The sequence below is a fragment of the Ursus arctos genome, unplaced genomic scaffold (genome assembly GCF_023065955.2).
Source record: "Ursus arctos isolate Adak ecotype North America unplaced genomic scaffold, UrsArc2.0 scaffold_7, whole genome shotgun sequence".
Classification (NCBI taxonomy): Eukaryota; Metazoa; Chordata; class Mammalia; order Carnivora; family Ursidae; genus Ursus; species Ursus arctos.
The window spans coordinates 34,637,522-34,759,417 of record NW_026623089.1 but is presented as its reverse complement, the minus strand read 5'-3'; the positions used below and the strand labels follow the sequence as shown (position 1 = coordinate 34,759,417).

At 43.5% G+C, this 121,896-nt stretch overlaps 2 long non-coding RNA genes across 7 annotated transcripts; one reads left to right on the top strand and one right to left on the bottom strand.

Moving 5' to 3' along the window:
* The first annotated feature begins 23,985 nt into the window (after nt 1–23,985).
* LOC113243070 (uncharacterized) lies at nt 23,986–86,542 on the top strand. Of its 6 annotated transcripts, none has more exons than XR_006408029.3 (6): nt 23,986–24,376; nt 27,063–27,136; nt 27,570–27,689; nt 34,655–34,701; nt 83,867–83,968; nt 85,909–86,542. It is a non-coding gene; the product is annotated as an uncharacterized LOC113243070 (long non-coding RNA). The 6 variants fall into 6 exon arrangements; XR_003312069.4 differs by having other exon boundaries at nt 85,906–86,542; XR_006408026.3 differs by lacking the exons at nt 83,867–83,968; nt 85,909–86,542 and adding an exon at nt 46,207–46,294 and having other exon boundaries at nt 23,992–24,376.
* Nucleotides 45,511–91,437, bottom strand: LOC123000600 (uncharacterized). Its single transcript, XR_007190031.2, has 6 exons — nt 91,240–91,437; nt 62,371–62,533; nt 56,915–57,622; nt 56,557–56,607; nt 55,734–55,876; nt 45,511–48,552 (listed from the first exon to the last, which is right to left on the bottom strand). It is a non-coding gene; the product is annotated as an uncharacterized LOC123000600 (long non-coding RNA).
* Between the last annotated feature and the right edge of the window lie 30,459 nt (nt 91,438–121,896).

Genomic DNA, 121,896 nt, shown 5'->3' with positions numbered 1-121,896 from the left:
TAAAGCAAAGGAGCAAGAAAAAGGCCTCCATCGATTCTTCACAACATCCCATTCCATACAGGATGAGTTGTTGCAATAGACAGTCCACGGTCTGTCTGGAGGACTTGCATCACAGATGAGGGCACTGCCCGAGGCAACTAGGGAGATTCCTACCAACAGAAGAGATGTGGAAATATCTGTTTCCCATTCACGTTAAGGCCAGGGATGGAAATTCCAGCCTAAAACAACCTTTTCTGGGCCAACCATCTTAATGGGACATTAAATTTCTCTAAGACTCAGTTTCCTGACCTGTAAAATTAGAGTTGAACTAGGCTGCATGGTTTTCCTAGCTCGGATTTCTAAGAGTTAAGATGATGGAATGTGCTGGTGTTGTATAAATAAAAGAGGCAAGTTTTGTTTTGTTTTGTTTTTAGCTATTTGGAAATCCCCTGTGCAATTTGTGACTAGAGATAGAATTCAGATTTATAACCTAAGATAATCTTTTCCTATCTCAAATATCCCCAATTTACTCTCTGGCTTACTGTTATATTCCATTGTGAGTTAAGCCACATATATTTTGTCCTGATTAAATAAAAGCAAAATCAAGTAACTACTTCAAGCCAGTGAGTAAACTCATAAAATTAGAAAGGCATGGCAAAGATGTCAACTAGCATTCACAGCATGTGTTAAAGCCGTCTGGTGACAAATGGGTAAGGAACAAGTGAGGGTGTGTTTGTCCAGGACAATTACAATGATCTGAAGATTAGGAGGTGGGTTTGTTGGAAGGACACGTGCGGTCTTCTGGGATCCACAGGCGGGCGGGGCAGCAGGCTCCACAGGGACGGGCCCCTTCTCACCAGCTCTCCAGGCACAGGGTCTGGTCTCTTGGCTTCTCTCTGCATATCTACGTCCCCCTTACTGAGGAGGAGGTAAGGGCAGGGTTGACAAATGGATGAAAAAGCCTGTTTCGAAGTGCAAATATCTCAGTGAGACATTTTTCTAATAAAACTGAGTCTTCAGTTTTAGTTACTTGTGCACTTAGTTTTAATGGTCTTTGTTGCCGGGGTGCCCCAGGAGCTTAGAGTTGGGGTGCTTTAGGATCTCTAGTAGGGGAAAAAAAGCAATAAAGCACTGGATAACAAAAGAGGGAGAGTTGATTGAAAACTGTCAACTCCCTGAAAGATCTAAACAAGGCATGAAGACTTCCATGTCCCTAGTTCATGATTCTGGAGACAGTTGACCTGTTGACTTAGAGATATCATTAAAAAGCATCGGCTAGAAATAGTGACAGTGTCAGAAGCTGTTCTCCACGTTAAGATCTGACAAAGAGTTACTTTCAATAAGAAAAAGTGAACCTTTGCTTATTACTCAGACATCAGACATCTTTGGTCTTTTTTTTTTTTTTTTTTTTTGGAAATAATTTCCAGACCTCACAATAATTTGAGCCAAAAGTTAGAGTCCCAGATCCTAATCCAGGCTTTGACACTAATTTTTCAGAAACTGTTTTCCTGGAGCCTGGAGTTTGATGAATGGCACTGAATTCCTTCCCTGCTTCTTTCAGTGGCTAAACACTTTGACATCTTAGAAAGGGCTAGAATGCTGGTTCCATCACTTATCAGCTATGTGTCCTTGGGAATGCACTTACCCTCTCTAAGTTTTGCTCATAAAGAATTGAGTTGTTAGCTTTCTTGTGATTTGTCATGTCGTTCTATTTTTCTCTCTTCCAAGGCAGTGTCTCTCCTCTATAACACTTTGTGCTATCCCCTGTGCCCCTGCTGGCAGGGTGCTGAGCTGAGCACCCATGCTCATCACCCATGCTTGATGGACAGCCCTTTTTGGTGGCCACAGAGACAGACAGAGAGCTGCTGCTCAGTAGGTGCCCCTCTTTCCTAAAACAAATACATAGCAGACATCGGAGAAGCAATACAATTCTTTTCTAGAAGTTTCCATCAATTGCCTCAGGGAAGGTTTAGTTAACTGAGGCCAGGACTTCTTCTGTGGATTCCCCCTCCTCCTCAGCTGTTTCTCCTCTGCCAGTTCTCTCTGATCTTCCTTGGATGGGAGGTGGAGGTTGGAGGAGCATGAGTTTTGTTCCCATGGCTGAAGAGGGGGACGCAGCAGAACAGGACCAGGTGGAAGTGGAGAAAAGGAAAGGTGGGCTTTTTCAAGTTGCCATTAATTTCCTCCTTAATAATCTAAAATCTAAAACCACTCACTATTTGCAGCCAAAGGACGAACTTTCTTCTGATGATAGCCAGCTTCATGCAGCCTGTGTGAGGAGTTCCTATTTCTCCTCTGAGCAGAACTTTGGTCCCGTTTCTGGCGAAATAACAATTCTGGCCTTACCAAGCTGAGGGAGCGCTTGTCCCCTCCATATTCTGGGTAACTGAGAAGTTCCGGGCATTTATTGGCAACGATGAATGCCTGCTATCCCTGATTTTCCCCCTTCCTGGGTAGGAGAATAAGAGGTTCAGCCAACCTCACAAAAATGAAATACGAGCACCAATGTCAATTCAAGCAGAACCTTCTGAAGGAGTCCAAGGTAGTGTTGGTCCCCTGAAAAACGGCACTGCCTGCTCCATGATTTCTAGAGAAACTGCTGGAGGTACGCTTTCCTATGTACTAGAGTACTGTACACAACTCAGTGTAATATTTTTTATTCATTTCTACCACTCTCCACAGTAGGCTATGAGCCATTTGACAGCAGTCTGCCTGCACCCCACCAACAACCAAGGGCATGCCACCTGCCTCCTCCTCCACCACCCCTTGCACACAGCGTTTTGTGCAAAGGAAAGAGGGAATCTTTTGCCGCCCATGTAAATATCTAGTCGAGTCAGCATCCCCCCAAGTTCTGAGAGTTATGCTACAAAGTCCACTCATAATTCATAGAAATAGACAGACAGAAGGCAGATGGGTTCCATGCCTAAACCGGGAAGGCCAGGAATTCTGGATCCATTGACTTGTCTAAAGCTGCATGGAGGGCATGGCATTACCATAACCAAGAAGGTTCAGGATGGTTGGACAACGGTAGCTCTAGAAAAGGAGACAAGGAAGAAAGCACCTGTAATGTGTCTCCAGACAGTGACCTGTCTGTTTCTGGTTGTGCAGACAGATGATTCAGCTTTCAGAGGCTAGAGCCATAAAATATTTGTATCATACATGTGATTCCGCTTATTCTGATTTCATGCTCACTAAGCAACTGACAAATTACAATTTGATCGTCCATGTATTTATTAATACCCCACTTTGTTCTAAAAAGGACATAAGGGGTCTTACAAAGATGCACATGCTTTGATTTAAAAGATAAAATTCGGTATAAATGCATATAGTGGGTTTTTGGTTTGGGCCTGTTTCATATCCATTTTACCTGTCTTAGTTCCCATTTTCTTTGGGGGAACGAGCTGCCTCTTGGGGACAACTGGCACCATCTCATCACAGGTTTGAGATGGTGTGTGGCCCACCCTTAGCCAATCTGAGAATTCCAGCCACCTGGTCTCAGGGGCTTGGTCAAGTCGTCCATGGAAATCCAATCCTGGGAACTTCGGTGGAACTATGCGGAATGAGCGGCTCTTCTTCCACTGGTACTGCTCTCTGTAGGATGCCCTAAGCCTCGTGCTACCATGAGCTGCCAGGTGGGGAGGCAGGAACCTGAGAATGGAGGCCACAGACAAGAGCGCAAAAGCTGAGGGATGGAGGGATACTGAGCATGGATGGGGCATTTTGAGTTCCTAGACACAGCTGTGGCTGAAGCTAGACCTATGGACTGTGTTTCAATAGTCATAATATATTCTTTCTTTCTCAATTGAGTTTCTGGCCAGTCTCAACAGAGGGTCCTAATTAAAATTCAGCATATAAGAAAAGTGGAGAGAGAGAAAAAGTAAGCATAGAGAAGGAAAAAATGAGACTAGTAGTAAGGTGAGCACCACCACTGCCCCCCCCCCCGCCCCCCGCCAAATGCTTGCAATGAATTCAGTGCACTTGCTATCACTGGGCCACAAACTCAACTCAAACCTCACAGCAGTCAACTCAGGGTGAAACCTGCTCAGTTACTTAATTAGAGGACCCAGAAGATTCGAACTAAGCAAGACGCTCAGGAGAAATATTGCTATTCCTGATTTTTAAAATCGAAAGGGATTTCTACCTTGAGCTCCTTATAAAAAAAGCTGCATAGAACAGTGACTCACACCCTCAATAATATCCTTACAAGAAGTACGATAACGAATTAATGAATTTCATAGGACTGTTTCTTATAACATCCTGCAAAGTGGTCTCTGACCTAATACCAAAGCACAATCCCATGAGAGCAGCTTTAAAGTGGGGGAAATGGTGCGAGTCCCCCATGCAGCTCTCCACTGGAATGCCTTAGTCACGACCCCACCAGAATGAACAAGCTACAAACTGTACCCCTAAGTGAATGGCTTGGGGCTATAAACCAGTTAAAAATCCTTTGTTTTGGGAAGCTAATCTAAGCCTTTTATTCTATGCTCACAAGACAGACGAATCATTGTCCATTAAAGTTATTTTTACTGGTTCCATGAAACCATGTCATATGCAAAGAAGAGAACGTTTATCTTTCTCCTCTTTATGAGGAGGTGAGCGTGTGAGTGGAGATTCCAACCTGGTTTTCCTAGAAGGATTCCCTTTCTGCATTAAAGGAGCCTTCCTGCCCGCGATCTGACAAAGACATGAGGTTGGGATTTTTTGGTTTGTTTTTTAATCTAATGAATTTCAGCTCTGAGGGAGGCACGGTGGAGTTATATGGCATTCAGACAGTCCCCACGTGCTCACAGAAGGTGGTTCTAAACACATGCGAGTTGAATGTGGGATAATTGCACACTGGAAGCATGTCTGGTAAAGGTTTTCTGTTCCGATCAAGATGGAGAAGTCTATAAATTCCTTAATAACACTCTCTCTCTGGATGTAATCTGGGAAGCTAGGTTTCTAGCATTCTGTATGTAGAACCAATTCGTTTTATTCATATGGCCATTATCCATTTTAAAAATGATGAACAAGTTCATCTCTAAAAGTCACAAATTTTCATATACTCCTTCCGTCCGTCGACTACCATTTCTATTCCATTTCTTCCATAGAATTTCATTCTAATATAACATGTTTTTATATTTGAAAGTCCTTTATGGATATTTACCTTGAGCAAATATACTTTTGTAAATTGAAATTAACTCTTTTTATTCTTGTGACTATAACGTTCTTATTGTTAAAAATTTCATCTGGATTCAGAAGTTGCCTCTCTGCTGATATCCTGCCCATAGTATTATTGGAAATCAGTTAGCCTAGAAAGTGGCATTGTTAGACTATTGTATCATGAAGCTGTTGCCAGGTAGTACCCACTGTCAATCACACTGGGAAGAAGTAGATCCTAGGACAGGAAAGAAGGATTGAGAAGGTAGACCTCAGACTAGAGAGGAGGAGAAACTCCTTTCTTTCTTTCTGTGGGCCGCAGGTGATGAGACTGGCTATGCTTTGAGCACCTCTAGGGGTGAGCATGAGTGACTCCTTTGTGGGCAGGTCAATATTCAAGCAACTGTAAGACAGTCTACTAGCCTGTAGATTCAGAGAAACCGTATCTCGTATGAGCTCTAAGTTCTCTGTCTGTGCTTCCCTGAGCCTTGAGTCAAGTTCAACCTGGGCAAGGCTGTGTGGGAGAGAATGCTCCTGGGACAGATTTGGGTCCTGGCGAGGAAGGGCAGAGCAGAGCCTCTTCCTGAGGCCAGAGTGGTGAAAGCATCACACAAACTGCCAGTGCGCCCAGTGTAGCAATCCGTCCAGACCATGGGCAGTAGTGACAGATGCATGATGGCTTTACCAGGAAATACTGTTATGAGACACAAGACATTAGTTATCCTCATAGGGGGTTCTCTGAAGCAACTGGAAGAAATTCTCTAAGAGCCGAGGCGGGGGGGTTGGCCAAAGTCATAGTTTGGCAATTTAATGAGAAATTTGGGGGTTTAAGCAGGTTATGGTAAATCAATCCCTATCTCCCCTCTGAATTTGGAACTGATAGAGATTTAGACACTGGAGTCTAAAGATGAAAACATCAGTTTCATTGCCAGTAGCACTGGCTTGGACGTGGTCATCAGATACAGCAAATGACCAGACGGCAGACACGCTGGCTCTGTTGGGCAAAGACTGGAGCAGTAGCAGGTGTGTGGGCCCCACTCCCCACCTGTCTGGGGCAGAACAAAGTGATCAGTGGGGCCAGACATCAGATTCTAGGAAATGGACCCTGACCTTTGGGCTGGGAAGTTTTAAAGCTACATTGTTAAAGAATCACCCAGCCTTCCATGTAGTAATTACCGTCAGAGCACAGTACAAATTGTGGCATGGCAGAACCTTGGCTCCAGCCCTGTCCCACCTGCTCTTGGTTTGTGGCTGCTGGGGGTCGGGTGGGGTGGAGGCTGGGGGGGAGGGATCGCTGTCCCCTCCCCCCTGCCTATGCAGGAGGTAGGTCCAAGCCTAGCCTTTGCAGCTGCATACACAGCACCATCCCCCACCCCTCATCCCCATTCATAATTGGGGAACCACTGCCTTTCTCCTGGCCTGTTTCAGGGGCTGGGTCAAGCCTAGAGATTAACCTGGATTGGCTGCCTTCAACCCTGAGCTGTAATTCACTTCCTTAGAGCTTTGCAGCCAATGTCTTTTCTAGCAGGCTGATGATAAGAGTCAGTCTTGGACAAATGAAGGCCTACCTCTCTGAGCCTCACCCAAACGAGCTTCCTACTCCTTCTTTCCAAGATGACCTCACTCTCCTAGAGCTATAGACCTTCCCATGCGGGGGCAGGGTCTGCTCGAGTTTATCAGTTGGAGGAGCAGAAAATGTGTGTGTCCTGAGGCAGGATGCTACAAAAGAGAAAACCCAGAAAAACCCAACTTCAGACCTCCTCCCCAATCACCAGTCAGCTTGGTTATTCACCTACACTTGGGGAGGAGGAGTGAAGGGTTGAGGAGCTTCAGAAAAACCCTCCACTGATGTTTTTCCCTCCTCAGGAGGGAAACACAAGTTTCTTGTCCTTTATGGAAGTGCGTGGCAGGTCTGGAGCATGAATGAACTGCACCTACCTTCCTGGCAAGTGATGGCGGTAGTTCCTGAACCGTGTGAATGTACTTGATGCGACTTAAAAATGGTTAAAATGATACATTTTCTGTTGGACATGTGTTTGTGTTTACTACAACTAGAAACAAACTGAATCTAATCTTGTTTTGGGTTTTACTTTCCTCGGTTTTGAAGAACTAATATATGCACGTGGTTTTAAATTTTTCAAACACAACGACCTCCCCCCCAGTCTATCCCCAAGTCAATCTACATTCTTTTCTAAAGGCAAACAATAACACCAATGTTTTGGTAGATATTTCATGCACACACAAGCAAATACATTTAAAAAAATTTTTGACACAAACAGGACCAAATTTTACACGCTTTTCTGCAATTTGCTTTTTTAGCTTAATGAAATTTCTTGGGGGAATGTTCCATATCAGTATGTCAGAGTTCTAGCATTCCTATCTACCTATTCTGTTAGTCCATGGGTGGTCCACAGTTGACTTAACCAGTCCCCCTTGTGGTGCAAATCTAGATGTTTCCAATCTTTGCTCCTCCAAACGGTGAATAGCTTTGAGTATGTGTCACTTCTCATATCTACCTACTCATAGGATAAATTCCCAAATGCGAAATTCTCTAACCATCTTTCCAATAGTTTTCAACACAGCCCTCATTAGCCCTAATACTGTTGCGTAGACATTGGAAATGAGCAAGGTCTCTAATCTGACAAGCTAGCCAGAAAAGTGATAATGTATCCCACTCATAAACCATCGTGTCACACTTTGGTATGTGTACTAAAGGAGAAAAACCATTGAATGAACCCCAAGAAAATAACGTCCATTTTCAAAGAGTGACCCTTTCTGGCGGAGGTCTGGTCAGTCCATAATGCATAACTCCCTGGCTATAAGTGAATTTTCTTTACATAATTCCTTACATTTTCCCCAATGTAATTTTCCCATGTTTCTACATATAATATCTTTTTTTAAATATATATAATGGAACAACTGAAGAACTCCAGCAGGTTAGCCAGAGAAAGTGATATTACCTGCATATGACAGAAGAAATGGGAACCAAGGCCATGAGAAGTTGCAGCTTGTTTGACCAGCAAGTTAGTAGAAGAGTCTGGAATAAGATCCAGATCAATAACCTAATCTTGTGCTTTTCCCACTGATCTAAATGGTCCTTTCTCTCCAGTTCTCAAAAATACATGAACTATTCCTAAATCTGCCGGGTCCAGGAGAGGCCGCAGTTTGTGGAGAGCCAATGACTGCCTCACTACTCGGAGTTTGCCCTGATGCTCCACAGATGTCGAAGATAAACAGAGGGGGTTTCTCAGGCGTTAAAAATACCTTCAAACAAGGGAGATCCCGGAAGGCTGACGACTCCCAGGCTTGCCTACAGCCTCATGTGGCTCACATGTCGAGATGGGAAGAGGTAAGTCTGAGCTTTAAGACTGATACTGCTCCCCAGGGAGAACCAGGGGGGAATGGATTTTGTACAATGGGGAACACTTTTTCATATTGTGGGCACCAAACTGCTATGAACTCTTTAAAATCCCCTCCCATGAAATGCCACTTAGGGAGGCATAGAACAGGACGGAGCACTCGAGCATTGCACATGGAAGCCACTCTGGGAAGAGCAGGCAACAGCCATGCTGCTGATGAGCGCGACCTGGTTATATGCACAGTCAACAAGACATTTACTCAAAGCCTGGACTGGGAGCCATAGTAGACAAAGAAACCAAGAATCCTTGGAAGCTAGTCACTTCCAACCTTGATCAATGGGAGAGTCAGTCCTGAGTGCTGTAACAAACTCCCCCCAAATATCACTGGCGGAACGCAATGAACGTCTGTTTCTTACCTGTGTCACGATCAGGAGGTGGGGGTATGGGGAAGGGGCAAGGGGTGCTGTGTTCCATGTAGTCACAGACATGGCATCTGTCACCGCTGCCCAAAGTGCGCAGGCCGGGACTCAGAGGATTCCTACTGCTTGGGAGGTTGGGAAGTGAGTCTGCCTCCAGGCTCAGGAGAGAAAGAAGGGTCTGTGTGAACATACGGGAGTCTCTCTGCTCCATCAACATAAACAGGCTCAGAACCTGAATGGTAAGGGACACAGAAGAGAGCGGCAAATATATGATAACCAGGACAGTGAAAGGAGAAACGATTTGAACAGGACCAGATAGAGACATTTGCATCTAGACAAGTCTTCGGTACAAAAGGATGTGGACACAGATTCTAGAACTATGCTGTCTATTACTTACGGCTTGTGGGGCATAGAAATATGTTACGGTTAACTGTGTAACAAACTGTACATAATTCTCATTTCATAGCTAGAATCAATCATTCCCACTTGGCCTTTTTTTGCTGTCTTTATAAAGCCATGGGTTAAAGAACCTTACGGGGTATTTCTAACATGAGATGTCTGGGCGGGGAGAGTCTTATCGACAGTTGAGGTCAAGATTCTTGGTGTAGGGGCACAGGGCACGAAGGGGTTCACCTTAAGAATGGCCACCCTGGACCAGCTTGTTCCTGACTGCTGTGGTACACATTTCTCGTACAGCCTGGAAAAACGAGCGAAGGAGCCAGTGTCGACATCAGGGTCCCTGGCAGGGCTTTTTTGAAACCACACACCATGACAAATCTCAAGGAAGTTAAAAAAACAAAACAATCATAACCAAGGCAGCCTAGCTATTTTTAAAAGAGCTAGGGCTTCATTACTTCAAACCCAAATTCCTGTGAGCTTGGCAACCACCTTACTCTAAAACGAACATCCCTTCGCCAGCCATAATGTTTAAAAACATAGCTAAACTCTCTTAGCTGAAGGCTAAGCCTTTTCAACCTCAGAAATGTGAGTATCTACTCCGGAGGGCCCATGAGGGCGGGTTCAGAGGATGTGTCTGTGTTAGAGCGTGTCTAGGTTATTGTAGGTATCTGTGTTACCCTGTGTGAGTCCATGTGCACATGTGTGTGAAATTCAGAGCAAGACAGAGGAAGGCCACTCGAGTAAATCCATGTTTTACCTTCCAGGGTGCGAAACTGCAGTGCTTTGGCTGAGGAGAAACGGGAACCCACAGGTAACTGACATTAGGACTGTTGAGAAGCTCCCAGAAGACCTAACTCTCACTGGCTGTGTAATCACAAGCACCTGCAAAGCTCTCGCTGCTGAGGAGCGAGCGAGGTGCACCTGCCAGCCAACATCTGCCTGGAGGAAGGAAAGACAGGGCTTCCACCCTGCACGGAAGAGCGCCGGCCCCTCTTCTCTGCTCAGCTGTCACGCTCAGTTGCACTGTGCGCGGGTCTGCCTGTCAGCCTGCGCTGAATCCGACGGCACTGTTCCAGGTCTTACTATCTGCACTGTGTTCCGAATGACTTGTTGCCCCTACCTGTGTGCACCCAGGAAGGCTCCGGTTTCTATAACAACAGACCCCATCCCTCTGGAGTCTCCTTGCTGCGTGCGGAGGCCGCGTGCTGACTTAGCCCAGCCGTCCGCCTGGCCCCTCTAGACCCGCCGTGCCGGTTCCCACCCAGCCACCAACACTGAGCGTCAGTAGCTGCCAAAAGTGCACAGAGGAAATGGAGATTCGGTAAAGAAATAAATAAAAGCAGAGCTTTTGTCAGCCATTCTGATCTGGACACGCTGAATTCTCCTTCCCTGTGCTTCACCTAGGTTCTTTTAAGCCTGTAGCCAGAATAGGAAATCAGCTCTCAATGGGCTGACTAGGATGTTTTCTCAAAAATCTTTTGGAAGAGCAGTGGAATTCAAGATTGTTTTAAATCTGGAAGCAGAAGCATGCTGCATTTATGGCCATGATATCTCTGGGCGGGGAGGTTGGTCTTTCATTTGTAGAGGTTTTTTTCTAGACACCAAATGAGGGGAGAGGATAGGTGAGATGCCGCTCTGTGGGCCTTCTGCAATCTGGAAAGAATAAGGTTTGCACAGTAGAAACGCAAGAGTCATAAGGATTGTGATTTTGTGTTGTGACTGGATTCACATTTGCAGTCGTCCTTGTAACCAGAAGGATCACGTGACTCGTGTGTGCTCTGAAGGCGCTAACAGAACTGTCTATTCTAATGCAGAAACAGGGCTCAGCGCTCTGCAGGCTGCAGGAGCAATTGCCCCTCGCCTGTTGCAGGGCCCCGCGTGAGCATCAATCTCTAGTGGACTCTAAGCTAGTTCCTTCTCCACCAATCGTGGTTGCTATGAGCAGGTGACCTCACAAACTGTTATAGCAACTTTTACTGCTGCGAATCATTCTCTTGGGAGCCTCAGAAGCTGGCAAAATAAATCTTTGTATTCACTCTGTTTATATTCTGACAGCACGAAAAACCTCTGCTTTGAAAAGGGAAGCTTTCCCAAGCAAATGCAACTGAGGGGATAGATGCCCCCTGCGTGGCTTTGAAGGTGCTAACGTAATAATAATAATTGCTTTCATTTTGATAAGCTGTACAGATTCCAGAGTTCTCTCAAGAGTTCCATTTCATTTGATATTTGCAGTTACCACATGAAGTAGGCAGGGCTGACCTTGACCGGCGTCCCTATCAGATGCACAGTGGCATTAAATGGCTTGCCAATGTCACAAGGTGAGTAGTTGGCACAAATTGCAATGCAGACGTTCTGACAAGTCAGTAGGCTTTCTATTCTACCATTCCACTAAACTTCTAAAATAATCCTATGGATTTAAAAAATATATAATCGCCACTCATATGCCAGCCCCAGAAAATTCCCAGGCTGATGAAAGGGGTCTATTTTGGTGATGCAAGTGAATATTGAGCTGCTGATTTTGAGCAAAAGCAGCCAATGCAAATAAGCATGATATATTCATATATTCATCCATTTGAAAGAAATCTGATGGCAAGAATTTGCTCCAACAAAGCAGATTCCAGAATGTGCCAGCATCTGTACAAATGCGTGTCATTCTCCGCAACCTCCATGCACAGAGGAGGACCACAGATTCCTTGAGCAGGAAGACCGCACGGAGCCTCAGAGGTAATTTTATCAACCCCATTTTCCAGGGGAGGAAAGCAGGTTCAGAGAGCAGTGCCCTGCCCAACATCACACTATTAAAGGTGTCAGACCCCAGACCTTCAGACACCACAGTCAGTTCAGAGAGACGCTTCTGAGCCTCTGGACGGTTCCAAGTCATGAAAGCACCGCTAAATTATGCTCCGTGCAGGATTTAAGCAGATGAGCGCAGTAAGGCCTCTTAGGATTTAGAGCAACACCAGGCTGGAATCAAAGGCTTGCGGCTTGTTTAAGGCTGTTCTTCTGACAGTGGGTCTCTCCAGAGTGCGGACTCCCTTCAACTCTGCTTCGCCCTTGAGCCTCAGCCTTGGAGCGTGAAGCCAGGATTGCCGGCTGCCTGGTGTGGTGTGATGGCGGGGACAAGGGTTTGGCTCTGGGCTCCCCTGTGCTTTCCACATGGCTTCAGTTATCAGCCAGGGCACGATGTGAGGCCCAGAAAACCACGCCAAAACAGTCCTGACCAATGGTGCAAAGGGCTATGGTATTTATTCAGGGGCTTTCTCAGAAGGCTTTCCAAATATTCCATCGGGAGGTTTATTTTCAAACCTCGGTCCAAGACCAAACCACTTAGAGTTATGTCAGCCTCTTCGCCCAAGGTGTCCCTGAGCTGCTTTCAGCAGGCTTCTAAAAGAATCCCGGAGACTCGGTGCTTGGACTGTGCCTCTGAAGGAAGAGCCTGACACCGGGGTCAATCAGAAACTTTCCCTCAGGTCTCTGTGCAAGGGACTTAATCAGACAAAATTCTGGGAGGGGCTCCGCCCTGGTGGGGCAGAGGTTGCATGCGCTGCTCCAACCCCTCGGGCCCAAAGCCCACTGCCTCTGGCGCCTGCGGTGCTGCTGTCTCCTCACCCCTCGCTGCGTCCCTCCTCTGGGATTGCCTTTGGATACAGGTTGTGGCCTCCCTTGAGATTAGAACTCCTTCCCCAGAAAAACCCTGCATCTGATGACGGGTCCATGTGGGGTTGCCAAGGATTGACCCCTTGCTTCCCTCAAGACATCTTTGCAGGGACCACCCCAGCTCCACAGCTCTCGGTGCAATGAGCTGTGGCCTCTGTGCTGTCCCATCAAAGTGCAGCTTCGTCCTCTGCCCAGGCCCGCGGCCTGTGCCCCGGTGTGATGGTGCTCCCCGGGGCCTCCCCACCAGGGCGCTACATTTGTTCCCAGGGATGAACCTGCACCGACCCGCTGTCATCCAAATTCCACAGTTGTCCGCAGGGCTCGGGCTTGGCGTTGTGCGCGCTGTGGGTTTGGACCAACGTACAATGACACGTGTCCATCCATCAGCACAGTTTCATACGGGGTAGTTTCACTGCCCTAAAATCCTCTGCTTTGCCTCTGTGTGCTACCTCCCCCCTGCTCGCTGGCCACCACTGATCTTTCCATTGTCTCCACAGTCGGCTCCTTTCTCATCTTTTTATCCCAATAAACCAACTACCCAAGGTCATCCTGGGAGAACGCGGCCGACGCAGAAGGACCCTGCTACCTGCAGTCTGTGAAGTGGCCTAGAGTTCTGGCAGCCCTGCCTTATGCCACAGGCACAAAGACAGGCGCCACCATCCGATGACATTCTGGCAGTCAAAGGGAACTTGTGACTGCCATCGGTAGGCATGACAGCCAAGCATGTGGTCCCCGGGGATAGCCCTTCACATGGGTCTTTCCTTGCTGCATTTATATTTAGCTCAAGTGCAAAACTGCAGTTGTTTTCCTCAGTGACAGGCACCAACCAATAACCAAAACGAATGAGGAATAATTGTGACCTTTCTTCCCTGTGGGACACGTGGTCAGTGCTCAAATTTGGGACCACATCCCCGACAACCAGCTTTCCCATGCCTGGTCCATGAGATGTACACCCATGTTTATGGTATCAAAGGACATTCAGAAGGAAAAGACTGGAATTCTGGTTCTATAGCTTTTAAACAATGTTTCTATGTTTTCATTTTTTTTAATTAAGAAATACCTCAAGGGGCGCCTGGGTGGCTCAGTCGGTTAAGCATCTGCCTTTGGCTCGGGTTGCGATGCCAGGGTTCTGGGATTGAGCCCCACATTGGGCTCTCTGCTCAGTGGGGAACCAGTGTTCTCCCTCTCCCTCTGCCCCCAGCTCGTGCTCTCACTCTCTCTCTATGTGTATATACATATATATATATATGTATTATATTTATTTATATATATGTATATATATTTTATATATTTTTATATATATACATATATATTTTATTATTTGAGATATACATATATCTCAAATAAATAAATAAAATCTTTAAAAAAAAGAAATAAAAAAATATTTCAAACCTGTGGAAGGGAGCAGAAAGTAAAATACACAACCAATCTGCCTTCCATCCACATTAAATAGCTGTTAACATTTTCTCATTTTTACTTGCGGTCCCTCGTAACAAAAGAAAAGAAAACTATAGCTAGCCCCCACCCCTACTCTTACTCCCTCTTCTTTCCCCTGCAGGGGCATCTCTGCCTGAAGTTGCGCTGTGTGATTCCCATGCATGCTTCTGTACTCTCCCTAAACATTTGTGTGTCCAAAACATTTACTAGCATTTGATGTGCCTTCAGAATTGACTGAAATGGCATCATATTGTATATATGATTTTGAGATTGGCTGATCGTCCCATACAGCCTATTTTAGGAACTCATTTATGTTGTTTGAACACAATATAGGCCTCGTGCATGTATTTAACTGCAGCCCAGTACACCACGGTTTCTTCGTTTCCCTATAGAAGGACAATTAATGGTTTGCTTTGGTTGTTGCTGCCCGTGTCTTTGGGTACGTGTATGTAGTTCGTTTAGCATAGGCAGCTGGAAGCAGAAGTGCTAAGTGGCAGGGAATGGACTCCTTCACACTCCCCAGTATTGACAGATTGCTCTCCCAAGTGGTTGTACCAGTTCACATTCCTCCCAGGTCAGAAATTCCTGTTTTCCTGCATCCTCACCGTCACCTGTGATACTTCCAAAATTTTCCAACATGATAGGTACGAAAGGCATTTTGTTGACTTAATTTACGTTTCCTTGATTACTCATAATCTTAAGCCTTTCTATATGTTTACAGGCCAGTTTTGTTTATGTGTCTGTGTGGACGTGTGTGAGAGAGGGGGAAGGGAGGAAAAGAGAAGGAGAGGGAGAGAGAGGGAAAGGGGGGGAGAGCCCCATGGGAAAGAGGGAAGGAGGAAGGTAAGGGGGAAAGGAGGGAGACCAGTTCAAATCCTTTGCTCCTTTCAAAAAACTGGTTTACCCTTCGCTTATACATTTGTAACTATTCTGCATTTGTTCTGAAGTGTTTAAATTGCAAATATCTTCTGCTAAACTGCATTAAGCTTTTAAAATTTTGTTTATGTTACCCTCTGTTATGAATCACTTCATAAATTTAACATAGTCAAATTCATAAATCTTCTTTAGATTTGGGGGTATTTGTTTTCTAAAAATTCTAAATTTCTGCTCTTCACATTTAAATTTTTGTCCATCTGGAATTTACTTTTGCTTATGTGGTGAAGTAGAAATCTAATTTTGTCTTTTCCAAATAGAAAGCTAAATGTTTCAGCACCTCATAAGGATAGTCCGGCTTTTCCCGGTATTTGAAATGCCATTTCTGGTAAATACAAATTTCTGTGTACAAGTGGATCACTCCTCTGAGTCTCCAAACCATTCTGCTGGCCCGTGTCTGTCCCTGTACCATACTGTAAATTGAACATTTTATAGCTGATGGCGATATTTAGCGGTTGGTGCAGTGGGTCACCTCATTCTTTGTTCTCACGTTTGTTCATTTGTTTTCCAGTATTGATGAGATATAATTGACAACAGCTCTAAGTTTAAAGTGTACAATGTGATGATTTGATATATGCATATACTGTGAACGATTACCTCAATAATGTTAACACATCGGTCACCTCAACAGTTACCGGGTGTGTGTGTGTTGAAGATATTTAAGATTTCCTCTTAGCAAGTTCCAAGTATGCAATAAAGTATTGTTATCTATAGATTCAAATTTATTCTGATGTTCTTTGTTCTTACCCTTCCAATATTTTAGGCTTAGCTAATTGATTTCCTGCAAAAAACGCTACCAGATTGATAAAGGAAATGTGTCTAATGGAATAATTTGGTAACTTTTTGCCATTTGTAAAATATTGAATCTTCCTGACAAGAAATGTGATACATCTTTTTACCTAGGCCTTCTTGCTAAATTATACACTTCTATTATTTAATATAGATTTATACTTTTCCCTGTGAAGATTTTACACGTTTTCATTAGCTATCTTAGGAAGTTTTAGAACGCTTGCTACAACTGTAAACAGTGTCTTTTTAAAAAATTATATTTTCTAATAATTTGTTGCAGGTGTTCAGGAACCATTTTTAAAAATCAGTTTTAAATGAGGCAACTTGTGTATTTCCTTATTTCTTCTAATAGTTGCTGATTACTTCTCTTCTCTTGGATTTTTAAAAATAGATAATCATAGCATCCATAAATAATGATACTTTTATTCTTTAATTTTGAATATTCATTTTATTTCATTTTCTTGTCATTACTTCATTTGCTAAGACTTACAGAGCAGTGTTGAATAAGGGCTTTTGATAGTAGCCATCCTTGCCTTGTTCCTGAACTTCAGTGAAATTATTTTAGAGAAGTGAAAGCATGACTTTCACTGTAGACTGATAATAGACAAATTTTATTGGGTTGTTCTTCTTACTTCTGGTATGCTAAGTGATTCTGGTTATGAATGGGGATCAAATTTTATGAGATGCATTTTCTGCGTCTTCTGAGGTGATCACATGTTTTTTCTTCTTTACCGTGTATGTGGCAAATTACATTAATATTGTTTTCTATTGTTAAGCTCTGGTTTCTTTAGTGACCCAACTTGGTTAAAATGTATTATTTGCAACACTACTAGATTCAGTTTGCCAATGTTTATTTCAGAATTTTATGTATTTCTTCATAAGTGAAATTCATCCATAATTTCCTTCTTTGTAATGTCCTTTCCAGTTTTTGTTGTCAAGGTTATATTAATATCATATAATGAGTTGGAAAGCATTCTCCCTTTTTCTTGCTTCTAGAACAGATTGCATAAGATAGGAATTGAATTTCCCTTGAAAGTTGAGAAAAACCTACCTGTAAGTCTCTCTGAGGTCTGCACTCTTTCTGTGGATAGATTTTAAGTTACTGATTAAATATTTTATTTTTTTATTTTTTAAAAGGTTTTTATTTTTATTTATTTATTTGACACAGAGAGAGAGGGAGAGAGCAGAAGCAGGGGGAATGGCTGGCAGAAGGAAGGGAGAAGCAGGCTTCCCCGCTGAGCAAGGAGCCCCATGAGAGGCTTGATCCCAGGACTCCGGGATCATGACCCAAGCAGAAGGCACTTAACCAACTGGGCCACCCAGGTGTCCCTGATTAAATATTTTAACGGCCATAAGTCTATTCAGCTTTTCTATTTCTTTTGAGCTATAGTTTCTTGGAATGTTTCCATTTTATCTAAAATTTCAATGTTACTGCAACAAAGTCATACATAGTCATCATCTCATGACTTTGTGAATTTATACTGTATCTATAATTACATCTTCTCTTTCTTTCCCAGTGCAGTTCATTTGTACCATCTTTTTTTTTCTCCTGCTCTTTTGCCTTTGTCTTTTTTTTTTTTTAAGATTTATTTATTTATTCGAGAGTGAGAGAGAGAGCAAACAGAGGGAGGAGCAGAGGGGGAGGGAGAGAATCCTCACGCAGACTCCTTGTTGAGCACGGAGCCCCTCGAGGGGCTCAATCCCAGGACCCTGAGATCATGACCTGAGCTGAAATCAGGAGTCAACAGCTTAACTGAGCCACCCAGGTGCCCCTCTTTTGCCGTTGTTAATCACTTCAGTTGTTTGTCTTCTATTTAATTCATTTTGCTGTTGTCTGTATCTTTTTTTTCCTTTGTCTTTTCTTGAGTTCACACTGGTATTTTTCTTCTAGCTTTTTAATTAGACGTGTTCATTCATCCTCAAAATGTCTTCTTTTTGACTGTATGCGTATGTGTGTATGCCTACCTGTAATCTCCTCTCCGAGACACTGCGTTAGCTGCGTCTCACAATTGTGATACGCACTTTTTCCCTCATCATTCAGCTCTAGATATTTTTAAATTTCCATTATGATTTCTATTTGGACTCATTAATAATTCAGAAATGTTTTTATATTTCCAAACATATGGTTCCTTTTCTGTAGTTACATTTTGTAATTTGCTTCCAATTTAATGGCCTTTCGGAAGGGGCTGTGGTCTGTATGATATTGATTCATTTGTTACTTTTAGATTCTTGCTTTATTGCCAAGTATGTGGTCATTCAAAAATAAGCGCAGTGTGTATTTGCTAATTGTTAGATACAGGAAATACTATATTCAAGTTATTAAATGTGTTGCTTCAATCATTTATATGTTTACTAGTTATTTTGGTGGCTTAACCTACTTAATATCAAGCATTGTATTAAACTAGCTCTCTATGATTGGGAATTTCTTGATTATTTTGTGATTCTGGTCATTTTCTTTCATATATCTTAAGACTACATTCATAAAAGTTGACAATTTCAGAATTTTTAAGTCTTTTTGATGAATAGTTTCTGGCCTATCTATATGATAATTCCTCCTTTGCTCCATTTCTTCCTCTTAGAACTAAAACAGAGACAGGGCATTGTGCCATCATTGCCCATACCACATCCCCACTGCTCTTGCATTAAGATTTATACCCTCCCTTTGAGACTCAGATTTTCCTAACTTTTTCTGAGATTTGCAGCCCTCACAAGATCTTCTCTAAGCTTCCACCCCTCCACCTCCTTTCCTGATGTCAACTGCTTTGGGGGAGCATTTCCCCTTATTTTATGATTCAACTTTTAGCTGTCTCCTCGTGTTGCTAAAATTGAAGATTGAATTTTATTTTCCATTCCTCTTGTTGCTTTTGGATGCTTTCCAGGCAATCCCAATTTTTACTGCCATCTTCACGCTGGAATTTTTACATAATGAAACCTAAGGTTAACCAACGTCTTTACTTGTCTCCTGAACATGACCTTATCCATATCCATTTTGATCACTTTTTCTTTTACCACGTGCTCTCCTTGCCTAGTATTTTAATTACGCCTTGGCTTCTAACCCCAAACAAATCATCATTATATGGTTTTGTGATCAATGCTCATTTAGATTTGCCCGTGTCTTTTTTTGTCTGTCTCTCCACTCACCTTTGCTTCTTGCTTCCCATGGCCTCTCCCAGAGAGGTAGAGCTTCTGGAATCCTTTCAGTGGGGGGCTGTGAATAGTAGATTATCCAAATCTTTGCTTGTCTATTGATGTCTTTAGCTTGCTTTCACTTTTGAATGTTACTTTAGCTGTGAATAGAATTCTAAAGTGTCCATTATTTTTTCTGAAGTTTTTGTTCCATTACCAGTGTCTATTATTGTTCCATTACCCGTGTCTAAGAAATTAGCTAGCAGTTTAAGTAATAATAGCAAGAACAAAAATTTTGGATACTTCACAAAGACACAAGGATATAAATGAGAACAACTGGAGGAACACTAAGTGATGATACTCATTTTCAACCTCACTTTTCAATTACACACGTTTTGTTTAAATTCAACTATTGTATTTTTATTTCCCCTGATGTCAATCAATTATTCTTACAAACTGTTTGGAATCTGTTGCATTTTTACATGTTTAACGCATATGTTCATCCTGCTAAAATTCATCATTTGGAAGAGCTGTAAACAGGTCTGAAATTTCTGTTTCCAAATTTTGTTTTTGTTCTTTTTTTGTAAATGTGCAGCTATGAGATGTTTTTCTCTTCAGAGGTGACACTCTTGCGTTGTTTTGGTGACAAAAAAATCACCTAATTATAGGAAATGTCTTGACATCCCGAACGGCTGGAACCACTTTTGCTAGCTTTCTGTGTCATTTCAGGCAAAACACTTCCATTCTCTGCGCCCCCCCTCTTGCCCTCCCAGCCCCTGAGGGGCTCTGACACATTCCTAATCCACCCTTGACGTGGCCAGCAGAAAATCCAGGCCTTTCAGTGATGCGGTTCCATGAGTCAAAGTGCTAATCTTCGTGGATTTCCAACATACCATTTAAAAAAACAACAAGGGGAAGAAGCATGTGTAAAATGTGATTCCTTTTGTATAAATTTTTTTAAGAAGATAGATAGTTGGTAGTATAATATGAACAATTCTGAGGCGAGGAGAATCAGTGGTTAACTGTTCATGGTGGTAAATAGTTACGGAAAGAGAAACTAGGTAGTGGAAGACCTCTCTTTCTTTCTTTTGTACTTTCTTGAAGTATTTAAATCATGTAACTCAGCAGATATTGTATCATACACATATGTGTATGTTGTATATTTATGATTATATGTGTATGTTTGAGTATATATACATGATACATACACTGTATATACTATATTGAGATTATATATATTGAGATCATATATGTAATATATATTATGCATTACATATTATATATAACAGAAAATTATATATTATATGATAATATATATTACATACAATAGGAGTTCAGAAAACTGCTGTTACATATATAATATATAATTATATGTATAAAATATATAATCAAGATACATATATTTGTGTGTGTGTGTCTGCGTGTGTACATACATATATACACATAAACAGCAGCAATTTTCTGAGCAGGAAGACCATATACTACCATTCTTTCTGGCTTATTTTCTTCTTTATACTTTTCTGCTGACAAAACTTAAAGGAAAAAAAAATGTAGAGAACAAAAGGCCTCATATTATACCTGTACCAACTTGCTACGGCTGCCCTCACAAAGTGCCACAAATTGGATGGCTCAAATGACAGAAATTGAATGTCGTACACTTCTAGAGGCTGGAAGTGTGCTACCAAGGTTTGCTCGGCAGGAAGGGTCTGCTCCAGGCCCCTCTCCTTGGCCTGTGGATGGCTGTCTTCATCTCGTGCCTCTTCACATCATCTTCTTCTATGTGTGTCTCTGTACCCAAATTTCCCCTTTTAATAAGTTCATTAGTCACATTGCATTAGGGCCCACCTTGAAATACCTCAATTAACTTGATTATCTCTGCAGAGACTCTATCTCCAAATGAGGTCATGTTCTGAGAGGTACTAGAGGTTAGGACTCCAACACATCTTTTTTTGGGTGGGGGGACATAACTGAACCCATAATAGTACTTAATATGATAGGAATTCACAGAAGTGGAGAAAATAAAGTAAATGGAGACACTTTCTGCAGGAGGTGACATTGGACCTCATTCTTGAGGGATAAATCATCCTCCATCCTTTGATAGGGAGAAAGAGTGGATTTCACACTCTCCTACCCTCTTTCGCTGGAACAAGATGGGAAAATGAATGTTGGGAATGAGGATGACAAATGAGCAGGATATTCATTAGGTCCATATGCCTAGAAATAAATGTTTCATTCCACACAGTGAACGTAAACTGGGATTGAACTGATGAGGCCACAGTAAGGAAGTAGAGCTAAGTGGAGCACAAGGAAGAACTTGGAAGTAGCCAGAGTTGTCCTGTAATGGAAATGGGCCACTCCACAGGTGAGGGCATGCCTGGGGGAAATTGAGGCAGAAGCCACAGAAGGGCTCTTACTGGGTAGGCAGCTGGATTAAACCAACTCTAGTCTTCCTTTGAAGTCCAGCCCAGCATAGGTGTGCAGGGAGAAACCTGTGAGTGGGGTGGGAAGGGGCAGGAGTTACAAATGATAACACTCCTACTGGGGGAGAAATGAGACCCCAGACACAAAAAGCTCCTTTCTAAAACCTGAACCAGAGACAGTGGGGGGACAGTGGGAGCTGGGGGAGAAGACACTTACTCCAGTGGGGAAGGTCGGACTCGCCAGAGTAGCACTTTGCAGCCATATTTTCTCAGAGCCACAAAGTCCAGGCCCAAAACATGGGGTCAAGGGTATGAGAATTTTGGCCCAAGATGAATAAACCTGGCCTCAGCAGCTGCCACCACTCTGGAAATTTGTATGTTGAAAGAATGTGAGCACTTGAGACTATTTCTAGTTCCAGCTGCTCCGCGGTATTAATAAAGGTCTAATTGCTAAAACCATGTGCAGTGGACATGGTGTTCATTTTCCTGACACATGGAAAATGTGGTTTGGAGGCCGAGCTGTCAGACCCAAATCACCTCCAGACCGTGCCTATTGAAAGCACATTTCATCACTGGGCGGGACTTGGGAAGCTTGGTTGATGGCCGAGTTATAGCTATTTGTATCCAAACAGGGGAGCCAACATGACAGGTTAGAGTTCCTGTCAAAGGAGCGTGGCACCAAGTTCCTTCCAGCCCCATTTCCCAGGTAACGGGGTGCGGAGAAAGACCATCCCATTATCATGCCTGCAGATGAAGGGGCCATTTGCCCAGCATTCGGATCAGGTTTATGAGGTATCCCCAGCTCCCACCAGGTAGTGTGATAAGGAAGACACCACCTCGTAACTCAGAGATGAGGTGGGTGAGGGCAGGAGGGGCTGCAGCCCTGTCTCTGCCTCTCTGTGGGGAGAGACACGAGGAGGCTCCGTGCGGGAAGGGGGCAGCCCCACTCTCCCCTACCGCACCCACAAATACTGGTTGCTGTCTCTCCTCCTAATCTAAACGTAGTTGACTCACTTTTTGCTTCATGGTACCACAATCTATATTCACAAAAACTACTCATAAGTTGTCCCATACATCAAAGATCAAAGTCCACGCATTTATACTTTAATACTGGTTCCAATTTTTTTAAGGGAATACCCCTCCCTAAGTTCACTCACTTTTAATTCACCTTTCTGGATTGTGACAAGAGTTCCCAGCTCAGTCTTCATTCCTTAGTGGGCTTTTCATGCACAATATTGGAGTACATTAAATGACCCTCGTGAGAAGTTCCAGGAAAATGTGCTTTGCTGATTTATGGGCCTGCCTCCCGGAAACCTGGGTTTTAAGAAACCCTGGACATTGACAAGCAGTCTGACATAGTGACTAAGAGCCTGAACTCCACAGTCAGACTCCCTGGGCTTCAACGCTGGTCCCACCATTTATTCTTCAGGTGACCTTGGGAAAGTGAACTTGGTTTTCTTATATGTAAATTAGGAAAAGTGATAGTACTTCTGCAAAGGATAATTGTGACAAGTAAGTAAGCTATCATGTGTAAAGTGTTTTACAATAAATGCCGGCCATTATTACTGCCTCCACAGACAGAATGTTATTAGATCAAGTAAGAGTGGGGTCCCAGGAGACCCAACGAACAAATGCAAGATTTGCACAGATGCGCCTCACAGGGTCACACTGTGTGCCGTGTAACCAGTGTACAGTGGGCATGATACGTTCCGCAGGAAAACCAAGTACGCCTTGCGCTATTGGAGGAGTGGATATTTGCTAATGCTGAACAGCAAGTGCAGCCTGAAAGAGGCGATTTACCTTGGAAGGGTCCTGGCACACTTAGCCAGAGGCAGTTCGAGGAGACACAGTGAGCCCAGCAAAGACCCAGTCCCTTGGTGAAGTGGACAGCAGGAATTTTGCAGAATGTTTTTTGGGCGTTCGGCAGGGCTCAAATCTGTGCAGTAGCCAGCAGGGACAGCTAGAGCAGGTGGGGACGAGGAATGTGCTTTATGAGCGAGCTTAGTGGAAGGGCTGGCAGCCAAGTGGTGTGGTTCCCAGGTCAAGCCGGTGGTTGGTTTAGAGCCAGGATGATGACGGAGGATTCGAACATGGTCAGTGCAGAGACATCTGCTTGGAAGAGGCTCCCGTGCTCACCACAGGGGCGCGGCGCGAAGCTCCCCAGCCCCCCGGCAGGGGTGTGAGCAGGACTTACTCCCCAGCTGCCGGCACACAGCGCTCAGAGGTCGGTTCTCTGAATCACCTCGGCTGAGCTGAGTCGCTCAGGGTCACACCCCTTCCCAGGACAGCCTGATCTGGGGACCAGCCCCGCAGAGGTACAAAGGTCCAGCCCCTTTGCCCCAGCTCCGGACAGCCCTGACGTTATCCGTCTTCGGAACCGCACCCCCCACCCCGCAAAGGCAGCTAAGGCTCCTGAGGAGACTGCGCTGAGGCTTAACCGGTCACCCCGTCCAATCCCGCTCTCCGCCGCGGAGGGGGACCCCAAGGAGACCCCAAGAGCCCTCCCCCAGACGTGCCCCCCACGGTAACCGCCGCCTCAGAGTCTCCTTCCTGCGCGGCCCTGATCCTCGCCTCGGGAGCCACGCGCTGCCCCGCCGCCTAGCCTGTCGGCGTCACGTGACGGCTCGGCCGGAGGGGAAGTGCCAGGGGCCGCCGGGGCCCTCAGAGGCCGTGCGCGTGAGGTGGCACCCGCGCTACGCGGAGGAGACTTGCCGGTGTGGTAAATAAGCCTTGGTGGCGTTAAAGCTCTGACATTTGGGATTGGTTTTTGTGGAAGTATTTGCTTTCTTAACAAAGCCTGTCTTACCCTGGCTTGGCTAACGTATCAGCCATTCTTTAGAACTGTTCTAATTCCAGAGGGAGAAGGAACCACAAGTTAATATCTGAACAGACTATGAAATATTTGTTGCTTGTCTTATGTCTGCTTAAGTTAACTGTTAGAGAAGCATAATATAATTGGTCCCACGTTGTAGATTTAGCTATTCTCAATAATAATATCGCTAATGAATGCTTTCGTTATGTTTATGAATTTTGGTTATTCTCAGTGGCAATATTTCCGGTGAATCCTTTTGTGTGTGTGTATTTACAAGGTCCTAAGCTAAATAAGCTATTTAGGCATTTTGACAAATAAATTTGACCAGAGTGTCTCCAACTGAGAATTAGTCAATATTCTGATGCCCTAAATAGAAAAATCAAGCAAATGTAAATGTAAATAAATATATGCACACACACACGGATGGATTCCCTTAACCAGCATTAACTAAGCACCTAGTAGGTGTCTCATGGGCTTGGAGGTTTGCCACAGGGCAAGGGCTTCCTCGTCTCAAGGAGCTTATTGGTCAGTGGGAGAGGCAGACTTGTGCTCAGCGGCCTTTGGGATTCAGCGCAGTAAGGACGAGTCAGGGTGCACTGGTGGCCAGAGGGAGGGCGGGGGTACTCAGCTCTGCCTGTGGAGGGCCAGGGAAGGCAGCAAACGCACGGCTGACTCTTAAGCTACAACTTGATTGAAGAATTGGGGTTCACCAGGCACATGAAGTGAGGCAGGGGAAGGAATTCCAGGCAGAGACAATAGAAACAGTGAGATGCATCTGGGACTCAACTGAGCTAGAGAGTTGACTTGGTGGGTGCAACAGGGCCATAGCAGGCAGGAGACGAGATCGGAGAGAAAGCACAGGCCAGGTTCTGGGAGGTGGAAATGTGATGCTGTGGGATTTGGACTTTTCCATTTATTCTTTCATTTATTGCCAAGTTTGTTTGACCTGCTTAACCGTTGTTCTTCTGGGCTCTAATGCAGACACAATTTTATTCTGAGGGGTAGAGTTTGTGGAATCATAATCTTCAGGCATCATTAAAACTGACTTCCCATGGTTCATACCAGTAAAAACAAGATCCCAGTGGTACATCCAGACAGTGGAATATTATTCAGTGCTAAAAAGAAATGAGCTATCAAACCAGGAAAAGACATGGAGGAAACTTAAATGCATATTACTAAGTGAAAGAAACCAGTCTGAAAAGACTACATACCATATGATTCTGACTACATGACATTCTGGAAAAGGCAGAACTATGGAGACAGCAAAAATATCAGTGGTTGCCAGGGGCTGGAGGGGGGAGGGATGACTAGGATTTTAGGGCAGTGAAACTACTCCATATGATACTATAATGGTGGATACATTGGTCCAAACCCACAGAATGTACACCGCCCAAAGTGATCCCTAATGTAAACTGTGGACTTTGGCTGATTATGACGTGTCAATGTAGATTCATCAATAGTAATGAATGTTCTATCTGGTTAGGAGGGTTAATAATGGGGAGGCTATGCATGTGTGGCATTAGGAGGTATATGGGCAATCTCTGTATCTTCCTCTCAATTTTGCTGTGTACCTAAAACTGCTCCAAGAAATAAACTATATTAATAAAAGAAATGACCCCAGTGACTTGGAGCCTTCCAGCTGCCACAATGCAGGCACTCAGCCCTGGGCTCCAGGTATTCCCAGGCAAATTCTAAGGTTCCAGACAAGATGCTTTCTTACCGGTATTCTTAGATGATTAGCTCATCCCAGTTTCCCCAGAACTTTCTTGGTTTTAGCACCGAAGGTCCTACAGCCCAGGAAGACCTCAGTCCAGGTCAAAGCAGGCTGGCAGTCCTAAAGAGCGTTTAGGAATGTGTCTGACCTACTCATGTTTGTCTGCTCGGGTCCCTCCTCAGGCTGCCAAGCCATAAGCTAGAATCTAGCCAGACACCTCGGGATACTCTGATGGCCTGTGGCAGCTCTGGGCAGCCAACCTTTTTTTGCCAGATACCACCTTTCCAGCTTTGGGAAAGAGGAAATAGCCCTCCTCCTACTGGTCAGTTCCAGGCATAAATACCTCCCCACCCCACACCTGAATTTCTCACGACCCAACAGAGGAGTGACAAAACTTCACAGAAGGTGTAGGGATAATAGAAGTCAAGTTCAGCTCCAAGAGTAATCTCAACTGTTGGCAGAGGCAGCTCCCTAAAGCACACCTCACAGAGCTATTCTCACCTGGTACCTGACCTTGGCTCCATGAGGCAGAGTCCAGCTCACACCTGCCACTAGAAGGTTCAGGCCCAGCTGCCAAGTGGCTTTGAGTGGGAAAGCACTTCTCCGCCCCTCCCGCTTCAGGCCTGCTTCCCAGACAAGGGGACACTCCTGCGACCCCCAATAGCCACTCTCCTGCCTCTGTAGTATAGCACCCCCATTCATATAGGGTGGCAAAGTTCCCAGGCAAGAGATTTTCTCAGCCCTTCAGCCAGATTTGGAACTGCTTGGGGCACTTCAGGAAGACTATTTAAAAGAGAGTCGGCTGGGGAGGTCTTTCCTTAAAACACGTACACTGACACACACACTTTTTTCTTCCTTTTCCATTTTTCTTCTTTCTAGGCTTTGATGTGAATATGATGGCCGGAGCCCCGGCAGCCATCCTGTAACCCCAAGAACAGAAGCTGTTCATTAAGGTAAATTAAGCAGAAAAATAGAAGGAAGCCTGAGTCCGTGGGGACCGAGGAACTACCCTAACAGCTCTGACTGCCAACTTCAAGACTTTGTTTCAGAAAGAGAAAAAACTACTTATGTGTTTAACCCACCCTTATTTGGGGTTTAACCTAATCTTGATATAATAGGTTTTTCTTGGGATGATTGCATGGGAATTTCTCCTTCCTTAAGGAGCAATCCCAACCCCTACCACTAGGGGGTGGCCTTGCCCTATATGCCTCAACCTAACAATTACGGATAAAAGAGTCCAAAATCAGTTCCATTCTGTATAATTCCGTCTTAACAGTGTGCATGTGACAGCTATGGCCCAGTCTGGGCTGAGCTGTGCCGAACTCTGTCCAATTCCTCTAACATGAGATTTGGATCTCATGTTTTTCCTCTGTTTTCCCTGCCCAGATCCTCAGCTTCTATAAGCAAGCCCTAGAATCAAAACAGAGAAGCAGGTCGGACTCAGGCAAACCTAACAATTTCTACTTCCAAGCGGAACAAGGAACTTCTAGTCTAAACACCGTTCAGGTTAGTGATAACTTTACACTTTTCAACAAGAAGCAATGGGTAGACACTTGCTTTACATTTGTGTAAATAAAGGTGATTTATTAACCAGCAGCTGGCAGTTCTAATAAAGGAAGATTCTAGCCTAAAGGATTATTCAATCTCTACTTCCTAGGAGGTGGAAAATTGCCTGCAGCACTTAAGTGACTTTTTTTTTTTTTTCCAGTTTACACTCATGGAAGTTTCAAAAATCTCCAGGCAGAGCATTTTAGTCATTAATAATCTGATGGGAGGAGAGTCATTTATCTAATTCTCACTCTGGCTAAGGGCAAGTTGCTTTCTCAAAATGAAAGTACAGTCCTAGTGCTATAAAAAACCCGCTCACAACTAACCAACAAAGGACTCTGTGGTGTGAGGGGTGGTTGCGAAACAAACCTCTTCCGACGGTTTCAGATCACATCACCTTGCTATCTCTGCACTGTCCTAGTCTACCTCCAGCTTACACCCCATTACTGTAGGGTGAAGATGTGGGGGAGTTTCACTGGAGAACTATTAACACTGCATTTCTCTTCTCAGTTTCCTTACTGGGCTGCGGTGTTCAGTACGAACAAACAAAAAATGTGTCTATAGCGTTGAGAAATATTCACTTTGTTCTCCCCCATCTCCTAGACCATGTAGAAAGTCTTCATATGTAATAAAATCAGAGATCGTTGAGCAATCTCAAAGTAGGAAAAAGGACTGAAACCCCCAGCTCGCTCTCAGGCACAGAATCGGGTATCTGCTCCCTTAGGGAGTCCCCCAGGGGTTGGCTTGTGCAAATAAACATACAGCATGCCCTGTTAAATTAGAATTCTTGGTGCAATCTTTGGGACACACTCATACTAAAATGTTATTCAGTGTTTATCTGAAATTCAAAGTTAATTGAGTGTTCTGGATTTTATCTGGCAATCCTACTTGGGGGCAAAGAATCTGTTCCTGGTGGGAGGCCAGGGGAGAGCAGTAAAAAATGAGCAGATTCTAGAATCTATCAAGGGGACTGCCCCAGGGAATGTCACTGATTAAAAACAAAACAGCTGCAAACCACTGGGCCTGTGGGCAGGTTTCCCAGAGCAGCTCCTCATGCCCCTTGTGATGTACCTTTACAAAGTCTTGGATGCTCTGCTGCTCTGGGTGTATTGAGAGCTGAGTTAGGGACACTGAACAACTGGCTAGCTAGTGACCACTGAGAAGGCGGCACATGGTACCTACTCAAGCTCCGGGTCTCCGAGACTGTGTGTTGTGCACTTTCAGGCGTGGGTCTGTGTTGGTCCGAGATACCGTGAGTTCTTTTCTTAGAGACAAGGCAGTTGGTTTTTACCAGAATGTCCAGCTCCCCTACTGTCTCAGGAGGCAGAGTGTCCAGACCGTGAGATAAGGAAAAACTTGGCATCCTTTCCTTGAGTTTGCCCACTCGGCAGTGCTCCTTTCACCAGCTCTGTCTGGCATCTATTGTCCCAACATCTGGCTTACTCAGAATCCACCTGACAAAGAAACGTAAAGATATGCACCTTTTCCTCAGGGCCCATGAGGATGTAGGTGGGCAGTGCTCCATTTTCTGCCTTTTTGGTCTCCACACCACACTTTGCAGACATAAACAAATGAATGCACTGAACAGTGAGTCAATCTCAGAAGGGAATTACAGGTAAGGATCCTCTCCTTCATTCTAATTCCCTTCTGGCATTGAGCCCTGCACCCAGTAAGGTCAAAGGTCTCACCAGCTGTAAGTTTCCTCAGTTTCACGAGGAGGTACCTGAATACTTAGGCCTCTCTCTAGGAGGAGGTCCTCTGCCCGCTTCTCTCCCGCTGCTGCCTTAGCTCACCCTCGGGGTTTAGGCCCTCCCAAGTACTTTCTTCCTTAGCTCTTGTCTGAATCTTTACCCATCTCCCTTACAAAAACCCCACCCAAATCTACAGAAAGAGGCCTCCCTCCCTAGGTTCTTCTTTCCTTCCCATGCAAGATTCCAAGTCCCTTTTTCAGTCTAAAGTAGCAGTGCTGAATGTTCAGAGATGTCTGTGGCCATCCAAATCTGGAAGGAAGGAAGGAAGGAAGGAAGGAAGGAAGGAAGGAAGGAAGGAAGGAAGGAAGGAAGGAAGGAAGGGAGAGAGGGAGGGAAGGGAGGAAAAGAAAAAAAAATCCCATCATCATCCTGGGGAGATATGGATCCCTCTGGTCACAATTCCATTTCATTTCCCAGTATGAGCTACAGGCATACCAGGCCTTTTAATCATGGCCATGTTAAATTGGGCGCATACGCTATCTCAGGGATAATGTGATCTGAATCCTCATTGAGAGAGACCTGTTTTCTCACTGGCAAGACAAGGGAGCCCCATTATTGTGCAGAACAGACTTCCCACCAGGAGCCAAACAGCATGGAGAAAGGAACAAGGCCGCTCATTAACAGATGCCCCTTGAAAGGCCAGGAAGAACTCCAGACTACTGGATTAAATTACTTAGGTTCAACCTGTCTCCTTTAGGGGAAAGGGAATGGAGTGAGTTTGGTTGGCAGTTTTTCCCATTGCACAGACAACAAATGTTCACCAGGACTTAACTTGGGTCCTCATTTTCTTTAGAGGAGCTTCACTGGTTTCAGTCTGCTTTAAATGATGCAGTTGCTCCTCCAGCTGGGTCACTGTAAGATCAGTGTGAGATTAGTCACTCACAGTTAATCTTATTATTTCTACTTTACTTCATTTTTTTTCAGAGTTCACAGGGTCCGGTTTTCCCACCTTCTGATTTGTCTTTGTTCCTCCTACGATTCTTCATCTCTAACCACTCGGTTTCCCTTATCTACTGGTTCTTGTCATAGATCTGGCATTCTTGGACTTCCAGATCTTGACACATACTGTCCTTTTGGCCCGGAATAATCTTTTCCCACCCCTCCTGCTTCTGACTTACTCCTGCTCACCCTTCCCATCTCAGTGTAAATATTTCCTTACCGAGGTCATGCAGCCCCCTCTGGCAGGGCTTCTCAGACTTTGGTCTGCCTGGAGAGCTTTTTAAAAAGACTCCTTCTCCTGTTCTCTGCCCCTTCCACCAAATTCTTCCTCCGTAGGTCTGGGATGGGGGTGATTTAAACAAGTCCCCAGGTGATTCTGATTCTGTAGACCACACTTTGGGAACCACTAGCCCCAGGCTAAATTGAATCCCCCAGCTTTGTGGTTCTTGAGCTTTCTCTATACAGTTTATCAAAAGGCATTATCGTTAATACCCCCTTAATGTCTCTCCTCCCGGATAGGCTGAAAACACAAGGAGGCAGATTGTGTCCCTATTGTTTGCTGCTGCCTCCTCAACCATCAGCACCTGTGTCCTGAGGGTGGCGGCTCATTCACCTCTGCTTTGGGGTCAGCAGCTTCTTCCCACAATCATTAATAACTAGGTTGTCTCCACTTCCCTCCCATTTTGCTCTTCCAGACTTGCTTCCCACGTCTGTGACACAATTCCCTGTATTAAATCTCCTCTGGTTGCAACACCTAGCATGGTGTCTATCTTCCTGATTATGCTGACTGTTAAAATATTTGTTTAAAAACCATCTCTTCAAATACAAATGAGAGTTAAGCATTCGTATAGTCGCGTGAGTTCTCTCCATCACATTATTTTCCCTTTCTCATTAATTTTTCTGTTCATCAGACACTGATTGAGCATCTAGTTTGTACCAGAGCCTATGCTTCCACCATTGGTAAAAAGAGGAAAGAGCCAGTTCTTGTTCTAGAGGGGCTGAGCATGGGGGTGGGGCCGGGACAGTTGAAGTGACTGAGATGGCAGAATAAGTACTGTGGGAACCCCAGGGCCAGGGAGGGGGTGCTAACCTCATCCAAGGCTGGGGAGACGGAGGAAGCCTTCCCCAGGCTGTCCTGCATGCACAGTATTGTAGAAATATGGAAGAGGTAGAGACCAAGTAGGAGAAAATGGAGGGCCTCACAGAAGAAGTGGCGTTGCCTTGGATCTTGAAGGATGAATAGGAACATGTGATGTAAAAGATCAGAATCCAGTGTTTCGATGAAAGGGAGTGCCATGTGCCTCAGCATGGGGACACAGCGTTCCTGGTGTGTGCTCAGGGATGAGGCCAGGAGCCGACACCCCTAGGGTACCAGGGAAACGGATGGGTTGGAAATGAGGTCCTTCAGGCCAATTATAAAGGACCTCGGGAGCCTTGCTGACAAGAACACATTTAGGCAACAGGGACTGACTGAAGGCTTTGAAGATGGGTAGGGGTTGATAAAATAGATTCATAATTTAGAAAATTGTTTCTGGAGAACAGGATTGAAGAGTAGAGACCGGCAGCAGCAGGAAGAACAGTGACAAAGCTGAGGCAGAGGATCAGGGGAAAGCTGACGAAAATGTGACCCACGAGAAGCAGGTAGGGGTGGAGAGGGGCAAACCAGTCCTAGGTCACTGTGCTCCACCCTCAAAAACATTTTCCTGTGAAAGCCTCCGTTCATTCCCAAAGGAAGCCTCAGAAATCTGCTTTTATTCATCTTTCTCAAAACTTTGCTAACGTCTGTTTAACGGTGTTTTAAAATTCATGCCCTAGCAGAGCAGTTTTTTTATCTTTCCAAATTCTTTTGGAAGGCATCCTGGGGAGTAGGGAAAGGCTGCAAGGGGAAACGTGAGGATCCAGGCAAAGTACAAGTAAACACTCCTTGGATGTAGGGAAACCACATTCCAAAGAAGGAAAGGGAGGAAGGCTGGGTGGAGAAGAGGAACAGACCTGAGTCTGAGACAAGACACCTGGGAGACTTTTTTCTTCTTCTTCGGACTGACGAGGGAGAGAGAGGAAACCCTGGGAACAAATGGTCAGGTGTTACAAAGGCAAACACCTCTAGGAACTTGGCAGGTGATGTAAATGAGGCAGGCTTGGGCGAAGAACATAGAGGCACATGGTCCATGCAAAGGGCAGATACCCACAGGCTCCAGCCAATTGTTGTCATGTGGAAATGCAGTGTTGCCAGATCTTGTGATTTGTCAGCAGAAGCCAGAAGTCTAGATATTCCTGTAAAATTACCCACTGTCTTTAATGTGGGCAACTAATTCACATTTTTTTCTAAACACCATGCTGGCCAAGTAAAACACATCATGACTGCATTTGGCCCTTGGGTGGCCAATTTGTAACCTCTGATCTAGAGGGAATGGCAGGGTTGTTCTTTGAATAAATCCCACCAGCCACGGCAGATACACAGCCTACTTTTGCTAGAACATAAACAAGTCATGAGCCTACAGCGTTTCCAAAAAAAAAAAAATCTATTAAATCTACTGGCTAATTTTGGAAAGCTGATACAGAATGTGCTGATATGTAACTGCGGTCTTGTTTGGGTAGGAATTTTATGACGCTAAGGTAGAAGGAAGGACATCCTAATCTATAAAGCAGTCTCTCCACACCTTTTAAAAAATCAGAATTAAAGAGAATGACACTTTGGAAGAGATCATGGTCTAACATCTCTCTCGGGAGTTTAATAGTGACAATTAAAGTCAGTTATTTCAATGTATATCACAGACAGTATATAAAGAGTTCCCATGAATCAATAATAAGACAATACCGCAACAGAACATGGATAAAGAATATGCACAATTCACAGAAAAGGAGGAATTGTAGGTTTTTCACCTGGAAAATACTTTGCTTTACTTAATTTATCATGTAAGAAATCCAAATTACGACAATGTTTTTGACCTATAATATTGGAAAAGTTAAAAGGAAAGTTGGATAACAGGTTGTATAGATAAGGGTGTTGGGAAATGACACTACAGTACATTGGTGGTGGAATTGTAGATTCCGCAGTAGCTGCTAAGGAGAGCAAATTAGTGGGATCCATTAAAATATGTAAACCTTTGACCCCCAAATTTCTAAATATAAGAATTAACTAATTACATGGTTTTATTCACAAATTTGTGAAAAGATATATATATATATGAATATTCATTATAGCATCATTTATAATAGCAAAAAGTAAAAAATAAACAAAATGTCCATCAATATGGAAATAATGGACCATGAATGGGACACTGAAGCCCTTCATGTACTGAAATGGACACATCTCCTGCATATTAAGGGAAAGAAGCAACGTTAAGTAGTGTAAATTGTATAATAACATTTGGCATTGTGTAACTATGAACTTATATACGCACAGAATGTCCTTGGAAGGTTCAAAAAGTATCTTTTAAAAAGGGTTGCCTTCAGGGACAGCAGGTTGAGCAGGAAGCAGAGATGGAGAGATGGGAGAGAATTAGCTTTTTGCTATATATTCTTTTGTATATGTTGAATTTTTGTTTTATATATACATATACATAAATCTATATTTAATGTATTATATTTTGAATAATGTAATAATATGAATACTATAATGTATAAGATATATTATCTATTAAAAGCAATTTTTTTAAAAAGTCCTACTAACTAAAAAAAAAAAAAATCACTAACACTGTCAATCCTCTCAAAGATTTCCTCATGCTTTAGAATCCCAAGATCAAACTTTGGCTTCAAAGTGCTAGCAAACCTACCACAACTTTGGCTATTGAAATAATTGTAGTTATTTTTCTTTTGCTATCTCAGATTCACATCCAAATCATTAGCTTTTCTATCCAGCATGCTGGCGAAAGTACATCCAAACCCACAAATGTGAAAAAATGAGACGTGGAAGTGACTGTTCTGTGTTGAAGTTCTGTGTAGTTCCTTCGTGGGAGTCCACAGGGCTCCCAAGCTTTTCTCTGCACCATTTCTCTGAGGGAAATGAAATGATAAGGCAGCCATTTAAATGACAGGCTGAGCCTGGGTTTGGTATACTAGAAGTAGAAAATTCACTGAACTCTTTATGTTCCCACGGTGTAGGAGCACAGCCTGTCTTTCTCAGGTAGACATGGAAGTGTATAGAAGACTCAGAAATCCCATTAAGTTTCAGAGTCTACTGCCAATAAATTTAATAAGAAATGGAAGCAAGGTTATTTATTTGTTTTACAGCATTCTCAAGACTGCACAGAAGGAAACTCTTAGAAGAATTCAGATCGGTGAGTAAAACATGAATGAGTCTTCACCAAATCCCCCAGTATATCCTAAGCACCTACTAAGTGCTACATCAGTAGGCTAGGCACCATGGTAGGGTTACAATGATGGGGAAGGCGTTCATAATCTAATTCGGTACTTCTCAAAGTCTCCTCTGAGAGGAATTCTAGGGAATATTAATATTGTTTCAAGACAAGAAAGATTTTCTCAACAGTTAAACATCAGGAAATAAGCAAAGAAATGAATCAAAGATATAATCCAAGTTTCAGCAGTACAGGACTTTTTAGATCTTTTAATATGTTGATATGCAATGTGAATCTTTAAGAGAGGGGCACAGTATGCAGCTTTTCCCCAAAATTATTTGAATACAATGAGCTTTTTGGTTTGAGCAGCTGGAGGAACTAATGTTTTTGCAACATATGTAGGAAAGCAATAGCCCAAATGGAGAGAGAAACATAAATACATATGTGGAAAGTTAAACAGCAAAATAAAACTTTCATAACACAAGCTGGGATTAACTGCCCAAATGCTTGGCATGAAGGCAACAAAGAGCCTGCGATCCAAAAAGGAAAAGGTAATGGTGACTCAGAGTCAGAAAGACTGCGGGGAACAAAAGGGCAGGGGCTAAGCCTCTAAGAAGGGAGGTATCAGTCAAGAAGGAGAAACAACTGGAAGGGATAGAGCTGTTTGGAGGGGGAAGGAGACCCGCTTGGCTGGAGCAGAGGGTTCATTAGAGAGGAGGAGAAAGAGAGAAGTCCAGGTAGGACTGGACTGGAAAAGGCCTTGACTGCCTGGTGAAGTCTGTACCTTGTCTTAACAATAGGGAGCCTGGAAAAGCCTCTAAACAGGACACTGGAATGTTCCAGGTGATCTTCTGAGAAAATCACCCCAGTGGTCATTTGCAGAGAGAACTGGGGGTGGGGAAAATGGCACGGGAAAGGAAGGAAATGGGGGCCAGAAGCTGACTGTAAAATAAAGATGTGTGCAGGACTAAGTGCACAGACTACAAAAGGCATTTTTAACGAAGTGACAGAACATAAAAATTATATGCAAAGGTGCATGAGCAATGTGGGGCTTGGAGTCTGGATGGTAAGGAGAATGGTACTGTTCACGTGGGTAGGATCATTTAGGGGATATCAATTTGCATTGTGCTGAGGTTTTCCTAACCCACTTCCAACCCCCAGTAATTGCACAGAAGTAAGTAGGCTTTTCATACTTCTTTGCCTGAAAGATGATTGCCTGAAATGCTGTTACCCTTCCTTTTCTTTTATAAAGCCAAACCTCACAAAAGTTTGGCTATACTAGAATGATGGGCAATATAGACAAAGGAATTCCTTCAAGGTCCGGGAGAGAGAGGGCAGCAGAGGTGGACCTTAAGAGATAATGTTCTGACAAATGTATACAACCTTGAAGCCACAACTATAATAAAGAGACTGAACGTATCTCATCCCCCAAACTGTCCTTGTGCTCCTTTACAATCCTTTTTTACCCCCTCCCTCCTCTGTCCCCATTCTAGGCAACTAACTGATCTGCTTTCAGTCCCTGCTAATTCATTTCCACTTTGTTAGCAGTGTATGTACATAAATAGAAGCATACACTAAAAATTCTTTTTCACTGGCTCTTTTCATTCAGCATAATTGTATTGATATCCATCTATGTACTTATATCCATAATTCATCCTTTTTTATGGCTGAGTAGTGTTTCATGAATGGATATACCACCATTTGTTTATGCATTTACACATCAGTGAACTTCTGGATTGAGACCTGAAAATTCTTTATAAATTCTGGACAGAAGTCATTTGTCATATTTGTGATTTGTAAATGTTTTCTCCCAGTCCGTGCCTTTTTTCATTTGCCTTAATAACGTCGTTCAAAGAGCAGTTCTACATTTTGATAAAGTCCAATTTATCAATATATTCTTTGGTGGATCGTGCTTTTGGTATTGTAACTAAGAAATCTCAACCTAAACTGAGGTCATGGACATTTTATCCTATGTTTTTTCCTAAAATTTCTACAGTTTTAGGTTTTATATTTAGGTCTACAATGCATTTTATTAAAAGACTTCATTTATTATTACAGAGAGAGAGGAGAGCAGGGGGAGAGGGACAAGCAGGCTCCTCGCTGAGCGTGGAAGCCTGACGAAGGGGGGTGCTCAATCCCCAGACCCCGAGATCATGACCTGAGCCAAAGTCAGATGCTTAACCAACTGAGCCATCCAGGTGCCCCTAATCCATTTTTTTAAAATTAATTTTATATGGTAGAAGCCATAGACTAAAGAGGTTTTTTTTGGCTTTTTGGTCTTAGAGTTTTTTTAATTTTAGTTTTCTGTATACGAATATCCAACTGTTCTAGCACCATGTGTTGCATCTTTGTCAGACTTCAATTACTACATTACACGCAGGTCTAGTTTTGGATTTTCTATTCTGTTTATTATTTGTCTATCTTTATGCTGTTACGACATATCTTGATTCCTGTAACATTAAAATAAGCTTTGAGGTCAGGTGGTGTAAATTCTCCAACTTAATTTTTTTTAAGCTGGTTTGGAAATTCTAAGTTTTTGGCATTCCCTATTGAATTTTAGAGTCAGCTTGTCAATTTCTACAAAAATAAAAGCCAACTGTAATATCAATTGGACTGCCTTGAATCTATAGGTAAATCTGGGGAGAATTGACAACAAGATTGATTCTTTGCTCCACTCCAGGATCCTATTATTTAGGCCCTCTCTAGTTATTTTCAGCAATGTTTTGTAGTTTTCAGTGTACATACTCTGAACATCTTTGGTCAGATCTATCATTAAGTATACCATTTTTTGCTGCTATTGTAAATGGTTTTGTTTTGGAATTTCATTGTGTAATTGTTCATGTAACCTTGTTAAACTCATTTATTAATTCCAGTAGCCTTTTTTATAGAAATTTCTACATAATCACATCATCTAAGAATATTTCTTTCTTCCTTTCTTTACCTAGATGCTGTGTATTTCTTTTTCTTGCTTTATGGCTCTGTCTAGAGCTGCCAGTAACAATGTGTTCTGGTTCTTTTATGTGATAGATACAACCACAAGAGAAAACATGGGAGAGGCTCAGAAAAACAAAAGTTTATTATACTCCCAAGTCCTAGTAACAGGAGGCATGGCACGCCATGCAGGGCCACCTGGGAAGCCCCAGGAGACAGAAAAGCAGGAGCAAGGAGAAAGCTGAGGCGAGAGTCTTTATGAGGGTTTCTGGGGGAAAAGACAAGGCAGAGGAAGGTGAACAGTTTAGGACTGGCTAGTCTGAACAATTTCAGTAGGTTCTGTGCTATAGGGATGGGCTCTGATTGCCTGGCACCTGGCCCTGGGATGATTAAGGCAGAGGAAGAGTGCCTTCAGGGGAACTTGGGCCAGAGAGAGGAGGTTTGGCTCTTGATTGGCTAGTTTGCATACAGAGGCATGCCTTCAGCTGAGCGCCTTATTATCGCTAAGAATTGGCTGGTTCCAGAAGGGGCAGTCTCTCCCCAGCCAAAATCATTTCTCTTTTCTCTCTCTCTTTTTAAAAGATATTAAAACATTATAATGTCCAGCAATACATATTATATATATTACATTTATGTGTTACATGTTATGTGTAATTATGTATATTTGTATTATATACATTGTATATGTTTGCATTATATACAAATTATATACATATAATACAAAGGTTGGACAGACATGGTGAAGTAGACATCCTTGCTTTGTTCCTAGTCTTATGAGTTGACAGCATCACGTGCTCAGACAGGGAGAGCAAACAAACTGAGGAGCCAGTAGACCCAGTGACTGAGAGATGGCTGATGTCCTTGTAGTGCAAATTCAGTAGAATGATGAAAACAGAAGCCCACTTCAGATGCTTCCTGACAAAGTAGGGATGAAGATGTCTCTGAATAGATATAGATCATTCTAAGTGCTCCACTGTGAAAAGTAAAGAAATCCAGGCAGTGGTTTGAGGGGGAAAACCTGAGGAATAGGTAGGTTTTACTGACAGGAGAGACCTAAGGTGTATGTTTAATAATAACCATTTCTCCATCCTCAGATATTACTATTGTGAAACACTTGTCACAATTCCAAAACTTTATTTTTAGAGAGATGATTCACTCAATTCACTTGCCTAGTGCAAAAATAAAGAAATCCTTATTTAAAATGTAAATGTTAAAAGTAATAAATGTTTTCAGATCCCAAATACAAGTAGAAAAATTATGATTTTTTTTTCTAAAATTAGGAGTTCTAGCAATTGGCTCCTTTTTACTTAACAACTGCTAATGCAAAGGAGGAAGGGAACTAGGGCGTTGGGTGTGAAAGTCATGGAGACAGAAGTGCGTGAGATCAACTTGGCAAATGGCTCAGGGCATGGGGAACTAGGCCCCTCTGAGCCCAACCTTTGGGAACTTCCACTGCCATGTTACCTGGTGGTTGGAGGAAGCCTGCCGGCTAGCCACTTTCTACAACTCACTGTCCTTCTACCTCTCTAATATGCCTTGTGTACAAGACATTTGCAGTAGGGCCCAGAGAAAATAATGCAAAGGAAATGGTAGAAATTTGTGTGGGGATGCCAATTTGAAGTTGGTTTGGAGAGATCAATTTGACTAGAAGCAAGAAAATTAAATCCAAATTAACTGCAGATAGATTCTTTTCCTATTCCTGTGTTTAAAGTAGAATGATGAGATAATTAAAAAAAAAAAAACTGGAGCAGGTAGAGGGGGACAGAGAATTATGAGCTACTGGTTTATAAAACCTGCCTCTCGGGATACGGTCCATGGGCCAGCAGCATCAGCACCCCCAGGGAACCAGAAGCAGAATCTCCGGTCCCACCCCAGACCCTCTAAATGAGAACGTGCATTCCCAGGTGACCTGTCTGCATACTTAAGTTTGAGAAAGACTGCTTTCAAAAACATACAGGAACTGTGGGATGGTCGGTACCTTGAGATGTTCTTAGGGGATCAGACAGCTGAGAGGCAAACCAGTCTGCCTGGAAGGAATCATCAGTAGTTTAGTGAGACATCAGTCAGGGATTAATCAATACAGATTTGCAAAGGATTCTTAGAAGAGGAAGCCGGAGGTTAGGGAAACAGAGTAAGAGGCTGAATGTGAGAACCACGCATAAATCCTGCCAGCTTTTTCACGTTGGCAGAATCAGTGGCGTAAAGAGATCAAATATATCTAGGGCTGAAAGGCTGAACCCAGAATAAGGAATCTGGCCTAAGCCAAGACCTGGAAGTTTTCTGGATATTTAAGCAAGCAGAGTTTGAACAGGCGTAAGGCTGGAGAAGAAAGAGGTGAGCAGTGAGTAGTGCTGGGCTTGAGGGTGGAGCCAAGTGCTGGGCAAGCTCCGTACACCCAGCTCATGGGGTCTTCTCTTTTATACTAAGAACCCCCCTCATATGGCTGGTGTTATTGGGACCCTCCTTAGACGGACTACCTCCAAACAAAAACTAGACCAAAGTACAATTTTCAGGAACATAGTCTTCACTAGAAATTCTTAATCTTCCCTGGGGATTGCAGGAGACAGTTACGTGAACTTGGCTGGCAGGAGGCTCTTTGGGGCCTGGTGGTGGGAAGCTATTGGGAGGCACCTCCCTTTGTGACAGATGTGCCTGGCAATCGCTCAGGTCATTGTCCATAGGCTCCCTTCCTGACTCAGCCCCCGCACAGTCCCATCTCCAGAGTTGGCCCTAGCTCCCCCTCCGCCCCAACCCATCTGGATTCTCTATCACCTGGGAACTTCAGTACAAAACACTAACTCCTGTCCTCCCTTGTCCAGGGCCCTGAGGGATTCTGATAGCAGAGGTCCAGGGTAGGATCCAGAAAATGCATTAGCAACAAATACAGAAAGGGGTTCGGCTGCAGATGTTCGCAGACCATATTTTCAGAAGCATTGCTTAACCCCTTCCTGCTGCTGCGCTCCATCCTGCTCGGGAGCTTGCCAATCAAGGGGGGTGGGGGTGGCGGCAAGGGTTCGGGGACTGGGGTATGTGCTGGATCCATGGCCATGCCTCTTCTCCGCTCCCCTTTGACAGCGTCCAGGCCAAGCTCTCCGTCCCTCTGCCCTCCCCACCTTCACAGTGATCTGCAGACAGGTGTAGGCCCCCCTTCCGCACCTCTTCAGCCCTACCAGCCCTCGTCTCTCAATTCTCCCAAACAAGTTCTCTTTTTTGTGGTCTCCAATTCCACTTTTGGGGATTCTCCTCTCAATTCCAGCCAGCTTTTACCCCTCTCTTCTACGGCTTCTCTAGGTCTCCAATTACCTCTTCAAGGGTTTATTCAACGGCCTCTTTCTACTCCCCCCTCCTTGATCTCACAGCTTCATCTGCCACTGCCAATCATCCTCTTCTCTGAACTTCCTAGCTCTGCTGGGCCGGCCATTTCAAGGCTATGCCACACTTCTCCTTTCCACTGAATCAATGGGCCCCCCTGCTCCTCTGTGTGAACAGATCTCAGGATTTCTCAGGCATTCATACTTGTCACTGCCTCATATGCTTCCTTTAATCTCCTGAGAGTTGGAATACCACTGGGGAACCTAAAAAAGGAACTTTCTCCACAGTTGGTTGCCTTACTCGGGAATGCTCAGAGATCCCACCTTTTAGTTGAGACCCGCTGCTTAATTTGCAGCAGCCAGTACCGCATGAAAATGGAGGTCCCCTTATTTTAAGAGCTTTAAGATACACTTACATATATTAAATGCATACATAAGACATGGAGGGCCCTTCACAGCCCAGAGCGCTGTGAAAGTGCCTAGGCCGTGGTCTCAGAGCTCGGGAAGCCTGCCCGGCTTACAGGTGCCCCGGGCTGTTAGCCCCTGACTGTCCAGACCAGATGAGTGGGTGAGAACATGGTAATCATCCAGATAACGTCGGGGTGCACATTCCCAAGTCACCAGCTAGTTTTCCCAGGGAAACACCCGCCACGTTCACAGCCTGTGGGCTGCAGGTCTTGTCATCGGGTGCGGGGAGGGGAGCGTGTGACTCTCACAGCAGTGTTCAGCCGCAAGGGGAAGAAACAGCTCAACAGTGTAGATCAGAAGCCTCCTCCTTAGGGCGCCTGGGTGGCACAGCGGTTAAGCGTCTGCCTTCGGCCCAGGGCGTGATCCCGGCGTTGTGGGATCGAGCCCCACATCAGGCTTCTCCGCTATGAGCCTGTTTCTTCCTCTCCCACTCCCACTGCTTGTGTTCCCTCTCTCGCTGGCTGTCTCTATCTCTGTCAAATAAATAAATAAAATCTTAAAAAAAAAAAAAGCCTCCTCCTTGTCACCAGTGCTGTTGCTCTGCATTGGACTATGGCATACAGGAAATTCTGTCCGAAACGCTGTGCTCTAGCTTTTCCCCATTTGAGCCCCTAAACCCTAGGCGACCAGCCTGAAGATAGAAACTGGAATCCCAGAGGCTGCAAGTCTCCCTGCTTTCTTTGGGGCAGCGCCAGAAAGAGATAAAGAAAGTGTTGTATTAGGCAGCAGTAAACAGGCAAGGGACAAGCAGGCCTTTAATAAAACAGACCTTTATTGGGGCTAAAATGGCCCCGGGCTGACCCCACCCTAAATCCTGGCAGTGTCCAACGACAGGAATTCAGAGGAACAAAAACGCTGGCATTGCTGGCTGCGTCCCGTGCATACAGAACAGAAACTATTGCAGAAACCCGCAAGCAAGGAATACAGCCACACTATTCTCCAGCATTGCAGCCAAAACTTAGTTTTCAGCCCAGACTACTCTGCTATTCTGCTTCTCTGCCTCAAATTTCTGTCCTGTGACTCACAGGGAAGGCCTTGGGGACAATGAAATATCCCAGAGACCTAAAATAGGCCTTTCTCCTTCCCTCCAGCATCAGGATGAATTTCCTACAGCATTTGTTTTTTTCCTTTATTAACCAGGCATGAATGATAATATGGCCCGGGCTTCAGCACTCCTCTCTGTCAGTGGTAAATATGAATAATGAGGCACATTCATAGAAATGCATGCCAGAATTTCATTGATTAACATCCTGTGCCACAGCCTCTCTTTGGAATTAAAAACACTTTCAATGACATGGCACAGAAAAGGCATTGCACGAAAAATATTTCGAAGAGCATGTTGTCATTAAAGCATGCCCAAAATAGAACTGTTTTTATTTAACCATTCTCACTCCTCTCCCCTGCCCCCCACCCTCACAGGCTGGGAGGCTGCACGCAGTTAAATCACAAGCATCACACAAAGTAATTTCGTCCATTTGAATTTTAGAGGCTTCAAAAGCAGACCTATGGGTAATGCTTCGTCCATGTGTCTCTTTCCCCCACTGCAAGTGATAATTAAGGAAGTGATAGGGCCAGATGTAAAATCCAGCTGTTTAGTCATCGATAGGAGGATTTTTAAATGTCTTAATGATGCGTCAGATTCTGCCCCACTGCCAATGTCTTTATTCTGTCGTGCCCCCGCCCCCCCACCCATCCTCCACACACAGCCTCTTAATTGGTCTCCTTGACTCCGGCTTTGCGCCCCTTTTGCAACTGCAAACCAGTCATTGGAAGGCCAGGCTCACTGCAGGCTTGTTTGGCTTTGCAAGTACAGTGGGTCATTTTGTTTGGTTTGGAGTTTTCAGTTTTGAATGCCTTTAAATGGAGCCTGTGTGCTTGCTGCCTCGCACCTCAGCGCCCCCTCTTAACTCTCGCTGGCCCTCGGGGGCCCATCCCCCACGGGCACTCCTTCCTCTCCCCTGAGGCCCTGTAGTAGCTGCTCCAGGGAATGCCAGCCAAGCTCCTCAGTCTCCGACTCGGGGTCCTCTGCCGTGTCACGACTGTCAAGCTCCCCATGTTCGTGTCTCCCAATTCTCGGACCTCTACCAGCCGATCTCCTCTCCCGCCTGCCTGGCCGGCCGCTGCAGGGGCCCGGGCGCTCTTCAGCTAACGCAGCCTTCCCTCCGCCTCTGACTCCATACTGCACCTGAAAACCTGACTGTTCCCTCAAGGCCCAGTTGAAAGGTCGCCTTGTCTGTGTAGGCTTTGCTCTTCTTCGCTGTCTCATGTGATAGAAAAGCAAGGACTGTGGCGTCAGCCCAACCTGAATTCGAATCCTGCTCTTTGACTTCCCAGGTATGAGAACTTAGTAGTTTTCTGGTGTTTGGAGCTCCGCCCACCAATTTGTAAAATGAGAATTGTTTCTACCGCCATCGCGGGCTTGTTTTGCATATCCAAAGGCATAATATATGTCAAAGGTGCATAGGTAGTTCCTGGCACAGGAACCTATTATTACAATGTGCTTTTCTACTTTCACAGAACGTATTACAGCATTTTCAACATTTAAGGAAGATATTTGTGCCAATGTGTTTCTCCTGCTGAGTCATAGAGCAGGAAACTCCTCTGTTATGTCACTGCATTTCCCACAGTGCCCAGCACAGACTTCCTACCTTGATGTTAAGTAGACATGCGCTAAATGTGTGCTTGCTAGAATGATCCGTTCTGTTTTCATGAAACTGACAATCATTCGTTTAGCTGATACCCCATGGGAGAAACAGGGCTGAAATACTCTATGTCAACTCATACAATGTTCAGACTTCTTTCCTCATTTTTAGATTTTTAGATTTAGATTTTAATCCCCCAAATTATAATGGCAATTACTTATGACTTTTGCAAATGTATTTCTTTTTAAATTTTTTACTATTTTTTAGCACTTCCTATAGACCAGGAACAAGTCCAAGTGTTTCACATTTATTCCTTATGTAATCCTTGCAACAAATCTGGGAAGTAGATACAATTTTAATCCCCATTTTGCAGATGAGGAAACCAAGGCTTGTTGAAGTTAAGGTTAAGTAACTTGACTAAAGTCATGCAGCTAGCGTGTGGTCAGCCTGGATCCAAACCCAGTAAGCCTGGCTCCAGAAAACAAAATCTTTACCACTGCCTAGCACAGCCTCTGACATACTACCACCAGATCAACTGTAAAACAGGAAGCAAGTGAAATTAATCCAATTGATTTCTGTTTCACAAATAATATAACTTAATTCAGCTGAAGTCTTGATTGACTAGACTAGGTGCCCCTGTGTGAGCTTGCGTGTGATTGAAAAGGAATGACAGATGCTTTGCCCCCTGGCCCTGGCTGTGAGTGTAGGCCCTGGCAGGTAGCACTGGGTCTGCTGGAAATCCTTTCTGACTCTCATGTAGATCCAAGTATAACGTGAAGAAAAGCACTAGTTGATCAAAGAGGGGTGGAACAGTAGGGGGCCGCTCTGGCAGGAGACCAGCTCCAGCCCAGCAGCCCTTACAGAAGCAGAGGTGGCCGGGAGCAGAGGAAGAAGATGTTTGCCACTCCTGGCTCAATTAGTGTCAGTCAAAAAAGGCGTGGCCTTGAAAATGACTCAAAGCTTGGAGCTGAAATTGTCCCAAGGATTCATGGGGTTGAGAGTAGCAGCCTCAAACCTGCAGAGCTCAGGGCCAATTTGAGGCTGGGAGAATCACCCATGCCTGCTCATTTGCTCCTGGGGCTCCAAACATGTGGCTACTTTTGTGCCAGAATCTAGGATCACAGGACACCATTTTCCAAACTGTGATCAGTAGCAATGCTTTTCAACCTTTAATATGCAGACAGATCACCTGGGATCTTGTTAAAAATGAAGATTCTAACACAGTGGGTCCAAGGTTCCCTGCGATTCTGCATTCGTAACAAACTCCTGGGTGATGCTGATTTTGCTGGTCCACAGACCACGCTTGGAGTTGCAAGGCTCTATAGATCGCTAGCCTCATGGGAGAAATTCATAAGAGATGACAATTCTTTATAGAGGACCTCTTACAGCCTGTAATGTGCGGAATACATTGCAAGTCTTTAGAAAGGATCTGTAATATACAGAATTTCCAAACTTTATTTGCCCAAAGAAACTTTTTTGGTAGAACATCTATTAACATCTCTGTTAATTAAGATTAGGTTCAATTTCTATTAACAGAAAATCCGAAGTAACAGTGACTTTTTCTCTTCTACACAAAAGAAATCTAGATAGTCTGGGGTTGGCATGGCTTCTGGCAATGTCAGAGACCCCGTTTCCTTCTGTCATGCTGTTCCACTCTGCGCAGCATGTGGCTTTCATATCAAAGTCTGTGATGGCTGCTCCAGTTTCAGCCACCACAAACACAGAGACACCACCAGGAGGAAGGAAGGGCAAGAGAGGGACACATACACTCTTCTTTCCAATGACACTTCCAAGAAGTTGCACATACTGTCTACTCTTTCATCTCATTGGCCAGAACTTCCTCGCAGGCAAAAATGCAAGGAAGGCTGGAAAGTGTGTTCTCTATATTCTGAGCAGCCGTATTCACAGCTAAAAATCAAGGGTAGTGTTACCAACAAGGGAACCGTGGGTATTGAGGAAAAACAAGCTATTTCTATCACAGTGTCTTAAAGAACTAGTAAAAATAGTTTGGGAAATGATACTCTGGTCTGAGCCCATCATTTTCCACATCTGGTTGGTGGTGAGCCAGGACAGGCGTCTCTATCTCTTGACTCCCATTCCAGGTCATACTCAATTACTTTATGGTTCATCTTCAGATGGGATCCTTCCTGTCCCTCATGACAAAGAGGACACCCCAGGGAGTCCCTGTCTTGGCTGCTGAAAGCTACAGCCCTGTTAGGAGCACCCGACTGATTGGAATGACATGCCCAGCTCCCCCCGGGGCTCAGAGAATGCATTAATGTCACAGAAGAGAGGCAAGGACACTGGAGAATGAAACTGTGGGTTGTTATTTTGCCATTGGACAGATTTGCACCAACAGGCAGAAGACAGCATCAAAAGTTGTATTATTCATGCAATTTTACAGTCAACCCATTCTTTGTGAATGCTTTTCTGTGAAGTTCTCAATGCTTTAACCTTCCAGCCTTGCCTTACTTTCTTTCAATGTTGATCTGCTATGGGAGGTGGTGAGGCTCACTCTCTAACACTGAATTGTTGAGCAAAATCGGTTCTGTCTCAGTGCTGTGATTCCTGTACTAAATGAAAAAGGAATAGAATGGGGGCTGGGGAAAGGGAGATTTCACATTTATTGCCTGCCTACTGTGTGCCAGATGCTAACCTAGGTGTTTATATATTTATCTTATTTAATTAACACTCTGCAACTTATGACACTGAGTGGCAATGACCAAGCTGGGGGTTGAACCATGTATCTATGCCTCAAAAATCCTTCTCTTTTTACCAGGACAGAAAATAGGAGCCTTCTACTTGTGCCATTCACTTTGTTTGTCTCTCGTGCTCCACCCTCACCCCCCCCCCACCACATTCTTTCACACATTGACTTTGTGTTCATCTTTTCCCAGTAATTAGTAAATTACAACCCCTGCATCTCAAATTCTTGACATTCATTTGCTGTTTCCCAGTAATTCATTCCATTTGGTATTTGCTTTGAAAACGACACAGAAGTGCTCGCTAATGCGGCACGCACTCCCTTGCCTGGATGAGGCTCTTCACCTCATTTATCACGTTGCGTTGCTGGTCCTGAAGGCTGACAGGCAATTCAGGCTTTCTGAATGCAATTCAGGCATTGATGTTAATCTATAAAGCTTTGGCGTCTGGGTCCTGGCTACCATGGAAATGAAATAGCTTCTTGGATACTTTTCTACATGCTGCTGCTACTGTTCTGAAATGCGCGGCTTGGAGAGACATTTGTGTGCTGCTTCTGATGTGAAAATGTCCAAGGTGAATAGCTTCTGAACTTTAACCATTGTTGTTGGCACGGAAGAGGAAGCCCGAACAAGGACACACGTGTGGAATGCGCTTGCATTCATGGACCTACACACTGAATTTATTGATAGTATTGGGTGAAAAATCCATTTAAAAATACAGACGAAGAGGTGACCAACACATCTGGTTTCCAAACAGGAAATCCCTCAGCCTGGACAGGACAGTGGGTGCCAGGAAGCCCATGAGGAAGCATGGTGTTTAGTCTCTCGGGTGTGACCTGATGTTCTCTCAGTTGGGGAAGTTGGTGGCAGGAAAATGATTCCGAGGCACATGCTTTGTCAAGGCGGGACAGGAAGAGTGGAAGTTTGGTGCTTACACTAAAAGTGTGCCCGCAGGCAGCGACCCCCCCCATACAAACACTCCCAGGGGAATATGACATCGCCTTTGTTCCAGTTGGCCACAGAGGCTGGGAAAGGCTGAGAAAGATCGCAACCGTAAGGAATTTAAATGCCCTCCACCGGAGTTCTACTTTCAATCTCTTCACTCGAAGTTTCTGGCTCTCTGCTTGACTGTTTACGTGGCCTTCATTTTAAAACACAATTCCTTGCTTCAGCTTTTTAAATTCGGATGGCATTGGCATTAGCAAAGAAAGTGACAAAGTCATTGACATGTTGACATCTATCCCTAAAGGGACAGAACTTTGATATTTTTTTAAAAAATAAGAATGTGTCCAACAGTCAGACACTTGAGTGAAAGTAGAAATGAGAAAGGATGAACCTGAGGTGCTTTTGAGTAACAAATGACAGCTGAATCCACTGTGGGGCTTTGGGTTTCCACAGAAGATGGCTGCTGGACCATGACTCCGTATGGAGAGTTGGCTGGAGCATGGATGTAATTGGGTCCCTAAAACTTCACTCCATACCTAATGTTTGCTAGCACATGGAACTTGGCTTGTAGATGCCAGTCTCAGCAGCCACGAGCCATTAAGGATAAGCTCAGCCACAGTGTCTCAGGATCACCGATACTTCTGCAATTATCCAGTTCAGAAAGTCATCATGAAAATCCTACCAGCGCTAAGAACTACAAGTATAACATCAGAAATGTTATCTGTAGGGTTTAGCTTCAGCAAAGCCAGGTCAGGCTGGGAGACGGAGCTGACATCAGATGGCATCAGTCTGGAAAATGCACACTGACTTTCTTCCAGACTACAAACGATGGCTCTGTTTGTAAAACATCAAAACAACTGTGTGATTAAGTCAGTTCGGTCAAGAATCTCTCAGGGCAGTTCCTTAGAACATCAAGACAGACTGGCTAGTCACTGCTTTTTTACTTTCCAAATGGGAACTGTGTGGCCTTAGGCACATGGGGAGTAAGCGGAAGGTAGGAGCCATAAACTCACTTTATATTTACCAAAGCCAAGCCAGCCCTTGTAAGACTGACCAGACAGAGACAAGGCCTGGGAGGGCTCATGCACATCCCCAGATACACCAGACACCAGCTGGAGCTTGCGATGATTCTCCCTTCTCTGAGAACAGCCCTGACCCACGGGGATGGGGCCACAGCTGTCATGTCTGTGTCCCATGCCCAGTGGCTTGCGTAGTTGTCAGATCCAGGGGAAAACCAGCCCAAGATGGATGGATCAGGGCCCCACTTTCATAGCCATGATCCACTGCCCGCAGGGGTAGGTAAAAATGTTAGCAGTTTGCTCACAACTAGTAATTGTCCTTTAAAATCATCAGGAATATCAACTGGCCTACCTGCCATGGGTGAGCCAGGCTCATTGGAGTATTTCTACAGAATTGGAACTAAAAAGGGGGTCATCTCTCTTCTGGAAGTAGAAGCCACGGGGCAGGACCTTATCCCTGTGAGCAATCCTATTCTCCACCAAGCCAAAGATGCTGGTCTACAATTCAAGGCAGTGATGAGAGACAGAATCTTGGGTCCAACTGCTCCCTCTCCTTTGTGTTGGCAGTTACATGAGGCACCCCCTTATCCTTTCAATAAATTATCTTCTGCCTGAGCTAGTGGTAGGTTTCTTTTTTTTATTTTAATGTTTTTTTATTATATTATGTTAGTCACGTACAGTACATCCTGGTTTCTGATGTAAAGTTTGATGATTCATTAGTTGCGTATAACACCCAGTGCACCATGCAATACGTGCCCTCTTACTACCCATCACCAGTCTATCCCATTCCCCCACCCCCTCCCCTCTGAAGCCCTCAGTTTGTTTCTCAGAGTCCATAGTCTCTCATGCTTCATTGCCCCTTCTGATTACCCCCCTTTCTTTATCCCTTTCTTCCCTTACTGATCGATCTTCCTAGTTCTTATGTTCCATAGATGAGAGAAACCATATAATTGTCTTTGTCTGCTTGACTTATTTCACTTAGCATTATCTCCTCCAGTGCCGTCCATGTTGCAGCAAATGTTGAGAAATCGTTCTTTTTGATAGCTGAGTAATATTCCATTGTATATATGGACCACAACTTTTTTGTTTTTAAAGATTTTATTTATTTATTTGACAGAGCTAGAGACAGCCAGCGAGAGTGGGAACACAAGCAGGGGGAGTGGGAGAGGAAGAAGCAGGCTCCTAGCGGAGGAGCCTGATGTGGGGCTCAATCCCACAATGCCGGGATCACGCCCTGAGCCGAAGGCAGACGCTCAACCGCTGTGCCACCCAGGCGCCCCTGGACCACAACTTCTTAATCCAGTCATCTGTTGAAGGGCATCTCGGCTCCTTCCACGATTTAGCTATTGTGGACAATGCTGCTATGAACATTGGGGTGCATATGGCCCTTCTCTTCACTACGTCTGTATCTTTGGGGTAAATACCCAGTAGTGCAATGACTGGGTCATAGGGTAGCTCAATTTTTAACCTTTTAAGGGACTTCCACACTGTTTTCCAGAGTGGCTGTACCAACTTGCATTCCCACCAACAATGTAGGAGGGATCCCCTTTCTCCACATCCTCTCCAGCAATTGTTGTTTCTTGCCTTGTCAATTTTTGCCATTCTAACTGGCGTAAGGTGGTATCTTAGTGTGGTTTTGATTTGAATTTCCCTTATGGTTAATGATTATGAACACTTTTTCATGTGTCTGTTAGCCATTTGTATGTTGTCATTGAAAAAGTGTCTGTTCATGTCTTCTGCCCATTTTATGATTTGTGTATTTGTTTCTCGCGAATTGAGTTTGAGAAGTTCTTTGTAGATCTTGGATACCAGTCTTTTATCTGTAGCATCATTTGCAAATATATTCTCCCATTCCGTGGGCTGCTCTTAGTTTTTTTGACTGTTTCCTTGGCTGTGCAGAAGCTTTTTATCTTGAAGAAGTCCCACAAGTTCATTTTATCTTTTGTTTCTCTTGCCTTTGGAGATGTGTCATGAAAAAGATTGCTTTGGCGATGTCGTAGAGGTTGTTGCCTATGTTGTCCTCCAGGATTTTGATGGATTCCTGTCTCACATCGAGGTCTTTCATCCATTTGGAGTTTATATTTGTGTATGGTGTGAGAGAGTGGTCAAGTTTTATTCTTTTGCATGTAGCTGTCCAATTTTCCCAGCACCATTTATTGAAGAGACTGTCTTTTTTCCACTGGATGTTTATTCCTGCTTTATCAAAGATTAGTTGTCCAAAGAGCCGAGGGTCCATTTCTGGGTTTTCTATTCTGTTCCATTGGTCTATGTGTCTGTTTTTGTGCCAGTACCATGCTGTCTTTGTGATCACAGCTTTGTGGTACAGCTCAAAATCTGGCATTGTGATGCCCCCAGCTTTGTTTTTCCTTTTCAACAGTTCCTTGGCGATTCGGGGCCTTTTCTGGTTCCATACAAATTTAAGGACTATTTGTTCCAGTTCTTTGGAAAATGTCCTCGGTATTTTGATCGGGATAGCATTGAAAGTGTATGGGGTGCCTGGGTGGCACAGCGGTTAAGTGTCTGCCTTCGGCTCAGGGCGTGATCCTGGTGTAATGGGATCGAGCCCCACATCAGGCTCCTCCGCTATGAGCCTGCTTCTTCCCCTCCCACTCCCCCTGCTTGTGTTGCCTCTCTCTCTGGCTGTCTCTATCTCTGTCAAATAAATAAATAAAATCTTTAAAAAAAAGAAAGAAAGTATAGATTGTTCTGCGTAGCGTGGACATTTTAACTATGTTAATTCTTCCGATCCATGAGCATGGAATATTTTTCCATCTTTTTGTGTCTTCCTCAATGTCTTTCAAGAGTGATTTATAGTTTCTAGATCCTTTACGTCTCTGGTTAAGTTAATTCCAAGGTAACGTATGGTTTTTGGTTCTATTGTAAGTGGGATGGATTCCCTAATTTCTCTTTCTTCAGTCTCATTATTCATGTATAGAAATGCAACTGATTTCTGAGCATTGATTTTGTATCCCGCCACATTACTGAATTGCTCTATAACTTCTAATAGTATCACCTCAAGAAGCTGGAATAGCAACAGAGGGACAGGCCTAATCCATGCACGAGGAAGCAGTTGACCAAGATTAGAGCAGAAATCAATGAATTAGAAACCAGGAGTACAGTAGAGCAGATCAACAGAACTAGAAGCTGGTTCTTTGAGAGCATCAATAAAATTGACAGACCACTGGCAAGTCTTATCCAAAAGAATAGAGAAAGGACCCAAATTAATAAAATTATGAATGAAAAAGGAGAGGTCACAACCAACACCAATGAAATTGGAAGGGTTATTAGAAACTTTTATCAAGAGCTATATGCCAATAAATTAAGCAATCTGGAAGAGATGGAGGCCTTCCTGGAAACCTATAAACTACCAAGACTGAAACAGGAAGAAATTGATTTTTTAAACAGGCCAATTAATTATGAAGAGATTGAGTCAGTGATAAACAACCTTCCAAAAAACAAAACTCCAGGCGCGGATGGTTTTCCTGGGGAATTCTACCAAACATTCAAAGAAGAAATAATACCTATTCTCCTAAAGCTATTTCAAAAAATAGAAACAGAAGGAAAGCTACCAAACTCATTCTATGAGGCCAATATTACCTTGATCCCCAAACCAGGCAAAGACCCCATCAAAAAGGAGAATTACAGACCGATTTCCCTAATGAATATGGATGCCAAAATCCTCAACAAGATCCTGGCTAATAGAATCCAACAGTACATTAAAAGGATTATCCATCATGACCAAGTGGGATTCATCCCTGGGATGCAAGGGTGGTTCAACATTCACAAATCGATCAGCGTGGTACATCATTTCAAGAAAAGACTCAGGAACCATATGATCCTCTCAATTGATGCAGAAAAAGCATTTTACAAAATACAGCATCCTTTCCTGATTAAAACCCTTCAGAGTGTAGGGATAGAGGGTACATTCCTCAATCTCATAAAAACCATCTATGAAAAACCTACAGCAAATATCATTCTCAATGGGGAAAAGCTGGAAGCCTTTCCCTTAAGATCAGGAACACGACAAGGATGCCCACTCTTGCCACCATTATTCAACATAGTACTAGAAATCCTTGCAACAGCAATCAGACAACAAAAAGGGATAAAAGGTATCCAAATCGGCAAAGAAGAATTCAGACTGTCTCTCTTCGCAGATGACATGATACTCTATATGGAAAACCCAAAAGAATCCATGCCCAAACTATTAGTGGTAGGTTTCTATCACTTGCAGTCAACGTGACACATTGGCGAATTTTCTCATCCTGACCGCTGACCTGTCCCACAGTTAGATGGCTCTTTGTGTGTGTCTTGGGGGAGGGGGTATGTGTGTATGTATTTGCCTCCAATCACCCATTCATCCCCTCTTTCCTCAAGGATGTCTCTGAGTCACAGCCTGTTGTATGTGACACTCAGGTGTTCAAGATTTCTTCAGGACACCACTCCCTGTGACCCAAAGTTCACCTTGGCATTCCTGTCCCCTGCTGCAAGCTATATCCTCTCCTCTCTATGCGTGGAATTCTGTGCCTCCTGGTTCAATACCTTCCCGTCCTTTTATTACATTCCCCTGCCTCTGTTGTTGCTTGGGATTTCTGGCAGATAAATTGGCAACTCTGCCCCCTCCTCCATCCAGGACTGTGAACTTTCTCTGTCCCCAAGAACTTTAATAAGCACCCTTTTGTTCCTCCTTTCCCTCTCTGTTAGCATTACAGCCAAACCCTCGGACAATGGAAAATTATCTCCTCTTTTTAAAACCCAAGGAAGCTGGCTTTAAGGCTTCACTTTGGAACATTTGACCTTGATTTCAATAGACTTTTAGGATCTTATTTCTGAAGATTATATACAGAGGCCCTTCACGTTCTCAGATTTAATACCATCTCTCCATATGGCAGACTTTTTTTTTTTTTTTTTTTTGTCTATAGAACATCTCAATTTCCTTCCTATGTTTGGGACATTAGTGGGAGACAGAAAGCTCCTTCTATGGAGCTGCAAAGATTGATACTCACTCTTCTAGTTAGAGCCCCAGCACCCAACCTAGGCATGGCCCATCTGATGCATGCATCAGGGACAGAAAATCAGAAGCTAATTAGTCCAAGAAGGGATCATGGATTATCCATTCTGGTGGTGGCAGCAAAGACAACAACATCCAGTCTGTAGGGGCAACCATGGCCTTGGTGCCTCAAGTGGGGTCCAGTGCCCAATAGCAGGGCAGCAGTGTTCATGTCGGACAACTTCTGTGGCAATGATCTTGGCCAAGGATGGGCTGCCCAGCTCCACTTCAGCTTGTTCATTTTCTCCACATGGTTCTCCAGCCTTCCACAAGGATTCTGCAATGTCCCCAGTGCCCTTTTGTATTTAAGTTTCTCACAGCTAGAAACTATTAATGATGCACCTTCAAAGTGTTCATGATAGGCAGAAATTTATTTTTTTTCTTGCAGCATATATATGAAATATGTAGTCTGGAAGGCTACCACATATAAGATCTAGTTGATTCACTTATGAGTGAGCCTAGCTGACTTCCAGTATCCACAACTCAATTCAGCTTTATTCTCTCTTGTGAAATGGTAGCAAACAGCTTGTTTCTCTTGGGGGTGGGGGAAGGAGGGCGAAGGGGAGACAGAACTGATGAATGGAAGCTGTGGTAGAAGTGATGTAAATGCAAAGAAAGAAAGAGATGGTTGCTACCCAGAAAGTAATTTTATTCATGACTTAAGTCCTGTGCATAAAATATAATCATAGTTCTGATGCTTCTCCTATTGTATGGGGGAAATAATATTCTTAGAATTCTTATTCTTATATTTGGTTTATTGACTAAACAAGGACGATATTGACAGTGAAAAGAGATGCTGTTAATGGAAATGTTGAGACAACAGGCATAATGGTCAACCTAAGTAGTAGAGACCTGGATATTCTAAAAGATCTTGGGGTCTGCCAGGGGCTGAGTTATCTGTGGTGGTGCCTTCCCTACAGCACTCCTTCCTTCTTCCTCAACCAGATTCTAGTTCTTTTTCCTTGGGTTCAAAGCTGGAGATGGACAAGTGTCAGCATGCCTGCTACTCGCTTGCACCCCCATATTTATGCATCTGGCAACACATTCTACATTTCCACACATTCTTACAGGGGTGATTTCCATAGCAACGGTAGGAATATAAAAAAGGCACCTGACTAATGCTTTAAAGATAAATCACCCTCTTTAAGAAGCCTTCCCTCTGGGGAGCTACAGGCTATAGCCTCTAAGAGTTTCTTAGCTCCCTGCCACATATGTCCATTTCCAACCCCAGCTCACTGTCTTCCGGCTTAATTAATTACCAACATGTTAGCCTCCTTTTTAGGCCAGGAGATAAAGAGAGATCCTGGCTGGACAGCTGTGGTTTACAGGTGTTTTATGAACCAAGAAGGAAAAAACTTGCATGTTTGGAGTGCCTACCAGACACCCAGCACGTTTACCTATTTTGTCTCATTTTCATAGTAACTCAAGCAGAACAAGGATACTTCTGCAGTGCAGGCCGAGCCTGTGCAAACATGGCAAATTTTACATCCAGCATCTCACTCCTGTATCTCATCACCAAGAAAGCCAGAGAAGAGAAAGCATGAAGTAGTTAGAGAGGGTCTGCGTCAGACAGGGGACATGGGTGTCAGAGGGAGAGCAGAACGCATGGGGCTCAGGCTGGCTATTCTGTTTCCAAATTCTTCTTCTCACTAGAGCAAAGGGGACAGAAGGAGGGAGTGGTATTGATTCATATTCTGAGCTGAGAGGGGATGCCCTGTAAGCAAAGGATATTAACTCATTGGGGTTTGCTTCCTTGACACTTACATGCCTGCCTGTTCAATGAGTTTTCTCCTTTTTTAATTTAAAGAAATGTGTGCACAGCATTATCTTTTAAACAAAGCCCTAGTAATTTTTCACCTCCCTACAAGACTCTCCATTTCTTGAGACTGTGTCACCATTTTTTTTAAACTTTTGCCCTTGTGAGCATGCATGGAAAAGGTTTTGCTCACCTGTATTTGAAAATTCAGTTCATTCATTTGTTCATTCATTCATTCACACAGGTATTTATGAGTCTCCTCCTTTGTGTCAGTCATGGTGCTTTGGGCTGAGAAATGCAAAGGGCCATGGGCCCTACCCTCACAGAGTTTGTCATCTAATTGAAAGAAAGAAATCAGTTAATTATACAATTACATAATTACAAATTGGGGTAATGGCAATGAAAATAAGTGTCACCCAATGGTGACAGAAGTGCTGTGCCACGGCCCCTGTTCCCCACATTCTACCGTTAAGGTCTTTCCATTTAGAGGGTGGATGAGTTAGCACATTAAGACATCCACCGCGAGTAAGTTCGGTCACATCGCTTTCATCCAAACAGGTGTACGAAATCAGTGTCCTGAGGAAGTGGGAGGATTTAGGGACTCAACAGAGAATAAAGGAACAATTTGGGAGCGTTAGACATTGTTTGGTGGGTGAACCTGACTAGGGAGTTCCAGAAACCCTATTTGCTGCAAAAAGACACCAGATGACCAAGAGGGAAGGAGAAAGACACAGAATGAGAAGCTAAGAGCACAGAAAACAGATCTGTCCTAAGGAGGGCCTTACCCAACACTGCACGTACCTAGAGAAAGGATAAATATGAGCTACAGGAATGATCTTAAATTCACTTGTCATTAGTACCTGAGCTATTCAGAGCTAATTTTCAGTGGCTTCAGATTAATAATAGCACAGGTGTTTGGCATCCTCTCTGAAATCAAGTGGCATCTTTTTATTAGAGGTTTTCCAGATGGCTGCATTCAATTCTGCCAACTACACAGATGGGAAGGGTTCCCTTACCTGGACTGGATGCGTACATCCCATCAGTTGTTACTTGTCAAGCATGGTCTCCTAAATGAGATAACATGGGATATGGTTGAGTTAAATGAACATTTTTATTCCTGGTTATGACTGAATCTCCGGTTATGATTGATTCCTGGTTATGTCCTTAATCCCTCATCTTATTGAATGAGATCAAACAACAGGTACACTCGAAGTCTCTCCCCCTCTTTCCCTTATTTTCATCTGAAGCCCAAGCCAGGACTAATTATGAAAACTCAGCCCCTTGCTTTGCTTTCCCCTGGGCCTCCACCTGGCCCTGCATATCCCTCTGGATGAAAACAGCTCCTAAGATGAAGCCTCAGCCAATGCTCTTTACCATTCCACAGGCAGAAGTGAAAAGAGAGAGTGTCCCCAGGATTAATCCTCATTCTGTCACGCTTTTCACCAGGGTCTCCATCACCATGCCTTGGGAAGGGTGTGTGGATCCTCAGCTAAACCCATATAAAGTCATTCCTGAGTTCAGAGTTGGGGAAGGAGATTATGCAAACACTCTTCCAACTTTCCCTGGGGACAGTTCATGCAAGGGCTGTTAGGTTCCATAAAGAGCGAATGTGAGTTTCCTCTAGTATTTCCCTTCTCTTAACTCAAACAACATCTTGAAGTTCTCTTGGAGTTTGAATTTCAGTAGGATTTTGCTTTACGTAGGTTGGAATCTTTGTATTTTTTCAGCTTCATTTTAATTTCAGATATGTCAAGGAGCTCTTTCTCTGTGCCTAGGATGCAGCAATCCCGGAAGTGTGTCTTCCAACATTTCGCCTACTATGTGGTTTGTTGGTCGGAAGTGTAGAACTCTGTCTTACAACATTTCACCTACTGTGTGGCTTTTTGGTAGCCTTTGCAAAATAGAAGTTGCATTAATCAGGGGCGCCTGGGTGGCACAGCGGTTAAGCGTCTGCCTTCGGCTCAGGGTGTGATCCCGGCGTTATGGGATCGAGCCCCACATCAGGTTCTTCCGCTATGAGCCTGCTTCTTCCTCTCCCACTCCCCCTGCTTGTGTTCCATCTCTCGCTGGCTGTCTCTATCTCTGTTGAATAAATAAATAAAATCTTTAAAAAAAAAAAAAGAAGTTGCATTAATCAATCATTCAAGTCTAAGGCAACTTCTCTGCTTTTAGGAAATTTAGAATTGGGTGAGAGAGATAAAGGCATGCACACCTAAAAAAAAAAAAAGATATGTAAGTATGGTACAATGGGACATGTTTTAAGCTGAAAATTAAGAGCCTTTATCAGAGTTGTGGTTCCGCCATTTACAGATGGTGACTCGACATTATTTCCTTGAACCCCAGTTTCCACATCTGCTTGATGCAAAGTTGGACTGAATAATATCAGATGACTCCATATAAATTCTACCTGCTGATGATATTTCAAATCTATCGTCTTGCTTCCGTGCCCACTATTACTCCTGTCCAGACTACCACCATCTTGTTCCTGTAGCATCATAAAAGCTTCTGGTCTCCCTGTTTCCAGGCTTGTCTTCCTAGATTTTGTTGTTGCAGCTAGAGTAACTTTTTGAAAATACGAATTATATCTTAACACGTGCCTCTCCCCTACCACCAAAAATCCTCCATTGGCTTCCAACTGCATTTAGTATAAAACATAAGCCACATAACTGGTCTTGCATGACTCTTATAGCCTGACCTCTGATTATCACTCTGACCTTACCATCTTCTGTTCTCCCCCTCATTCACTATGTGATTACCACCTTCCCCCCCCCAAACCTTGCCCATAAATATCCTATTCTTCCATGTAGAAAATTCACTTCCCAATGAACCCATATCTTCTGGGCTTTTTGCCCCAAGCATTCCTTATTCTCTCTTTCTCCCTCAAAGTAGGACTAGGAACCAAGGGGATAGGAGCAGAATTCAAGATTGGATTCCAGTCCAATTGAGAAATTAAGTGGAGAGTAATGTAAAGTTTTCTAATTTGGGAGGCTAATGGAGGCAGGAGAACAGAAGGGGAAGAAGAGGTTTGGGACATGTTAAAGGAACTCTCAGTGGCTTGTTATTCAATCCTTGTCTTTCTTTAGACACATTCCCTTATCTCGAATACATAAGCTTTCTTTTCACAAAGAAGATGGTAAGCACATAATGGCTAAACTGGTTGCTATATTCAGTGTCTGATTATCAGTCAGCGCCCCATTCTGATTGGTCAGTGCCCAGCTGGGCAACAAGTGTTAACATTTTTAAATATCATCGCTGCTAGTGGTCTTTCAAGTGTCCCCCTCGCTCCCGTTTCTGAACCATCTCCTGCTCTACACTAGAATGCCATCCCCAGGCAGAGCTTGTCAAAATTTTCCTTCCAGGGACCCATAAAGGTAGAAATTCCTAGATTAGAGGTTGTGGACCAAATTTATTTGAATACTTTTCTTTCAGCGTCAGAATTCATCAAAATTTGTATACTGCTTCGTAAAAAATCTGTATTTGTTTTAATATGAAAAATACATTTTAATGTACTTTTAAGGTTTGCAGCTTAAAGAACAGGCTTGGAAGTCAGAACCCTAAGAGGTTTGAATAAATGGTGCTGGGAAAATTGGACAGCTACATGCAAAAGAATGAAACTTGACCACTCTCTCACACCATACACAAAGATAAACTCCAAATGGATGAAAGACCTCGATGTGAGACAGGAATCCATCAAAATCCTAGAGGAGAACATAGGCAGCAACCTCTACGACATCGGCCAAAGCAACCTTTTTCATGACACATCTCCAAAGGCAAGAGAAACAAAAGATAAAATGAACATGTGGGACTTCATCAAGATAAAAAGCTTCTGCACAGCCAAGGAAACAATCAAAAAAACTAAGAGCAGCCCACAGAATGGGAGAATATATTTGCAAATGATGCTACAGATAAAAGACTGGTATCCAAGATCTACAAAGAACTTCTCAAACTCAATACGCGAGAAACAAATACACAAATCATAAAATGGGCAGAAGATATGAACAGACACTTTTCCAATGATGACATTCAAATGGCTAACAGACACATGAAAAAGTGTTCATAATCATTAGCCATCAGGGAAATTCAAATCAAAACCACACTAAGATACCACCTTACGCCAGTTAGAATGGCAAAAATTGACAAGGCAAGAAACAACAATTGCTGGAGAGGATGTGGAGAAAGGGGATCCCTCCTACATTGTTGGTGGGAATGCAAGTTGGTACAGCCACTCTGGAAAACAGTGTGGAAGTCCCTTAAAAGGTTAAAAATTGAGCTACCCTATGACCCAGTCATTGCACTACTGGGTATTTACCCCAAAGATACAGACGTAGTGAAGAGAAGGGCCATATGCACCCCAATGTTCATAGCAGCATTGTCCACAATAGCTAAATCGTGGAAGGAGCCGAGATGCCCTTCAACAGATGACTGGATTAAGAAGTTGTGGTCCAGGGGCGCCTGGGTGGCACAGCGGTTGAGCGTCTGCCTTCGGCTCAGGGCGTGATCCCGGCATTGTGGGATTGAGCCCCACATCAGGCTCCTCCGCTAGGAGCCTGCTTCTTCCTCTCCCACTCCCCCTGCTTGTGTTCCCACTCTCGCTGGCTGTCTCTAGCTCTGTCAAATAAATAAATAAAATCTTTAAAAACAAAAAAGTTGTGGTCCATATATACAATGGAATATTACTCAGCTATCAAAAAGAACGATTTCTCAACATTTGCTGCAACATGGACGGCACTGGAGGAGATAATGCTAAGTGAAATAAGTCAAGCAGACAAAGACAATTATATGGTTTCTCTCCTCTATGGAACATAAGAACTAGGAAGATCGATCAGTAGGGGAAGAAAGGGATAAAGAAAGGGGGGTAATCAGAAGGGGGAATGAAGCATGAGAGACTATGGACTCTGAGAAACAAACTGAGGGCTTCAGAGGGAAGGGGGTGGGGGAATGGGATAGGCTGGTGATGAGTAGTAAGGAGGGCACGTATTGCATGGTGCACTGGGTGTTATACGCAACTAATGAATCATCGAACTTCACATCAAAAAATAAATAAATAAACACAGATTTAAGCTTCAAAAAAAAAGAACCCTAAGAGGTTTGAGATCACTGTTCTGCCACTCGGGTTGAACGACCTTGAGCAAGTTACCTGATCTCTCTGAGCCTCCGTATTCCTTATACGGTTGCTGAGCCCATGGTAAATATTCTATGGATTGTGAGCACCTTGAGGGCTGGAGTCTGTGTTTTATCCATCTTCATATTCCCCACAGAGACTAGAAGAGGGCCCCATCCATAGAAGTTGCTTTATGTGCGTTCATTCCTTTACATCAGACCTATGTGCACCTATGGTTACCCAGTTTTTACCACTAGATGGAGAGCATGTATCCTAGGATTTTTAATTCATTAGTAAGTGAGAGAGCAAACATTTGTGTGTAGTGTCTTAACCAAATCAACTTATTTATTAATGATGGTATCATTAAAACTAGCTCTCATGCAATTATAAGATAACTTTCAGAACTAATTGTTCTTAAAATAATTAAAAGGCAAAGGCAAGGGAGAAACACAAACTTCAGGATGGCAGTTAACTCTGGGGATGACATAAATTGGAATTGGTGGGAGTGGGGAGCTCTAAATGCATGTATCTGCTGATTTCATATTTAAAAATAGATTCCAAGCAAATATGTCCAAAAGTGTTAACCTTGGATGAATTCTGGGTGTTAGTAGTGAATATCCGGATGTTTTTCTCTGTGTTTGAAATTTTTCACAATTGCATTTTTGTAAAGTGGGGGAAAAGACTCAAAGATGAAATTTATGCTTACTGTTTCTATCTCTATACATGCTGCCTAACGAGCTTTTTAATGTTTTCCCTGGAGAGCTGCAATTTGCAACAGAAAATACAACATAGCAAAAACCATACTGCGTCTCTCCCTTTGCCACCTGCCTCCTGAACCTTACATTTGCCCTGAAGTTAAGTCCTTTAAAGGTCATCACTTCAACTCAGTTGGCTAATTAGTTCTTGTCTCCAAATTGGATTGTTTTCAACTAATTTGAAAGATGTCGAAACACTGTTTCTGCATGTCTGTTCCGGTTACTATTGCTACGTAACAAATTACCCCAAACCTTCGTGTCATGAAACAGTTTTACTAGGCTCGTGGAACTTTGTTCCATGATATCTGGGGCCTCAAGTTAGAAGACTTAAACTGGGGGGGGGGGGGGATGACTTCACAGCTGGAAGTAACTTGCTGGTTGGGGATGGAAATCACTGGGTGTGGGGGGGTGTCTTTGCTCACGGGTCTAGTAGTTGATACTGGCTGGTGCCTAAGACTTCAGCTGAGCTGTTGAGTGAGCCATCTTCTGGATATAAACAAGTCACTATGATTGGCTCAGATTCCACAGGAGGGGGCAGAGATACAGTACTCTTAATGAAAGGGGTGTCAAAGAATTTGCAGGTATATGATAAAACCATCACAATATCCTCTTCACTCTGCTGTTACAATGAAGTGAAATTGATAACCCTGGACCCCACTTGCTCTTTGTGCACTCAAGTGATGTACACGGAGGAGCATTTGAGTGTATCCACTAAATTATCTAGGAACATGTCTGGTCAAGTTCTTGCAGCTCAGGTTTAAACTAATATGGTAATTCATTTTATCAGCCCTATTGCTCTTGAAAGCTGACCTGTTATTTTTTATGACCAGTAAGCCTAAAGGTATACATCATAAATAACAGTTATAATAAAATTTTCACCACAAATGAAATATTCTCAAAGGGGAACTTCATTAATTATCTATTGCTGCACAATAAATGAGTCTAAAACTCAGTAGCTTTTAAACAACACTTACAATCTCACGGCTTCTGTGGGTTAGGAATTTGTGAACGGCTTCGTTCAGGGCTCTGGCTCAGGGTCTCTCGTGGGGCTCCAGTCAAGAGGTTGGTCAGGGCTGTGTCATCTGAAGACTTAACCGAGGCTGAAGAATCCTCTTCCAGCGTGGCTCACTCACACGGCTGTTGGCAAGAGGCCACAGTTGCTTATTAGTTCTTGGCAGGTGACATCAGCTCCTCAACATGTGGGCCTCTTCATAGGACTGCTTTAGTGTTCTCATGACATGACTTCTTCAGAGTGAGTGATCCAAGAGAGAGAGCAAGGAGGAAGCCGTAGGACCTTTCATGTTCAAATCTTTGTAAGCGATACAAGGTCACACCTGCCACATTGTATTCATTAGAAGTGAGTTACTAAGTCCTGCTCATGCTCAAGGGGAGGTAAGGCCCACCTCTTGAAGGGAGGCATATCAAAGAATGTGTGATTCTATATTAAGACTACCACAGGGAGTTGGAAGGAGAGTTTCTCTCACTCTGTCCTGAAGGGATCGGCCTCGGGACAGCTGTTCTTATTTATGCAACCAACGTGGGGAAACCACTCATTTCCATGTGGAAAAGCAGAAATCAACTTCCACTTTACCATTCAGATGGGAAATAGATCTGCATGCTCTCTTCTACTCTGCTCATATCTTTCTAGGATGGGAACTATTATTCTTGCCCATAAAAGCTGGGGGAATGCTTCAATACATGATGTATTTCATCTTTGCACATAACTGTGGTAATATCATGGAGGTATGGGCATTCCAGTACCCATTCCAACCACCTCATTGACACTAGGATTGAGTGGGCCACCCAAGTTGCCTGGACAGGTGTGTCCTTCTTTGAACTCCATTGTTCTATTACGTATCTTTCAAAACTCTCAACTTGAATGGTCAGGATGATAGATGAGGCTGTGCTTCAGGCCAACGTAGATCATAAGATGCAGAAAAATTGCCGTTTCGAAAAGCAAAACCCAGTGAAGTAAAGTGCATTCCTGAGTAACTGTTTCTCATCCTTAATGAGATAGAGCAGGAAAGAGGCAATTGCTCATTTATCTGAGAAAGGAAAACCTAAGTGCACTTAATTCAGATATCTTAAAGGAAGATCTTCTATGAATCCTAACTTGGGGAATGCCAGTCCTTTGGATGGAATAGCCAGGTCCCTGACAGGAAGGTGGGGGTAACTCCCTTCAAGGAAAAAGGGTCGAATTGTATCTGCTTCTGGATCTAATTCAACTCGACTACTTAGCAGTAAAGATAAATTGAACCCACAGAGAAAACTGAAAATAGCATTTTCCTGGCAAGTCCTTCAATGGACTTAGTGTGTTTAGATTTATGAGGGGGTGAATGACCTTCTCTGCCTTGGTTTTTCACATTTTCGTTTTTCCAGGACTGATTTTCCATCTGGCCTAACCAGAGCCTGAAGTTGCTGAATCAAGCAGAGCCAACAGGTCTGACTTGAGCTGGCTGGAACACGCACAGAACTGGGAGAGACAAATAGGCTTCTTTCTGAAAGGCCTATCAGGCAGAAGCCTGTGCCTCCCTCCTCCCTGCCTGCCTCAGAGCACAGCCCTGAGAGAGAGCACATCCAGCTCCTCCAACACCACTGCCCATGGAGCAGTAGCAGGCCTGGGGGAGTGTCCGTCCAAGAAGCTGCCTGTGTGTGAAGAGGAAGGACGCCATTATTAAGTGCAAGAACATTGTCACACAGACCTGGTTCCCCTCCCAGAGTCCTGGGCTGCCAGGGCCAGAGAAGACTAGGTGGTCAACTGATTTCCAGCAGCCCCAGAAAAACATGGAGGAGTGCAAGTTTCTCCACACACAAGAGGGGCTCAGGAGTAGCGGAGCACCCATCGACCTTGGAAGTATTTGACAGAAGTGACGAAGAGACATTGCAGCAGAAAGCAGCCAGACCAAGCAGGGTCATGGACATTTTCAGAATGCCAGAAGCCAGAGGTGGACTGCATCCCAGGAGAGGCAGCCCTTGCCAGGCTGACACCTAGGTCCCCCATGCTAGCAGAGATGGAAAACAAGAGAGAAAATCCAGAATCAACTGAACTTCGATGAAAAGACAGAAACACAGAGGTTTTGTAGAAATGAGTAAGATTGCGTGTTCTAACATTAAGCCCGTGAAGTGTCATTACAGAAAATCATGTGCTATTTCTTGGATACCCAAGTTTGTGGCTTAAGAAAATTTGAACCTGGCCATTCTCTTGCTCTTCGTATACTTGTCCCCAGTTTTCACATCCTACAGAGGGAAGGGGCAGTTTGGGTTTAATGTGTCTCTCAGCAGCTCATGAGGTGACCACAGCCATGCATTGTGAAGTGACAGCCCCAGCAAGCCTCCTAGACGAGAGGTCAGAAAATATTTTCTTTCAAGGGCCCGGTAGTACATAGTTTAGGCTTTGTAAACTCTACAGTCTCTGCTGCGATCCTCCAGCTCCATCCCCACAGCACAAAAAGCAGTCATAGACAACAAAGGAACGGGTACGGCTGTGTGCCAATAAAACTTTATTGTGGACACTCAAATCTGAGTTGTCATATAGTTTTCATGTGTCACAAAATATTATTCTTCTTTTGAATTTTTCAAGTGTTTAAAAATGTAAAAGCCATTCTTATTTTGCAGGCCATATAAACACAGGTGGTGGGCTGAATTTGGCCCACAAGCAGAGTTTGCCAACCCTTGTTTCAGACCAATCACTGCTCTCCATACCAAGAAGGGATTAACTTATTCACATTCATGGCTCTGGGTAAAAAGGTCTGATTCCTTAGCAAAATACCCAGGAGATATCATCTCCCTGGAAATTATAGAATCTTTTCTCTGGGAATCGGCCTTTTAACATAGCTTCAAGGCAAGTGACAAGCTTTACACCTGACTTAGAAAGGCCACAACTCACATTCAGACTGCCACTTTTCAAAGCCAGGCTTTGAGCCCCAGGAAGACAGGGCCTGTGTCTGCTTTCCCTGCTGGTATACTGCTGGGGTCTAATGTAGTATCTGACACAGAGGAGGCATTAAACAAATGTTTGTTTATTGAATGATTGAGGGATTGAAAAGTCCTTTGCAGCACTTTTCAAAACTGTTTCACTCCAACTTACATGAGTTATACAACTCACTCTAAAAATGCCTGTAACAGTGATTTAGAATTCAGAAGACTCATCATGCATAAATAGAAAATTTTCTTCAAAAGTGGACCAAAATTCCATGTCAGTGTGAAACTACAAAGCCATTGTGAGTTCTGTTTAAGAGGGGACCCATTTGTACTGAGAAACTAAAGAAAAGTCACTGCAACTATCAAAGATGGTCTTGGTCAGGCAGGTGCCACTTGAGCCTCTCTCTTGACATTAATTTTTACCTATGAAGGTGAGCTCCACCATTATGCCCATGATATGAAAAAGCCACCTGGGAAAATTATCAGGGACCCAGGAAATGGGAGGAGCCAATACCGAAAACCCCACTGCTCTGTGCTAAGTTGGCAATTCTCTCCCCATTAAGCCATACAGCATCCAGGCAGAAGAGAGCAAACCCAGCGACCACACAGCTTGTGGCTACCTTAGTTCAGCATTAAATAGGAATAAGCTTCATAGCTCTCCTTTTAAAGTTTTCTTTTTTAAATCCCAAGTAAATTTGCAAAGGGAATCATGAGAACGTGGGAGACTCTGGGATGGTAACTAATGTGTGGTACCAAAACGAAGCAAAAGAAAAAGATCAAAGATTAGTTTCTCTAAGCTGGGTGGCACCTTGGCACAGAATCCTGGGAACAGATGCTGACTGATTTGAATTAAAAAAGAGCAGAAGTAGCCAAAGATAAGAAATAATTGGCTAAAAGATACAAAGCCATACTTTTGACTGGGGACAATAAAGTTTTCCAAGCAGATATTAGAATAACTGCCTTTTCAAACACAACTCCAAGGAAAACTAGGAAAAGAGAAGCATTGTTAAATATTTTCCTCCGAAGTTTAAATTAAGACATGGTCAGAGAAGAGGAGACCCCTTCCAAAGCCTCAGCAGGATAAATCAATCTAGTGGAGGCCTTTGTGTTCCAGGAGAATGATGTCAGAACCCATCCCAGGAAGAAGAAAGAAATGTTTGCGCTAAAGGTCACTTGAGAACTATAAAGATAAATGCTATTTGTAATGACTTAAAAAGGCTTCCAGGAAGGAGAGGAGTCAACTCACTGTTGCAGAATCAATGAAAAAGGAAAAGCTCCTGGTTGAAAACTTTCAGGGTCATTTAGGCATTCTAGAAAGTCCATGAAACTTTGAAGGGAAAGAACCCAAGAGTATGATTATGGAAAAACGATGTTCTATTGTTTAACTATTAAAAGTATATTGTGCATTTACATATGAGTCAGTCATGAAAAAATCATCAAGAAAGTTTCTGACAGCAAGCGGAAGGCAGAGATTAACAGTCCCTCCACCCCGTTTATCAATTATTGGTCCTGAGAGTCTTAGGTTAATCAGATATTCATGGGGCATGGGGAAATCCAGGAGTATGGAAGGAGGAATGCTTGCCCTCTATTCAGAAGACCCGGATCACATTCCAGCTCCATTGCCTTCCAACTCTGAGAAGTGCTACACGTTTCAGAGCCTTATCTCCCCATGAGTTAGGAGAAGATAATGAGTGTTCCTTGAAGGATTATGGATAAATGAGTCCCTACATAGAGTGGACCCATAGTAGGTGCTCAGTAAATGTATTTAAATTTGTTGCATTTGAATCAACTCAGTAGCTAATTACAAAGAGCACTTACTGTGGGTAAGTACTTTATTCACACTGTCTTGATCTTCCCAACAGCCCCATGATAGGGGGTGGGATGGGGACTGGTATCCCCTTATGCAGATCAGGAAACTGAGGCTCAGGAAGGTTAGGAAACTTGCTCATGGTAGAAGCTGTTGAGTAGCCATGCCAGGCAGCCCGACTCCAAAACCCCACCCTTACCTGACCTAATTTACGGGAGAGAGAAAATGATCAGACTTATATTATTGTCTTCCTCTTTGTCTCTGTTTTGACACAGGGAACAAGATGAGGAAATTTTTCTCTAATAGCATGAATAGCTACTAACCTCATTCCAATTACAAAAGTTAAAGAGGGTGGCCTTAAAAAGAAAAGTAAGGTGATAACTAACTTTATGGTCCAGGCAGTGTTCTAGGTGATTTATTACGTGGATTCATTCATTCATTTTCTCAATAAGCTTATGAGGGGGGTGCCACCGTCTTGTCCACTTGACGGAGGTTTAAGTGAACACATGATAGAGCTTGGCTTCGGACCAGCCACTGGAGCTCCGGGGCCACGCTCAACCCTGACACTGTGCAGCTTCTCAACTTCAGGCTTTCTGCCTCGAGCCAATAAGCAATTATTGGTGCTGCCCTGGCTAGGTATTGGGGGTGGGAGGAGCCATGTAGCTTCAGAGAGAACAGGAACTGATTTGGAAGAAAAATAATATTTATTGACAGCTTGTAATTTCAGTGAATAAGGACGTTTTAAGTTAATAATGTCCTACCTAGGGTTCCAAGTGCTTGGACTTCACCAAAGATAATAACAGGGGTCTGTGAGCTGTTTTTAATATTTCAAAATGCCTGTTAGTATGTCACTAGTCATGTAAAACATAGTCTTTATGTATGGTAACAAAGCCCTACAGAAGAAAACTTTGAGAGAGAAATTTCATTTCTAAGACTTGAGCAAGGTTTCAAGGATTCCTAATTCTGAAAACAAGTGAATTTTCATCCTATTAGAGTGGAAATCGTCCTTCTAGATATCAGGTTTGCCCTAATAGAGGAGAACCCCATTATCAAAGAGAACTCAACAAGACTCAAAAACTTCAAGAAATAAGTTGCCGACAGACATGAAAGGCAATTTTAGCCATTTACTTGGAATTGCCAGTCACCGTAGGAGCCGAAGAGGCATTTTTCTGCCAACTGGTTGAAGCTTGTGCCAGAATGATCCTGCTGTTTCTTAATTGTCCTAAAAGCTTGTAGCCAGCAATTTCCCTGCCAAGCCTGACCTCACTTTCATGTTTTTATAATATGCAGATCACGAAGTGTCCCATTCAGAGTGGGAAAAAGAGAAATTACTTCCTTGTCCTCACTCTCTTTGGAACTCACCATCTAATCTGTATAATGTCTCCCTGTAAAATAATACTTCAGTGGCCAACTCAAAACCTCAGGTACCATTTTCCAAAAAAAAAAAAAATCTTTGAGTACCTTTTAATGCGTGATGATTCCCCACAGCAAACTTATAAGGTAAAGGAGAGGAAAGCAGTGTTATTCCCATTTATGAGTGATAAGCGAACAAAAATATGACCGATGGACATAAAAACCTACGTGTATGTATTAAGTGGCAAATTGCAGATGAAATGTAGAGTATGCTCTCATTTTTGTAAAAAAGAAAAGCCACATGGCTCTGTGTGTGTGCACACATGTGTTTGGGGGGGAGGGGACGGGGCGAGCTGAAAAACACAGGCACTCTAATGTCACTAATGGTTACTTCCTAAGGTGAGTGTGAGGAAAAGGGACTATAAATGAGAATTGTGCACTTTTATGTCTCTATACCTTTGTGTGGTTTCAATATTTTGCAGTAACCATATATTATTTTTACAAATTCAAAATAATTTTTAAAAAGAAAAACAGTTTGAAGGAGATAATAAACATTCCATATGATGGACAGTCTTATCTAGTTTGTTCTGTTGGATATATATTTTCAGAGTGATTTCAATGAGGCGTTGGAAAAGCCTGTCCAATTACTGTAGGAAAATAGTGGCCTGGCATCTGAAACTTATGGAAAAGTGGCTTTCTGCTCAATCCTTCTCAGGGGCCTTTGCTTCAGAATGGAATGGAGACTGAGATGGGATGACCAGAGGATTCCTTTGATCATCTCTTTGGCTCCTTGAAGTCCTTTGAGGAACAAAATAAATATTTCAAAAAATGGAATACAGTCTTCATGACTTATTTAGATTTTTGCAAAAGCCTTTGATGGGGTTCCATAATGAAGGCAATTTGGGGATGGATAGTTCACATGGTAAAGTCCTTCTGTCCCAGTAGGCGTGTGACTATAGGACTGTGGTTTAGGAGAAAGAGCAAAAATTTGGACTTTGACAGATGCATTCAAACCCTAACTGCTGATTAAGAGTGGTTTAGCCTCAGACAATCTATGTAATTTCTGTGAAACTCTCCTTCCTCTACTATAAAATAGAATAATGCAGAAGTGAGGGGTTACATGTAAAGGGTGTCACATAATTCCTGGCTCATGGTAGGTGTTCAAGAAATTCTTGGCTCTCTAATAATATGAAAAATAAGTATAAGTGGCCTTTAATCTATATTGATACTTATAGTGAACAAATAAGGGAACTTAGAATGTGGATGCCATTTTGACACCCCCTGGGGATGATTTGGCAGAAAGTGGTGGTGATTCTGTCCATGGTCTAATTTCCTGTCTATCCATTATTTTTCTATCTGGGCAGATCAATCTATCACACTGTGCAAAAACTACTTGAAATCTAGGTCTTACTGAGGAAGGGCCAATAGTGTCAACTCCGCATATGAAAAAAACAATGTGCCAAAAGTAAAAGTGACCCATTTGTAAATGTGTTTGCAATTGGGTTGTGTTTGTTATTGGAGGTATCTAGCTCTGCCATCTTCTCCAACATTCTGCATCAGACAAAGATGGCAAAACCTATTAAGTTTCTCAGGGACCTTTCTCTGATGACTAGACTTGGCCTCGGAGGGTGAAAACCAACCAAAGGAAAACCTCTTGGTACTTACCAGATAAGAGGCAAATGGAAGACTGAGGCATTTCAATGTGACAAATCCAAAGAAATCACCTGGGAAGAATTAAACCAGGTTGTATCTGGAGGATAATCGGTTGTAGATTCTCCAACCCAACTTTGGAAAGGCACCTTGGGTATCACTCATTCGATTCATATTTGTGAGCAAGATGCAATATTAGGCCCTGTGGGGGATTCAAAGATGGATAAACATGGGCCTTGCCCTCTACGAACTCAATCTTGCAATAGTGCAGAAGACAATGACTCACTTGTTCATCTGGGATTAAAACGTTCTGATTTTTATCCTCACCACATAGCTTCCCTGAAGAGCATTCGCTGTGATGCTTCTGTCATTAGTGGAAATGGATTGCTTTCAAGTGGAAGAGAGGGCCAGGTCTTGTGACAAACAATCAGAAAGATACAAAAGAAGACGGTCATGACCCTCTGTGAGACCACCATCGTGGGGTTGCAGCCCTGGCCTGTTTATTTTCCATCTCCCTTCCTACAAGTTGACCGTGGGCAGCCTCACACTCAGGTCATGGATTTGGAGAAGTGACTTTACAACAATGTGGGAGTATTGGGACAAATCTCAAGGAAGCCTCGGTCAGGATGAATGAAACTTTAGTGTCCAGCCCTTCCTAGCCCAGATATTTTTTTGTCTGGCTCCCTGAGTCTGAATTTTTCTTCTCAATCCCATTTACTGCTACATGTCTCCCAAAGCTGAAGACTTTCTGTCAGCTCTCCTCGTCCTGAGGCACTTATACCATCTGATCTGCCCTTTCGGGAACCACTCCTAGATCCTAGGAAAGTGGGGATCCTGGGTCCTCCAGGAGCTACCACATGGATGTTGATGCTTGTTGGTCGGCACACCTCAGAGGTCTCTCCTGGACCAGCTCCTCACAGGCACTGTCTTCCATATTTTCTCTTGCTTTTCAGGACTCTCTTTTCTCCTGTAACAGCTGCCAGCACCTAAAGCCTGCACTCTGTTCCAAAGCTTTTGCCCAGACAGTTTGAGTTTAAATTGCAATTTATCCACATAGACTGATAATCAGGTCATTTGTGTTCTAGCACAGTCTCCATGGCCACAGATGAGTCCCTTCATCTCTCCAAGCTTCAGGTGACTGGATGGGGAAAACTCCATTGGCAAAGGTGTGTTCATTAGGCATACATGTACAAACACGCACACACACACACACACACACACACACACACACACACACACGTTTTCAGAATGAGTTATGAAGGTAGTTTGACTTCCAACTCTACTGTTTACTACCATGTATAACCTTGGGCAAGTTAGTTCTTTGAGTCTCAATATTCTCATCTATGAAGTGAAGAAAACACCTCCTTCAAGAAGTTCCATAAAGAGTAAATGGAGTCACCAAAGCAAAGCACTTAGGACTGAGCCCAGCACAGAGGAAGAGCTTAGTAAATGTCAGTGCTCACCATGGCCCTTCCCTCACTCCCAGATCTTCCCGTGTTCATATATGCTCTCCTAAGCCTCCCTCCACCCTACTCTCCTCTCCAACCTTATTTTCTATCATCTAACTGAATAATTCTTCAGTCTTCCCCTCTTTTTTTTTTTTTTTTTCATTTGCACTGAAAGTGGTAGAGGGCTAGGAAGAGGGTGGACTTGTGTCCTTTAGTGTGTCAACTTGCACTAACTAAAGAATGACAGTGGCTGTACCTCCACTCTTCTAGCCTTGGTCACCAAAAGAGACAGGATGATTAAACTCTATAACTGGGCCTGAGATTAACTGAGACTGTCTAACCATTTAAATCATAACTTCATGAAAAATGTTTTATTGCCATCACACCATACTCTTGCAAGAAAAAGCCAACAGCAACATTAGATGACTTCCTAGAAGTATGTTCTCAAATGATTTTTTTCTGTGAAAATGACACTATAGGAAAAAAATGTGAGTAGTATAATTTTAATATCCCTTTTCTTTATTTTTTCCTAAAATTTATTTTTATTTGGTTTTCCTGGCTATATATTTATTCTAGAAATTAGGAAATTAGAGAAAAATATTTGGAGGAAATTAAAATAATCCATAATTATACCACCCCAAAACAAATATTGTTAGTTTTTAATATTTTCCTCTTTGCAAATGCTCTTATTTTTAAAGTTAAGAACATATTTGCATATATAGTTTTGTGTCCTGTGACCATTTTATGATGCCCATAAACATGTTTTTATAAACAGAAATTTTCAAGATATTCCATTGCATCTGGATTTAACCAATTGCCTATAGTGAGCCATTTTGCTTATTTGCAATGATTTTATCTGCCCTACGCCCCTTCTCCTCTTTCCTCTTTGATTATTAGTGATGCTAAATATTTTTACATGTTTCTTCACCATAAATATTTGTGAATTGTCAGTTCCAGCCATTTTTCTAGTAACAGTACCATTCACCATCATTGCCCTCATTATAACATTTGGGGCCAAGAATGGCCAACGCCAGGTTAGCTCAGACTCCTGGATAGAGAAGATAACTGCATACTAGAACAGATTTTATCTCACTCCCAGCATTTATCTTCCTGATACTGGCATTCCCTGGGAACAGGTGGTATCGAAAAGAGTTGTTCTGTTGCCAGGAAATCTATTAGAAAGTGAGTTTGCAAGGACATCTAGGCCTGGTGTGGGGCCTAAAGCTAAACAGGAAGCTACCAAGTCATGGGCTTTCTCAACACAGCTCTAAGATCAGCTAAGGGAATGAAATCATAGGAAGAATAATTAATGCGGGGGGGGGGAGCATGGAATCTTTGTTATCTCTAAACAGAAAAATCGTTCCTCTGGGGAAGAATTAATTTTTTTTTTCTATATAGTTCCCTTTTTGCCTGACTCTTTACTTCTGGGCCCAGCTCAAGTGTACCTGGAAATCTACAGAAGTCAGAGAATGGGAAATAGACAACCGTGCTCCAAATTTAGGATTATATACCAGTCAGGACCTTTCCAGGGCCACCTGCCTGCCAAGCTCTCTGATCACCAGTTTGGGCAAATCAGGGTAGGCAAATATAAGGTGAGGACAAGTAGGAATGTTGGTTCCTCTTCCAAGGATAAAAAAAACAGTCATTTCACTCATCACTCTACAAAGACTGGACTATACTCCACCATACTTCCTCGCCTTGATGCTTGATAACCTCCACAACTTTGGAGCATAAAAACACACTTAGTATCATCCTTGAGAATATAAAATTCTTGAAGTCAGAAATAAAATCTTCAACTTCTTTGGAACTCTTAACTGCAGAGAGCTATCAGACTAGGAGTCACCCAGAAGGTGTACTGCTTTGCTAGATGCCAGGTCTGTGTTGGGGTGGGTATTATTGCCCCAAGGCAAGAAGCAGGTTAGAGCAAAGTCAGAAGCTAAGGATACCATAAAACATAAATCGGCTCATATCACTGCCCACCTAATGCCCTCCCCCCACTCCATCACTTTGAGTAGAGGCCAGCATTCTCATGATGGCCTCCAAGACTCTCCATGATTTGGCCACAATCCCTCCCTTACCTCTTTCTTCTCTTCTTCCTACTAATATTCACTGCACCCTATGCACAGTAGCATGGAGGGGGGACGATGCTGTCCCCCCTGCCTGGAAGAGCATGGCCTCAGCCTGAAAGTTGGGGCAAAGCCCAACAGCCCTCACAGCTGGGTGCTGTCAGATAACTGCACTCCCAGGAGCCAAACAGCAAGTCCCTTCTTCAAGGGGGATACAAGTGCTTTATTCCATGGCTGCCACTCTCCCCAGAGTAATTTTCCAGGAGGTTTTCACCATCACCAGCCCTCAATGTTCCAACGATGTCTGGGCTGGATGTCCCAACCACGTGCTCCCACAGCATCCTGCACGTTCCCTCTCTGTGCCAGTGCTTGTCCACTTGTCTCTGTCTCCTCCTGGACAGAGGACAGAGACTGTTAATTTCATTCACCATTTTATCCCCAACCCTAACCAGAGCTTGGAACATAGAAGACACTCAGCAGATGGCTGTTAAATGAAAATATAAATGAATAAATGATACCAGCTGCCTCCATTCCCTTAACCTGCTACAGAATTAATAAACAAATCTTGAACCTAGTGGATATATGAAAATAAAAATATCATTGAGGACTATCAAGCCAGCCTTTCTGTATAGGTTTCTACATTCTGCTTGCTGATTTATGCTAATGATTACTGCCACGTTCACTTTGGATGTGGATGTAAAACTACAGGGTTACTTGAGGGAAAGCTCCCAAACTTCCAAGCACCCTGCCGAGGACAGGGAACTTCAAGGGCTCAGAAGAAATTTGTCACACACACACACACACACACACACACACACACACACACACACCCACCCACCCAGCAGATCACATCCAATGGAGTAATTCCATAATGAAATTTTTATCTCAAACTGATTGGCCCCAGACCTCCCAACTCCATGGCTAAGCCAAAGATGATTTGGCATCCTTGTAAAGATCTGAAGGACTCACAGTTTCTCTCTAGACCAGAGTGTTATTTCCACACCTTGGCTGTGCAACAGAAGTACCTGGGGGGCTTTTAAAAATGCCAGTGCTCAGACCATACCTGAGACCAATTACATCAGAATTTCTGAGGGCAAGAACCAGAGAATGATATTTTTCCAAGTGTCACCCATGCTTTCAGTGTGCAACTGGGGTTGAAAAGCATGGCACTGGATTCTTTCTTTCCTGAGCTCTTTCATGGAGCCCTACTGGGTGGCAGGCATTGTAGGAGTCACTGTCCTTTCCCTTAATTTGTTTATATAAAATCATATCTCATTCATTTTGCGTGGACTGGCCTGCGCCCTGGAAGGGAACCAGTTTTATAAACCCTCATTATTTACTCTATGCTGTCAGAGGACAGCAAAAATAGGGGGAAAAATGCTTGTAAACTTGCTTAAGCTACTCCCCTAATATCTAAAGTGAATCCTTTAGCTCAATCCTTTATAAGAACATTGGAAGTAAAGCCATTCCGCAGATAAACTCTGTAAATTTTAACTTACACACTACAATTTACATGCGAGGGGATAAAAATTAATGTTTGGAGTTCCCAACATTCTCTCTCTCCACGTTTGCTCACTCAGCCCCTTATTCCTCCCCCACTTTCTATTTATTTATTTATTTATTTATTTATTTATTTATTTATTTATTTGACAGAGACAGCCAGTGAGAGAGGGAACACAAGCAGGGGGAGTGGGAAAGAAAAAAGCAGGCTCCCAGGGGAGCAGGGAGCCCGATGCGGCCTTGATCCCAGGACACTGGGATCATGCCCTGGGCTGAAGACAGACGCTTAACGACTGAGCCACCCAGGTCCCCCCCCCCCCACTTTCTATGAAGACAACGGGGAAAATCTGGCTCTTGTGAGAACAGCAATTAGGATAGCACCCAAACCTCAGTCCTCCAGGATTGTGGGACTGAGACGTGCCTCATCGGGAGCCCATGCGGAACTACGCATGCATAGAAAAGAGGGGAGACCCAGGGAATAGAGCGGCAGACACAGGGCAGAAGAAAGACACTCTAAGGAATTTGGGGGTGCTAATCATAGAAGAGACCAAGAGCTTTTAATGAATTTCTAAGGACTAAGTTATTATATCTGCTTCACTGAGAGAGTAAAGTATAAAAACAAAAACTTGTGTATGGGCCATGCTACCAAAGTCCGGGCTCCCTAGGGCAGGACTGCAAAGACCACCTGTCGGGGATGAGGGCCATAGATGCAGTCTGCGTGCAGGTGCACGCTGGGCCCTCTGACACCTATAGCCTCTTCTTCACTGACTACAGGGGAGGCACATCGGGAGTGGCTGCCAAGAATCTCTGCCCTGCTTCTGAGGGAATCCTCTTCTTTATCTGTCACTCTGCTTCTCCATCTGCTCTTCTCCTTTCAGACTCTCACTGCTCACTCCTGCTTTGCATGCACACTGGCCGTGGCCTGGTACACCCACCGCATACACACACAGTTGTCCCAGCATACATTGTAGCTATGGATGCAGTCTCCTACACTCCCATCTTCAAGGTTATGGACAAAGCAGACATGCATTTATTTATTTTTTTTAGTTTATTTGACGGAGAGAGAGAGGGAGAGCACAGGCAGGGGGAACAGCAGGCAGAGACAGAGGAAGAAGCAGGCTTCCCACCAAGCAAGGAGCCTGATGTGGGGCTCGATCCCAGGATGCTGGGATCATGATCCGAGTCGAAGGCACTTAACCGACTGAGCCACTCAGGCACCCCCAGACATGCATTTATTTAACACACATGCACGAAGTGCCAGCTGCATGCGCGACCCTGCAGAGCTGAAGTGGCACAGTCACGGTCACACATCCCTGGCCTCAGGGAGCCTACACTCTAGCAAGGAAGCTGATGTAATTAAGCAAGCAATAGGTTTTGTGTGTTTTTGTATTTTAAGTATTGTTTTCATTTTTTAATTAATTGATTTATTTGAGAGAGAAGGAGAGAGCACAAGCAGAGGGAGGGGCAGAGGGAGAGGGAGAGGGAGAGAGAATCTCAAGCAGACTCCATGCTGAGAGCATAGCCCAACAGGGGGCTCAATCCCAGGACCCTGAGATCATGACCTGAGCCAAAACCAAGAGTCAGATGCTCAACTGACTGAGGCGCCCAGACGCCCCAGTACTGCTCTTAATATAGGGCAAAAATAAGGTGTACATGGCAGAGCCTCCCAATCAGGGAAGACTTCCTGAGGAAGTGACATTTAAGCCGAGGATGGAAGGAGACAGGTGACAAGAGGGGGGAATGGGTATTCTAGCAAGGGTTAAGAGTGTGTTGGAAACCTGGTAAAGAACTAAAGGGAGTTTAGCATGACAGGAAAAGAGCGCTTGAGGGGAGACATGGTGAGAGACAGTGACAGAGGTCAGGAGAGGCTGGGTCTGGATCCTGGAAGCCACATTAAGAAATCTGAACTGTGTTACGGGTAAAAGAGACACCTACCATAGCACTCTCCGATGAACGGAAATGTTCTGCATCTGCTCTGTTCAGCATGGTAGCCACCAGCCCCATGTGGCTATTGAGCACCTAAAATGTGGCTAGTTCAACAAAGGCACTGAATTTTTCCTTTAGTGACTTTAAATAGGTTACCCGTATGGGACAGCGCAACCCTACAGTGTTATAATCACGGGACACTAACGTCCATGTCTGTTTGTTGACAGATGTATGTACACATACCTACATAAATAGTTTTGTGCTTGCACATGATTATACACCCTCATACCTCAGTCATATGCCTGTAGATACAACCAGACACAACTGCACAAGAGAGACCCTTACCTATCCTTACAGAAGGATGGGAGCAATGAAAACTGAAGCTGGAAATAGTGCATAAGTCAGTATAGGGAGATTTGACACAGGAAGAACTGGTGCAAGAAGGATATGGGTGGGATGTAATACAAAGTGATACTTTTTAACTGAAAATAGGAAAAAAGAAAAAAATCCAATGAGACCACCAGCAGTTTGGGAATCTAAGCTTTGTTTCCTTTGATCTTTTCATCTTTTGGTAAAAGACTTTCACAAATGACGCATATCCTTCGAAGGCACACTGGCACTGTCAGGGTCACCTTGATAACCAGGAAGAACTCCAAAGGACAGAGACAGAAAAGGGGAAGGAAGCCCTCTTAAACTGGGATGACCTAATTGTCTAACAGACATCCATCCACTAAGAAAATTTTAGGCATTCTGGTTTACACAAGTATTTATTTCTAAGTTATTGAAATTGTATGAGATAGAATAGATTAAGCCCTAGCTATGAAAATTATTAGTTTACCTAAAAGATCTACCATCTCATAGACTAACATAATGACTTTTTCTTTGTTGAAAAGGTAACTAAATTCTACACACATGAACTAAACAATAACTCCTCCATCCAGTAAACAGTATAATTGTTACCAGCTGGGAATGTTATTATTTGCTTTCCAGGGCTCATCTTACCCAATAAGTCTCCTGATGGATACTCTTTACCCATCCTGGCCTAGCAATTCCTTCAATATGCTGTGCTCCTGATTGCCTCTGAGTCTTTGCACATGCTGTTCCCTCTACATGAAACACTTTTCCCAATCTCTTGCCAAGTTACCCATGCCCATCCTTCAGGTCTCAATTTATATACCACTTCCTTAGCAATGGAGTCTCCAACCCACTCCATCTAACCCAGATCAGATCAGTTCTTCCTGTTTTCCATTTCCAACGCCCTTGGTCTTCTCTTTCATAGCACTTCTCAGAGTTATAATAACTTAATTACTTGCATAATTATTGTTTAACTTTATCTTGTTCTCTGGATTGTTGGTTCCATGAGGTCAGATATTACAATCTGCCTTGTTCATCATTTATCGTGTCTATGAGATTTAGTACAGGTCCTGGCAGATAGTAGGTGCTCAATAAATATGAATTAAATGCTCCATAACTGAATGAATGTATTTAATTTTGTTTTCCCTTTAGGTTTTTTTCATCTAATCCCTTCCTTCCATCTTGTTGTATCATAAGCTACACTATTATGGAGTTCTATACAACAGAAAACAACTCAAAAGAAACCCTAAGCCCCGTACATGGTTGATTAACTCTGGTATTCTTTGTGCAGTTCCCCTTAAGATCCGATGAGCATCTGGCGGTAAATCATTAAGTCACAGCAGCTATAAACATGTTCAGGCCCAGCATGAACTTGGTCTGACATCAAACCAGTCTTCCGGCTGTCGCAGAAATGCCTCCATCCATTTCAGAAATGTGCTTACTACAGAAATACAATGCTCAGTTTGTTATATTTATGAGATACTGAATTTCCAGGATGCCTTCAATCAATAGAAAATAGACATTATATTCTTACCTGAAGGCAATAGTGATGTGACTGGCTGTGAATCTGGGAGTGAGGGAAATAAGATAGCTCTCAGAAAAGTATTTTAATAGAGATGTGCTAACTTACCTTGGGGAGAATGGCTTTCAGAACAATGAGGCTTGGTTGTAATGAGAATTACGGAAAAATTTTAAAATATCCGTTGGCCAAAAGGGGATTAATCAGTGCTGGAGATGCAGAAAGGAAGCAGTGGCAGTGAAGGACGTCACAGACCGCAGCTCGTGAGAAGCCATGGTCACGTCAACAGAACCTTTTCTCCCTTGAGAGAGAGTTGAGCAGGCTCTCTGCGTCTATTGTGATTTCACATCCTTTTCATCGGACTCCTTGTTTTGGCTCTATGCTCACCAAGCTACCTTTGATTATACTTTGGTTTCTTATGTCTGTCTTCCGGAAGGCAGGATATTAATCTTGCCAATATGCCCATCCCTTTGGGCCTAACAGTTCTGTTTCTCATAGGAAAGACGAACATCGGCACAGGGGTCCTGGGAACTTGCCTACCTCAGTCCTCTCCTGAGAGGTATGCCCCTCCCACCCACACATGGGTGGTGCCTAGAAGCAGGTGACAGGGCGTGTCCCACTGAGGCCAGCCCCAGACTGGAGCACCCACCACAAAGGCTGCCCTGCAAGTTCCCTGAGGCATCACCTGCCCTCCCCCCTCTCCTGGCAAAATCCCAACCTGCTGTCTCTGTCCAAATTTAAAATGGAGACCCGGTGAAGTAACTTGTCTGTTAAAAGCAGCCACACCCTCCTGGAGATCCTTTTGAAGATTCCCATGAAGAGACATGGAATTCAAGTCATATCATGGGGATGAACACGACTGCCTCAGGAAAGACAAGGGCAGCTGGGAGAAAGGCCAAGAGGAGAGGAAGGAGCTAATGTCCTCATGATAGCACCTGAAGAGACAAAGCGACTGTGAGTTGAATGGAAACCTGGTAGAATATAACTAAGTTAAAGAATTATCAATAGAAGAACTAAAAATAACAATAGTAACCACATTGTAATGGATACATCGATGAAGAAAGAGCTAACAATAGTTATAGTAACTATGTTGTCCTAAATAAACACAGAGATGAGGAAAGGAGAAGTGCAAAAGAATCAAATTCAGCTCCACCATAGCAGGGGGGTCAATAGATAATAAAAGAGAAGCATGTTATTTAGAGATCCAGGAGTAAACTCAAAGAAAACATGGCTTAAAAAGTTCTAAGTGGTTACCTCTGGAAATCTGACTGAGTAAAAAGGGTTGTGGCAAAGGAGGGTTTTTAAAATAAGTCTATTATTATTGTTATTTGATTTTGATTGTGTGCATTTTGATTCATTCATTTGATAAACCTTTATTAACTGCCAACCATGTGCAAAGCAGAATCCAGGCCCTGGAGGTATTAGCACTGAACATAATACACAAAAATTCTGCCCTCAAAAATGTAGTAGAGGGGACAGAAAATAAGTAAACAAATAAAATATATGGTATGTCACATGATGTTAGTGCAATTGAAGAAAATAAAGCTTTCTTATATCAGGTGAGAGATTTGAACACAGACTTGAAGGAGGTAAGGGAGGGAGCCATGTAGATTCCTGAAGGAAGACTGGTCCAGGCAGAGGGAACAGCCAGTGCAAAGGTCCTGAGGTGGGAATGCCTAATGAATTGGAGGACGAGCAAGAGGCCAATGCAGCTGGAATGGAGGGAATGAGAAGACACAATCAGAAGAGGTAGCGGTGCTGGGATGGAGGGGGGCACAGTATAAGGCTTTCTAGCTATACCCAGAGTGTAGTATATACACTGAGTAAGGTGGGAAGCCCTTTAAAGGTATTCCAGCAGAAGAGTAACATCGAACAAGTTTTTAAAAATCTGACATTTTTAGGGGCGCCTGGGTGGCACAGCGGTTAAGCGTCTGCCTTCAGCTCAGGGCGTGATCCCGGTGTTATGGGATCGAGCCCCACATCAGGCTCCTCCGCTAGGAGCCTGCTTCTTCCTCTCCCACTCCCCCTGCTGTGTTCCCTCTCTCTCTGGCTGTCTCTATCTCTGTCAAATAAATAAATAAATAAAATCTTTAAAAAAAAAATCTGACATTTTTAGTAATAGGCTTTTTTTGAGGTTGTCAGGGGAGGACAAGTAAGAAGGGGAAACAGTTGATAGAAAAATTTTAAGTTATAAAGAAAGTAAAAAAAATAATAGACTCCTAATTTATCATTAAATAAAAGGATATGTTTTCTTGTTTTAACCTGTAAATATCTGTGGGCTAAATATCTTTCATGACACAATGTAAGAACTTTCTATAGTTGCCCTTGGAGGTTCTTTTAACATGTTTACTCTCAATGAGAGTCTATCTGCCAGCCAACGCTGCTGGGTTTCCAGAATTTGGAAACTAGGGCAGCGCCTCAGCCATCCCAGCCTTCCCTCTTCTCCTCCTTTGACGTTGAGTCATAGGTGTTTCTGTCTCTTTTGTTCCTGTATCAGTGGTTCCCAGACCTGGCCGATCATTAGAATCAAATAGAAGAGCTTTTCACAAATACAGACTTCTGGGGCCCTCCCCCCCAAGAAGATTCTGAAAATTTGTGCTTGAGGTGGGATCTAAGCAGTGATGGCAGAAGGGCAGTACACCCTTGACCCCTCAAGGGCAGGGTGGCCGGAGGAGTACACCCAGGTGCAGGCGATAAGTGGGTGCATTGTCTTTTAGAGAATTTAAAGAACGATCATAGAACCAATTAAGAGTCAGCCTGCTTTTTATTATCACCATGTGCTAACAGTTCTTAACATTGTCAGTGATCAAATACTGCTCCAAAATCTAGTTTGTTTGTTTGGTTGATTGGTTGTTGTGGGTTGGTTGTTTGTTTTGTTTTTGTTTTTTTTTTTGTCTAAGTTCTAAGCACTTGCTTTAAGTTATATATATGTATGTATATATGTATATGTATATATATATGTATATATGCATACATATGTATGTATATATCTGTATATATGTATATGTATGTATATGTATATATATATTAAAGATTTTATTTATTTGAGAGAGAGAGCAGAGCTAGAGAGAGAGAGAGGAGAATGAGCTGGGGGAGGGGCAAAGGGAGAGGGAGAAGCAGACTCTCCGCTGAAAAGGGAACCTCACATGGGGCTCGATCCCAGCACCCTGGGATCATGACCTGAGCATAGGCAAACACTTAACCAACTGAACCACCCAGGCACGCCCAGAGAAAGTTTCTAACAGTTGAAGTCGGAGGCTTGCTTGGGGTTTAATTTGTGTCTTTAACACCTGTAGTACTGGATTTTCCTGCATTCTAAATAAATCAGAATAACCCATGGTAATAGTCTTAGTCAAGGCAAAGAAACAAATTTGCCATTTGATATAATCACCTGGAGTTTTTATTTGTGTTCCAAATTTAAGATGGTAAATAGAGTGTAAATTATAAAGTACAACATATATTTTGGGATGGGCATATTTTGTTCCATAATTGAACTATAATACTGAATAAATTTTTTTTTTGAGTAGGCTCTGTGCCTAACATGGGGCTTGAATTCACAACCCTGAGATCAGGAGTCAGATGCTCTACTGACTGAGGCAGCCAGACGCCCCTTGAATAATATTTTTAAATTAAAATTTCTTCTTTTAAATTGTTAACTATTTATAAAATAAAAATGAGTCAAAAAGTGTTATTTTATAAACACCATTATTTGTTTTATTATATATACATTATATATAACATATGTCATACATACATTATTTATAACATGACTTATACATCTTATATAATTAGTTACTACCAATTATTTCATAATTACTATTAAAATAATTTCATCACAAAATGATGGGGGGTGTTAATCTGCTCCAGTTGTCAAGTGGGCTAGGACCTTCCCTGGATCTAGAGGTCTCTGTTGTAAAAGTTCTCCACGTCCTTTTGACATGCAGCCAGATGCAGGAATCACTCTCTGTGACACCTTCACCACCTGTTCCAACTCTTTTTCTATATTCTCCCTCTTCCTTCCCTACACCAGCTCTGCTCAGGCTTCCCCATTTAGGTCTACCGAGGTTCCTGGGGAGGTGAAGGGGTGCTAATTAATAACTTTGTTGCCCCTAGGCAGTGGTGTGCTGCTCTTACCAACCAGCTCTCTGGGGGATTTATAGTATTTATGGATTTCTATGGTGTAAAATACTCCCAACACCAACATGATGTCAACCTGCTTGAGAAGTTCCTGCAAATGTAACAGTCAGCTCTCGCAAGCTTGAATAAGTCAGCTGCAGCATGCCACTGCTCCTGGGGGTTCCTAAGAACATTGTGCTAGAAGGATAATGGATTCCTGTGGAAGAGTTCACTCATTTTTAAGAAAGATTTATTTACTTATTTGAGAAAGAGTGAGTGGGGGAGAGGCAGAGGAGGAGCAGGGGAGAAAGAATCTCAAGCAGACTCCTGGCTGAGCCTGGAGCCCAGTGCAGGGCTCGATCTCATGACCCATGAGATCATGACCTGAGCTGAAATCACGAGTCCAGCACTTTAACCGACTGAGCCACCTAGGCACCCCAAGTTCACTCATTTTTTAGAAACTAAAGTTCAGTTTTCTGAATCATTCCTTAAGTTTGTAAATTCATTGTTAAAATTTAGAGTACTCTTACATACACTCTCCCACCACGGTCAGGAATAACAAACTTTGATGTTCCTTTCTTTATCCGCTTTATGAAACACACATCAGCCCCATATTCATAAGTGTTTTCGGATGAAAGTATGTCCTTCTAGCAACGTGTGTGTAAACACACACCTACAAACTCTTCCTTCTCCCTTTAAGTTTGTTGGTGTAATGCACCTGAGAGAAGTTCCTCTGCGTCCCTGGTCTCCAACCAACCTGCTCCTCCGTATAACTCACCTTAAGTCTTTCTTCATTCTTTCCTCTCAAAGGAAGGTGCTGAGAGATAAGGCCGCTTCCCATCCTGACTTTGAACTGTGAGTCATGGCCGAACAGACCTGCATTCAAGTCCTACCCATTACCACTCTCACCAGGTGAGACCATTTACCGTTTCTGAGCCTCCCCACTAGTTGCTACCTCATAGGGTTGGTGTGGGATTTAAATGAGATAATACTAGCTAAGTGTGTTGCCTGGGCCTGCAACATATTTAGCCTCAGGAAGTTCTATTCTTATTCTAATTACCTTGTAAGTATTAATGTGATCACTCTCCTAGACTTTCCAGTTACCATGGAAATGAATAGCTGAGGTGCTGATGTTCACTAAGATACATATCCAACCGGACTGAAAACCATAGAAGGATTCTTCACATTGTTCAGTCCTTGCACTTTTAATTACTTACAGAGCATTGCTTAGAAGCAATCCTAGTATGTAGTTTCTTTGCAGTGCTTTATATAAACAAACTCTCAATACTTAATTCCTTCTTATTACTTAACTGTTCACTTGTTTTGCTTTGTTTTCTTAACTGTTTTGTGAACATGCAGGAGTCATGTCTTATTCATCACTGAGCTCCTTCAAAGCACTTAGCAGAGTGCCTGGTATGAAGTGGATGTTCAGTAAATATTTGATTGACTACATTGTTTATAGAAAAGGTTTGCACTGTATTTTTGTTTGTTTGGTTTGGTGCTGTAAATCTGTAATATTTTCTTATTCCTGATTCCCAGAGATTAAGTACTGTGGACAAAGCAAAGCACCTCTTTCCCCCCCACCAAAGAAATGTACATTATTTATATTAGTACAAAGTATATATGTATATAGATATATTCAGTTATAAAAATGATGGAAGGAATATAGTTTTATCTTCAGAATGATAATAATGCATTAAGGATCTTCAGACCTGTTTTATTTCTCTGTGCCTCTGTTAGAAACTCAGTAAGGCACTTTGGGAGCTGACCCAGGCTATGCCCATGACCGAGCTTTGCCCAGGTGTTCAACACCCGCCTGCCTCAAGATGGATCTTGCCATACTGTTCTTATAGTGGACCCAGGAGGCAGAAAGCCTAGAGAAATTTGGGGACCTTGGTACCAGCTGTGTGGCTATAACTAGACATAAGAGACAGCACTTGGCTGAACTCAGTTGCTGGGAGTAAAGGATAAGGAGAGTCATGGATGGAACCAGGTGTTTGACTTGAACCATGGGAAGGATGCAGTTTACTGAGTTGGAAAACTATGGCAAAGAAACAGGTTTCAGAGGGACAAAAATATTCTAGTTTTGGAACCATCAAATTTGAGGTGCTTATAAGTCATCCATGTTTAGATGTCAAGGAGGAAACTGGACCTAGAAGGCTAGAGCCCAGAAGAGTAGTCTGGGCTGGATACTTAAGTCAGGGAGAAGTCATGAACACATAGATGGCCTTTGAAAACAGGAATGGATAAGTTTACCTGGAAAGAGAAATGAGAAAGTCTGATTTAAAGGCAGAGAAGAGTGGAAGTCTGAAAAGAAGCAGATATGAACTGACAGAGAAGTAGGAGAAAGACCAAGAAAAAGTAGAATCACAGAAGCCAAAGAAGGAGCATTTGAAGAGGAAGATGTGTCAGGTTGGTTTCCTCAGGAAGCCGACTCTGGAACAAAACTCAGTATCAAAGGAGTCTCTCTAGGTCTAACACCCATGGAAAGGAACGGAAAGGAAAGGAAAGGAAAGGAAAGGAAAGGAAAGGAAAGGAAAGGAAAGGAAAGGAAAGGAAAGGAAAGGAAAGGAAAGGGAAGGAAAGGAAAGGGACAGGAGTGAGTAGAAAGAGAAGTTGAACTGCAGTGCAGGACCAAAGGCACCTTGGCTCATCCCACAGGGTGCTCCGGAGCTAGAATAACTCTTCAGAGTCTAGTTGGGAGAGCCAGGGCTTTACTCTCCCTGATATCAATTGTACTGTATGGGAGTTACCAAAGTACAAGTGTGATCTTGGTCCAGGGACTCTCCACTGCTCAGGACCTCCTTGAACAGGCTCACAGCTGAAGCCTCTGTCTTCGTCACTCCCAGCAGCTGGAGCAACAAGTCCTTCACCAAAGGTGGCTCTGGATAGTACATTACAGCACCCACCCAAACAGCAAGTCATCAGCAGTGCTGAATGTTCAGGTAACTCAAGGGCGTGGAAATGTACATTGCACTTAACAATGTTAGTTTGGTGGCATTATGGGTTAGAGTCTGATTTTCCAAGTGTTGGAGAATTACTGAAAGTGGGGGTAATTCAGGAAGATGTGCATATAACTCTTGTTTTTGAAGGGGAGCTCAACAATGAGGTAGAGGCTTGAAGACAGAATGTGGGGTAAGGGAAGGATTTTTGTGTTGTTGATTATACTATAGAAGATCTTCTTCACAGGGACCCAATGGCTTTCCCATCCTTGGGTTCCATGAGACATTCCCACATCCTTAAAATAAATTACCCTTTACATGCTTAGGCTATGTGAAGATGATTTTTTTATTGCTTGCAACCAAAGTGTCTACGTTAGTCAGGATTTTATCAGAGAGGTACTACCATGAGTGTTATAGGGTAAGGAATTTATTATAGTATTTAGACTTTATACAATGGTAGGATGTGTTGGACAATTTTAATTTTACTGTTGCTTCTATGTCTGATGTTGGACCAGAGCTCTAGATCAGCAGGGCTGGAAGGAAGGAAGGAAGGAAGGAAGGAAGGAAGGAAGAAAGGAAGGAAGGAAGGAAGGAAGGAAGGAAGGAAGGAAGGAAGGAAGGAAAGGAAGGAGGGAAGGGGAGAAGGAAGGATGGAAGGGAGGGAGGGAGGGAGGGAGGGAGGGAGGGAGGGAGGGAAGACAGGAAATGGGGAGAGCAAGGACCATAGAGAACCCCTGAAATGGAACCCATGAGGACAAATGACCTCGACTTTGATAATATGAGTGATCTATGAGAAAAGCCAGTACCCTTCATCGTGGAGCTGCTGCACACACACCTGGCCCAAGCCTCAGAGAAGCTGAAGGAGAAAATCCAGCAGTAAGTGGGGGACCTAGAAGCCTGGATGCTGCCCTGTGCCAACAAGGGGAGCAGCAGACCATTGGCAACATGAAGGATCGGCCACTGTGCCTGGTGTAGAAATGGCTGAAGCGTCATTTGTCTTCTGAATCTCATCCAGGTTTCTCTTGCAGCAGACCCTAATCTCAAATCATATGGTGAAGTAATTTCACTTCTCCAAATACACACAATGAAAAGACACCACAGATCCCCAGATAACTCAAGGGCAATAATTTCCTTACAGAATGACTGTAAGGGATTAGAGATACTACATACATGTAAATCTCACAAAACGACAGGCGTATAACTGGTCCTCAGTAATGAGAAGGGAATGATAATGCTGTTAATGATACTAATAGGATAACTTGTGAAAATGTAAATTTATCGTTTCTTTTCCTTATATTTTCCCTTATATTTTAAGCAGATAGCCCTAATTATCCCCAATATAGATTCTCTTCTTCTTTGTACTAGAATTCCCTTCAGTACTATTTTTCTTTTGCAGCCACAGGTAGTCTTATGAATTAGTTCAGTCAGTGGATTGGGAATACAAGTGAATGAGAACTTCTAGATCATCTCCTAAAAGACAAGTTATAGGTCCTGGGCTTCCTTTCTTTCCATTTCCTGTGGGCTGGGTCACAGATATGGAGTTCACCCAGCTCTGGCCATGCAGATAAAGGACACCATCCTGGGAATTAGTGGAAGGAGCACGTAAAAGGAGCCTACATCCCTACAAGACCACATGGAGGAGAGAAGCCCATGGAAGAGATAAGATGCCCTGACTTCTCCCCTCCATGCTGCTATTCAAGTCATCATAGCACATTTGTGTCTTTTATCATAATAACTGAGTCCATACCCTAATTAAAACACATTTTCTAGCATCTACACTTTTTTCCTGAAGACCTAAAACAGAAATTGCTTGAAGTCTTTACTAGTTTTAAGTACCTAAACACATTGAATAGATGTTTCCAGGAGATGAAGAGAGACTGAGGAGGGGCTTGAGAACAAGGAGAAAGAATGCTGTCTTCCGGAGAAGAGGACTGAGGTCTTCAGGATTCACAAACAGTGGGAAGCCTCAGCCCGCCCTCCAGCAGAGTCCTGGGAGGCAGCAAGTATCAAGGGAGATGAGTGCGTGCTGCCCTGGGGGGCTGCACCCTGGCTTGCTGGCCCTGGAGCTCATCATAGTATATCATGATTGGGCGACAGAGATGCAGAGGTGAGGAACCATTTGGACTGGGACAAAGAAGAAGGTCTTGGCAGTAACCAGTCAATTAGCAAAGTGGTCATGCTAATACTCTGCCACCAGAAGACCCGAGAACACTTTACCCAAGGGCAATCCAAGTGGAACCTCAGTAAGAACTGAGATGTATTTCCCATTAACTTGGCTGAATGGGGACTCTGAGATAGATATAATATCATTTTAAAGACAATACAGAAATGTGTATGAGTTTGTGGATGTAGATTCCATTGGATACATCATAATTTTTTATTATTATCCAAGAGTCACACCAGAGTGTGTTTATCCCAGGGGAATCCCTGCCTTGGCTCAAGGACTATGTAAGCCTGAATGGCAGAGTGAGAAAGACTGAGGAGGCAGGGCAGGAGACACTGTCATGGTCTCAAAGGACTGTGGCTCTAGAGCTGAGTAGTCGTTTCCTTAGTTCTTGTGCCTCTGATGTCCACCAGGTTACTACCCTTCTCTTTCCCCAAGTGCTAAGCTTGATGCAAACAAATAGGGCAGCTTGGGAACGGTAGTTACCCAGTGTCCTCCATCTCAAGCTCCTCTTGGAGCAGTGAGTTCCAGGGTATCAGCATCACAGACATGTGGCGGTGGTCAGGGCCTTCCTTAGAAATTACAGAAGAGCCACAGCCGGCAAGGACTCTAGAAACCTTACAGCCTAACTCTCCCATTAGTCAGATGAGCAGCCAGGGCCTACAGGGAAGCCACTTGCCCACGTATACATGGTGAGTTGGAGGCAGAAATAAGACAGAGACCAAGGCTTGGTTCTCAGACTAGTCCTTAGTTTATTACACATAGGAGGAATGTAAAGAGAATTTTTCCATCGATTTTATTGGGGCAATATAAGGGGGAATTAAATGCCCATACTCCCCTTCCATAATCCTGCCAAGGAGCTGTAAACTTTCAGTATTCATTTCAGTCCTTGAAGCTTTAAGCCCATAGGCTCTTATGTTGACATAAGCAGGAACAGAGCTCCATAAGAATGTAGGAAGGGTTGTGGAAGCCAAAAGATACTGACAGGTGGACTTCCAGAGACCCCATAGGGAAGCTGACTTCCAGGTTCTCACTCTCTTCTTCTCTCCCTTTCTCCCTTTCATAAACCTACAAACTATCCCCAGCTAGGGAAGGGCACAAGAAGGACTAGAGGTGACAAGGATCAGACCAGCCTGGAGGGAAGAGATCCCTTTCAAGGCAAAACACTGAAATTTCCTAGTGGTCAGTACCGCCTGGAAACCATTGAGATGCTTTGTAAGTTACAAAGGGCTAACAAACTGTGGAGAGTCTAACCATAGGGCCTGAGCTTTTATGGCCCCAAGGCAGGTGTAACAAACAGTGGAGAAGACACAGTTGCTTTTTGGCAGCCAGGTGCACTGGTCCCAGGAAGCAGGGTGGCCAGCCCAGCTGTCTGTTCTTAAACCCCTCCCTCCCTCCCTTTCTCCCTCTCTCCCTTCTTCTCTTTCTCTCTTCTTTCCTGTCTTATTATCATTCATTAACTAATCCAAAAACATGTATCTGCATCCCTTCCATGTGCCAGGAACCCTGCTTAGATGCTATGCTTACAAAGAAAACCTTTAGTCTCTGCCCTAGAGGACCGTGCACATTTTTATAGATTATTTATTCATTTATTCATTCACTCAACACACATTTATGAGTTGCTGGGTTAGGAAAAAATACAGCCCCCTAGGCCTGGAGCTTACATCGTTACATGCCCTACACAATGAGCAACTCTTTTCTACCAAGCATGCAGAAAAAATACATGGCTCTGAAGATTGATTATAGAATCATCTACCTTTCCTTTTCTCTATCCCTTTCTCAAGTCCTTTATGCCTGTGTCCACTAATTTTTCTTCCCAAAAAGGGAAATAGTTTGTGCCTGAAATTCTAAACTCCCTGATTTCAGACAAGGCCTGGGAGAGTATAAATAAGCATATGAATATTTAGCAAAAATGACTGCTATGTGCAGCTCGAAGCACTGTTGTCATAATGCACAGCCTGCTTTAATCGCAGCCACAGGGAAGCATTTGTTGCTGTCTTATCACACAGGAATGATTTTCCCACTGGCAATGGCAGCCTGCCAGCTGGCTGTGGAGCCAGTGCCTTCTTGGTCCTTTGGGTCACAATATCAGTTGGCATGCTCCACCACCACCAGGCGCTGACATTTCTATTTTTGCAGGAGGTGCCAGGTCAGGAAGCAAAACTGCAGAATCACAGACTAATTCTTATTTACATTGAACATGAATCTCATTTTGGCTCAGAAGTGTATGAATTTCCAACCCTTATAGTTGAATACATCAGAGATGGCTTGGAGCTTTGCTGATTGAAGTCGGCTGATAGTCTTTGGATCTTATCATTCCCTTTAAATTCCCAAGGTGGGTGGTAGAGTGTCTCTATAAATCTACAGTAACTTGCCATTTCTAAATAAAGCAGCAGCTCAGCTGAGGCACCAGTTTCATCCAAGCCCAGCTCAGAATGAGTACAACAGAGCAATGGCTTGTATAGAGGAATTGAGTCTTCTGAAAGAGGGGTTTAGAACCATCCTTAGTTGCCTTCCCCAAAGAATGCTGCCAAAGGCTCCTTTAGACCTTTACCTGAGACAATTCATAGCTACATAAACTCCATGAGAACTGTGTCTTGGATATCTTTTAACATTAGACTGAAACTTCTGACTCTAGCCAAGACAGAGTAGTAGAAATAAGATTTATTCTCCCACATAAAACAAAAAAAGGACAAAAATATATGAAGTAAGTTTTCAAAGACACTGAACATCAGGCAATAAAGGATTCCTGAGAGCCAGGAAACAAACAAGGTAAGCACTATGATCGTCTCGGTGTCCTCTTTGAGAGACTTCACAGGTTGCAGTTCAGGGTAAGGAAAACACAGAGTGCAATAGACTCCCTGAGTTGAAGGATGGGCTGAGAATCTGAGAGACCAGGGCAGCTAGGGTTTGCAGACAGAATACTGGGGAAGAGAAAGCAGCATACAGAGAGCTCCAAAAATCTTTAGCAAGTACCCGCTGAGTATTCAGCTAATAAGCAGTGCATGCATGTGAAGAAACTATATGAGGCTGAGGAAGGAAACATCCCAACAATCACATACACATAGGCATAATACCTGTTCCCACAAGTCGGACTGGAAAACTTCATGATTCATGAAATGCTGGGTAAAGTACACAGAAGATTCTTACTCCTGTAATGGGGAAAAATTAGCCCCTGACTGAGGACTGCTCCAGTCTTGCCCAATAAGACTTAAAAGCAAGCCAAAAGGACCAAAGTACTTCTAACTGAATCCCAGCACAAACTATTTCATAACTGGATCCTAGGAAGAAAAAAAAAAAAAGCTTAAGAGTATTTATAGGAATACAAAAATATCCGGCACATAACAAAGTAAATTTCTCAGTGTCTGGTATCCAATAAAAAAATTACCAAGCATGAAAAGAAGCAGGAAAACATAACTCGTAATGAGGAGAATAAACAATCAATTAAAATCAACCTAGAGCTCACACAGGTGTTAGAATTAGCAGACAAGGACATTAAAACAGCTATTATAACTACATTCCATATGTTCGAAAAGTTAACTATAGAGACGTAGAAGATTTTTTAAAAAGGACTCCAACTTCTAGAGAAAACTGCAATGTGAGAGATAAAAAATACTTTGAATGTGATTAATGGTAGATCAGACATTGCAAAAGAAAAGATTAGTGAATTTGAAGACAGAACAATAGAAACTATTCAAAATGAAGCACAGGGTAAAAAAAAGAGAATTTTAAAAATGAACAGAGCATCAGTGAACTGTGGGCCAATTCAAATAAGTAATTTAAGTGTAATTGGAGTCCCCAAAGAAGGAGAGGGACAGAAAAAATTTGGAGAAATAAAAACCAAAATATTTCAAATTTGAAGAAAATTATAAACCCACAAATCCAAGAAGGTCAACAAAGTCTAAGCACAAGAAATTTTCTTTTAAAGTACACCAAGGATCATCATAATCAAATTGCTCAGAATTAGTGGTGCAGAGAAAATCAATAGAACAAAGAAAGGATAACATCAGGTTTCTCATCAGAAACAAGGTGCATGAGAAGACAAGGGAGCAACATCTTTAAAATATCGAAAAAACTTTTGAATTAGAATTCTATACCCAGAAAAAAATATCTTTCATAAACAAAGGTAAAATAAAACCTTGTTCAGAAATAGAAAAGCTGGAAGAATTCATTACCAGTACACCCACATTACAAGAAAACTTAGGGAAAATTATACTGGATGGATATATGGATGTACAAAAAGGAGAGCTTCAGAAATGGTAACTACATGGGTCAACATATAAGTTTTTTATTATTTAAATCTCTTTTAATGAATAATTGTTTAAACAAAAAGCATAACAATGTAGTATAGGGGTTTATAATATGTGTGTGTACACATGTGTGTAAAATGTATAACAACTATATCATAAAGTCTGGGAAAGGAGAAATGAAAGTATATTGTTGTAAGGTTCTTATAGAGAAGTGAGGTATGGAAATCAGTATAGAGTGAGTTCCTGCAAAATGTCCTAAGCTGCATGAACTCATAGGACCATTACAATGATCTTGTGAGAAGGGGCTCAGGACGCCATTTATGTATGTGTGCATGTGTGCGTGTACACATGCATGTATGTATCTGTCACTTGAACTAAGATGTAGTTCACATATTTAATGAAAAATGAAAATAATAAAGCAAGTTGGAAGACTTAAACTACCAAATATAAAGACATATTCTTAAGTTAAAGTAATCAAAGCAGTGTGGCACTAACACAAAGATAGAGTAAAACAAAAAAAAACACAGTTACACGGTGCAAGATTCTGTTTAAGCTCTGGTAACAGAAAGCATACAGTCATTGTTCTTCCTACCACATATAATATAAAACAATATGAAGGACCTACTTTCTAACATATCGGTCATATCAACAGTTGTAAATGGATTAAAATCATCCATTAAAAGTTAGGAATATATTCAGTCTTGCAACATATTGCAAATATTCAGAACTATGGAGATGGGCACTGGTGATGATGGCACACTCTACCCTCCTCACCCAAGTACTTCCCAGAGGCCACCTCCCAACACCATCGTATCAGGCATTTGGGATTTCAACCTATGAACTGGGGGGAGAGACACAAACATTGAGACCACAGTACAATTTTTTTTTAAAGTAGGCTCCCCACCCCACATGGAGCCCAGTACAGGGCTTGAACTCACAACCCTGAGATCAAGACCTACACTGAGATCAAGAGTTGGAGGCTTAACCAAGTGAGCCACCCAGGGACCCCCAGATAATAGTACAATTTAAGGACCAGTCTAGGGTTGAGCAGCAAATTCAAGCCAACTCCCTGCTACCTTCACAGGCTACCCAGGGACACCATTTGGCTTGAGTCTGGGTCTATTTAACTCCCCAGCCTGGGTTCTTTTTACTCCATTCCCTCTCCCAGCCACTGGATCCTTTGGAGGTATCACAAATGCCTGCCACACGTCCTGATGTTACTCCATGGTAGACATCACTACTTGATCACATTACTTTTTCATGTTGAGCCCACATAGATTAACTCTGCTTCAAAAGAGAGTGCAGGCACTTCAAAGAGGTGGCAACACTCACAGTCCCAGCCCAGGGTGGATCTCAGTCTGCTTCCATCCTGGGTGCTATTTACCATGGAGCCCAGGGCCTTCATTCAGCCCTCCCCAGAATGTTCCATTTGCACGCACAATACCAGTGCTCCAACTGGTGCCCTTCTAAGTTCACTGCTCTTCCAATGTTGGTGGAAAACAGCCAGTGACATGTTTCTATTTTATTTTTGTTCCATCCCAGAGGAGTCCCTAAACTCTCCTGCTTATAGGACCCCCACCCCCATTAGGTTTCTATGCTGGTAGGTATTTGTCCTGACCCAGAGTCAGCCTGGATTTATATTTGAAATTTCCTAAAATGTAGAGAAGAGGAAGAGGAAGGAAGAGGATATTATTGTTGTCGAATGCCTATCCACTGAGAACAGCAGAAGGACCCTTTTTGGTTTTGCCAGAATTAGCATCACTAGATAAAATGGGAGACTTATATCCTGCCGGTTGCCAGGAGAGCATGCCAGCTAATTTTAGCCCGCTGTGTAAATATAACCAGCACTGGTATGCACTGGCCTTTCACATCCACAAGGGCCAGTGACGTCCTGTAGCAGCCAGAGACGGCTGGTGCTGCCCCAGTATTGACTGAACTTCCTGGGCCCTGAGGCCCCTGCTCCTGGGGGGTGTACTGATTTTCCACTTGGAAACAAGCGCAGAGATCCTGACCCTGGCACCAAGCATGGCCTCCTCTACTTCTCCAGGCAGAAAACGGCTCAGCAAAGGCCGTTTTCATAAGGCAGTGTCTTTAAGGAGTTAATACTTAAATGAGTTAATACGTGTAGAGCCTGTAAGGGTTCCTGGAAGATAAGGGCTTAGTAAGTTTTAACTATCCTTTCATTGTTGCCAGAGGAATTGAAAGCACTGCTCGGAACTTACTAGTTGGACGCCCTGAGGCAGGATCACCTAGCCTTGACTTCCCCATCTGTAAATGGGCACAAGGAAGAGCCTTACCTTATAGGGTTGCTTTGGGGATCAATTGAGTTGAAACACAAGATTGTGGCCTCTGCCTGATGCCTCTGTGTGCCCGGGGGTGTGGAGACCGCTGTCATCATTTCTTTTTTTTTTTAATGTTTTTTTATTATATTATGTTAGTCACCATACAGTACATCCCCGGTTTCCGATGTAAAGTTCGATGATTCATTAGTTGCGTATAACACCCAGTGCACCATGCAATATGTGCCCTCCTTACTACCCATCACCAGCCTATCCCATCCCCCCCTAAAGCCCTCAGTTTGTTTCTCAGAGTCCATAGTCTCTCATGCTTCATTCCCCCTTCTGATTACCCCCCCTTTCTTTATCCCTTTCTTCCCCTACCGATCTTCCTAGTTCTTATGTTCCATAGATGAGAGAAATCATATGATAATTGTCTTTCTCTGCTTGACTTATTTCACTTAGCATTATCTCCTCCAGTGCCGTCCATGTTGCAGCAAATGTTGAGAACTCGTTCTTACTGATAGCTGAGTAATATTCCATTGTATATATGGACCACAACTTCTTAATCCGGTCATCTGTCTTTCCGTCGGCAGTCACAGTGACAAACCCCTCAACTTAGATGTTTACAGAAACAGTTTCAGGGTGGCTAAAGAAGTGTAAGATATATATATATATATATGTTCACGTTCACTATTTCTTTTCTATATGGCTACCGAGATTAAGACAATGACAAAGACAAAATGGTTCTAGAATAGGTAAGATGTGTAAAAATAATCCTAGAACCTGGTTCAGGGTTCAAGAAAGACGACATTTCTGGTTGGTTGGTTTTTTTCTTCTTCTTCTTTATCTTGTTTCTGGGTAGGTTTGGTTTGGTTTGGTCTCGAAGTCAGTTACAAGAATAAGGCGAGCTGTAGTTGTTAGCCAGAGCGGACAGGCCATAATGCTGTCCTCCTCCTGAGGAAGTGAGGGGAGGAAGAACAGCGTGTTACTTGCCCCTAGATCGTGTGAACCTGAACCAGACGGACGCCCTGATGGAGCTCATGTGAATGTGTGGATGGTCACCCAAGTTTTCCTCATTAGTTTAAGTGTGCATCGCGTAATTTCTTTTTAGTACCCAGTTAATCCTGCTAGCTATGTTTCTGCTCTGGCTAATATTAGTTTGCATTTCCTGAGCCAGCCAAGCGAGTGGGATCAGATAGTGACATGGGGAGGGAGTTGGCTCAGAGTTTTAAAACTGGCAACGGAGCAACTGCAGAGCAAATCACTCTGTATTTAAATGTGGAATATTGCTACATTGTTTCCTTTTTATGGAGAAGCATTTCTTTGAGGTAAACTATTTCTAGTATTAAAAAAATTATACTCCTAGGAGTATCCCCTCATTTGTAGTTTCTTTTAGGGGCAAAGATTTCATTGTACTGATAGAATTACTATGTATGGCTCTTGCAAACACCTTTCACTACACCTCCCTCCTCCCTTCCAGTGACTCGCAGGCATGCTGTGGTCACACTGTGTTCCTGTGTAATAACAGGCTGTGGCAGGCTGAGACAACAGTTCTCCTCTCTACCTGGAACTCCAGAGATTTGTCTTTATGGATCTGGTGGGAGAGGTGCAGAAATCAGACAGACTTTGTTTAAAATCCTCCTCTGTGATTGACAAGCTGTGTGATCTAAGGCGAGTTACTTCACCTCTCCAAACCTCGAAGCAGGAACACGGTTCTTACTTTGCATGCTTGCTTTTAACTTAATAAATGTTAACCTCACAACGCCTCTGGGAGGTGGGTATTATTATTAGTCATACTTTATGTATAAGAAAACCAAAGCTAGTAAGTAATTCAAAAGTCAGGCCTTATTACTTACTAAAGGCTTCGTTAGTGCCGTTCGTGAACACAACCGAGGCCGTGATGGCTTGCTGTCCCGGAGAGGATACAGATGCGTGGAAATTTGGTTCCACACTCCAAGCACGTGGCACCAGGACTCACCACTAGTGGGAGGTAGAAGGGAGAAAAGGAGGGCTGCCTCCCCACCTCTGTCTTCCTACCTGTCTCCCTCCCAATTCGCCATCCTATGTTGACAACAGTTTTTCTGAACTGTAGGTGATTTGGTTGACTAAAGTAGCTACTCCTTGTAAAGTAGCAAAATTTTCATTTCATTTCTTCTGTCCACAGGCCTTGCTGCTCAACCCTCCCTCCCCCCCCCATGCACGAGTACACACGGACACACAGACACACACACTACATCGCACCGCTCAGCTCCACTTCCCCACACACACACTCTGCCATGGCCATGGGGTGTGTGCGAGAGTTTTCTTTGCAGTGATGCTAAATTGACTCTTCTGGGGGCCCAGAGCCTGACAGCTTGGAATAGGCCTGTCTGAAGTAGGAAGTGAAAAGACCAACACAAAAAGAAGCAGAGACCAGCAGAAATCAAAGACACATAGAAGGCAGATCAGGTGAAGTCAACCGATGGCCCCTCCTAAGAAAAAGGCTACCAGGTCCCTGTGGCTGATGATCGCTGGTGTCTCTGCACCGTGCCCTCCTGCAGACTGGTTGTTTATCCCTTTTTCAGTTCTGTGAGCTTCGCAGTGTCCCTCCCTCCAGCTACCTGAGCCAGTTTGAGAAAGCAAATTTGGGTTGAGCATTTGTCGCCAAAGGGTTCTATTTCCATCTACTCAAGTCTTACATCAGATAGTTGAGGAGAAAGGGAATCCTAGATGTAAATACGCTTTTCATTTCTCTGAGGATGACTCTACACTCATTCACTTGACGACCTTTTATGGAATGCCAGCTACATGCCAGGCACTGTGCTGAGGGCTGGCAATCCAAGGATGAAGACATGGTTCCTGCCCTTACAGAGCTTTCAATCCAGGAGAGGAGGACGCACATGGCATGAAAATGCATTCAATGTCACCAGTGCTTTGACAAAGGTCACAGGGAACTCTAGGTTCAGGAAGAAAAAAAAGCAGTCAATTCTTCCTAGAATGTTTAGGAAAGACTTCAGAGAGATGATAACCTTTGCCTGGGGTTTGAAAAACAGGTGGCCTAGGCTTTTGCTCTTCAAAGGGTGGTCTGTGTCAGCAGCATCAGCATCTAGGAACACAGAATCTGGGGCCACACTCCAGACCTAATGAATCAGCATCCAAATTTTAACACCATCTCAAGTGATTGATGCCACAAGAAAGTTTGAGCAGTGCTGATCCAGGTAGCAAGAAGGGTAGAGGAAGAGTAATTTCAGGCAAAGGGACCAGTTTGAACAGAGGCTGGCTGATATGATAGAGCGTGATGTTCACGGGACTGCAAGCGGCAGCGGAGAGTGTGAGGGAGGGTATGGTGTGAATGAAGGCATGTCCAGACCACAGAGGACCTTGCAGTCCATGCACAGAGGGCTGAACTTTGTCCTATCATCCATGGAGAGTCAAAAAAGTATGTAAAGTAAGAATGTGACATCATTCCACTGCACACTTAAAAATGGAATAGGAGACCTTGCTGGCATGCAGAGTAATAGCTGAAGTTTGGACATGATCCCAAAAGGAGGGGAGCCATGGAGAGATTTCAGGAAAGAGAATAACATGATTTGATTGATTTGATTTGATGTGATTGATTTGAAATCTTAGAGCTAAATGCCTAACAGTTGTGTGGAAGATGGATTGGAGAGAGGGTGACACCAAAGACAAGGAGAGGCCAATTGGCAGGCTCTTATCCTGGTAAGAGACGCAGATCTAAACTCGAGGTTGCAGCGAGGATGGAGGGGAAGTGATGGCTGTGAGACAGGAAAGGTGGTGGGATCTGTAGAACTTACACAGTGGTTGGAAACGGCCTGCTGGAATTGGGTGGCGCAAGGATTCCTGGCTTATTTGACAGGAGAGATATGGTGAGAGTCAGCCCCAGAACGATACTCAGCTCTGTTCAGGGTCTGTTGGGTTGGGGTCCTGTGTGGGACATATACGTGGAGAGACACAGCACAACCCATTAGCACAAAATACCTACCTTCATGTATGAGGTCTCTCTTGAAATTCCTCAATTAGAACCTTCTTTACTTACTTAGAAAGCATTTAATTAATTCCATAAATAATTAGCTCTGCTATTTATTCAGTGGCTGTGAACTCAGACTCTACAGCTTAAGCCAGTCTTCCACCTGTTACCTCTGCTGACTGTATACACAACGTGGGAAGTGATCGAAGGGTCGGCTGAACTCAGAGTGTGGTTCTGGGACAGAACAAGAGGACTTCTTTCTGTGCTATTTAAATACTCCCAGGTCCCTGAAGCTTTAAGTACAATTCAATTTAGCAAGTCATAATCGAGCATTTACCATGAGCCAAGTACTGTGTTAGGCATGGAGATACACCAATAAACAAGAGATACAATTTTCTCGCCTTCACTGGGCTTCCTTCTAGCATGGGAGACAACAGTTAAACTGAAAATAAATGTGTCAGATGCGGAAATCTTCTGCTCTGTTCTCCCTTCAAGAAAGGACTTGCTGCCCAGCTACTGGGAGTATGGTTAGCTGACAGCCTCCAGCACTTAGCACCTTCAGGTCCCCCTCAGCTTTCAAGCTAAGGTCACACTATTCTCAGGGTGGCTCCCAGGCCATGGCTGAGTGAAACAATGGTAGCTGAGAGTGTGCACTTCCTGGGGTGACCCCCAGCTAGAGTTGCCAGATTTAGCAAATAAAAGCACAGGACACCTAGGTAAATTAGTATTTCAGATAAATAGTGACTATTTTTTTAAAGATATGTATTCCCCAAATATTGCATGGGATATACTTAAAAAAAATCCTTACTTATCTGAAATGTAAATTTAACTGAATACCTGGTTACCTTACTCCCCAGCCAATGACTGAGCAAGGCAGTGGTACAGGGGTCTCCCCGTTTTCATTCAACCTCAGACTGTGTTAATAGGTACTCTTGCTGGATTAGTGGAGCTTTTGTCGTGTCTTGATCCTGGTCTGATGGCTTTCTCTACATAATCTTGAGTTGGCCCCTTTTCTTTTCACAAGTATTACTTCCCAATAAATATTTTGCACTTCTAACTCCATTCAGCATCTACTTCCCAGAGAATTTAACTTGCAACAGTTTGTACCAAGAATGATCCAAGAAAGCCAGGAGTACGAGAAAGGTTTGGAAACTGTATCACTCACACCCAATTGGTTATGAGGACCCTGCCCCCATCCCTGGTGGTAGGTGGTTTGAAGGCAGTCTTTGGCATGAGGTGGCAGTCTAGTTGTTAAAAGTTTCACCCTCGGTGAGGTGGGAGGGCCTGTAGACAGAGGAGAGTGAACTGATTCAAGCATTTGAAATGTACTTTGAGGCATTTAAGTATAAAGATAATGGACTTGGATGATTATCACTAAGTTGCAGTGATAACCAATAGGAAGATAGTGAAAAGTTGAGAACAGTTAGCAGCTAAAACTAAGTAAGAAGGGAGCCCCTGCAAAGGAGCACTCTTACTGTGGGTGAGCAGAAAAGCTGAAAGTGAAACCCAGGATTTAATAGCTACTGAACTTCAAAGACCATTCAATGCTCAGTCAAGGGCAGGGCTGTTATGCCAAAGTCAGGCCCTGGTTGGCAAAACCTGAGATCATGACACGACACATGGGATATTCCCTAGACTCCTCTGAACCTTCTGAGCCTGTAGGGGTGACTCGCCTCAATCATTCAAGAGCTAGCATATTGCTAATGCAGGAAAGCGATACAGAGGGCTTTCTCCCGAAAGGCAACAGGTAGCCTCCCTGTTCCTGTCCTGGACATCAGGCTACAATCAGGGTTAAGTCACAGCTCAACCCAGTCAGGGACAGACTAGGCCTGATAAGGGAATAAAGCGACCATAACCCCCAAGACACTAGAACATGAGATTTGGTGCTTGATCAAGGGGGCTGGAACATAAGTCTGAATAAGGGAGAGTATTTGGACTTGGGTCACTCTCTTGAGATATAAGAAACACTCCAAGAAGCAATACAAACTTGCTCTTAGGGTGGCTTCTAGAAGCCTGAAGAAAGTGATGGCCCATGCTGAAAGACTGGAATGCCTGAGTGCCATGGCAGACATAGGGGAAGAAATTAGAAGGCTCCAGGAAGTGGGCTTGCAGGAATGGGTGTAATATGTGAGGCCATAAGGCCAATCAGAAGACACACCATTTACCAAGGCCACTGAGAATGTGCTGGTGAGAGGGACATGACCATCATCACTAAGTGGTTCAGTGGTGGCTCTCCTCTGGGGCTGACAATAGGAGAGTCTGTCACAGAACTTGGCTCACTGATAGCTGTGGGGATGTTGGGCTCCTCCAAAGCAATTAGTGCCAGGTGGTGGTGCTTAACCACCAGAAGCCAGGTGGTTGTAATTATCATGACAACTGACAAGAACAGAGTGGCAGCCTGGAGGGCCTTAACTATAGAGAGAACATCATGGAGACGGTGAATAGAAGTCAGCATTCCTAGGAACAAAATAGATATGCAGCCAACTAGAGTGCTCATTAAATATATATAATCAAAGGGAGGGAGAATGAATGAGCAGAAGGCTAGGGCCATCTCACCAATACAAAGTCAGGACAACCCTGCCAAGATGCCACACCTGAGCTGGTTTTCAGATTCAAAACCTGTTGTCTGACAAATGACTAAATCTCTGGGAAGAAGGACTCTACAAGACTAGGGCAATTATACAGTGTAGTGATACCCAAGTCCTTCCCCAAAAAGTCTTATTGCCATTTACTTGATTGACTATGCATTGGAGAAAGAGAAATAGCCTGACCTTCCAAAAACTGTTGGACACAGGATCTGAATTGTCATTGATGCCTAAAGACTGAAACACCATCATGGTCCCTCCCTGTTTGCAGTGGGAGAGCATGAGCATAAGGCAGTAAGTGGACTCCTGACCAAAATATGGCTTAGAGTGAGTACACTGGTCCATGGATCCACTTAGTGGTCACTTGGATCCACATAGTGGTCACTTCTCCTGTTCCCAAATGTATAATTAGGATTATTACACTTGACAGTTGATGTAATTCCTACATTGGATCCTTGGTCTTGGTCTCTGTCATAATGGAGAAGGTCAAGTTGAAGTCTCAGAAATTTCTGGTTATGATAAATAAATAAAAAATGGCATTGCATCCTGGAGGGAAGAGTGGGGATTAAAGATCTCAAGGTGTAGCAGGGATGGTGGGCTGTATCACATCTCCATTTAATTCCCCAGTCTGGCCCCTACAGAAGCTGAATGAATCCTAAGCAATGACTATAGACTACTGCAAGTGCAACCAATAGTAGCCCTGATCACATCTGCTGTACCAGATATAGTACCACTGCTGGAGCAAATAAATATGGCCTCAGGTCTGTGGTATTTAACCACTGACTTGGAAAATGCATGCTTTTCATTCCCAGTTTAAAAAGGCCATTAGAAACAACTCACATTCAAATGGAATGGGCAACATTATACATTTTGCTCCAAGGCAATGTTAACTCTCCTGCCTTCTGTAATAATACAGTCCCTAGAGATCTAGACCATCTGGATAATATGAAGAATATCGCATTGATATTGATATACTATCAATATCACATTGACCCATTAGGTTGATGACATGATAAGCAAAAGGTGACTACCACATTGGAAGACTTGGTAAGACAGATGTGCTTCCAAGAGTGACAGATAAATCCTGGAAGATTCAGGAACCAGGCACTTCAGTAAAGCTTTTAGGGATCCTAGTTTCAGATTATGGTAGACATTCTTTCCAAAGTAAAAGACAAATTTCTGTGTCTTGCATCCCTACTAAAAACAAGAAAGCACAATGCCTGGGAGGTTTCTTCAGAGTCTGGAGGCAACATATTCCATACCTGAAAATACTGCTCCAGCCCATAGACTGGGCCATTACTGCAGATAAGGGTTCTGCAGGAGGTCCAGGCTACCTCTGGGTCCAAGCACAGGAGAGCGGCAGAAATAAGCTTAAACAGGTATCCCAGAACTCATGCCACCCGTTATAGTTGAACTGATGCTCCTACCTCATCTTATAACTATGGCTGTGTAGCTGATCCCCTAAGGCCAGCTGAAGGTGAAAGGAAAAGCCTGCCCTTTGTGTGTGGATGAGTTGGCTCAGTATGTGGGTATAAACCAAAAATGGATGGCAACTGCTCTACAACCTCACTCAGCAGTAGCCTTGAATGACAATAGAAAGAGAACTGCAAGCAGGGTACCTGCTCCTCCGCTCTGGAAGGAGAATGGGCCTGAGGTTAGAAGACGTGTGGACTCATGGGCAGTGGCAAATGGCCTGGCTTGTTGGCCACAGAACTGGAAGAAAGAAGTTGGTAAACTGAACCAGGATGTCTAGAGTAGAGGCAGGTGGATGCTCGTTGTGGGAACTGAGCACAAACTCTGAACATCTTTGCATTACATGTGAATGCCCACCAGAGAACATCCACCATAGAAGAGGCACTAAACAACCAAACAGACAAAATGACTCAGTCCGTTTCTCTTAGTCAATTATGCCTTGTTAGTGGCCATCCCTGTCCTTGCACAATGGGCACACTAAAAATGTAGTCTAAAGCTTAGTGGCTTAAAACAACCACATTTATCATCTTAGTTTCCGTACATCCAGAATCCAGGCATGGCTTAGCTGGGTTCTCTCACGGGCTACCATCCCAAGGTGTTTTTTAGTCAAGGATGTGGTTTCATGTCAAGGCTCAACTGGGGAAGGACATGCTTCCAAGCTTACTCTTATGGTTATTGACAGGATTGAGTTTCTCACAGGTTGTGTGACTAAAGGCCTCAGTTCTTTGCCACATGGAACTCTCTGTACAGAAGCTGGATTCATCAGAGTGAGCAAGGTAGAGGCCAGAGAGAGAGAGAGAATGCCATCAAGATAGAAGTGACAGTTGTTTATAACCTAATTCCTGAGGTGACATCCTATCATTTTTGCTGTGTTCTATTTGTTTGAAATGAGTCACTAGGTCCAGACCACACACAAGGACAGGGAATTATACAAGAGTATGAATACCAGAAGGCAGGGATCTTTGGTAGCCTTCTTAGAAGTCTGCCTCTCAAGCTGCGCATGGGCACAACAGCATAGACCCCCACTTACAGTATTCATCTAGCTACTACTGCCTATACATGTCCAATTTGCCAATAACCAGAAACAAAAGCCAAGCTCCCAGTATGATACTATTCCTAGAGGAGACCAGAAAGCTACTTGTTGGCAAGTTGACTACATTGGCCCCTTCTTTCCTGGAAGTGCAATTGGTTCCTTGTACAGGAACAGATAGGTATTCTAAATGTGGATTTGCCTTTCCTACTCACAGAGCTTCAGCCAGTACCACTATCCAGGAGCTTACAGAATGCCTGACCCACTGCATGGAATACCATAAAACATAGCATCCAACCAGGGAACTCACTTTATGAGACAGAAGGTGTGGGAATGGGCCCTTGGCCATAGGATTCACTGGTTGTATCACATACCCCACTACCCAGAAGCTGCCATTCTGATAAGGCATTGGAATTGCCTGCTGATGGTACAAGTGAAACACCAGCCCAGAGGCAACAATAGCCCAGGAGAATGGCGTGTCATCCTCCCGAATACACTATACACATTAAAGCAGAGACCTTTATATGAGTCTCTGGAACACTAAGTTCCAGTTAGGAAGAATACATGACTTGGGGAGCCAAGGAATATCAGCAGAAATGACTTCACTTACCATCTCTCCCAGTGACACCCTGGGGGACTTTATGTTCCACATCCCTGCATCTCTAGGCTCTGCAGGATTAGGAATCCTGATACCCAAGGAGGATACCCTCTCACCAGGGACACCACAGTTGAACTATAAGCTATGGTTGCTACATGAGCACTGTGGGCTTCTTGTGTTCAGAGATCAGCAGGCAAGAAGAGGAACCATCATCTTGCCAGGGGTGTGGACTCTGCCCATCCAGAAGGAAGAAGTGCTGCATTTACCCAATGGGGGCAGGAGAAATCCAGCTGATGGACCTAGGGACCTTTCAGTACTCCCTGGACCAACTGTGACCATGAATGGACAAGAGCTGCAATCCTGGCTTGAGAAAGAGTAGTTACCATGGGCTCAAAGCTTAAGTCTCGGTGCTGGGTAGGCTACCTAGACCAGGAAAGATGGCCACTGAGGGCAAAGAGAATTCAGGATGGATCTTGAAAGAAGGCACAATGAGTACCAGGTGTAGCCCAAGGACCAGATGCATCAATGAAGAGCTATAGTCTGTCTCACTAACTTCCCTCTTTTAAGTTTCCTCTCAAGAAGAAAGCCCTTCCTATCCAAACCTGTTTCCTCCCTGCAGTCCATATATGTCCCCCCAAAAATAAATGTCTGTATCCTGATTCCTGGAATCTGTGAAAATTACCTTATTTGGAAAAAAGAGTCTTTCCTAATGTGAATAAATTAAGGAATTTTAAGACAAAGAGGAAACCATTCTGGATGATCCAGATGGACCTGTAGGGGAGCAAAATTTACCCCAAAATGTATCTCCTCGGCATGTGGGTTATTTTAGGTTGGTTATTTTTAAGAAACAGTAGGCTCAAAAAGAACTTTTGACCTTCCCCCTAACTGCCTGAAAGAATGTGGATAGAGGACCTGCTCCAGGAAGGGAGCTGTCACCATGGACAACTGCAGTATAATATGAACTAGGTGTGGTAGACAGGGAGGAACTTAGCAAAGTATGTTTGTTAAAATTCCTGTCTGTGTTCTATTGTTTCTGTATGGCCTGGCAAATATTTGTTTACCAAACATTTCCTCTTTTCATCTTCCTGTGAATGTTTTCCTTCCCTTTGAAGTCCCAGACCCTTACCCCCTTCTCCTTAGCTCTGGATGGCATATATGCCTCAATTGCCGGACTGCCTGTGGGGCTCAGATTCTCATGGAACTCCCATATGTACATAATTGGATTTTATTTTCTCCCATTCATCTGTCTCATGCCAATTTCTTAGAGCAGCCAAGAGAAACTTGAAGATTATGGAAAATTGACCTTCCCCAGCAGGCCCTAAATGTAATCACGGGTATCCTTTTAAGAGGGACACACAGAAGAGAGAGACAGAGAAGGCCATGTGAATATGAAGTCAGAGATTGGACTAAGACAGCTGCAAGCCAAGGATGTCTAGGGCTCCTAGAAGCTGGAAGAAGAAAGAAACAGATTGTCCTCTAGAGCCTTCAGAGGGAATACCACCCTGCTGACACCTTGATTTTGAATTTCTGGCCTCTAAAACTGTGAGAGAATACATTTCTGTTGTCCTAAGCCACCAAGTTTGTGGCGATTTGCTATGGCATACCCTCCCCTTCTCTGTTCATGGGTGTCACTCCCCAGCCTTTTCCACGCCTAACTACAGTGCTGCATCTGCTTCCTGGGGAACTCAGCCACAACAGCATGATATGATACAACTCAACTGTATGGTTAGGAAGAGTACACAGCAAGGGTACTTAGCCCAGTCTTGGGGAAGTGGGAGGGGATATGGACAGCCAGGGCTTTAGGGAGGAAGTGACATCTCAAGTGGCCTGCAGGATGGGTAGAAGGCAGCCAAATAAAGACATGCTAGAGAGAGTGTCACATACTCAAGAAACTAAAAAAATACTCAGTTTGAGAGAAAGGACTAGTTGTGTGGGGTAAGGGCAGTGCAGCAAGCAGAGGCCAGTCCAAACTGGTTGAGAGTGCTTTTAGGTCTTCTACCTAATTCTAAAAGGATTTTAAAAGAGGGTGCCATGATCAGCACTTCACTAATAAAGATTAATTCCTTTGGCTTAAAAGAATTGCCAGAATACAACTATTCCTGAGAAAGACACCACTATAAAACCTTCTTGTGTATTGATGCCTTTGTGTGAACACTTGTACTGATCCGATCCTAAGAACATTTCCACTGGGGACATGGGGACATTCTGATGGCCTCAGGCAACCCTCTCTTCAAAGTCTGATAAGAGCAGCCTTTTCTTTTCTTTTTCTTTTTACAGCCTTTTCTCAATCTTGATATAAAGTGCTATGCGAAGGGAGTTTCAAGTCCCACCTTCCATCCAACCCCATGGGCAACCCCCTCATCCCTGTCAATAAACGTTCTAGAGCTGTCTTTGGCCATGGCCTTCAGGACAAGAAGGATTTTCCACCCAGACAGAAGTCAAAGTGATGCAGAGAATGGCACAACCATCTGCACTCTTGGAATCCTCCCTAGGGACTACCAGCCCCAGGACTGACTGCCTGGGATGTTTATCTCACTGAGAACAGCTGTGAGATATGACCAGCCCCCCTGAGGGAGAGACAGCAGCACCCACTCCAGGAAGGCAAAGCCTACACAGGAAATTGTTATCTCACCTCCCTTGGGGAACAAAGAGGACGCTTTGTTTGATGCAGACATCAAAAACAAGTGGCCTTAGGGCCACATCTGGTGTATTTTCTCTCCTCCTCCAGTGCTGTTGCTACTGGTTTGTAATTGAACCAACACTTGAATATCAGAAGAGGTCACTGTAACAGCCCTGACTCCTGGGCTCTTTGGTCAAAACAGGACCCAGGCATCAATTCAACTTCATTCCTGTGGCAGCCAGAACCTGGAGGAATGATCAGCGGTCACCACCTCCACAAGGGACAAGCCTGCTTCCAACAACATTGTCCTGCATCCTCCTGATTTTTTCCTCAACCAGAAGCCAAGGTTTTGTTTTTCTAACACAAGTAGAAGAAATATTCACCTGTAGCCATAGGCCCACCAAAAGCAGGAAAATGAATACTACCTTGAGAGGGCCAGAACTTCTAGACAAGTAGGAAACACTATACAGTATTTTTCCTCTGACACCAGCCAGTCTCATTCATTTAATTTATATGTCCTGATTTAAATGTTTTTTTTTAATTGAAGTATAGTTGGCATGCAATATTATATTAGTTTCAGGTGTACAACACAGTGACTCACAATTCTATACATTACTCAAAGCTCACCACGCTAAGTGTTGTTACCATCTATCACCGTACAAAGTTGTTAAAAGTAATATTGACTATGTGCCCTATCCCATACTTTTCAGCCCTGTGACTTACATATTTCATCACTGCAAGTTTGCATCTCTTATTCCCCTTCACCTGTTTCCCCCAACTCCCCACCCCCACACAACTACCAGTTTGCTCTCTGTATTTATCAGCCTGTTTCTGTTTTGTTTGTTCATTTGTTTTGTGTGTTAGATTTGTTTTTGGGGCTCAGGACCTCAATTTCTGGTCCGGCTCCCCTCTTCTGCCTGTAGCCTCTTCTCTCATGCTCCAGAGCTGAGCCTCTAGCCCTTGCCTCCCTCAGGGGCCGAGCTCCTCCACACAGCGTGACGGTGCTGCAGATACCACAAGGAAGACAGTTCCTGGGAACCTGGGGAACCCCAGACTTCTGGGAAGAAGCCACAAGCAGACATAGTGGGGGAACTACAGGGAGAACGTGGCAGAAAGGCTCTGGCTAAAAAAGAGATTGCTTTGTTTCAGTTACCCCGTCCTTCCCCTTCCCTGACACCCCCACACACCTGGCAGAGACCAAGCCTCACTGGTGGTACCGGTGGAGGTACCAAGAACTGAACTGGAGTCTGCTCGTGACTACTCTTTCCTGTTGCTGGTCACTGGGGAAATGCTGATCCCTGCAGAAGAGTTCTGCACTGATGACCTCCTGGGGGGTGAGGTGTGGTTTCCTCTCTGCTCTCCCAGGAGCCAGCCTGTGGCAGCCGGTTAGGGTGGCGAGGAGCCCTGGTGGCAGGTTCCTTTGCTCATTCTCCAGGAGAGAGTGGACTACAGGCTGGAGTGGGGGCAGGACAGGTGTGGAGGGGGACCCGGTCTCCCTAGCTAGAGGAATATTTTATCACTGATATGTTTAGAGTTGTCGGCACAATCTGGTATTTGCTAATTCGGTTTGGCAACAATGCTTTCTATTCCATTGGATTATTGCAGCTGAAATTCTCTACAAAAAGGCCACCCTCTTATTGCCTTGTCCGAGGGACAGCACGCCCATCCCCCGCTGAAGTGCCCCTGCTGCCCTTCCCTCTGCTGCCTTTATTTTTTTTTATGTTTTTTTTATTACATTATGTTAGTCACCATACAGTACATCCCTGGTTTCTGATGCAAGGTTCGATGATTCATTAGTTGCGTATAATACCCAGTGCACCATGCAATATATGCCCTCCTTACTACCCATCACCAGTCTATCCCATTCCCCCACCCCCCTCCCCTCTGAAGCCCTCAGTTTGTTTCTCAGAGTCCATAGTCTCCCATGCTTCACTCCCCCTTCTGATTACCCCCCTTTCTTTATCCCTTTCTTCCCCTACCGATCATCCTAGTTCTTATGTTCCATAGATGAGAGAAATCATATGATAATTGTCTTTCTCTGCTTGACTTATTTCACTTAGCATTATCTCCTTCAGTGCTGTCCATGTTGCAGCAAATGTTGAGAAATCTTTCTTTTTTGATAGCTGAGTAATATTCCATTGTATATATATATATGGACCACAACTTCTTAATCCAGTCATCTGTTGAAGGGCATCTCGGCTCCTTCCACGATTTAGCTATTGTGGACAATGCTGCTATGAACATTGGGGTGCATATGGCCCTTCTCTTCACTACTTCTGTATCTTTGGGGTAAATACCGACTAGTGCAATGGCTGGGTCATAGGGTAGCTCATTTTTAACTTTTTAAGGGACTTCCACACTGTTCTCCAGAGTGGCTGTACCAACTTGCATTCCCACCAACAATGTAGGAGGGATCCCCTTTCTCCACATCCTCTCCAGCAATTGCTGTTTCCTGCCTTGTTGATTTTTGCCATTCTAACATGGTACTCTATATGGAAAACCCAAAAGAATCCACTCCCAAACTATTAGAAGTTATAGAGCAATTCAGTAATTTGGCGGGATACAAAATCAATGCTCAGAAATCAGTTGCATTTCTATACACGAATAATAAGACTGAAGAAAGAGAAATTAGGGAATCCATCCCATTTACAATAGCACCAAAAACCATACGTTACCTTGGAATTAACTTAACCAGAGACGTAAAGGACCTATATTCTAGAAACTATAAATCATTCTTGAAAGACATTGAGGAAGACACAAAAAGATGGAAAAATATTCCATGCTCATGGATCGGACGAATTAACATAGTTAAAATGTCCATGCTACCCAGAGCAGTCTACACTTTCAATGCTATCCCGATCAAAATACCGAGGACATTTTTCAAATAACTGGAACAAATAGTCCTTAAATTTGTATGGAACCAGAAAAGGCCCTGAATCGCCAAGGAACTGTTGAAAAGGAAAAACAAAGCTGGGGGCATCACAATGCCGGATTTCGAGCTGTACCACAAAGCTGTGATCACAAAGACAGCATGGTACTGGCACAAAAACAGACACACAGACCAATGGAACAGAATAGAGAACCCAGAAATGGACCCTCGGCTCTTTGGGCAACTAATCTTTGATAAAGCAGGAATAAACATCCGGTGGAAAAAAGACAGTCTCTTCAATAAATGGTGCTGGGAAAATTGGACAGCTACATGCAGAAGAATGACACTTGACCACTCTCTCACACCATACACAAAGATAAACTCCAAATGGATGAAAGACCTCGATGTGAGACAGGAATCCATCAAAATCCTGGAGGACAACATAGGCAGCAACCTCTACGACATCGGCCAAAGCAACCTTTTTCATGACACATCTCCAAAGGCAAGAGAAACAAAAGATAAAATGAACATGTGGGACTTCATCAAAATAAAAAGCTTCTGCACAGCCAAGGAAACAATCAAAAAAAACTAAGAGGCAGCCCACAGAATGGGAGAATATATTTGCAAATTATGCTACAGATAAAAGACTGGTATCCAAGATCTACAAAGAACTTCTCAAACTCAATACGTGAGAGACAAATAAACAAATCATAAAAAGAGCAGAAGATATGAACAGAGACTTTTCCAATGATGACATACAAATGGCTAACAGACACATGAAAAAATGTTCAAAATCATTAGCCATCAGGGAAATTCAAATCAAAACCACACTAAGATACCACCTCTGCTGCCTTTAAGCTCCGAGGCCAGCCTAGAGCTGCACAGCTATCTTGCTTGTCTTATCTGATTGACTCCTCCCAACAGCCCTGAGAGGTCTTGTAATCATGCTCATTTGGGGGATGAGGAACTGAGGCTTAGGGAGGAGAGGTGACTTTCCCAAAATCACACGGAGGAAGTGGTAAAGGACAGATGAATGGAGGTTCGCAGACTTCAGTTCCTAGTGCTGCCCTGGCCTGCCACACCCACTTAGCTTCTTTCTGGTTGGGCTCCCCAGCTCACCTGCTTCTGGCCTGCTGGCTACGGTTTCCGTTTCAGCCTCTGCTCACCCATTGGCAGAATCCTGCGGCACCTCTTCTCCAGCTTAGAGCTCTGTTTTCCTTCTCAATCAGGTCTAGAATTCTCCCTCTTTCCATTCAGCCACTAGAGTTCCCCAGGAAAATTCTCCACTTAATCCAACCTGGCCAGGAGGAGGTCCTCAGATCTTGGGGGATTTGCCTGTCTCCCATGACTAGGATTTGAACAACATGGAAATGCACACGTGTGTCTGTGTGTGTGAGTGTGTGTGTGTGTACATGTGGAGGTCTGGAGGTGTGGAACGGCATGGAAATGCATCCTACTGGGACAGAGTAAGCAGGTAGAGAGGCAGGGAGAAACCTAGGAGTAAAGACCTGACTGGGTGCCCTTGCCACTTTATAAACATTTCTTCCACGTAGATTCCTGCCTGGAAAACCATTTCTCGAGTTAGCCTCTGCTTTTCCTGCCTGATGCTATTCCGAGACAGTTCCTTTGTTTTGCTACTTGAATATTCTGTCAGTGCTCCATCCCACAATGCTCCCCTCTCCCTTAGGATAAAGAGGCACTCTGCCTTCGTTCTTCACTAGATCCTCTCTCCCTTGTTCCAGACCCATGACAGTGGGACACAGGCCTGGGCACCTGCCGCTCCTGCAAGGAGAATAGCTCCTTGGGTTCCAGGAGTGCCGATGTTCTCATGTGAAAGAAGGAACTAGGGATAAGGTATAATTTAAATGAACGATGCCATTTAAGTACTACAAAATGGTTTTAGAAATGGATTTTAATTTCGTAAGTAATGCATATTCATTGAAGAAGAATTAGAAAATCTATTTATGCAAAAAGATAAAATCTCACCACACATACAGGGAACCGTTGATAATCTCTGATTGCATATTCTCCAAGGCTTTTCCTATTAATATGATTATGTATGTTACATATGTGTTTTTATAACAAGCATAAGAAGTACCTAGTTTTGGGGTGCCTGGGTGGCTCAGTCGGTGAAGCGTCTGCCTTCGGCTCAGGTCATGATCTCGGGGTCCTGGGATCAAGTCCCACATGGGTCTCCCTGCTCAGCAGGGAGTCTGTTTCTCCTTCTCACTCTTCCTCTGTGCTCTCCCACCCTCTCCCTCTCTCAAATAAATAAATAAAATCTTTTTTTAAAAAAGAAGAACATAGTTTTATAACCTGCTTTTCTAAGGAATTGTTTATTATGGCTTTGGTATAGTTCAATCATTTTCCAGAAATACAGGTTTCCCTATTATTCTCTCTAACCTTTTGTAATCTAATGCATCATTTACCAAACAAGTAACCATCAGGAGCAAGAACTAATTTTTTAAATTATGTTTCTGTGCTAAGGGTAGCCTATTACGTGCTGGGTGCTGTAAATGCATTGTCTTGTTTAATCCTTACATTAAGCTGATTTCATCACTCTCATACAGCTAAGGACACCTGGGTGTAGAGAGGTTCACTTACTCTCCCAAGGTCACACAGCTGGGAACTGGCAGGTCCACTGTGGTCTCTGATATCAAAATCAAGCTCTTCCCAAACTACCAATCCATCAGTGAACCATGACCTGACTTGGTCCAGGTAGGAGACCATGTAGCAATACCGATCCCATGATGTAGACTGGGAAAGAAAGCACCCACCATTACCATGGGGCCTATCCCCAGTATCTGGTATGAATGTCCGAGAGGGAGGCCCACATGGTCAACTGCAGTCTTTGCTGATAAGCCTTCTCCGAAGCATAGCAGAGAAACTGAGGCAGCTGACCAGGCTTATTGACTGGTAGAACCAGCTTTGCCCTGTTGGCATAGAGAAAAGTAGGCAGATATTGTCATCAATTGGGGCTCTACTGACTAAGCTGACTAGCACCTATACCAGCCCTAAGATGGGCTCCAGGAAATCCTGGGCAAGCACACTCATGGTCTAGTCTCTTCAACTTCTCCTTTGGAAAAGGATCCCTTCTATTTCTTGCAAAAATTTACAATAAAGCAGGTGAATTTCCCAATGGTTGCCAATGGCCATTGTCTGACCACATTCTGAAAGAGCAGGAAAAACATTTACTCCCTGTTAGGAATCCTTTTTCTTCAATGAATGAAACCCAAGAAGATATGTGCCCACTTTCAGGTTTTGGTATTTCTGTCATAAAAGTTAGAGGACTAGCACACTACAACGTTACCCTCTCCTTGCAGGGGGAGTAATTACTTGCTAGAACGACAGTCATTCATTTCCTTCAATGTTACAGTCATAACTCTAAACTATTTTAACATCTTTGAAGAGAATTAATTAGCTCTTCTGTTGATACTTCTAAAGCACTTTAATGCAGGTCTGGTTTTAACTCAGCCTTTAAAAGAATTTCCATGGCAGCCATTTAACAGATAACAGACTTTTCAGGAAATGCCCAATGCTTTGTAGCATTGAAAGGAATCGTGTTTGATGGACATTTGTGCAATTAAGAAATATAATTACTCATTGATAAAAGTGTACTGTTGATGAAAAATCCTTTAAAAATGAAAGGTATGTCTTATAATTGATTTTTTTTTCTAGTCAGAAAATAATGCCATGGCCAATTTCTTTAATTATAAGGAAACTTTAAAGTAAAGGACAGTATTGAGTGCCAGGAAAATCACAAATTATTTAAAATCTCCTGAATGAAATTCATTATTTCTCCCGATGGCACATTCCTATGTCCAGCAGACATTGCATTCCAAAGCTTCTTCTTAGTTTATCCTTAAGTCAGATTTATTGAAAGCCGTTGAGCACCTGCTGGATGCCAGGGTAATTTGGCAATCGTTAATTTTAAATCTTCAAAACCAATTCCACACGACAGGTAGTAGTAAAGTAGCAAAACACCCCCCACTTTCTAGTTGATAAAATTAAAGTTTGGGGGAAATCAATGGACATGGTTAAAATGACACAACGATGAGGACCAGAACTAGAATTGGAACCCAGGTCTTCAGCCTATGGTCAAGCTGCACCTGCTTTGCTAAGGGGCAGCTGTGGGAATGTAACCCGCTGTAGTCACATGCACACGTGTCTCTTCTCTCATCCTTGTCCCTACAATGAGAGAATTGCTCATTGCAGGCCTGCCGCTGGAAGCTGGGTCTGCAGTATGTGTTACTCAGTAAGAGCGATTCTGATATCAAAAGCAAGTTTCCTGAGGCACCACTGTGTCTTATTTGATCGGAATGAATAATATATGGATATCTGTAGTTTTAAAGCTTTCCAAGCCATTTTCGGGTAGGAAGGAAGAGTTGAGAAACATGCTTAAAATCTATGAACCCAATTCTGTCGGCCTCTCCTCACAAATCTCATTTTCTGCAAACCATCTTCATTTTGCCTTTGCTGCCTTGGGACTCATCCCTCATAATTAATGTGGAGTACCCTGCAAGAGACTGCCAGCTCCAGGATAGGACTGTGGTCTGTTTCCTTCCTGTCAAATCCCCTCAGTGTCTTCTCACTCATTCAATATTTAGGTAAAAAAAAAAAAAAAAAAAATCCGATGACTTTCTGAGGCTAAGAGAGGTCTGTCGGTGTCGCTGTAGAGGCAAAACACATCAGCGTAATTGAAAGAACATGAGAAGTCAACAGACCTTTCTTTAAATCCTTGTGACTTGATTTTGGCTAAGTAGTTCACTCTCTCAGAATCTATAAGCTAGGGCTAAGCACTAGATACCTCTTGGAGCTGTTGGGAAATCATGTATGGGCCTCAGATAAAACTGGACCTTCTTTCCACCCTGCCCAGCAAGGTTGTCACACTCAGAGGAAACAGAACTCAACTCCAAAACACCTTGAAAAGCAAAGTATACCTGAATGGAGGTCTCTTTAGAGATGACAAACAGGGCCAACAAAGGGCAGGGCACATCTGACTCAGCCATGGACTTGAAAGCCGGACTGCCTGTATTCACATCCTGGCTCCCTCATCTCTTAGTTGTGTGTTCCTGGACCAGTTTTTTTAGGTCGTGTCTATGCCTCAGTCTATTCATCTATGAAATGAAGGTAATAGTAGTATTTCCCTCACAGGACCAGAAACTACAAGAAGTAGAACAGCCAGGGTAGAACAGATCTTTTTGAGGCCAGTTGCCTTGCTTCTTAGAAACCTATCTCGATCGTAGGTGGGTTAGACAGAGCTGAGGGAATTTAGATGCAGGGCCTGGGTCTGTCTCCTTTCTCCTTCCTAACGTCCTGACCACCGCCCTCACCTCTGTCCTAACATTCAGTTCCAGTGGTCTCGAACTTTTGGGGGCTCATCTTCTCCTATGGCTGAGGCCTTGAGTCTCAGGATTAAATGTGTTACTAGATATGAAGAATAGCACCCTATGGGGCGCCTGGGTGGCTCAGTCGGTTAAGCGTCTGACTCTTGGTTTCGGCTCAGGTCATGATCTCAGGGGCGTTAGATCGAGCCCTGTATTGGGCTCTGTGCTCAGTGCTGAGTCTGCCTGTCCCTCTCCCTCCCACTCAACCCCTCCCCTGCTCGCACTTGCATGGTTTCTCTCTCTCTCTCTCTCTCACACACACACATACACACACACACACACACACACACACACACACAAAGAACAGTGCCTGGGACAGAGTCTAGAAAGTGCCATTGTAATTATCCTTAAAACCCTTGACCCAAGTAAGTCCCCAAGATCCCACATCAGGTGACAGCTGCCCCAGTCCCTCATCTCTTTCCCTCCCTAACTCCTGCCCTCCCACCTGCCTCTCACACATCTTCACATTCCCCCAGCCCCATAGGCTCAAGCTCCTTCACAGGTAATGTGGTGTACCCCTCCCTTTACTTCCTTCATTTCTTCAACCAGCATCGCCAACCTCTATTGCTGTCAGCCTCACAGACATTGTCAAGGGCCTGGGGAGGCAGAAGGTTGTAGGATATTGTTGTCACACACACTCACACACACACACAGACACACAGTATTATATATTTACAATGCCCGGCACCTAGTAGGCACTCCACAACTATGAGTCTCACTTTAATATCAATTAGAGAACAACAAGGGCAAAATGACCCATTTCAGATGTTTATGGAAAGGCTGGTACCTCAAATTTCTTCACATTCCCAGTGTTAATACACTTACCTGATAATTTGGGTTCTGCAAACCAGAAACACAAACATGAGCAGGCCTGGGGCACATGCAATCTGAGGATAAAGAGGTGAGCTGTCTGGCGTGGTGGCCCCTGACCACATGAGCGCGTTTCAACTTAAACGATTAAAATTAAATAAAGTTAAAAATTCAGTTCCTCAGGCACATTAGCTGTATTTCAAGCGCCCACCGCCAGCTAGGACTAGTGGCTTCTACATTGCACAGCACTGCCAAGGAACGCTTCTGACACAGCAGAAAGTTCTACTGGATGGCAATGATCTCTAGAGAGAGAAGCAGGACATACCTTGGGTCCTCAGAGAACCTCATTTCAGCCTTCTGAGCCTCTAGGCCTCAACTGGAGGAGAAGCTGAGCTCTCAAAGGTTCAAGACCATTGCAACCGGACATCAGGGCAGAGGCGGGGGTGGTGCTCAGAACGATGGAAAGGAGAAAGAAGACAGACGCAAGCTCAGCATCCAAATTCTACAAGCTCTTAGTCTGCTTAAGATCAAGGTCGATTTCTAAGAAACAAGGCAGCACACCTTGGAAAGATTCATTCTGCCTCAACCAGCCTACCTCTTGGGACTGAACCTCTTGGGACAGGAACTCTGAGATTATTTCTTGCCTTTTAAAGTGAAGCAGAAATTGGGAGCAATGATCAGGACATTTCAAAGAGGAAAATGTCTGAAATAAGTTATCAGCAAAGTTAATGCAAAAATAAGGTTTCTGCCCTGAATTATCCAGATTATTGCTTTCATTCTTATGCAGACAGAGTCTGAGAATGTGTTGCCCACACTGGCTTGTGACTTCTCCCTGCTGTGGAGTGAGAGCCGTGGGAGCTGGGAAGGGCACAGCCGGGAAGGAAGATGTGCTGACAGACGTGGGTCTGGCAGGTGGCAGAGTATGCTGACAGGGATCTCGGTGATCAACGGGGTCTTTAGAGGTTCACCAGGCTGCCGAGACTGATTCTCAAAGGCATCCTGCCTTTCCAGGGCCCCCTGCCTACGGGCCTTTCTTTACCACCGCCTCTGGAAGGTTTCCACGTGCAAAGCTGAACAAATGAGATTCCTAGCCTTTTTTACAAGGTATTTTTAATCAGGGAGCATCCAAGCCCATGCTTGGTGGGCATGGGTGACATATCAGAGTACTTCTAAGTTGGGAAAGCAGCTGTCGAAAGTAGTCATGTGTCTGAGAACGAATGAGGAGGGTATGCACCGCCCACAACCTCCAAGCAGAGCTGTGAGTGCACAAGGCCAGTCAGCAGCCTCATTGGCAGCTGGCAGCTTAGGGAGACTTCTGAAGCCCCCTGCCTTAGGTTCCCTTCCTTTTCTGACACTTTTCCTGCTGCCCCACGGCACCAACACACAGAGACACATCCTGACGTTTGTACAATATGTGAGGTCTTCTTTGGGGGAAAAGGGTAGAAAATTGTGAACAGCAATTAGGTCAAAAAGCAAATATTTATTGAGACTTCAAATTCCTAGAATGGTAGAAATTCAGGGTCTCTTTTCTGGGATCTCTTCAGGCAATCTACCAGAAATGCTTACATAGAAATGCTTCCAAATGGCAACTTGGCTTTTCCTCTCAACCTAGAACATTCTATAGTGCCTGCAACAACCAGCACTTACAGGAGCCACACAGGTGAGTGTTTCTCAGGTTCAAGCTTTATTAGTCTCCCAGTAAATCTACTTCTGAGCTTAGCTCATAGGTTTGTGGATGGGATTCTAGGGCGAGCCCAAGTATTGGGGTGCTCCACTTTTTCTTTTACAAATAAGAAAATGAGCCCAGAAAAGTAAAGTCGTTTCCCCATTCTCCCAAAACTTTTATTATTAAGAATAAGAACCAGGTCTCCAACTTCCCAGCCTGTGTTCTGGCCCCTAACCCACTTTGTTTGACAAGAGGTAGCATCGAGAAGTACACAGGGCCTGAGCTCAGAGTCAGAAGATTTGAGTTACAAATCCCTGACCTGCCTCTTCCTAGCAGGGATACCTTGGGCAAATCACACAGCTTCTTTGAGCCTTTGTTTCTTTGTCTCTTGAGCCTGTCTTGTGCAATACGTGAAATGACAGATTGCAAGTGTATAGAATGTGGTAGGTCCTTAATAAACATTGATTGCCTTATTGCAGCTAGGGCCGTTTCTCGGACTATGGCTTTCTCCAGGACGGTGCGTGTTTACAGCAAGAGAATGTGAACTTCAATGATATAGCTGAAATTTCTTAAATTGTCTTTTGCCAAGTCTAAATGAAAAGGAACCATACAGCCTTATATCCTTTTTGCAATTCAAACAACCCAGGTGTTGGGTTCCCAGAGTAAAAACTGGCTGTAAAATTATCTCTAACCATCTAGGAAAATAAAGTAGAGAAGTAATTTACAATTAATATGTTCTCCATTCTGCTCGTGATATCTTCATGGCTAGTTTAATGCACTTAAAAATATGAATTCAAACTAATATTTAAAATACGGGTATTGATTCTATTTCCTGTTTCACCTCATGACAAAAGAGATTTCATGCTGTCATATACACATTCAAGCAGAAAGCCATTTTGCCTTTTCTATTTGTTTTCATTACTTTTTTTCTATATTTGTTCTTTGACACTGTTTGTATTGAAGCCAGGGTTTGCCTTCTTTTCACTTTATCTCTCCATGGCAACAGATAGATTGCAATGCCACACACAAAAATGCAGAATTACAACCTCCCTGCCAGATCAAGCAGAAAGAACTGTATACAGTGTAACCAGTAATGGAAATTCGGGATAGTTAATGAATAAGCCAAATCTTTCTTTTTCAGTTAGAATATAAATCACGATTCCTTTTTATAGCTTCTCTTTTCTCCCTAGGGAAGATCCCTAGTGGGTCCTCAATAAATATTTGTAGAATGAATGACTGATTGACTATCACTAATTCCTTTTCCAAGCGTTCGCCAGTCATCTGATTAAGGATGTATTTGAGAAATTGTAACCGTAATTATTACAATTTATTGAATGCTTTCTATCTATGGTGCACGGTAGAGAATACTTTAACACATGAGCTCATTATGTCAACACCACAGCCCCATGAGGTGGTCGTGATCATCTCCTGTTTGCAGATGAAGAAACAGAGCCTCAGAGAAGTTAAGTGCTGAGCTCACAGCTAGAAAGTGGAGGAACTGAGATTTGCTCCTTTTTTTCTTTTTAATATTTTACTTATTTATTTGACAGAGAGAGAGGGAACACAAGAGGGGGAGTGAGAGAGGGAGAAGCAGGCTTCCTGCTGAGCAGTGAGCCCGATGCGGGGCTCGATCCCAGAACACTGAGATCATGACCTGAGCTGAAGGCAGCCACGTAACGACTGAGCCACCCAGGTGCCCTGAGATTTGCTCCTTTAAAGTCTGTTTGATGCTAGAGCTTGGGAGCTTAGCCTCTCTGCTGGCGTGTGCACCCAGAATTTTGCTAGGAGATCAATGTCAATTCTATAGATCTATTTCTATTTCTACTGCTCCCACTGCTATTTTAAAGGGGGTACATTTACTCATTTCTAATGTGTTCCTTGTGCTTTCTCGGAGATTTCTGACAGTGGCTCTATATTACAATTCCAATTTCCTTCAGTGTCTAGGATTTGTTCGATACAGACACCTGAACTCATCTGAAAATAGATACATGCCCTCTTTCTTTATAATGTTTGCTACAGTCCTTCCAGTATCAATTCCATGTTCTTTAACTAAGACCATTCTCTTTGATGATTCATTCTCCTTAGGAACCATATTTGCTCTTCCTTCAGTATTTACTCCAAAGTCCTGTGGGTTTTTCTCTGCACCCTCATCCGGACCTGCTCTTTCTTTGCCAGTTCTACAGCCTCTATCAGGTCAAGGAGCTTGCACAACACCCCCTCAATCCCTGCAGCAGTCTTCTGAACACTCTCCTTTAAGATCTCTGTCCCACCCAGTTCTCTGGCTAAAGCATTTGGGATTCTTCTGTTTAGGAATTTACTGCAGCTTTATGTTTCTTCAAGGACAGATTCCAAATCCCTTCGCTGTCCTTGAACTAGCCCATTTTCTCATTCTTCCAAAGATCAGACCTAGACTAGAAAATCTGTAGGTCTCTAACATAAGGTTTATAGATTTTTGTCTCTAAACTTCCCCTGCACCACTCTTTTGACTGAAATTTCCTCTCTGCTCCTTTCTGTCAAAACTTATCCTTTCCTTCCATGATTAGAGACCTAGCTTCTCTCTCACTTCTACCAGTAACTAGTCTGGGATTGTGGACAAGCCTCTTGCAGTTCGCTCTTTTTAGGCAGGTAACCAGAAATGTTCCCCCAAAAGATTGGCTGTCCTGGGCTTCATGCTGTCCTCTCCAGTTAAGGCTTCCCTTTGGCTTGGTGCCCAGGACATTTGATATCTTAGAGCAAGACAGCCAAGTAAAATTGTAGGTGAACGAGGACCATGTCATCCTTTTGCAAGGCAGAAATATGAGCCACTTCTCGGGCAGATCAAATTTAATAAAGAAATCAAGTTTAATAATAATAACGTAGAAGTTATGGATCTGAAAATAGGTTCTCTTCAAATATCCATAGGTAAGCACCCCTTGAAAAATCTTCCCATTCCCCTAGAAATACAAATGCTCCAGGTTGGTTTTTTTTTTTTTTTAATGATTTCTTATTATATTATGTTAGTCACCATACAGAACATCCCCGGTTTCTGATGTAAAGCTTGATGATTCATTAGTTGCGTATAAAACCCAGTGCACCAGGTCAATGGGACTAAACGATTCTTGAAGTTTTTTCTAATGATAATGTTCCTTCGGATTTGCATCTAAGTTTCTCTCTGGGCATCCTGTGAAGTGCAGATCCCAGAGCCAAATGATCAACATTCAGATCCCAGTATATTCTATCACTTACTACCTGCGTGAGTAACATTACTTGTCCATTCCTTGGCTGAATAGAAATCATAGTAGTATCTCTCTCAGCGATGTTGTGAAGAGCAAATGAGTTAATGCAAGGAAAGTACTTAGAACAGTGTCTGGCATGTATATTAAATATTTAATAAATATTAACTACTGCTATACTTAGATGCCCTAGCAAGAGTTTGCGAAGTGGTCATATCTGTATGGTTGAGGAGGTATCTGCACACAGGGGGTAATGTAGATTGTGTACAATGATGCTTCTAGAAATCCTTGCATTCAACAAATGCCTATTGATCACCCACTAACTCTGCTAGCAGTCCCTTGCCCTGCCAGAGCTAACAGCTTGGAAGGGACAGTTAAGTCAATGCATTTTATCATGCAGTTAAGGGGCAAAATGACTGGTCGCCCATATTTGTTACAGGAAGTCAGAGAAGAGGAGAGCAGCAGGGGCGGAGGCCTCAGGAACTGACTATCCTCTCAACCAGGATTTGATTTGAACAAATGTGGAGGGGGCTGAGCATTTTACCTGAGGCCAGATCATCACCAGAAGAAGAGTTAGTACAGGGGACTAGGTTGGTGAGGAAAAGTGAAGGCACTCAGTCAGCCAACGTTAAATCTTAATGAGAAAGAGGTAATAGCCTCAAGCCAAGAAGATGGCAATTGATAGCAATAAACGCACAGTTCTGTGTTCATGCCACAACTGTCAGCTGGACAAGTTGAGGAGTAAGTAATCCTAAACTGACAGTAGTTCCCGTGCAAATTTCAAGAAGAGGAAAATTAGGGACGAGCTGACTGATTATACGTTAATATGGTAGGAATTTTTCAGTTGGGGCTGAAATTCCTAACCCAGCCTAAGGAGGCTATGACAAGATCAGGGAGATCATTGTTCAGTGTGAGGGTTTTTTGTTGCCCTTGAAGTGATTTTTGAAAAGACTATTATGAGGTTGACTTTGGCTTTAAAATAATACAA